General features: G+C 41.7%; 6 protein-coding genes and 1 long non-coding RNA gene across 16 annotated transcripts in view; 4 read left to right on the top strand and 3 right to left on the bottom strand.

Moving 5' to 3' along the window:
- Nucleotides 1–19703, top strand: part of LOC118229755 (cytoplasmic protein NCK1-like) — a 50707-nt gene extending 31004 nt beyond the window's left edge. For 3 of the 4 annotated variants that reach the window (XM_035422072.1, XM_035422073.1, XM_035422074.1), the window contains exons 3-4: nucleotides 13694–14430; nucleotides 16135–19703. In XM_035422072.1, coding sequence (XP_035277963.1) covers nucleotides 13694–14430; nucleotides 16135–16329 — 932 coding nt within the window. In that variant the 3' untranslated portion in view covers nucleotides 16330–19703. Of the gene's footprint in view, nucleotides 1–2401; nucleotides 2540–13693; nucleotides 14431–16134 lie in introns of those variants that run through there. The other variant, XM_035422075.1, reaches the window with a different exon arrangement.
- Nucleotides 19704–22898: 3195 nt separating this feature from the next.
- Nucleotides 22899–29677, bottom strand: bdh1 (3-hydroxybutyrate dehydrogenase, type 1). Its single transcript, XM_035421587.1, has 5 exons — nucleotides 28970–29677; nucleotides 27423–27533; nucleotides 26727–26868; nucleotides 26308–26460; nucleotides 22899–25322 (listed from the first exon to the last, which is right to left on the bottom strand). The coding sequence occupies exons 1-5, from the start codon at nucleotides 29180–29182 to the stop codon at nucleotides 24856–24858; spliced, it is 1086 nt and encodes a 361-aa protein (XP_035277478.1). The 5' UTR covers nucleotides 29183–29677; the 3' UTR covers nucleotides 22899–24855.
- Nucleotides 29678–31737: 2060 nt separating this feature from the next.
- On the top strand, nucleotides 31738–44377 carry LOC118229547 (procollagen C-endopeptidase enhancer 2-like). Its single transcript, XM_035421586.1, has 9 exons — nucleotides 31738–32068; nucleotides 32404–32512; nucleotides 36384–36639; nucleotides 38547–38671; nucleotides 38979–39115; nucleotides 39680–39843; nucleotides 41486–41569; nucleotides 41919–42086; nucleotides 43271–44377. Exons 1-9 carry the CDS (start codon nucleotides 31995–31997, stop codon nucleotides 43399–43401), a joined length of 1248 nt encoding a protein of 415 aa, XP_035277477.1. The 5' UTR covers nucleotides 31738–31994; the 3' UTR covers nucleotides 43402–44377.
- On the bottom strand, nucleotides 44202–61080 carry LOC118229545 (short transient receptor potential channel 1-like). 3 transcript variants are annotated; one of them, XM_035421579.1, is made up of 13 exons: nucleotides 60209–61080; nucleotides 59394–59548; nucleotides 58739–58840; nucleotides 57534–57736; nucleotides 56129–56260; nucleotides 55304–55502; nucleotides 54311–54647; nucleotides 50581–50720; nucleotides 50142–50294; nucleotides 48461–48648; nucleotides 47682–47883; nucleotides 46802–46996; nucleotides 44202–46232 (listed from the first exon to the last, which is right to left on the bottom strand). In XM_035421579.1, exons 1-13 carry the CDS (start codon nucleotides 60294–60296, stop codon nucleotides 46005–46007), a joined length of 2322 nt encoding a protein of 773 aa, XP_035277470.1. In that variant the 5' UTR covers nucleotides 60297–61080; the 3' UTR covers nucleotides 44202–46004. The 3 variants fall into 3 exon arrangements, with proteins under 3 accessions (XP_035277470.1, XP_035277471.1, XP_035277472.1); XM_035421580.1 differs by lacking the exon at nucleotides 56129–56260 and having other exon boundaries at nucleotides 60209–60797; XM_035421581.1 differs by lacking the exon at nucleotides 60209–61080 and having other exon boundaries at nucleotides 58739–58886; nucleotides 59394–59486.
- Nucleotides 61081–61191: 111 nt separating this feature from the next.
- pls1 (plastin 1 (I isoform)) lies at nucleotides 61192–77856 on the bottom strand. Of its 3 annotated transcripts, XM_035421585.1 has the most exons (17): nucleotides 77730–77837; nucleotides 76324–76386; nucleotides 73622–73717; nucleotides 73054–73214; nucleotides 72431–72560; nucleotides 71695–71827; nucleotides 70681–70762; nucleotides 70045–70210; nucleotides 69506–69648; nucleotides 69317–69412; nucleotides 68240–68435; nucleotides 64881–64959; nucleotides 64175–64289; nucleotides 62882–63015; nucleotides 62344–62467; nucleotides 61782–61906; nucleotides 61192–61575 (listed from the first exon to the last, which is right to left on the bottom strand). In XM_035421585.1, exons 3-17 carry the CDS (start codon nucleotides 73689–73691, stop codon nucleotides 61437–61439), a joined length of 1893 nt encoding a protein of 630 aa, XP_035277476.1. In that variant the 5' UTR covers nucleotides 73692–73717; nucleotides 76324–76386; nucleotides 77730–77837; the 3' UTR covers nucleotides 61192–61436. The 3 variants fall into 3 exon arrangements, with proteins under 3 accessions (XP_035277476.1, XP_035277475.1, XP_035277474.1); XM_035421584.1 differs by lacking the exon at nucleotides 76324–76386 and having other exon boundaries at nucleotides 77730–77856; XM_035421583.1 differs by lacking the exons at nucleotides 76324–76386; nucleotides 77730–77837 and adding an exon at nucleotides 74223–74380.
- Nucleotides 77857–80731: 2875 nt separating this feature from the next.
- Nucleotides 80732–97696, top strand: LOC118228996. 3 transcript variants are annotated; one of them, XR_004765595.1, is made up of 4 exons: nucleotides 80732–81215; nucleotides 96184–96363; nucleotides 96439–96879; nucleotides 97063–97696. It is a non-coding gene; the product is annotated as an uncharacterized LOC118228996 (long non-coding RNA). The 3 variants fall into 3 exon arrangements; XR_004765594.1 differs by having other exon boundaries at nucleotides 96219–96363; nucleotides 96439–97696; XR_004765593.1 differs by having other exon boundaries at nucleotides 96439–97696.
- On the top strand, nucleotides 81215–83603 carry LOC118228995 (carbohydrate sulfotransferase 2-like). Its single transcript, XM_035420598.1, has one exon. The coding sequence runs from the start codon at nucleotides 81676–81678 to the stop codon at nucleotides 83065–83067; it is 1392 nt and encodes a 463-aa protein (XP_035276489.1). The 5' UTR covers nucleotides 81215–81675; the 3' UTR covers nucleotides 83068–83603.
- Nucleotides 97697–144179: the final 46483 nt, after the last annotated feature.

Raw genomic sequence — 144179 nt, 5'->3', positions numbered from 1 at the left:
GGGAAAGATTTCCGTTTTTTTTTAAGTCGTTGGGACTTTGGGTGCCGGAACTGGTTTTCGGTTACACGTTCGGCATTGCCCGGGCAACGCGGCCTCTGAAAACTAGGTTATTGGGAATGGGTACGACTGCTTCGTTCTGCGAGGAGATTAAAAATGAGTAAGTAGTTCACTGCTTTGCTGAATGAAAGTTCCTGCAATCTGGGTCTCTACTTCCTGTCCATTTGCCAAAGCTTTCATCCTTATCAAATTTGTTTAAGTGCATGGGGTAGTTCACTTAAAAAATTGGTTCGATATACCTATTGTATTACAGACTGTAATTCCTGGAATTGCGTACTCTCTTCGCAGTGGACTTGAAAGAGACTCATACTGAGAGCACGGAAAACAATCGGTATCAGTTATAAAATAATAAAAGAAAGTTCCGGAAGCATTTATAGCCACAGTGGCCTTTGTCCCCGGCGCGGTCCCTGTTCTTGTCCTTCATCGCGGCTGGTTGCGTGTTTCTGTCGGTTTTCGGTGTTCCCCTCCTGCGTCCTGGTCGTCCTCGCTCGTGTCAGAACACGGCGCTGTCGTGGCGTGAAAATAGCCCGTCCTGCTTTTCCCGCCTTACCTACGGCCTGGAAGTCAGGCGGTGGGGGAGGGGTTAAGTTTCGGGCGTGGCGAGGGTGGCTGTCCGGGCCTGCCTGGGTCGCGGCCGGGTTGGCTCGCCTCTGGAGAGAGAGAGAGAGAGAGAGAGAGAGAGAGAGAGAGAGAGAGAGCGCGTGACGAACGGCCGCTCCCTCCTGCCGTTCCCGTGGAAACGCCGCCACTCCAGCGACCGTTTCACGGGTGGGAAGCCCCTCCCCCACCCCCTCCCCCACCCCCTCCCCCACCCCCACCCCCATCCCAGGAGAGGGGTGACCCCTCCCCCTCTCCATTCCAGGTGACTCTCAGGCGGGGCACCTGTAAGGGCGCTTTCCCAAATGGCACGCCGCGCGGGGCGAGCAGCTGCTCGGGGCAGACGCCACCCGCGGCGCAGCCCCGCCCGGGCCGGCCAGCTGTTACCGTCTCCGCCGCCGCCGCCGCCGCGTCCCCGTCTGCCGTCGCCGGGGGCAGAACCGCGCGCAGGGCTCCGGTTTCCCTCCCGACTGCCGTCTGCGCGAACGTGTGCGGTCTGGACAGCTCGGAGAAAGAGAGGAGGCCAGTTCCGGAGTGTTCTGTCTGTGTGCGTGCCTGCATGTGTAGGTGTGTGTGTGTGTGTGTGTGTGTGTGCGGGCGTGTGTGTTTCTTCTCACGGCAGTTCAACAGCACGTGCTCCCATTGCCACTCAGGTGGTAGAAAAGATGGAGGAGTGAGGGAGAGGAAAAGAGGAAATGGGGAGACAATGCGGAGAGATAGAAGGGAATAGCGAGGTGAATTTGGAGAAAGCTCCTAATGATCTCTACTTATTTCAGGTTATTTTTCCAGTCGTGCCGTGGTAAACTGCCGGTTAGTCTCTTCCATTATTCTGTTGTATATGAGCTTCTTTTGAATGGTATTGTAAAGTGCCATTTTGTTATTGGTGTGCTTTGTCAACATAGATATGCGTCCTCTGTTGCACTAGAGCAAAGTGAAATGGAAAAATAAAGAAGGAAAGGGGGAAAGCAAGAGGGAGGTTGGGAGAGGATGGATGGAGAAAAGAGACGGAAAGAAGAAGAGGAGGAGAGAGCAGAGGGGAGAGAAGAGAAGAGGGACTGATGAAGAAAGGCAGTCGGCAGATAAAGAGCAGAGGAGGGAGAGGAGGAGGAATAAAGAGCGAGATGGGGGAGGGAGGGGGGTGAATCTGCTTTTCTTGCGGCCAACGTAGATCCCTGACCAGCATTGTGGGAACGGGAGACCTCAGGAAGGCCCCGGAGGCAGATGGGATATTCTTTGGACGGCGCTGAGAGAAGTGTCTGTTAGTTTAGGCTCCTCAATTACCCAGCCATCCACATGGTTCTAATAGAGGACGTATCAGCTATCAGCTACGGAATACATGGCGCGTTGCAGCTGGTCCAGGTGTAATTCTAATAAATACAAAAAGCACTGTGAGGGATTTTGTAAAAGAAAACATGCAGTGTTTATATGATTACACGCTAGCACGCACACACACACGCACACGCGCGCACGTTTATATGGGGTTTGTGACAGGACTCGGTGTTCTTCACGGTTATACGTGTACTGTAATAAAAAAAATGTGCTCGGTTTGGCCGGTGTTGTACGAGGTGATAAAGCACAGTTGCTGGGACTGCGTCCCCGGGCCTGGTTTGACAAGTTTCCTCTAGAAGCCCAGCGCAAGGGAGGGGGGGGAGGGGGGGGAGGGGGGTGGGTGGTCAGCCAGCAGCTGGAGAGTTTCAAAGGAGGCCCCACTCGCTCCAATTGGCCGACGTGCGTCACGTGACCGGGGTGGGGAGCAGCTCTGCTAATAGCTCTGGACTTTCAGGAAGTTCTCAGGGAATAGCTCCGTAGCTGCAGCGGGAGAGGCACGCACCGTGCCGGGGACAGCCCGTTATGGATATGGCAAACCTCTTCAAGCACTTCTTTCGTGAGTCAGCTCTTTCACTACCCTTTTTCTTTTGTCAAAATGTTTTACATCTGTTTTACATGTTTTACAATGTTATTCATCTTATGCTAATGATGAAATCATTTGGGGCCAGAGTGGCTCGGTCTCCTTTTCAGTGCTAATACTTTGGACGCACTTTCACTGTGAAACGTGTTGTTGATTTGTTGGGAGTTGCGAGGGAAAGCAGTGTGTGTGTGTGTTTTCTCGGTAGAAAAAGAGCAGATCAGCTCTGAGCAATGGGCAGAGAGAGAGAGAGAGAGAGAGAGAGAGAGAGAAAGGAGATGCACATAGCCCGTGTCGCTGCTTTGATGGCTGCAAAAAGTGGGTGGGTAGGGCTTTGAAAGGGCTGCAGCTAAAGCCTGTAATTCACTTCACAGTCACGGTAATCTGTATCATTGAGAGTTACTCCTCCACTTTAAAAAAAAAAAAACTGACAGACTTTACATACTGGAGCACTTCTCATTTCAGTTTGACTGTCTTTTTTAGATATTTTTAAGCCCGTACTTCAGTCTAGCTTGTGCCGTTTATATTCCGGAAAGGGATCTTTTTTTTTCTTCTTCTTGGGAACTGAAACAATTATGTCCGTTTTTTCCTTCTTTTTTTTCCCTTGTCTGTGCCCCCATTCCTTTGAGGTGATGTTGGAAGGGGCATTAAAGGGGCTTTTCCAGAGGTGTGCTGGTCATTTTACTGACCTGACACCCGTTTTAAAGGACAGTTGGACTCCACTGAAGTCCCAGTAACGGTGCGGTAATTGCTGCCCTCCGTGCTGCCCCGGGGGGGGGGGGGGGGGATGTGGAAGGGAGATTGCAGGGGGTAGTACCGGCTCGCTGTGTGTGTGTGTGTGTGTGTGGGGACGGAGGGAAGGAGGGAGGGGGGTTGTGAGTGCCGGCCCTGGATGTATGAGGTGCTCTAAAACTTTCTACTGCTGAACTACAAAGCGGAGTCCCCCGTAGTCTTCTGACCATTAGGAAGGGATGTCCTGCTGCACCCCACCCCCTTTCCACACACACTTACACTCACTCACGCACACACCCACACACACACACGTGCACGCACACTCAATTTCTCCTTCCCTTTCCTGAGCAAGCGGAAGCTTTCTAATTGGAGACAGGTTTGGTGCAGGCTTGGAGGCCGATCCGGAGTGTAGCTAGAGGAAGTGAGGAGACCGGCGCCTTTCTGCTGGGAGGGTCTGCCGCTGTACTGCTTCTTTCTGTCTCTCTCTCTCTCTCTCTCTCTCTCTCTCTCTCTCTCTCTCTCTCACTCTCTTCCTTCCCCTTTCTCACAACCTCCATATTTCTCCTTCCCTTTCTCCCTCTCCCCTTTTCCCCACTTCACTTTCTTTCTTCATCTCCCTCTTCCTCTCTTCCCCCCTCTCTGTCTCCCAGCCCCCCCCCACCCCCACCCTCCCTCTGCCTTTCTGTGTCCCTCTTGCCCTTTCTCTCTGGCTCTAATCCCCCCTCACTTACTCTCTCTCTCTCTCTCCCTCTCTCTCCCCCACTCTGAGCTCTTGTGTGTGTGTGTGTGTGTGTGTCTGCGTGCGTGTGTGCTTTTGTGTGTTTTTTTCTCTCTGCAGAACACTGGGAAGGGCGTTGGGGTGTTGTTACTTGGCAGGGGAAAGGGGGAGGAATTTAAAGACAAAAGCAGAGTTTAGGAGGCATTTTCTCCGCAGCATTAAAAGTGCACTTAGTCCATCTCCTCCTTTCACTGTGCGCTCCTTTGTTTTCGCCCTCCCTCGCTTTTCTCTGGGCGCTTGACTGGAAAATCCACAAGCCAGATTATTGCATGAGAGGGGAAAGATGGCTGCCGTTTCTGAAATGCAGCCAGTTCCGTTAATGCATGAGAATAACCAGTTCCGACGACTCTTTCTTTGCTGAAAATGGACCGGTTTAAAAAAAAAAAAAAAAAAACCGTCACCCTTGACCTATTTAATTTAAAGACAGTTTCAAAACCTTGTGTATTTTTTCTTATCAAGTTAGGCATAAAAACCCAGGTCAAGGTGTGCTATTGCGCTGTTCAGCCAAATAAAAAGAAAAATGTATTTGTTTATATTTTGTATTTTTCCTCTCATGTAATTCCCAGTTTTTTATTTGAAAATGACAGATTATTTTATTATTTTAAAAATATCCATTGTGTATTTTATGTATTTGGCCTGTTAGTGCAGGTGTTAGGAATACTTTTAAAATCGGGATGATTTCAGCGCAGGATGCACATTCCCAGTGAGCCTTCAGTGCAGGACCAGCCAGGCGGCACACACAGAGCAGTGTGTGTGTGTGTGTGTGTGTGCGCGCGCTCTGGTGTCGGAGGTATCTGACATGGCGCACAAGGGCCCCATTCTCTCCCTTTATCAGGCGGACACAGCAGCCGGGCCCTGTGGAGAAACGCGGTCTGTCACATGCGGCTCGGGGCCCCCTCCTTCGGCCTGCTTTGTTTCGCGGGGCGGGCGGGCGTGCGGGCGTGCGGTCACGTGACCGGGCTCTCCGTCCGCGGGTGCACGCGCGTACACCTGGACTGCACTCGAAGGCGAGAGTGCGTCGCGATCGCTTCGGCGGTCGTCGGTGCACGTGCCCACCTACGTTGCGTTTTGAAATTGGCAAGTGGCAGTGCGATATTTTAACAGGTATTTTAAAAAAACATTTAATCTGGAATATGAAAGGCAACATATTCACAGGACCCTGTAGCAGAGGGTTTTGTGTTTTGTCAGTGCTAGGTGGGTGTACGGATCGCAGTGGTCACATGAATGAGTATGTTTTAATAAAATATAATAACAGAAGTAGTGGGATCAAAAATAACACAGGAATAAATAAAAGAGAAGAATTTGCCCTCTGGTGTGTGGAGGAGAGGCCGGAGACCGGACTAGCCACAATACGGGATACTCACAGTTCAGAATGCGCTGTTGTGCTTGTAGGCCTGTCCCTTTGGGTGTGTGTGTGTGTGAGAGTGTGTGAGTCCACGTGTGTGTGTGTGTGTGTGTGAGAGTGTGAGAGTCCACGTGTGTGTGTGTGTGAGAGTGTGTGAGTCCACGTGTGTGTGTGAGTGTGTGTGTGTGTGTGCGTTTATGTTTGTAGGTAAGCTCTCCAGGTGCGGTTAACCCCCCTAAAGAGGGGGGGGGGGCGCCTATGGGTTTGGCGGCAGGCCTGCCTGCCCTGAGGACATGTGCTGTTTGTTTGGCCTGTTTGCTTTGTGATGTCATCGGCTGGGGTGACGCGAGCCGAAGCGACCGCGGAGAGAGGGCGGTTTGACTGTGTTCACTTCCCCTTTTCCCGTAGCCGCAGAGAGGGAACCGACGCTTTCCACGGGCCGCACCGCAGCGGCGATCGATCGTTGCGAAATCGCTAATCTCAGGCTGCGATGAACGCGTAAGCAGCGAGGAGGGAAAAAAAAGTCCAAGTGAAATGAATTGTCTTTATGCGGTCTTTTGTTATATCGCCACAGGACGTAAATCTAGGCCGAGACGCGAAATATTTTCGAGAGAGGCTTGCGGGCTTACAGTGAATTCCTAACCTCAGGTGAAGAAGCCGTGTTCTTAATTATGGCCTCGAGGGGCCGCAGTTTTGACATTCTTTCCGCTGACATCGTCAAGCCAGAGGATGTCCTAGCGTTTGGGAAGCGGCGCTGCTGATTTTACGGGGCCCCGTTTACGCCCTTATTGTTCGGTGAATGAAAGGAAAGCTCGCACATTAAAAGGGGGAAGTGGACGGACCGGTGATTTTTTGCACCGACAGAGGAAATCTCACAGAAATAGGCCGGACCGTGTTGTTCGGGGTTGTCCTTGAGCGGTTTGTCGCGTTAGGAGTTTTCGCTTATGGGCTCAGTCATTTTTGCTGTCGCCACCATTTTGAAATTGCTTAGCTTATCCAAGCCGAGTGAAAAAGCTTCGCTTTCACTATTTATGGTTAAAATTAAGCGACGTCGCTTCCTTTTAAATCATCCACACAGGAAAAACAGGACAAACACAGAGGTACTGTGCACATAGAACGTCTTTACGCACTAGGTTTGTTTTTCTGACTGCCTAAGTTTTCCTATGCAGGGTTGCCAAATGGCAGAGCTTATATTTTCCTCAAATTATTATTCACAATCCCTTCATTTTTAGTTGACTCCTGTGCAAAATTTCCCCATACCTCCCTTTAATATCACCCATCATTAATACGTTTGTACTCTGAATATTAAATTGTACATGTTCCAACATTGGGGGAAAGCATTACTCCAGTCTTGCAACCCAGTTTCCAAGCCAGTGGGAGGCATATTAAAGCGGGGGGAGGGATTCGGTGTGACGCTGCGCTGTAGCTGTCAGTGCTTTCGTCAGAGATGATCAGTGGACAGGTTGCTGGTCATGTCTCCCGCGGGACAGGTGACAGAGTGGAAGAAGCCCTGTTTTGATTTGGTAAGAGTTTGAGTGACGTTCGTTCATTATCGCCTGACCTGGGATCAGCACACATGGTTTTTAAAAAAAATATCCAGGTGTTGACTGAGGCATTCAGAGACCAGATTATTTAGTTTTCAGTCTCAATATGAGCTTTTCTGTGTTCGTTGTGTTCAACTCACATTATATCCTTGTGCTGTTGGTGAAGTAGAATGTCACTGTATAGTCGAGTCATAGTCATCATGTCAGATAGTTGGGTTTTTTGGGTAAATATTTAAGTACTGCATGCAAATATTGAGGTACTGTAGCATAAAGTTGATGGATAGCATATAGCAAGTCAGTCCTGCAAAAATAACACACATTACTTTATCTTGGACAATGTATTTGAAGATTTAAATTAATTTTGAACACTTAAATGTGTTAGTTGATGAATTTAACCCAAGGGGAAGGGGTTCGCTGGGGGCAGTGAACACTCACAGAAGACCCACAGAAAGTAGATTTTTAAAATTCTTAGCATATCCAACAAAATACTTCCGTTGGCTTTGTAGTCTCACAGAACCACCTGAGGTGCAGCGTAACATTTCAGTGTGCCAACCAGGAGGTGATACTCACCAAAATGGCACAAAACAGGGAAAAGCCAGTAGCCACTGCACCTGGAGAGAGTTCCAAGGAATGTCCACATTAATCATTGTGTCTGTAGTACTGCAGGGGACCATGGAAGTCTTGTGCTTTTGGTTCTGTGGCGGAGGTATACCAGACCTTCTCAGAAACCGACTGTAGAAAGATTAGTCTCATCAATCACCGACCATTGTTTAACACATGACTTTATAAAGGAAGAAACTGAATTTTATAGGCCAGGTCAGTGGTAGAAACGATAGTCGAGTTCTCAGTTGGCCTGCCTTGTTAAATAAAGGAAAGAAATGAAATAAAATAACTGTCAGGAGTGTGTGTTTTGGTCTTTGCCACTGATGGTGAATGCCACGGTATCCTGATACCAGAGCTCAGTTCTGCTGTTACTGTCATAACACCCCTTGACACATTTGGAATTTGAGTTTAATTAACTGAGGGCTGAGGTCTATTTCCTTTGCCTTGACCTCTCCCAGTGCTTTCTAAACACTTGATCAGTGAATGCATTTTCCGTGACTCACACCTTATGAGTGTGGCCTGACAATACCTATGGTGAGATATGGAAATAAAATCTTTATAGCATTATGTTGAAACAACTTTTTGTGTCGAAATAACTGCTCTTCATGTAACTTGTAAAGTGTTTCATTAAACTAATGCGACCGACTATGGAGAGTGAATGATGTCTAGTAAGCTAATTTGTCTTGGTGACATTTGAAAATCTCGTAAAAACCGAATAAACACACGGAGGTTTGATTTGGTTCCCCAGCGCTGATGTGCGAGAGCGACCAGTGCTGCATTGTGGGTCAGAAACCGCAGCGTGACGTGCCGTTTGTCGATAAAGATTTGACTTTGAAATGGGTGCCGGTCCAGGAAGTTGCAGTCGCAGGTACGGCGTATTTCTTCACGGTGGAGCCGCGGTGTCACGTTTCAGGCTGCCTCGGGTCCAGGCTCCTCTGATTTGGATTACGGGCGCTTAGCAACAGTTCAACCTGTAGCAACAAGTTATAAGACACATTAGCGCTACTCTGTCCACCCTACCGTATCGAAAGCTTTTTCCTTTTTTTCCTTTTTAAAGAATGGCGGGCGTGCTCGTTTCAGACAAATGAGCTAAAGGAAACCCTACACTCTCGGCATCTGCGCGTCGACGTGTACGAGCGTGTAGGCGCCCCGATCCAACCCAGCTACAGAAGTAAACCCATAACCATAGCAACTGAATGATTGTAGCATCTTTGAGTCATGCACGCATTGAGTGGAGTCATGGTAACATACACAAATGTACACAACTGACCCTCAGAAGTCTCTTGAGTCAGAAATCAGCTGACCAGATGTACCTTAATACTACCCTCAGTCTTGATCTTATAGTGCGTTTAATATCCCATTTTAAATTGATAAAGGAAAAAGAAACACTATCCGTACAGCAGTCAAGGCGATACCTTCGGATTGAGCGTTACAGTGATAGAAATGACGCTTGGCTCTTTACCATAAGCAGGTTATCATACCACATGAGGCAGTTTCATCTCCGTGCATAACCTGCTTTTTGTAAAACATGGACTGGCTCAAACTGCCCTGATGATGATGATGATGATGATGATGGTCTGTGTAAGCGGTTTATGGGCATGCGGGTTGTTTGCAGCAGCAGTAAAAGTGTGAGCACCATCTGAATCAGGCCGGTCCCCCCTGTCCCGGCACAGACAGCCCCTTCAGTGTTACGGCACCAAATGTCAGGCAGCCCTCGGCGAACGATAGCGGCATGCCAGAGAGCCGGGACAATAAAGCCGCGCATTGTGCTACAAAGGACCTGACTGTGGCCATGAGTGACACGTCCTCGGATACCCCGGAGACAGTTGCCGGGACACCGCCTGGAACCCTCCCGTGGCGGGACAGGGCCCGCTCCTCGCGCTCTCCTCCCTTTGTCTTTCGGACGGGCTTTGGCACGACGGCGGTCCCGTTTCCAAACTTCCCGGGGGCATTCGGCATCTCGCAGCTCCTGGTCCGGATCTCGACGCCGGCCCATTTTAAGGCCTGGCTCTGCCGCTTCTGTCTGGGATCTCGTTTTTTACGCTGTAATTCAGGTGACAGGCTAATTGTGCAGCCCTTTTTACGCGATCGGCAGTCCCGTGCTGCATTGGGTTGCTCTGGAAGTGCTCGTTACACAAGCGTATTTATAGACCGTTGCGCCGCACGGTTCTGGCTGCGGGCCGGGTTCTGCAGTCTACTACCCAACGGGGGGGTGTGCCCAGCAGAGCTTGTCAGAGAACACGGTGCCGAAGCAGCACGGTGTTCGGTACAGCACCTGTGCTGACGCGCTGTACCGAAGAGCGTATCTCGCCGTACTGTCACACAGCCATAAATACGGCTTAACCGCACCGCGCCCTCCCCGGTGATCGGAGCGTGGAACTCGGTCGCCGCCGTTCGGCCTGAGTCTCTCCGTGGCGAGGTCGCAGCCTTCGGGCCGATAGCATCTTTGCCGCGCGCGTCAGGCAGAGCGTCTGCTTTGTGTCCGTGGCCGCCGCCGTCGCTCTTCCTGAATTCCGTATTTTCATAGGTAAATCTGGGCGCCGTCAAGTCCTTTCGTTGTTTTCTTTCGGGGCCTTAACAATGGGTTGGTTTATGTAGTGATTCAGCGCAGGCTACAGTGTCAGATCGGGGGGGGGAAATTATGGAAGCACCTAATCTGACCTCCATTAACCGCGTTACTAAATCTCACACCTCTACCCATTGTGAAAACCCCCTGAAACCTACCGTCACTTTGCTTGCGCAACTTCGTGTTTTATTGCTTTAGTATTTTGACATCTGCTCTCGCTGAAAGTTTGTTTTGCGTCGATGCCGGGAAAGAGGTAAGCTGATACCTCGGTCGTCGTGCCGTAAAAGCGCACGCCAGCGACTGCAGCGAAGGACGCATTTAAAGAGAAATGTCCTGAGGGTGAACTCTGAATGCGCCCGTCCCCGCTCCTGCGCTAGCGCTAGCAGAAGAGGGCGAAACCGAATCAAAATGAAATCGAGAGTCTAATCCTGAATATTCGGCCGTCTGAACTGTGAAACGTTGAGTGCTGCCTCACGGGTGCCTGTGTTTATGAAGCCTAATAAGTAACGAGTGATTAATTGATCATTAAATGGTGTAATTACGGGGTTCCTATGAAGAAAAAATCTTGGACGCTCCAGGACGAGGCCTCCGTTTATCAGTTTCCGTGGTAATGGTTAACGTATTAACCGTTTGAGGTCGGTTGAGCTGCAGCTGCTGGTTTTTCCACCCTGAGGTCGGTCTTCAGTGCCTCACCCTTATCTCTGTGACATCACTGTGGGTGGGAGGGCTGTACCGAGGTGTACCAGGCACAGCCCCCTATAGGTCACCGCAGGCTAAACCATCTCCCTCAGCGACCCACTCTGGCAGCAGCTATCACACGCTTCCATGGCGTTGGGCTTCCCCATCCTCTCTATCGTCGATGACTGCCGGAAGGCCACGAGGCAAACAGTGCAGTGGTGTGGTGCTCCACTAAACAAAGCAAATAACCCTACCCTACCCCCCCAAACCAGAGCAAGAAGAAGACCTCTGTCTAGTTTTTTGTACCCCTGCCAGTCTAGTGACGTGGCAGGAAAAAAATCACACGGTCCCCTGTAATCCCACCAGGGCTAGCAGCAGGGCTAAGAGGAATATTGAGCTTTGCTAGTAAACCTGCTCATTCCCTGCCTAACAGTATCTGCTTGCGATTCAAAACAGAAAATGTGAATATTCATCAACTGTAGAAATGTTGGATCCAAGATGGGAGAGGCAGGCTTGAAGAATTGGGTGGAGCTTTTATGCGTTACTCATTCCGACTAAAACCAGTTTTTGGCTTGTTGCACAAATCATTTAGCGCGTTTAGTCAGGGCTATTCAGCGATTGACAGCAAATGGCACTATAAGGGCACACGCCCTCTCCTGCTACTATTTGGTATGTTGGATCGACCAAATCGTTGTCAGACTCTTCTGCCATTTGAATTGGCCATTGTTAGACTCAGTGCTGCTGTTAGCGATGCTCTGTGGAACTGCTGTGACTGAAAATGCTTTTGCTAAGCTTCCTGCAGACCGTTGGCATGAAGCACACTATGTGCAAACATCAAAATTCCTGCGGACGCACAATGCCGGGAATTTACTATCTGCATAGATCGGAGAACTATCATATGTGTGTGTTAAATTTGGCTAATGTTTGTTTTCAATACAACTGTTTTCAGAAAAGCAAACCAGTTTATTCAAAGTACAAGGAAATGCCGTTGCATGGAGATTTATGAAGGGCACCGTTCGAATAGAATGTAAATGTGACTTTCCAAATATGTCAGCACCATGGTAGCCGTTGTTAGGCCACTGTTTTTAAGACGCCTTTAAGTTCTCCGTTCCTCGACTCTGAACGGTTTTAAAGCTACGAATCGAGCTGCGCAAAGTTTGCAGTGCTTTCACACTTCCAGTGTGAACATTTGCAGATATTTGTTGAATTTAACGTCTGAAGCAAATACTGTAAATCCTTCAGCAAACATTGCAACTTCCGAGAACCGGCAGAGCATATGTACAAGGGTAAAAAAAAGGTCATGCCATTTAATGGCTTGGTGGACACCTGCCTTCCAAAGTGGCACAAATTTAAATGCTGTACCATGGACTTTATGAAAGTTCATGATTAATTCATTAAAATGTCAAAAGTCTAGAAGTGAATGAAAAGAGGTTTGTAAGATTATGCAAATGTGAATAGTCTTTTGATCCACCTTATCTGTCCTGTTACATAATGAATAATACTTGCTTTTTGTCTGAAACAGTAAATACCAGACTAAAAAGCTTACAGGTTAACTTTACTGCTGCCTACCATTGGTGTTGAGGGCAAATTGTGTTAGGTAGAAAAGCATTTTGGACACAGAACATACTGATCTTATTTTAACCTGTTCCCGCCCACATTTAAGATCCATATCTCTTTTTTTGTTTTTTTTGGGGACCATCAATATCATTTAACATTTCCATTGTCCTACCAAGTCTTATCTGCGGCTGGTATTGGGGGGGGGGGGGGCGGGATTCTTTCCTCCAGTCGCAAGTCTACAGCCAGGAGGAAGTAGGACAGCAGCGCTCAGCGCTTAAAAACCTTGGCCGGTTTCCGCCATCTCCGCCCGCCGTTTTTCCCTTCCCCCCCCCCGCTTCCCCCCCACCCCCCAGCTGCGGCGTCCTGGAAACAGGGGAAGGCTCGCCGTCGCGTCCTGAGCGTCGTACGGCCCAGGCCGGACACGTTCCTTCCGCCCCGGGCGTCGCAGCTGGTCGCCGTGGCGCCTGGACCGCGCGCGGAGCTTACAGGGGCGACGCAGCCCCGCGCCGAGCTTCCGCAAACGGCGGCGTCCCGCTGCTCTAGCCATCGTAATCCGAAGAATTTCGACAAACGTCTGCGTCAGAGCTCGACAAAACGGGGGGGAAGCGTAGAGACGTCTCGATGTGACGAATGGGTCGGTAGTCTGGCGGCCTTACAGCCCCGAAGAAGTATTTTCCTCGCTGGAAAATGTTCCTCGCTGCGACGATTATTTTCGCATGTGTGAGTGCTTTGTGTGTTTTTCTAATGAATGCGAGATGGTCGCAGTCTGATGGCAAAACATGTTTGAATTATAATTTCGTGTATTTATTTTTGAGTGCGCAAATGATGTATTTTTTAGGAAAACCTCTTCAGTTAATTTTAAATTGTTTCTAGAATTCACCTTTGCATCAATTTTTGTGATATACAAATAACTTGTAAGTTATGCTTTACAGTTTTCTGCAGTGAAACGGATGTATATGGATACATAAGCAAGCACCAGTTAAAAGTAAACTGTAGGGCAGCCATCCTCCTCTCGTTATATGCTTGCCAGTTAGCCTACATTGTGATATGAGCATATGCTACATGCTCCTCAGTCCCAACCCTGTAAGAAGGATAGTGGGTGTTGGGCCGGTGCACGGCTGATCTCTTCTGCGTGATTCTGGTTGTCTGAGGAGCCGCTCCGAGCCTGAGAGAAAGTGTTCTTTGGTGGTCTTTATTCCGGTGGGAAGAGCGCGTCTGGGGTATGCGACGGACGAGCGGAATGCGAGAGAGCGCGATGCTTTAAGCCGCTAATCCCCTCGGGTTTAAAAAAAACCCAAAAAAAAAACACGCCTGTCCTTGTGACCCGCAGGGATCGGGAAGGTGAAGCGGAAGACCAGCATGAGGGACACGGCCTCCAACGCCGACGCCGAGCTCTGCTCGGACAACGGCGAGCGGCTGTACGACCTCAACCTGCCGGCGCTGGTCAAGTTCAGCTACGCGGCCGAGCGCGAGGACGAGCTGTCGCTGGTCAAGGGCACGCGGGTGGTGGTGATGGAGAAGTGCAGCGACGGCTGGTGGCGGGGCGTCTACGAGGGCCGCTCGGGCTGGTTCCCCTCAAACTACGTGACGGAGGACGGCGACGGGCTGGCGGGCGACCCGGCGGCGTCGCTGACGGAGAAGCTGGCGGCCGCCGTGCACAGCGGTGGCGGCGGCGGCGGCAATGGCGGGCGGACGCTGCACACGGTCCAGGCGCTCTACCCCTTCAACTCGGGCAACGACGAGGAGCTGAGCTTCGAGAAGGGCGAGGTGATGGACGTGGTGGAGAAGCCCGAGAACGACCCCGAGTGGTGGAAGTGCCGCAAGGCCGACGGCCAGCTGGGGCTGGTGCCCAAGAACTACGTCACCGTGCTCCAGAACTCCCACGGCAACGCCCCGGGCAACGCGGGCCCGCCCACGCCGGACTGCGACTACATCGAGCCCTCGGGCAGCGGCAGGTTCGCCGGGCGCCAGTGGTACTACGGCAAGGTGACCCGGCACCAGGCCGAGGTGGCCCTCAACCAGAGGGGCGAGGAGGGCGACTTCCTCATCAGGGACAGCGAGTCGTCCGTAAGTCCGGCCCTGTCTCCTCCCGTTCCACTCACCGGCAGATAAAACGAAACAGTGTGTAGGTTTTTTGGAGGTCCATCATGTGAAAAAGTGGAAAAGAGTACTATTTTATGACAGTTAAACACTTTCTGAATATTGAAAGTGCACTGCTCGCTTGTAGTTTAGTTTTACCCACTTTTGTGGAAAAGATGCATGCTTTCATGTATACGCCCATAGCTGGATGTTGGGAAAAAAGCTGGCCGCTTGTCTTTAGGTGGGGTAATGTCAGAGGCGTGCATTTTTTCCTGCCCCCCCTCCAACACAGGATTCACGCTGCAGTTTTGCATGGATTTCAGTGGGAAGGCTCCTGTGGCTGTGTGTTCAGCGTGACATCATCGTTTGCACAAGCAGTCTTTTGATCACCGGCCACAGTTCAGTGTCAATAGGAAGGAATTCCTCACATATCTCCTTCAGAAGGCCAAGATTAGCCCTGAGAACCACAGTGCAGATTCACTGGTCTAATGCACAGAGAGCAACTCTGAAAGTCACAGTGCAGAGTCAGTGGTCTTATGCACAGAGAGCAACTCTGAAAGTCACAGTGCAGATTCACTGGTCTAATGCACAGAGAGCAACTCTGAAAGTCACAGTGCAGAGTCAGTGGTCTAATGCACACAGAGCAACTCTGAAAGTCACAGTGCAGAGTCAGTGGTCCAATGCACACAGAGCAACTCTGAAAGTCACAGTGCAGAGTCAGTGGTCCAATGCACACAGAGCAACTCTGAAAGTCACAGTGCAGATTCACTGGTCTTATGCACAGAGAGAATCTCTGAAAGTCACAGTGCAGAGTCAGTGGTCTAATGCACACAGAGCAACTCTGAAAGTCACAGTGTAGAGTCAGTGGTCTAATGCACACAGAGCAACTCTGAAAGTCACAGTGCAGAGTCAGTGGTCTCTCTCACACAGAGCAACTCTGCACCTCAAACCTGCAACATTTCATTGACCGATCACCTGTTGCGATGCACAAAACACCATCTGTAGCAATGGAACAAAAAACATTTCCCACTGCTTCAAATTTGGCTTACAGCTGTGTTCTTTCACCCCCAAGAAGTAGCCCTGCTCTTTTACCCACAGAGCTGTTTATGAACATAGACATTAGTGAAAAATGATTTGTGCAGTTCACATAAATCAGTCATGACGCTACAGCTCAAACTTCATTTTTGTTGTCATTTAGGACAGTGCTAATATGTATCTGTAATTTATTGATCGCGACATTGCATTATAGTAAGCATAACAGTGTGCACAATTGTACTCTAATAATGTGTACACATGATAGAGGGATATAGCGCTTTTATTGAAAACCAAAGGTTTACGACACTAATTCTGTTATGTAAGCCATGGTTAATGTACAGCTAGATTGGGAATCTTATACATTTTTGACCATTGTTCAACATCAAAGGGAAGAAAATAATTCTTGATTTTGAAAATCATTTTGTCAGTTTCAAACGAAACACCATTTACTTATTGCAAAAAAAAATTTAAAAAAATGAATGAACTCAACAATGCTAAATGAAGTGATAAGTGCTGTATTCCTCTGTCATTAAAATCATGGCCAGAATTCAATCGCGAACACTTTCACAACTTTCGAATGAATGCAGTTTTTTTCCTTCCAAATTCAGGCTCTTGTCAATAATCAGTCTCTTCTTTTTTTCTCCCCATGTTCCTCAGCCCAATGACTTCTCCATCTCCCTGAAGGCCCAAGGCAAGAACAAGCATTTCAAGGTCCAGCTGAAGGACAGCCTCTATTGCATCGGACAGCGCAAATTCAACTCCATGGAGGAGCTGGTGGACCACTATAAAAAGGCCCCCATTTTCACCAGTGAACAGGGAGACAAACTCTATCTAATCAAGGCACTGTCCTGATCCATGCAGAGCCTGCCTTTTATCTTCAAGACTGTTGATCACTCGTGACCAAATGGGGTGGGGGGTGGGTGGGGTTGTAATCATTTCAAGAAGAGGAGCGGAAAGTGAATATTACCACGGACTCCTATGTATCGGAAGCGACTTGATGGACAACGTTCAGATTTATCAATTTCACAAGTCATGTTTTAGGTCATAGATATGCATATTGACGATAACAACATTTACTGGCTATATCTTAGTTTTGTTAATATATATCCATTTCTGAGTTTGCCTTCTGGTTGGCAACCCAGGGCTCAAGAAACAAAACCCGTTGTACGTTCAGAAGTTGAGTGACTTGTGTTGGGGTTCAGAGTACACAGTATGCTCAAGTGCACTGCAGTGTAACAAGTCATTGAGCCAGCTCGGCGTTCAGAATGGGCATGAAATTAAATCAATGTATCATTACATTCTTAGACCAAATGTACACTCATCCAAGGTGGCTTAGCCTACTTGCTGCCTAGAATTCCCAAACCTGTCTTTGGTTATCGAACGGTGTTTCGGATCCCGGATGATGTCATCATGAGTTCAGCCAATGGGGACGTGGAGAAAAAGCATGACTGGGGGTTGGTGAATCCTCTGTCGCAACGAGAGCTTCAGCCAGACTGCATATGAACTTGTGCTCCAGTGGCTTCGCAGAGCAGATCGACGTTTAAGGCAGCCGCGTTCCACACGTCATCTGAAACAAGATGCCGTTATTCTGACCGGTCTCAGAGCAGTGGGACTGTCTCAGAGGAGGGGTAGAAGGGAGATTTATGACTTGGTTAGTATACACCCCCGCCCCCCCCAAACAAAAAAAAAAAAAGTACAGTAGCCCACTTATGAAACTGGGTGAGTGTTACAGGGTACGCTGACTGAAACATCACAAAAGCGCTTGTCACAGATGTCCTTAGAGATTTCCCTTCACTGGTAATCTTTGCTTGCTCTTCACTTACATTACTGAGATAATATGGGCCTGAAAAGGGTTTGAGGGTGATTTCAGTTGGGGGGGAAAAAAAACCCTGGGAAAGCTTTTGTTTGGACGTGCTGAGTGTTTATATGTTGTTCAGCCCTGTATGGACCATTTCGTTGGTCCATCAAATGAACCTCTTCCCTGGGGTCCATTTTCAAACACTTTCTATAGAGGTATATAATTACAAATACAGTCCAATGTAGAATAACTATTATAAGGAAACCTGCCTACGTGTTTTTTTTATTTTTTATTTAAGGAAAACCCTACCAGTCCTAGGAGCCCTTTACATGTCTGCTGGTGTTCCCACTCCCTGTTCTCCAGGAGAACCCAAGGGCTGGAAAACCAGGTGCCCATTCACGCTGACTGTGAGGGCACCAGGGGGCAGACAGTGCTATTAAATTCTATGCCTGTAAACAAATGGCCAATTGCTGCCCTTGGTTGGCGGGTTCATAATTGAGTGTATACGATAAGCTTATTGTGATAAATGTGAGTGCAGCAGTTGTCGCCGGGCTTGTGCGTGTGTGTGTGTGTGTGTGTATTATGTGTCTGTCTGTGTGTGTGTGTGTGTTTCCTCATCTGGCTAATCGGCCACCCCACAGTCCATTGCTCACGTTTCACCTGACAGTCTCAGACTTGCTTTGTCTAAAGTGCTGTTGGCTACGATATGTGCTGTGTGTACTTTATTCATTGGTTGGTTGTGATTTCTTTTAATGGTGCTGTGCTTGTATGCTTGCTTGATGAAGGGAGAACCTTGGGAGTTTTAGTTTACCTTACGTGGGACGTATGTGGTCCTATGTACTCCTTCCTACAACATTTTGTTTTTCATTCTAGGGTTTATTAGTTTTTTCCACTCCCACTAAAAAAAACTATGACGACTGCTTGAGAAGACCTTAATAAATGCCATATGTTAGCTTTGTTGGTGGGATTAAAATGGAGACCCCAGAATCACCAATTTCCAATACAGTGGAGGATAAGCCAACAATGGAATTAATATTAAACTATATATCAGGAAGTAGATGGGAACGCTTGTGTATGGAAAATGAAATGGGCAGTATTATATAGAAGTGTCCTCACAACTTTGTGTTGTTGAATGTAAGCAGAGGTCAAAAATATATCTTTTGGTTATTCCCCACGAGCCCTCAAAATATCTGAATGACTTTTTCAGCTTGAGGAGATGGACTAATGTAAGGGTGAGGATGGTAAATGTTGGTAGTGCAAAGAGGGGAAAAAAAGTGGAGATCTGTAATCTAGTTAGCGTTTGTGCCGAGAGACTGGACTACATCTGGTGTTAATGAATTGAAATGGATATAGTCAGAATGGAGAAATGAAACCGCTTGGATCCCAGTACGGGGGCAAGTGGCAGCCAGATATTTGGAGAGTCTGTCACTCGCGTGCCTTAGCTGAAGTGTGTGCCCACGGGTCAGGTCACGTGTCTCCTGTGCGCTAAACGTCGTTTTTACATTTTTTTTTTCCACCTTCCAATTCTGCTTTGTGTTTGGGTCACTGCTTTATTCGTAACAGGAATGAGTCCATGCGTGTCTTTAAAAAAAAAACAAAAAAAAAACACGTTCCCTCAGAAGACCACCCTTGTTTTAAAGGCAGGTTCTGTTTTATTTTAACCTAGTGTTAGAGGAGTAATGCTTCATTTGTATTTTTAAATCTTAGATGTGTATAAGATCAAGTGACCTTAACTTATTGTAGTTTGTTTTCATTAATCGATGTGTGCTTGGATAATGATACAATGTGATTACAAATAGGCCTAATTATTGTCCAGTGAAAGCCCTGTTGCATGTAATGTATTTCCAGATATGATTTTACAGAGCACCACAACAGTCTCACCCAATATCCTGAGGATTCTAGTCTGCGTAGCTACAAAATTGCTTTGGCCTTTGCTCCAAGGAACATATTTTAGGCAAGTGTTACATTTATTACTTCTTGTTTGACACTGAAATTTGGATACTTCTAATAATTTAAAATATTACACGAGATGCGAGTCTCGTGACTCTTTGCGTAGGAGAAAGAGGATCGGAGTTTGAAACGAACTTGTTCAGCGAAGCTTAGCTTGTGAAGGAAGAGTTTTTTTTTTTTGCGCTATACACTGCCACCGCCCTTCAAAAAAATATAATTAAAGGCACTCCCCAGGGCCAGATCCTTGAGTGTAAAACAGCCATCAAATATTGAGCACCAGCTGGACCTCTCAGAAGTTGTCACTTGAATGCGGAGCACTCTTTATAAGCCGTGAAAAGGAGTAGACCATACTGTGAAAATTAATGTGTTGTCCTCTTTGCTGTTGTTTCATTGAGGGGATGTCGACTTCACATGTAATATTTCTAGAAGAGTTTATTAGACTGGTAAAAAGGAAGTAATAAAATGGTTAACTACTCAACCGCTGTTGTTTGTTTTTGTTGGCCATGGTGTGCCGATGGACCTTAGGGGAATGTGAGGGGCCCCTATTCATGAAGTTCGTTCAGTATTGCCTGTACTGTGAACATTGGTTAAAACTATACGGTAACTATTACGAACTTTACAAAATAGAAAATGTTATCTCTTACACTCTTGGGTTTGTTAACCTTTGTAATGTATCATTTTTAGAACTTTGTATATTGTAAGCAAAAGAAAAGCCCACAAGTTCAAGTCTAAGTGCCCTCAACACTGTGAATGTTATGTTCGGATTTTCCAACGCAAGCTGAACAGCCGATAAAACACAGTTTTCACAGAACAGTTCCTTCTCATATTTAATGCAGTGCAGGGACAGGCAGCTCCAATCACAAGCCCTATTCACATGGGTTTATTTATATGCATTTTATTTTTCCCAATATCCTTGGCCTTGGCATGACTGATTCGCCTTTTACAAATGAGCGTTGCTTTTGTGAAGGTACACGGGTATAAATTCGAGCCACAGCAGGAAAAATAATAGTAATAAACTTTATAAAGAGGTTACATACACTCAGTGGCCACAGCTCCACAACAGTGAATCGTGGCTGAAACTCAATATTTAATGCACGAAGACATGGTGAACAGGTTTTGTTGAACAAAATGAATAAAAATCCAGTGAGTGGCAGTTCTGTAGGCAAGAAGGCCTTGTTATTGAGAGGTAATGGGAGGATTTGTTCATGCCAACAGGAAGGCCACAAAAGGCTCATATAACAGTTGCTTACAGCAGTGATGAGCAGAAGGGCATCTCTGAAAGCACAGCATGTCAAACCTTGAAGCTGATGGGCTGCAGCAGCAGAAGACCACATCGGATTACACTTCTGTCAGCTAAGAACAGGAAGATGAGGGTTCAGCGGCCGCACGATCACTAAAACTGGATGATTGAAGATTGTAAATATGTTGCCTGGTCTAACGAATCTCAGGCTGGGCGATTGGAAGCGTACCGCGACAATAATCATTGAATGCATTAATGGCCATTGCCACCATTTGGTGCGTTGCATTTCTTTTTCTCTTTTTTTCTCTTTATATCTGATGCGGTAGTAAACTGCCAGGCTTCAACAATCGCATGGAAGCTGCAAGGCCTTGCTGCCCTTTTAAAAAATGGATACTTCCAGCAGGAAAACGCGCAAAGCACGCATCATCTCAGGCTGGTTTCACCAACATGACAGTTACTTCAGTTTACTCCAATGGCCATCACAGCCCCCAGATCTCAATCCTATAGAGCACTTTTGGGATGAGGTGGAACAGGAAGTTCGCAACATGAATGTCTGGTCAAAAAAATCAGGAAATGCATGATGCTATCGAATCAGCATGGACCAAAATCCCTAGGGAATATTTCCAGCACCTTGTTGAATCCATGCTGTTGAGGCAAAAAGGGGTCCTACCCAATACAAGATAGGTGTACCTAATAAAGTGGCCTGAGCGTAAATGTTTGCTCTGGTGCTTCTTCATTTTATTTGGTCTACAAGGAAACCATGGGCAGTATAGGGCAACCAACTTGTTGGTACGTTGGTAGAGAAATGTTTCCTTGTTTGCAAGAACAAAAGGTAAAAACTCACATTTGTTTAATGGATATTAAGTGAATTGCCAAATGTCAGAGAACTAATGAAAAAACAAGGGTGGGGTTCACAGGAGTTGGAAGAGCAATGGTGATGGAGGAGGGGAGCAGTTCATGAATCCCATCTAGCGATTTCACACATGACTACATAGGGAGGGAAAAAGTCAATAAATACCTTTGGGGAGAACTATTCCCATTCCAACAGGGCAAGGGAAGGTCAGTGTCCTCTGGGTGGAGTTCTGTAAAATTAGCAATGGACTTAAACCTGGAATAGTAGATAAAGTCACTGACTTTACAAATAATGACTTTAATTTAACGAAGAGCTGAGGCAGAACAAATGCCAACACAGTGTGACCACTCCGAATCAAATTACCCACGTCTGATGTCTTATGCTTGAAGTAAAGCACCAACAATTAAGTTATCTTTAGAGACCCCTTGTGGTTGAATAAGGAATTCAAGTTGTAGTGTGCTGAAACCTGTTTTGAGTCAGATATACCCTAGGTTTTGTCTTATTTACAATTTTGGTATTTGTTTGGAGGCCAAATATATAAACAGTATATATGACTCCAGAGAAGGACAGGTCAAGTGGTAAACCATTGTTCTATTGACAGATGCTTATGCTTGCAGTGATTAAAATGAAACTGAATCAATGCAACACACTTGTATATCAAATATTTCTACTCCTTCTGGATGCCCACACCAACTCAGGATGAGCTTGCCGTCCCCCAGTGCAGACGCCACACACCAAATTACCTTAGGGCCTTAAACCCCAAATAAAGTCTATTCTTTTCCAGCTAAAATCACTGGAATTGGCCATAATGCTAAGCTCATGCTAAGTTATTCCAAACTCACTGTGCACAAGCCTCGTCATGCTATCTCAGTGTCATGAGGGCTGATTTCAATGTTTTGGAAGTCTCAGACCGGTGTGAATGTGAGTCTTTCGCGTCAGGCTCTGAGGAAGAAAGAGCCCAGCCTCGATCACGCGTGCGGTGACTGCACAGAGGCCGCCGCACTGCTAAAAACAGACAGGAACGCGTCCCGTCCCGGCGAGCTCCCCAGAGCTGAGGCGGCACGCGCGAGGGTTCCTGTTTGTCAGGAAAAGATGACTCAAGGAGCGCTGCCGCATTTCCTCAGCAGAAATATAGCTCTCCGAAAACCCCAAAACCCTCGCAACTAGTACAGGAATATGCTGCCTGCATATTTTGTCCTTTCAACATTATGTGAGTTTGTGCTTTCATATAAAACGATTCATTCATGAAGGATGGCTAAACTAAACTACTCTTTTCATTTCTGTAATTTCCACTGAATATAATTTAGTACACATTTCACAATACACATCCTACGCTGCACTCCAAGGATCCAGATTTATTTGTAATCGTTCATGTCATTTAAGTAAGTATGCATTTTTTTAAAACAAATAGAAAGATTTCCACAGATTACGAAGCGTTTCCCCACACAAATATTAAACGTGCAAATAAAAATCTACCTTAGGGGAAGCCTTTTAAAATCCACAAAAACACAAACATGTACCAGATAATTCAAAGAACAATAAGATCATGAGATTTAAAAAGTGACATAGTACCAAAGGGGATCAACCACTGCTGAAATGCATTAATTTATAGTGTGAAGGTCAGACACAAATCCTTGAATTAAAAAATACATTGAGAAGAATGGTTACAAAGTACATGAAGCATACATTTGTTGAATACTGTCCTCTGGTGGCAGTTTTAAGAAACACACGAAAATCATAGAGTCTTTTCATATCATCTTTTGATGCATAGTACAGTAGTCAAGGACATGCACAAAACATTAGTAGAGAGACTATAGGTTTAAAATGTTTACAAATGTAATATTAAAACAAACTGCAAATTAAGATTTATTTTTCACAAATGACTGAAAAAATAATTTCTGAATAGTCTATGATGGGCCATCCTTGGCCACAGTCCAAATAAAACTGAGTCATTATAATCCATTTTAAGCAGGCTTTTCAGATAAACAAGTTTTATATTTCTACAAAAATATAAACTCTTTATTAGTCAACATTCGCCTGAGTACATCCAGCCTTTTATGTGCACACAATCTCTCAGTTGCCTTTAATAAGCAAATGCAGAGTGCCCATTTAAAAACAGCGCCAACCAAATACTTTTCACAGCATGTTAAAATGACAGCAAAGCCTGTTTTCATCATTGAAAAGTGATAGAAACCATTTACTTTCTCTTTTAATCTCAATGGCATCAAACAGAATTAAAAGCGCAAATGCGCCAACTATTTTGGTCCTTCAAAAGACCCTGATGGAGGCACAGAGGGAAAAAAGCATAGTATTGCCGTGCTTTACAATAACCATACCAACCGAACACAACATCTATGCATCGCAAATTGAGCTGGTGAAAAGTTTTTGAAAAAACAAGAGTCCATTTACCACTGATTACAACAAAGAAAGTGAATAAACCAGGAATACAAACAGCAAACATTTTCAGTGATATAATTGAAATTTGAGAAGAATAGTTCATTCCAGCCAATTTTTTTAGGTTTAGACATAAATGTGATTTGGATGAGGTGTTTGAAATTCAGGCCAAAGGTCTTTGAGAAAAATGTTACACAGAGGTTACAATGCAACACTAGTGGAAAAGACTCTTAATAAAATGTCAGATTCAAAGAGTGGATTTATTAAAGCCCAAATCAGAGAGCCGTCTAGCCTAAAAGGGCAAAATCACAAGCAATACCCAATATGTGGTTTATTTGCTTAAATGGCCATGTAATTTGCTTTATGTACGCAAAACCAAACGCAAGCTTAAACAAGAATTTGTGAACACAAATGTTCCATATGTAAAAATGATGAGCAATCATCAGTGGCAAGACAGTTTAACAATTACAAACATAATCTGAGTGAACTTAAATACATAGGGCATTGAGGCTATTAGGATGCCATATTGGGGTGGCAATCCAGAAAAAAATCTTCTCAGAGAGAAGCCTTTTGGATCCATTATTTGGATACATCAATGCCAAAAGGCCTTAATGAGGAGTTGATATTGGCTTGTTTTATTTGAGTTTTGTTTGTTGCTGATTTCTTGGATGTGATTGGCCCTATTATGTACATATCATCGGCACGTCATCAAACCAGTTGAGCCAAGGGAACGATATTTGACCTGCAATTCAGTTTGGTACTTTTTACATGCTGAAGAAGGGCGTTTTGCCTGAAAAGTTTGTGCAAATAAAAGATACTTTATATTTTATGGAAGTGCGATCCTTATCTCATTTTATTTATATTTGAAACAGAATTTGTTGCAAATGGACGGCACCCCTTTAACTCATTTAGTTGACCCTGATCATCACCCTGATTAGTGTTTGGGGTTGGTGTTCCTGCCATTTAAATTCAGCTAATTCAGGAAGAACTGAAATACAAGTTATGAATTGAAAACTGGCTACATTGTTCGATGAGTACTTTTCAATGAGTTAATCACATTTCAGTGCATTTCCTGAATTGACTGCATTGAAATGGAACTGACTCCAACTCTACAGTAACTACATATTTGAACAGGAGCGTCCTTCAGAAGTACAGCCAATCAGAGATGGCGGCTGGCAGGTGGGTCATAACCAGCATCCTTATCCACCAGTGCACCTCCATGGGGTTGTAGCGGGTGAAGGGACGACTGGACTGGACGGCGTCCGCGATGGCATGAATGACGGGCGTCATGTCCTTCGGGCCACAGTTGCAGTAGGAGCGCACTGTGGCCACGCGCTGCTCGAATTTGGCTTTCCCATAATCCTCCTGGACGCCAGGAGGCGCCTCGCTCCACAGCTTCTCAGCCGTGGCCGCCACGACGTCGCGGTTCAGGATCCCCGTGGCGGCGACGTAGTTTCCCGGCTCGACCACGACGACTTTCACCTGCCACGGCTTCATCTCGTACCGGAGGCAGTCGGAGAAGGCCTCCACGCCGTATTTGGACACGCAGTACGGGGAGCGCATGGCGTTTCCCATTCGGCCGTACATGCTCGCCAGGTTCACCACTCGACCTGCGGGGCAGGTCACAGTGCTGAGTTTTTTTTTTAAGCTTCCATAAAAACAAATGCAACTAGCAATTTGTTACCAAAAAAGTCTTGGTTTATCAGAGGCAAGACTGACTTCTATTCTGGGTTTGCTCTCGCAAAGCATGCCCTTAGTCATTCTTGTGGTTTTTTTTCTGTCTGCATTTAGATGCATTTGCAATTTTACTGTGTGCTTAGTCATAGTTGCAATTTTCTTTAAGTAGTAGTTTTAATTCTGTACTGTACTTAGTCTACTGCTGTACTGCTAACAAATGTCATTTCTACACAGCAAGCAAAGCTTGGACAAAATTCCATGAGGAACCAACTACTTAGGCAAAAAAGCTGAATTATTAAAAAGGGGTTGTACTGTAAAGTTTGTAAATATACCAGTAAATATTTAATTAAATTTAATCCAGTATATCAGGTTCAGTCTTACAGATTCTTAGAAAATCATTCTTAAGCTGTTATACAAATCTATGTTTGACATGGTACACAAATCTGTTATGGCTGCTTTGAAACAGGGATCCAAAGAAACCCTCCCACATCCTCCCACCTCTGTGTGTACATGTACATTTATTTGGCAGACGTTTTTATCCAAAGCGACGTATAATAAGTGCATACGCAATGTCATTGGAACAACTACAAAACACAGGTCTGATAAGGTACAGTACTCATTATGTAACAGTTATTCATAGTCATGAACATACTAAGTTCAGTCCACATAGTTAGCATAGGCTAGGTCAGAAAGTTATGGCAAGACAAACTAGGAGGCATGACGACGAGCTACAAAATCAAGTTAATGATACAAGTGCAATTTAAGTGCTGAGTGGAGATACAAGTGTAACATGAAAGTGCTGGAGGAACATGTGTGTCTTGCTAAAATCTTGCAATTTGAGTTAATGCTCTCTGAGAGATGCCACCGTTCCCCTGCCCAGCCCAGCCCCTAGTCCCAGAGGGACACACTAACACTTACCTTTGGCCTTGCGAATGAGGGGCAGCAGAGCCTTGGTAACCCTGATGGTGCCCCAGAGATTCACCTCTGAAATCTGCTTGTAGGTTTCCATGCTGGTGAACTCCACGTCTCCAAAAGTGGAAACTCCTGCGTTGTTCACCACAGCCCACAGACCTGTCAGGACACCGGAGCACATAGAGGGGTCATTGAGGCTCAGTTACCCCTTTCTGTAGTAGTGCTGCTTTTATTGACCCGTTTGAATAGGAGAAGAGCATCTACTGAATGGATAGAAAGTAATGCTAAGTAAAACTGCAAAAATGTTATAGTGACAAGGAATTCTGTCATTAATATTAAGGCCCTGCTTTGGTGGGCAGGTATGCGTGCGGTCATGTAGTTGGCCACTCTGGGCCAGCGACCAATCGAGGGGTGGGGACGTCTACCTCTCTCAGGGTCCTCCAGGTTGCCTCTGACGAACTCTGCTGCCTCGGCGACCTGGTCCTCACTGCAAACGTCCAGCTGCACCACCTTCATCCTATCTGAGTGCAGCTCCTCCAGCTCCTTGGCCCCATCTCCACCCTTGTCCTGAAAGTACAAGGCAGACACACATCTACAGGTCACTCAAAAATACACACACATCCACTACCCTGTAAGTAAAGGTGAGACAGAAATACCATGTGAATTTTCAGGCATGGGATAACCTACTCATTCTGTGAACCAATGTTTGAATGCTGTCTCAAATGGGTCAGTGCAGGCAAATTCGACATACTTTTGGACCACATCATCACAGATTTTAATGAGATTTGGCATGCATATTTGGTCTTATAAGAAACCCCTGGAACTGAAATAACACTTTTCTTGGATCCTTATTAAGGGAGATATGGTAACAAAGTTTGGTGAAAATTTGCATGTGACAGAAGAAACATGCACATGTTTGCCCCCAGCCACAGACCCTGAGACCCTGGAAAAATACTTCTCTCTACTGTCCTCCCCAAATACATCAACTGACAAACAAGATCATGGTTGACATGATGCTGGACAGTATTAATCTGTTTCATGTGTATGTTTATATTTCATAAAGCTGAAACAAATAACAGCCATGATTTGGGGGTTTGAATTAATGTGAATCAATGCATTACCTTCAGAAGGCATCCGGCAAAGACAGTAAAGCCCAGCTTATGGAGGTATTGTGCCAGGGCAAATCCAAATCCGGTGTCACAGCCAGTAATGAACACAGCCTTTCCCTCAGCCTGTAACATTGAACCCGAAAAGGGTAAAATATCATAGTTCAGGGCACAAATGTAAATGCTTGTATGCAATCCGAACAACTGACCCAAGAGCACAAAGTTTTTTATTTTTTTTTACAAATACAATATATTTCTATATATTGCTGTTTGTGAACAAAACATACAACCATTGTACTTTTTGGAATACACTCTCCAGATATGATAATTATCTTGCAGCAATGCAGACTTTCGACTGTCTGACCAGTCAGTCGTAGCGTGAGTAGGCATGACACTGCGGTAGCAAAACAGGTTTTTTTACTGATTGACTGGCGAATAGGGACATAAGAGCAGAGGTTAACATTTCTGAGACAGCAGGGAGGAGAGTTCAGAAATGGTTGAGAGAGAAAGGAATGAGAAACTTCAGACAAATGTACAGTGCAGCCTCCAAGTAATACAAAACAATAAATGTTAGAAAAGAAAGCTTTTGGTTTGGGTGTGGGCTAGGATTGTGGTTCCCACACTGATAGCACAATCTTTCTTAACCTTCATGTACTAGAATGGGAGGTATGCGGGTTATGGGTTGGCGAGGCACATCCCACACCAACACATCACATCATTGGCACCTTGAGGATTTTCCACATAAATAACTGTACTGTATTTTCCCATGTAGGCCTACGTGAAGAGATTTGCTTCAAAGAGAGGAGATGCCATGAGCCAATATCACTGACACTCAGGTTAGCTCTATTGGATGGTCTTGGCAATTACAGACACCAAACCCTGCAGTAATAACATTGCATAATCCTACAGGTTGCCACCTGAAGAAGAAATGGATCGTGGAGGTAGGTCCTTTCTAGAATTTTGATCATGTCTCCTTGGTTAACAGGTTATGCATTTGCCTACAGCCCTAGGCTGTTGCTCAGCAAGTCTGATTTAATTTTGTGCATTCTACCTTCTGGAATCTATGTACTACAGACCAGTTTTTTCTTTACTTCTTTAATGGGAGACGTAGTCTGTGCATGACGTGCAACTATATCAATAGGCCTACATTAAGAAAATCTCTTAATAATGCTGCAAATTACCACAATCAAGCATCACTGAGAATGTGCTATGAAGTAATACTACTTATGCTGCAACACCTCGATAGCTGACACAATGTATCAAGAGTTTAGAAATGAAAAAAACACATTAACGTTACAGTAAAAGCAAACAACATAGCCTAACGTTACGTATTGCAGCCTTACAGCAAGCTAGAAGTATTATTTATGCGTATCGTTACGCTATATTAGCCAGCTAAGTCATAGCTGTGCTTGGGACCTGGCTAACAGGTTAGCTTCCTCAGTCGGTTAGCTTTTGCATTACTAGATACAGGTAATGCTCTGTGCAGCTCTGCACTGACAATAACATACAGGAAATGACTAGCGACCACTTGCGTACTAACCTCCTGTTGTGATTAATCTTACCTTCACAGATCCCCTGGGAATTGGTGGCATAGCGACGTAAAAAACGAAAAATAAATACACCCCCACGATGCATTCCGCCACGTTAGCTTCGGGAAGCCCACATAACATGGCGAAATAATTTAATAAAGCAGGGAGACCGAAACCTAAAGTTACTGTTAAAGTCACTGAAAATAAAATAAGAACTGCTACACGTCTCAGTGGGAGTGCACACATTTTCGTGGCTGTCGGAATTTAGGCTATAATCTTAAATAATCAGGTAAACGTTACTTGCCAGTTCTTTAACGTTGCTTAACAGAACAGCTCCGATCTTTGACTTAGGCAACAGTTCCCTTAAATTGATTCATTAACCCAGTGCCTATAAAAGCTGATCTAGGATCAGACAACCAAAGCAAATTCGAGCTCCCCCAGAAACAGTAACCATGCAGAGGCACTAGCTAACGTTCGCATAGTAATATCCCGGCCCGGCCCGCCCCATTTCCGGCCTCTTCTCCCTTTTAAGGTTTTCACTTTCTGCAAAATGCCCACTGTTATTACTGCTACATCTGCCAGTCTTTCGCCAAAGATCCTATATCAATTAATGCAATTCTGTGTTCCACCACTGAAAATTGACGTTCTATTGCAAAGCAGGCTATTCTTATCGTTAAACACTACAGCTGCGCACCTGTGACCATTGCACAAGGCTGCTATATCGTTCGTCTAATTTGATTTGACCATTGATAGTTTTGTATACGCAAGTAACTATTCGGTGGTTCGTGATTACAGTTGTTGTCAAGAGGATTTCATGGCGGGGATTTTTTTTTTAAACGAACAAAGACATATTAGGAACAATATGGCATAAATATACATCTGAATGCATTCATCCATGTTAAGCAATCATATCTGTTCAATGCTCAAATATATTGTGTTTGCTTAGAGTGCCTCTCGTTATCCTCTTCGTTCACGATTCTTATTTTTTTCCAGACACATTCCAATATCTTTATTTTTTATTATAACCTCCGTGCATCCTTTCATCGCTCCTTAGCTCCACTCATCGGAGGGCTCAATGAAAAAGCGTGAGGACGGGGGAACCGAGGAAACGTGTATTTTTTTAAAAATATCATTTTTAATTAATTAAACAATATAAATAAATTATTAAGTAATAGAACAAACATATAGGCAACAATACACTTTACACTTCTTCAAAGACAGTCTACAACACAAGTGGGTTATTGCCAATAACATCTATGCCACGCTATTTTATAAATCAGAATTTTATATAATACAACCTATATAATTAAGAGAGAAAAATAAAAAAAAGGTAGCCAATAAAGAAGGGAGAAGGGAGGGCATTAGAATTGTCCAATTAACTACAGAATTCAGTGTATTACTGTATCTTATCTAAATAATTTGGATGGTATGCCATCCCACCAAGTTATGACTTGGGGCGGCATTCCCCATACCTATACAGCACAAACAGTTTGCCATTTTTCAGGGTTTCCTACACAAATAACCTTGATTACCACAGACTCTCAGCCCTGTACATTCTGACCTCATGTCAAGAGACAGAATTTACAAAAAACTTAACACATCCGCACAATAAAGCCACAAACTTATGGGATTTGGTGTTTTTCCCCCTTGTCCTTCTTTTCCTTGCCAATTACATCATCACAAATGCTCATGGCCCACAGACGTCTGCCCATTGGACATTTAGCTACATCAGCCAATAAAAACATCAGATAAACAAGCAAAATTAGTATGTTTTTCAAGGGAAAAAAGCAGCATTGCTTTGTATGTGTGAGTAACTTTTTGTACATTGAAAATGTTCAGGTGTCCACATACTTTTGGAAATGCAGTGCACATCTGGTTGGGGAAACGGTGTTACTACATAACTGTACATTTTGTGACAGATGGTTTGAGAAAGTGATGTTGACTCAACGAGTCAAGAAATTCCGTTTTCAAAGTGACACAAATGCATGTAGGATAATTTTAGTAAATATGAACATACCCACTAATCTTTTGTGAGCAATTTTGGTGTAGTTCAATCAGGCTTCAGTGTCTTAACTTAATATTTTGTAATTATACTCATTTCTACATTTAAGTCCATAGCCTAGGGAGTTGAAGATGTGTTTTATGAACTCTGAACTCAGTAAACAATATTTATTTCACTGCATTATTATACGGAAATCGTGCAATTGTCGATGTTTTTGACAGCAATTGGCAGTATATTAATTGACAATGTGATTAAGTAGAATTGTACCACTAGATGGCGCCCTTTACTGTTGAATTTTTGACATTGTTTAAATTAAAATAGTACTTGATACTTCTGATTCGGCCAATAAACATTGACTAACTTAAAATGTTATTTTAGGAATATGTTTATTATTTCCCAACACTGACAAGATTCTTAAAATATTGGGACACATAAAACGTTATTTGTTTGCGCAAATACTGTGCTATTATGAAAAAAATGGACTTGCATAATCTGGATACGTGTAGGCCTGCCAAAAGGAAATGTATTTTTGCAAATTGCCTTAAGAGAAAGTAGATCTGACTTTTACCAAGTTCCAAGTTTATTCACCTTTTGATAGATGTAGGATATAAAATTTTCTACCACCACTTACAAGTTTATGCAGTTATTCACAGCCTGTAATGACACATATTTCGCCATTAGGACACAACCTGCAACTAAAGGCTGTAGATAACCTTGGACCAGTGCATTCCTTTTTCTAATCAGGATGTTATTGTGCAGCCTATCATTATTGTAAACACAGTCAGCCACACACTAAAAATTAAGTGTCCCTTCGAAATAGATCCAAAATGACCCCTTCTTCACTTTCGATCTGTCCGTCCTTGATCTCAGATTTTGGAGAGATGAAGCAACAGACAGCTGCTCCCTCCTACTGCTCAGAACAGACGTTATATTCATACCACCAGTTTGCAGCCGGCGAAATCCCCGAGGAACTTCTGACTACTACTATTTTCTTTTCACAAGAAGCGACAGACTACTGAGCGTCAGGGTAACTCAAAACGGATAAACCCACGTACAATGAGGAGTATAATTTTCTGTATTTTGTGTCTGCTGCTGCTGTTCACGTGGGTCCACGCTCAGTATCAGCGGAGGTATAGTTTTTCATTTAAAGCTTGTGTTTTAATCGCAGTGGCATGTCCAAAGACATTCCACTTTGGCGACTGCTTGTACTGACATTCAGCTAGTGACACTGCCGGTATTGGGTAGATAATAAAAGTTTCCGGTCTTTTACGTTTAAAAAAAAAAAAAAAAAAAAAACGTTCCCGACGCGTTCTTCAGTCTGGCTCCATTCAATTTACTCAGTCAGTTGCAGTCGCATTTTAATTTAGAGTGTCCGTTGTCCAGGAAAAAAATTAATAAATGACGGAGACATTTCACAAAACAGCGTGACGGGTTAATTATTGAACTGTTCCTTACCGCATTTCAGGCCCATTTTTACGTGCGGAGGAAACTTTACTGCGGACTCTGGGTTCATCGGTAGCGAAGGGTACCCGGGAGTGTATCCCCCAAACACGAAATGCGTGTGGAAAATTACGGTAAGCAACATTGCCAGTTATTAACTGTTTCTTGTTGGGATGCCTGCAATTCTCTTGTGTGTCTGCATATTTAATTTAATGGTGATATGTATGCACTTTCTTATGCTTTCAACCACTCGGACACGAGTGTCATATGCTTCACTCTTCAACAGTAGCAGAACTCTAATCTGTAGTTGCTAAAATTCAGTTTCTTTAATGTGTCAATATTCTCCTTCTGATGTTACATATTACCAAATTAGAAGCTTGGACTTTTAATTATTGATGAAATTGTGCAATCATCAAGCTTGGATAGAACAGAAAACAAACATCTCTGGCACACATAGGACAAGGGTTGCCGCCACTGTCCAGGGGAATAGTTGTCATGTAATAGCAGCAAGATAGGTAACTCCTGTCAGTTTCAGTCTTTAGCCGCGTTTCCACCAAAATTACCCGGAACTTTCAGTCCCAGGAACTACTTTACCAGGAACGAAAAGGTTCCTTCAGCCAATGGCTGTCTGCGTTTCCACCGGGGTCTAAAGTACCGCGAAGATTAGGCAAATTAGCCCACTGACGTTGTCGTCGGTCCATCTGTCATATGATTTCTTCTGTAACGCCATACTACCACCGAAGTAGCCTACATTATTTTCTAATAACCGGGACAGCCCGAGGGGGTTTATTCCACTTATATACAACGGGTTACCAACAATGACTATATATGGTTACTTTTGTATTTATTGATTTTCATATATCCTCTCAAACACATTCATTAACAGCAGAAAACATGCACACGTTGTAAACAATTTGCTGTTTTATTACTTTCTCGTCGTCAATTCCATATAGGCTAATCGCAAAATGACAAGAATAGAACGAAAACTCGGACTTGCGTGAAAATGTAAATTAGTAGTGGTACAGCCACCGTTTGCTTTCCTTCGAAGTTACGGCTAGCCGAGCAGCGAAGTGTGCCCTCCAGATGCGAACCATGCACCATAAATGAGTCCATAGTCTTCCTGGTCTTTTCGTGGAATTGAAAAATGGCAGTAAAATTGAGTAAAATTACGGCAGTCTGAAAAAGTTAAAGGGAAGATTACTAGAATTAACCTGTTATTTTACCCGGATAAAAAGTGCGGAAGGTGATTTCCAGTTTGCTTGTACTGTATCACCAATGTTAATTATGCAGAACTACCGCATAACTCACATAACTGTATCAAACGTTTTGAGTCAATTACAACGGGCTAACAAAGAAAATCCGGAAGAAAATATTCAGCAACCGAATTAATCCGTTTGAATGTTTTGGTAGCCTACGTAATATGATGTCCCAGCACGAATGCTTAGCATTTTATAAAACGAATACTAAAGCAAGAAAAGAACAGAAGAGCACACGTTATAATTCCAAGACGTTGACAGGCTATAACCAAAAGTAGGCTACTGCGCCGCATAACATACAAGTTTGATTTGAAGTTATTATGAAAATAAATTGGTTTGCCGCTGCATATTTTCAAACATGGCGGGTAATGGCGGAAAATAAATACAACACAAATGTACTCGACCAATCATAAATGTTCAGCGCTGCAAGCTCCACCCAAAAGGTTCCTGTACTTTCGGAAAGTACAGCCGCGTTTCCACCGCAGGAACTATACCCCGGAACTAGGAACCTTTTGAGGAACTCAGTGCGTTTCCACCGCAGGAACTAGGGTCTAAATTTAGTTCTGGGGGCTTTGTTTTACCCCCCAAAACGTTCCTGCTCGTGGGGTAGTACTTTCCGAAAGTACAGGAACCTTTTGGGTGGAGCTTGCAGCGCTGAACATTTCTGATTGGTCGAGTACTCGTAGCATTTGTGTTGTATTTATTTTCCGCCATTACCCGCCATGTTTGAAAATATGCAGCGGCAAACCAATTTATTTTCATAATAACTTCAAATCAAACTTGTATGTTATGCGGCGCAGTAGCCTACTTTTGGTTATAGCCTGTCAACGTCTTGGAATTATAACGTGTGCTCTTCTGTTCTTTTCTTGCTTTAGTATTCGTTTTATAAAATGCTAAGCATTCGTGCTGGGACAGCATATTACGTAGGCTACCAAAACATTCAAACGGATTAATTCGGTTACTGAATATTTTCTTCCGGATTTTCTTTGTTAGCCCGTTGTAATTGACTCAAAACGTTTGATACAGTTATGTGAGGTATGCGGTAGTTCTGCATAATTAACATTGGTGATACAGTACAAGCAAACTGGAAATCACCTTCCGCACTTTTTATCCGGGTAAAATAACAGGTTAATTCTAGTAATCTTCCCTTTAGCTTTTTCAGACTGCCGTAATTTTACTCAATTTTACTGCCATTTTTCAAAAAGACCAGGAAGACTATGGACTAATTTATGGTGCATGGTTCGCATCTGGAGGGCACACTTCGCTGCTCGGCTAGCAGTAACTTCGAAGGAAAGCAAACGGTGGCTGTACCACTACTAATTTACATTTTCACGCAAGTCCGAGTTTTCGTTGTATTCTTGTCATTTTGCGATTAGCCTATATGGAATTGACGACGAGAAAGTAATAAAACAGCAAATTGTTTACAACGTGTGCATGTTTTCTGCTGTTAATGAATGTGTTTGAGAGGATATATGAAAATCAATAAATACAAAAGTAACCATATATAGTCATTGTTGGTAACCCGTTGTATATAAGTGGAATAAACCCCTCCGGGCTGTCCCGGTTATTAGAAAATAATGTAGGCTACTTCGGTGGTAGTATGGGGTTACAGAAGATATCATGACAGATGGACCGACGACAACGTCAGTGGGCTAATTTGCCTAATCTTCGCGGTACTTTAGACCCCGGTGGAAACGCAGACAACCATTGGCTGAAGGAACCTTTTAGTTCCTGGTAAAGTAGTTCCTGGGACTGAAAGTTCCGGGTAATTTTGGTGGAAACGCGGCTTACTACCCCCCGAGCAGGAACGTTTTGGGGGGTAAAACAAAGCCCCCAGAACTAAATTTAGACCCTAGTTCCTGCGGTGGAAACGCACTGAGTTCCTCAAAAGGTTCCTAGTTCCGGGGTATAGTTCCTGCGGTGGAAACGCGGCTTTTGATTGAAAGGGTTGGGGCCACTGCAATAATTTCCTGCTGTTACAGTTTTAGAGCCCCTAGATCAGAGGACCCCATCCCTGGTCCTGGAGAGCTACAGGATCTGCTGTTATTCATTGTTACTGATACTGATTGCTACCATAGGCAATCAGCTGCTTTAATTGGCCAGTTAACCAGCATGGCTTTTGGATTTACATTTGTTGCTGTTTTTAAGATAAAAAGAAAAACTAGCAGATCTTGTAGCTCTCCAGGACAAGAGTTTCTGATCCCTACTGTTGGTAGACCTTGTTTAACAAGGTCCAATATAGAAATACACAGAACAGGTTACTTAATCTGACTATCATATGCAAACAAGACAGGCTTGTGAAATAATACAGATTAAATAAATACATTATTTTCATATTTACTTTAAGGCAACAGTGTAGGAAATGCCCCATTTATAATTACTAGATATTTTGTTGCTTTTTCTGTAAGGTTGGCATCTCAAACTCCTGGAGATTGCAGCATCTTGGATTTTCATGTTCTTTTATGTAGAAGGAAACTTAGGTCTTGGAAACAAGGTTTGTGGGCTCTTTAACCACTGATTTAAATGAAGCATTGTGCCAAAACCTGGCAGATACTGTGACCCTATAAGACTGGAGTTTGAGAACCCTGGTATAGATTAAAGAGAACCCTTTCTATGTAGAAAAAATAAGGCATTTATCATGTGGACAAACATGAAAACAGCGACAACCAGATACAAATGTGTTAATTTAAATGCATTGCTTAGCTTTTATGGTGTCACTGATGTAGTCTATCTTTGGCCAAACCCGCAGGTCCCCGAGGGAAAGGTCGTCTCCCTGTCCTTCCAGTTCATCGACCTGGAGAGTGACAGCCTGTGCAGATATGACCACGTCGACGTGTACAGCGGGCACGTCAACGGGCAGCGGCTCGGCCGCTTCTGCGGAACCATCAGGCCCGGCGCCCTCGTCTCCAGCGGCAACAAGATGCTGGTGCAGATGGTGTCCGATGCCAACACGGCGGGGAGCGGCTTCATGGCCTCGTTCTCCGCTGCGCTGCCAAATGAACGAGGTGGGAAACTAATGACCCTCAGGCTCCCGGTCACCCACTCCAAATGACCCATAAGGCACACCACAGCTACCGTGCAGTCTCCTGTTTGTAATGGGGCTGCGTGCTAATGTGATGATGTGATAGGCTATAGCAGTGTTGCCCAGTCCTCACTCCAGGGTGCCTCTGTGTTCGCTGGCATTCAGTGTGACTGGATTATCCACTGTCTGTTGTTTGTTTGGTGCAGGTATTTGAACACTTACCCAAATCAAATCCTGAATCTGAGATCAGTCCTGAAAACATATGAGGAGTCTTTGTTTCAGTAAAATATAAAAGGATGTTCCTCAACTCATTTTGCTTAATATCATTTTGGTCCTCTGCAACAAGAAATAAAAACATATTAGTGTTAAGATAGTGATTTTAAGTAGTAGTAGTCAGAACACCTTTTGGATTATGGTTTTGCAGGACCTAGATTAGTTATTTAATTGGTCAATGAAGTAAGCTTGTTACTCTACACTGAAAACTAACAACTGTTGATGTTATTTGCCAGCAAGTCCGTGACTATTAAGGAGCTTGGAGAACACACATGAAACACATAGGTTCCCTATGACCAAGTTAGAGAGTGGGGTGTGGCTGATAGGGAAGTGGGCATGTCTTAGAGTGCAGGGCAACAAACAACTCAATCACAGAAGTATCCAAACCTGGATAGTTTCAGTTTAAATTCATTGCAACTTCATGACCATTTTGCAGTATATCTCTAGAGTACTCAAACTTGGTCCTGGGGCACCCCTCTGTATGTGTATGCTGGTTTTACAGCGTCTGTCTTGCTCAATTAAGGTTACTGAACAGATGTGTTGTTAATCAGTTTTTCCTTAAATGCAGTTTTGGCTTGTTGTCATTGGCTTTTTCTTCATTATCTACAAAATGGTTAGTTTTAGTGGCCGTGTGTCCACACTTTCACCAGTTAGGAGCCTATTGATTCACCACAGTCTTTAATTTGATCAGTTAAAAATGCTTGTTTTTTTACCTTTTAATAGCTCTTCGGCACAATATAAACAATGTGAATATGGGATTTACTGTATATTCTTCATGGCATGCATAGCTAACGTGACTTAAGAGGGTAAATAATCCATCAAAACATGAAAAGCGTAATTAATAAAAATGAACAGCTTGTTAAAATTCCTGGATTGCAGTTGTAGTTTAAATGAAAACAGGGGTCCCAAGGACCAAGTTTGTAGCACTGGCCTAGAGGATAAAACGAGAAATACTTGCACTGCAGGTTCAATGAATGAATGAATACTTTATTCTACTTTTATATAAGCTTTTACAAGGAATACTTCACAGTATGGTTCTGCTACACGTGCTCTTGAGCACATGCTCTCAGCAGAGGATCTACTGTGTAAAAGATTGTTCAAAGGGCAGCTCTTCGGGGCCTGTACTGAGCTGTTGACTTATGGCACAGAAGTGGCTGAGAGAACAGCTCCAGGATTTCACAGCACAGCTCTATTTTCTAAGTGTTAGGGGGGCTCGGCAAAGGCAAGCCGCCTCTGTTTTGCCCAAAACCAGTGGTGTCGTGTTTCCTCTGGGACATACACTTAATCTGGAATTTTAATGTCAGGGTGTACCTTGTGTTTAGATGGCTAGCAGACGCTTTGGCGCTCTTCTGGACTGGAGTCTGGGTGAGGCTTACCAGCTGTGACCAGGCCTCTCTCTCGGCCACTTCTGTTTCAGCGAATGGTTGAGCTTGGACATGCATGTTCAACAACAAATCATTGCAATCATTTTCATTGAGCTACTGACTATTTTGAGAGATGTTATTGGTTGCAGTGGCTTCTGTGAGGAAAAGCTCTTAAGGGCCCATTCTCTGAAAGATAATATATATAATATATAATATAATTCTACGGCAGAGTTATCATGCTTGCGCCCTACAGGGGACAGGTACTGTGGGGGACGTCTGGACAAACCCTCAGGCTCCTTGAAGACCCCCAACTGGCCAGAGAAAGACTATCCTGCTGGAGTCACCTGTTCTTGGCACATTGTGGCACCTAGAAACCAGGTGAGAAAGCCTATTGGATATAAAAATGAAGTCTCGTTTGGCGTCAGAGATGACCTGCCAGTAGTTAATCAGACCAATGTACAGGACATGAACTGGCATCAGGAGACCTCACTGAGCAGAGTGTAACTTTAGATAAGCCATCCAAATAAGGTATCAAATGGTTAAAAGGTCTTTTCAGGTCAACTGTGTATTTGTTTTACTGGAAGAGTACTCTTTGTCTTACACCTCAGGGTACAGTTATGTTTACGAACTTATTTTGTTCTTTCTCTTTTCTTTTTTCTCCCCCAATGGCCATCTGTTTGCTCAGATCATTGAGTTAAAGTTTGAGAAGTTTGACTTGGAGAGAGACAACTACTGCCGCTATGACCATGTGCTGATTTTCAATGGGGGAGAGGTTGATGACGCCAGAAGAATCGGAAAGTTCTGTGGAGACAGCCCCCCAGCGTAAGTACTGCTGGATGGAGGTGACCACTGCCATACAACTGCCATGTGGTGCATCGCTGTCCAGGAGAACAAGATCCCAGGGAACATATTAGAATTTTAAGTTCTCAAACATACGTTTACAAAGCTATCACGTAAGGACCATTTACATGTTCTACTGTATTCTTTGTATTGTAGGTCAAACTGGAGGTGTTCCTTTGGGAAATCAATGCCTTCTCATCAAATTCTTCATATAACTTAACTTCAAGCTTCATATAGAAATAGATTTAAATGCTAAAATCATAACTGTAGGGAAAACTACTGATTGTTCAACCTAATTTGCCATATAAACCGCATTAGTGTATTGTTTGTATTGAGCACATTCCTTTACTGGTATATTTGTTGGGTCCACATATAACTTGGATGAGGTCTTAGTCACATTTTATGATATTTCAGTCACAACTCTCAGATATAAAATGCTGTCACTCAAGAGAAGCGCAAGTCATCATGTAAAGCACAACCTGATGTGGTCTTTGATGTTTCTGCCAGATTATGAGTCCTGACCATGGTCATTATTTTTCCTCTCAGCCCAATCCTATCTGACGGGAACCAGCTCCTGATTCAGTTCTTTTCTGACCTGAGTCTGACTGCAGATGGATTTATCGGTCACTACAAGTTCAGGCCAAAGAAATTCAAAACCACAGTCGCACCCCTGACAGTCTCTACCCCAGCGGCCACGACCCAAGCCATAGGTAGGTGGCCCTTTTTTCCTCATTTCCTCCATCACACCTGGACCTGAGCACTCATCTGGATTAGTTACGCTCCTAAACCAGGTGTTCCTACTGCCACTCCTCTGCTTAAAACCCCTCATTTTCATCTTCAAATTTCAGTTGAATAGTTGTCTTTACTGTACTGTCACTTCTGCCCTGTTATATGTGTTGAGGTAAAATAATAGACTAGAAGAAAAGTGATCAAAGTATATTAGTTAGCATTAAATTGAAGATGGAAATACAAAAGAAATGAAGAAGTATGGAAAATGGCTGTCCACAGTTATGAGTGTACATAGTGTGTTAATCTGGTTCCATTCCCAAAGTGAGGATTTGGCGTGGAGTTTCTGAACATTGTTGCTGTTTAGAGTTAACCCTTGGTTCCAGGTTCAAGACGAGGTAAATTTTCTTACCAGCATACACTTGATGTGACCACCAGGCTATTACTCTGGGTGGGAATCTGTGGCTGTCAATTCTTGTCCTTGAATTTCCAGGAAAGGAGAAACGGGAGAGCATCTCGCCCTCTTTATCTTCAGTTAGCAGATGTGTGCTTGTGGATTAAATAGTTACAGAAATGACAGGGTTGGTGTCAAAACAAAATTAGCATCGGGTTCATCGATATCTCTCATATCTCCTGTGATGATGGGTGGAAAAGGTAATCTCTAGCGACCTGTTATTTGCCTCGCGAAAGGCACAGTATAATTTTAATCACTTGTATTGTCGTTGACCTCTGTCAATGACATCAACATTTGTTCATGTTATCATTGTGGGGCATCATAGGAAATGATGCCTTTGTCATGACTGCGTTTGTAGGTAATATCAGTAATCACTTTCAGGGGATGTACAGTATTTGCTGTTGCTAGCTGTGCTGACTCCTCAGTGTAGTTCTGTTAAAAAATGATAAGGGTTGGTTCCGTCCTGTACAATGACAACATGGACATACTGGATTCATGTGTTCCTGAGAGTTGTCTTTCTCACCATCGTCTTTCTTTTCCTGAAAGACAGATGGTGAGTCATTCACGAAGCACATAAGGGGATGACTATTTTGAGGTCTGCTTCCTGCAGACACAGCCAAAAAAGAACCTGACACGTTAAAATGACAGTCAGATTAAAACTATGCTTTCGGTAGCCCCTGAAGCAATGTCAGAATGTGCCAAATGTCAATCATTTTGCTTTAAATATTTGCTTCCTTTTCTCCCTCACGAGAGCATGAGAGCAGTGGATTTATTTTTCTAGTAACTGCTTTGCAACACGTGCTGAAATGGCAGAAATAACGTTAAAAACCAGATGTTTTCAGAATGTGCTCAAGAACTCAAGAACTTAAACACTGGCACATTGTACATGAGATACATATCAGTCCTCATGCACTGGCAGTACAAATCAATTTGAGAATATTTCATGTGTAGAGCTCATTTTAGCATTGATCTTGCCATTGCAAATTAATTTCTTTTTTGATGACTGCTCATTTAACATTTATCTGATTATCCATTTATTTAGCTGGATATTCACTAATTCAGGCAATCTCCTGTCTTCTTGAAGGATGTAACAGAAGCACGGCCTCAAAATGTATGTGAAAGAGTTAATGAAAAATTAAGCTGATATAATGTGTCTGTATTTCCTCCTCCAGTATTGAATTATTCAGCTGCTCTGTGCCAGAAAAAATGCAAGCGGAGTGGCACTCTGGAGAGCCACTACTGCATAAGTAACTTTGGTAAGTATTTTTCATGGGCTCAGATGCAGTGAGTATGAGAGACTGCCATTCGGCCTTGTTCTTTAACTACTGTCTTTTTATGTTATCAGGGTCTTAAGTTTTTTGAGAATTTACCAGTCATACTCATTTCCTATATTAGGCCTTTTATTGAAATTCTATTTTTAAGTCTCTGTAAGCCAGGAAAAGTGTTCTGTTGGAGATGGCAAGATGTCATTAACATTGTTTTTTTTTTTGTTTCTGTCAAAAAATGTCAAGTACTTTTTAAAGGTACAGTAGAATACCAATGTTTATTTTTGTGTCCACAGCTTTTACACCTGACACTGTTGTTCTTGTGTCTTGCATTTCCCAGTGATAACGGGCACAGTCATCACAACAGTGGCAAGAGGGGGCAGTGCATACGTCACTGTCTCCATCATCAACATGTACAAGGAAGGAACGCTTGCCATCCAGCAAGCGGGCAAGACCATGAGTGCCAAGATTGTCATCCTGTGCAAAAAGTGTCCTTTTATCAGAAGAGGTAGGTCTGTGAACTGACACATCCCCTAATTGTTGATGTCCGTAGCTGTTCAGTCGCTTACCTTTCAACTGGGATTGTTGATAAATCCCTGTGGATCAAGATTTTTTCAGAGATTTTTGGTGTATTTAATATTATGAAGATATGCGCAGTCTACCATTTTAACTACGCAGACACTGCACTGGAGTAGAACCCTCCATGCGGGTTGGCATGGGCAGTCTGCGGGTTCCCCAGGAGTCAACTCAAGATGTTGTTTTAGTGAGACAGGGACAACCCAGTCAAAGAATCCCTCCTTTCCGCAGAGACTCTACAGTCAGTTACAGTATGCATCACCCTCCATGGCTGCCAGCTACAGTCAGAGCTGGCACGGCCCAGATTCATTGTTCGACTAAGGGCCACAGTACGAAACTGAAAACAAGTGTATTAGCAGGGCAAGCCACTCAGCAACCCCTTCCTGTGTTATTTTTGAAAAAAACCTTTATGAATAGTTGACTTAAGAATGATAGCAAGCAAAGCAAATTAGTCTGTCCCTCAAAAACAACACTGAACGAAAGCCACAAATTAAAGGATTTGTTTGGACAGCTGGATCCAAAGTGTGCATGAAATGCTCTGGGAACAACAGTAAAGCCTGGCTAGCTTGACCCCTTGGACAGTGTTATGTTTTGTCTGTCTATTGCTATATCTGAAGCTCAACAAAAATGTATCTGACTGTTAAGTAAAAGGTCGGCCACAGGGTATCGATAATGAATATAATCAACATTGCACAGCTGACACTTGATAGTCAAAACTGTTTTGGCTAGACCTAGGTTAGTTTATATTGTGTTATCATGTGAGTGTGAATACTGAGAACATGTTTCTATAAATAAATGGGTCATGAGGACAGTCAATACTGATGTAAATTCAAATTCAGAAATAAATTATTTAGAGGTGCTTCTCTTAGCGCTCTGATTTTACTGCTGGAAAGCTGCTTTGTCTTAGTGCGTGTGTGTCTGAGTGTACGTGCATTAGTATGTATATTTGAATGTGTGTGTCTATGTGTACAGTGTAATACATTTTATACAAGTGTGAACTTTTTATTTTTATACCATTACTAAACATTCAATTTGCGACCCGCATGGATTTAACCATTGTAGCCCACATAAATACCTTTGAGCTGAGGTCTGACTGTTTTTGTCTGTACTCTCCAGGTTTGAATTACATTATCATGGGCCTGACGGATGAGGAGGGCCGGGGCATAGTAGGTCCTCAGAACTTTATGCTGGCCTTCAAGGCTAAGAACCAAAGGATCCTCACCGCCCTGAAGAATCTGCGCTGCTGAGCATTTTGAGCACCAAATAACAGATCCTGGATCAGCTCAGCCAGCCCCAGGCATAATGTGTTAAAAAGATGAAGCTGGCCCAGGGTTAGAGCTTTGGGGGAGGGGGAACCTGTATCCTTCCTCATGAAACCACAGCATTTGCTACAAAGACTACTCTTTTGAAACTGATGTTGTAAAATATGAAATTCAGAATGTGAGAAATACATATGAAATCATGCATAGTCTGTTTACCCTTTAATAAAAGCTGAGAACGTTGTGGAGCTCACTTTATATATATATTTGCACAGACTGACAGAGTGTATTCTCCCTGATCCTCGTGTGCATGTCAGTTTGGGAGATCACTGAGAAACTACAATGCACTTCAATCAGTAGAATGCACTGTAGTTTCTCAGTGATGGCCCCAAACTGAAATACACAGGATTAGGGAAAATACAATTTGTCAGGACTTAGTACAGTATGGATGTATTATAGTATGCAGAACATGTTTAATTATGTTGTATTTCTTTGCCCGAAATGTTTGTTGTATTATAAAGTATGTTCAGGATACTAAAATAAATCCTAAAAAGAACTGAAGCACAATGAAAAATTTAATTCTTATATGAGAACTGTATACTCTGTTTGAGGCATAAAACATGGGACATTGTTGTACAGTATGTGATTATACAGTTTTCAAGAGAAAAAAAGTTAATGTATTTTGTAAGAAATTGATTATTTTGTTTCTTGGTTTAGCATTTAGTTCCAGTACATGCTTTTGCATTTTTTATTGTATACGAAAAGAGATTTTCATACAGACACTGTAATTTTATTTACTGTAGCTTTAATTTTAACATGACATGTAGAGAACATATTTTGAAATGGAAAAGTCCTTATATTTATATGTATCTTATTCTATTTACCTGGAAATACATTTATTTTAGAACCGGTGCCTGAACTAACTGGTCGTGAATAAAAGGGACAGTAAATCATTTTAAATGAATCTCACAGGGTGTAATAAAATGCTTCATAAAGTTACACCTGAACAAGGCATACACATGTGCATCACTAAAGGGAATGTACAGTTATTATCAGAACGTTGTGTTCTTAAAGGAAATAGAGGATCCTTCACATGCATTGAGACCATAATCTGTCATCAGCATGCTGACAGGAGATTTGATTGAATCTGGCTTTGCCTTGCGCCCTGTTGACTCTTGTCTTGGTATCTTGACAACAAAAATTCTTGTAGAATGAAAAGCAGAATGAAGTAAAAAAAAACACATTTTTTTGTCTGATGTAATTGGCACTCATGCCGTTTTACAGATTTGCATGGCACCTAAGGGTAAAGTAGATCTCTAGTAAGAGAAAAATAATAAAAGGTTTGGGCATACAGAATACTTGTAAATCATTTGTAAATGTATGTATATGTGTGTGCAATGGATGTTAGTTGAATGTATGTTCAAAACTATGGAGCAAGTTGGCTGCACTGCACAACAAGGCAACAAGGTATCTAGATCTCTCAGCTAATGATTAGGGTTACAGACCAAGTGAACAAATAAGGCTGTTATTGCATCTAAACACATTACACACATTGCACATTCAAATATATATATATATACAAAATTGGACAATAACATTCCAGTGCTGAATAGGTGGAACTGCTAAATGTGAAATAATTATGTGTTAAAATACCTTTTCAGGAATGCATTTTCAATTTCAGTGGAAAAATACTAATAGAACAAAGAAAAAATTCTGCTTTTGCAGAAACTAGACCTGAACCAGCACAGTCCGTACTGGCTGGAGTTCCTCTCCAGGGGTGCATATGCTAAAATTCCGTCTTGAACTGTGCACCAGATAACATGCTTAGTATGTGATTTAATGAGAAAAAGGTTTTGTGAGGTCTTTGTGAGAATGCTCACTGCATTTGTCATTTTTTTCAGATGACATGATGACTAACCATCTCTCCAACACACAGAAAATATCATATTCTTAAATGTTAATTCTGTGCATTTGGGCTCAATAGATTGTGGAGTGAAATGATCCCCTCTTGTCTGAAACACATTAGTCAGGTTTGGCCAGGCAGCTGTTGTTTTCCCTGGACTGAAATAGTTGTTCTTGCCTGCACATTATAATTCTCCTTTTCCTTCTGTACTTTAGATAAAATTATCTCTTATTTTGGCCTAGGTTTTTCTTTTCTTTTTGACTGAAAGCTCTGTTCCCACAAACTATACAGGCTTAGAGCCTTTTTTATAATTTCTCAAAGATTTCTGGGTGGATTCATGTCTTTGTTTCTGGCAAATACTGGCACTGTCTTTTGTTAAACTTCAAAGTGCATTTAAGTGTGTCTTACAACTGACAACTGATCTACCATGGTTGACATCAGACTAATGTTAAAAATGTGTGCAGACGAATGTACAGGAAACTGATAAACAAGGTCCTTGCATTTTTTACCCTATAGTGCCCCTTGTGGTCAATGAGGCACTTATCTGCTCACTGTGTGCGAGGGGTACCTAGGGCATTTCTTGTTATGCAATAACAGGTAAGGAGGGAAATGTTACGAAAGATATGAATTTTATGCACTTTTTGACTCCGGTGCTTTTGAGTTTTTGCCTGCAGGAGGGACAGAAGCGTCAGTTTTCGGGGTGACCCGCGGCGTGCTTGGCGTCGCCGGCGCCCATCAGCTCCCTCATCTCTTTGCGGAACTTGGAGATTTCCTGCCGCAGGTCCTGCAGGCTCTCCGCGGTGGCGCGGCCCATGCTATGCATCTCCCGCCGGGCAGAGGTCAGGTAGCGGTGGACCAGGCAGCACATGGTCTTCTGATAGCTCTCGTCTCGCTGCTTCCTCTGGGTCCTGCTCTCCTGGATAAACAGCACACAGAATGTACACACCTTTTAAAGGAATGTATTACTGAAAAACAAAACAGTGTACTGTAAATCCTGTGGAATTCTGGTGATGTGCAGAAGGGATTTCTAAATGTGTTTTACTTTTTTAACATAAATATTGCTCAGCAACAATAAAAACTAGGCTTTGAATAGTTGTGTAACCCTCTGTAGACTGTTTAACAATAATTTTTAGACTGTAATATAATGTCTACAGAATGACTTTTATATTGAGTTATTCTCAGAAATGGAAAATGGGCTGTATGTAAGCCCTACTGTAAAGCAACTTGAAAGTTGTAACTTGCTTTGCAGAGAAAGTAAAGGAAAGGGGCCGTAGAGTGGCATGTGCGGCTAAAGCTCTGGTTCTCAGGGTAGTGATGGACTCTATGCTCTAGCACTGAATGAGGACCATGCAGTGCATGACTGCCCATCGCATTGCCATCAACCTGTTTTGCAAGCAGTTTTTTATTAGGTACGTTAACATGTTAGCCCTAGGTTCCTTGAAAGGAGAGGTGCATGTGACTCGGATGTGTGGGGTGAGCCCTCACTCTAAGGGTGTTCTGTCTCCGGATCTTTCCAGAGGGCGTACAGGAGCAGACCAGCTCCCCCAGGCAGGTCACCATGTTGCTCAGACTCTTGGGAGAGGGGAGCAGGTTGAAGGGTGGAGGGAGGGTGCACTTGTCATCAGAGTAGCTCAGCCACAGCTTGGCCCGGGCAAACTTCCACTCCTTGTCCTCATGGTTCTGAGAGAGAACAAAGAGAAGGAGAGGACTTTTTAATTTGACCATTTGATCACCAAAAGACCTTCACAATGACCACTGGAACAAGAAACAACTATTTATATCGTAAACCATTTTATTTACCATCAGATAATTTCTCCCCAAGTTTCTTAAGAGGTCATTCATTCATCATTGTGTAGTATTTGTACTCCATCATAGGGCTGACACTGACAATCATTCTGAAAGTCCTGTTCACACCCTGCCCTTGATGGAGCACTATCTTATCTTTCCTTCCATTATACATAACCATAAAGAGAGACAGAAACAGGAAGAGAATAAATGTTTGATTGGGACCAGCGAAGCTGAGAGAGCAAAAGGAGTGATTAAAAATGTTAAGAGTAAAAGCAAACAGATCGGCTGTGATGTCTCCCATTTAGAAATAAATGGCTTTTAAAAGCATCACAGATCTAAAATAGCCATGTTTGAAACAGGTACTTAAGGTGGACTGTGAGTTGAAGTTCAGAACAAATATTGATTGAGTCCAGGCTAAGGTTAGAAAATAACTGTTACTGAACTAAGGTCTCCCGGAAGACCAAGTGGGTGTAAGGGAGTTCCTCCTTAATTAAAAAGGAAAAAGGTCATCCTAGTTAGCTTTAAAAAATCATTTGCGGTCTAATGGGCCTGTGACGCGGCTCAGTGGATTACTCACAGCAATCTGCTGGAAGCTCTTGTGCAGCATGGCCACCAGCAGCTTGGTGAGGACCAGGACAACCACCACGTTGTAGGTCCCCACGATGAGCGCCCCCACCAGGGAGCGCAGGGTCTCGGTGTAGCTCACCCGGGTCACAAACAGAGCCACGTGGGCCAGGGAGAAGATGTACCAGAACAAGGCATAGCAGGTGCCCAGGAACCTACGGCACAGGAGGAAAGACTGCTGGGTTGGTGGGGGGTGGGGGTGGGTGAATGGCAGTGCTAATTGGTTATCTTGACAAATTGGAATGCTTAAATATTCGGCGGCCCTCAAGATGGAATGGTTGAGTAACCAATTAATTCCTCTCTTCTAAGCACTTAATGATTCTCCAGTTCCGTCCGTGTAAACAGTGATTCACCACAAAGAGGTCTGCATCCTGCCACTCTTTCAAGCAGGAAAACAATTCAGTGAGACCTCTCAATTTATGCAGAGCTCTGTCATGAATATTGATGAGGAAGAAGCATCTGCAGCATTTCTGTGTTAATCCAAAGTAAGTGACTAGTGGTCTCAGTGCTGAATATTCAAATGGCAACATAAAAAGCACCTTCTGTTACAAACCGCCTAATTACAATGACCTTTAAGACATTCCCCCCCCCCCCCCCACTTTGAGGCATCCATACAGTGCTCCTTTTCACCATTTTGATTTTCAAATTTATTGAAAGCTTGGTCTCGTTTCTCCTGTGGTGCAGACGGTTTCCAAAGGGGCGGTGTTGTGACGTTAGCGTGGCTTGGCTTACGAGTTGAAGGCGTCGTTATTCTGCTCGCAGGAGTCTGGCGCGTCCTTGCAGTTGGCCGGCGCGTCCTCGACGGGGCCTCCCTCGTCTCCGCCGTACAGCTGGGTCAGTCCCATGGTGAAGGACACCAGCACCAGCAGGAACAGGCTCAGGAACTTGCCAAACTCCTGCAGCATCTGGCCCATCGATATCTGCTCACAGACATGACCGGGACAACATGATACCTTATGCCCAAACTGCCAACAGCAACACTGGGTAGTGACTGCATTATTTAATAGCTTTATTCCTAATATTTTGCATGAATCAAACGTGATGCAGTTCCTCTATTCACTAAATTATTTGTATATATTTTTTTAATTATGATAAAACTGTGAGGATTGTGAAATTATGAGAAGGGTAAACAGATTCCTTGCAAAGGTTTCAAAAAAACATCCCACCTTGAGCCTGGGCACAACAATTTTCAGATGCACCTTTCCCTATTTCTTGGAATTTGCAGTCTAATACAGCTTTAGGATTTGCTTAATTGAATAGGTTTTTTTTTTCAGCAGGGGCTGGTGTTTCAAGCCTAAACCACACACCCCAAAACTGACTCATTTGTTACAGGGTGGGCCAAAGCCCCAGACACACTTCCTCTTTACATAGCTGTGATTCTCCTCTGGGATTGGTAGTGGGGTAGGAGAAAGGAGAAAACTGGAACTGGGCAGATTGTGTTCCCAGGAAACCATACCACTGGTGGGGGGTGGAGGGGAATATATGTGGGGGGTTAGGGGTAAAGCTAATTCCAGGAAATGATCTCTTCTTTTTCCACAACTGGACTCTGGGACTCCGTGTCTGCAGTACAGTTTGTGACCATTTATATGTGTGAGCGTGTGTATGAGGGAATGATAAATAGAATAGGCATGTCCCTGTGTGTATGTGTGTGTGTGTGTGTGTGTGTCTGTGTGTATGCAACAGTGTGCCTCTCTCTGTGCACATTTGTGTGTGATAGAGAGTATACTGTGTGTCTCCATCGGTTGATGGGCGACACTGGAAAAGTAAACTGTTCTAATTCAAAAAGTCTGCAAAAACATAGGGTGTCTGGAAAATGCTCTGTGAAAACAGCTGCCCGAGAAAAAATGTCTTCACATGCATGAGCTGTGTGATGTAAGACTTGTGTGTAAACAATTTATCGGCCATGGAAAAAAGATCTCACCATCAACAGGATAAACGCAGTTTTATGGTTATTTCTGAGTATTTTTATATTTGCAATTACCACTATGTTGGTGTTATAATGGTGGTATGGTGTTATTTGTGAAAATGAGTAATGCTGTTATCTAGCCAGTACAGGAAATGGCAGAAATATAAATATTTTGCTGATTGCTCCAGGCTGGCTGGCCTTTGGTGCTACGCAGGAAAATAAATCTGGAAAGAGAGTAGGAATGGAGAGCTGCCTGCCATTGGCTCATTTCACAAAATGCAGACTATTAAAAACAGGTGATTGGCAGAGTGTGGAAAAGAGAAAAGTGAAATAAATTTGACTAACATAGCTGAGAGGGCTGGAGTATAGAAGGCTATGGCTTCTGCAGTCCACTGCTGCTCAGCTATCGGCAATGACAGGCATGATAGCTGGTGTTCTTAATGACCAGTTCAGTTCAGAATGTAAATGCTCAACAATGGAATTGGCTGCATCCTGTTAGTTCCACACCTGTAAGGGGCCCAGGATGGAGCTGGTGGTGTACATGAAGAAGAGGCGCAGGTAACTGAGCACATTGGCGAATGCAAACAGGCCCTCAGCCACCAGAAGGGGGTGGTAAGCATCCCAGTTCTTCCGCTCCTCCATGTTCTCCCTGGTTTTGAACTAAAATTGACCAAAACATTTAAGTCAACACACTTACAAACTACATTGCTGCTTCTTCTCCATAACAAGCAGAAGACCACACTGATGCAATGCTCTCATTGTTAACAGGACTGTCAATGTGAAATCATCTCTCATTATGACTACATCGGTCTCTCACCACTTTATGTTTGCTGTAATTATAATGTACTCTATTGTACATTATAAATGCATTGGAAGCAAACTGAAACAGCAGTATTAACGGACTGAGCTTTACTGATCTGGGATCAGTGTGCTGGAGCCTGGGTACCTTGTTGTGCGCCACAAGCTTGAGGGTGAAGGTGGACAGGTAGAGGGAGGTCATGATGAAGCTCAGCTGGTTTCGGGACTCTGACAAAAAGTCCCCCAGCCCCTCGTGCCAAAGCCGCTTCATGTCCGCCCATAGCATCCCTGGGGAGCAAGAGATCATTTATCACCAGAAGGATCTCATACTGCATTACTTCCTGTTCCTGCTGAAGTTCGGCCCTATGCCAATATCCATGAGCAGGTAGGCCTGCAAATGGATTTGGTTGCTGAATGCCTGAACATACACTGTGGTGAGGATTATAGCAAAAAATACAATAAACAGCTGCAAATTAATATTCAACAGTGCCCTGATGCCTTCTAGAACAGGGGACCCCATCCTGTGTGATCAATGAAATCAATTGATCACACAAATCTCACCTCAGCTGGTTGCTTTGGGTTTAATTTGGCTGCTGTATTAAATCTGAAGTAAGAAACTAAGAGACCCTGTGGGACTGTTGAACTAGGGTTTGAGACTGCTGCTTCCTTCAGACACAGGAACTTTGAGTGTAAAAGACACTGAATATGACATCATCTGAAGGATGCAATTTCTCAGAGCCCACCAGCACCAGACATTATGTTGCTGAGCAGTGGCCATCTTCTCCCTGCCCTGCCAGAATTTCTACACAGTCTTATCCTGATCCGACATCCACTCTGGCCATAATCCCAAAGAAAAAATCCCATGGTTCCTTCCTCTGATCTTTAAGACAGGCCAAGATGTAACAGAATTATTACCCCCTTTGACATGCTGGGATAGTCAGCCTGAATAATCCCCCAGGCTTCTTCATCTGGCTCAGGCAGTGAGCATGGGGTTAGAATGTACGTTAATCTTGCTCCAGGACTATCCACAAGTTTCCCACTGCATCCAAATGCTGCAGCCACAAAGGTATGACTAAAATTCATATGGCATAATCATTAATCATGAGAAACACTGCACAGTAGGGTATGGCATATTGAACTTGTCTGATATCCTGTCTCACTTCAACAAGGACCGCTTTGCAAAGAAATGGGAATGTAAACAAAATCTATACTGTATTTCAATGTATGCCCAATTTATTTTCAATTTGGGAGATTTCATACATTTTTGTAGAGGATATTAAGTTAAAGGGAGCAACATGTTTTTAGAGGGTATCAACATTTTGTATTTGACAAGTGTGGTAAGAACAGAGGAAGAGTATTAGATAAGAGGAACAATCCTACAATTTGGCTCCTTCCCACTGATTGTAAGGAACCAGACTGCTGCAAGCCTGAAGCAAATTATCCAAGGCAAGGCAGAAAACAATCAACCATTCATTTAGACAGGACAAAAGCTTCACCTGTAGTTACAAATACCGGTGCGGGGAAGGCCAGGAGAGGGAATTGTGTGCGATCGACGAACTCACAACATATCACTTGGTTTTTGGCTATTTTCAGTGGACTACCCAGACGTAATTTTAAACTCTATTGTTTTAAGAATTGCGTGCTGCGCTGATTTGGCACAGTTGTTCCTTTGCAAACCATGGAACAAGCTGGCCAAGCCTGCTAGAGTGAGCCAAATACCACAAGTGCAGTTGGATTCCATGCTAGTTTTCTTTTTCTTCCCACTTTACTTCTGAGCTTTTTTTTTCTTTTCCAGAGCAGCTAATACAACACGTTTGTGGATTTCTGCTTTCTCAGGTCTTATACTTTTATTGCACACCACTTGGCACTTTGGAGCCGTCCCCTGGTTCTTCCGTGCAACATACCAAAATAAATTACTTTTTCAAAGGGCTGGACCATCTACTTCCATTTTAAAAACGCCACTGTGACGTCCTGGCTGTAGGCTTCAGTACGCAGTGCTGCTATGAAGACTGGGGGAAGTGCTTAAAGGCACTCTGCTGTATGACAGCTCTGGGCTCACTTTACAGGAATGTCCTGCTTTCCATTTTCAGAATTGATTTCACTCAAGTCATCCCTGATGTACTAATACATCACACATGGGGAAATATGGATTCCAGAATATAAAAGAGACAATTTCCTTCTATGTCATTATGTAATGATTGAGTCATTTTCATTCCTAATGCATACAATTTGGTCCACAAATTACATGATGAAATAAATTAAAGTCAGTCCTTGGTCAAATAGTTATTTGACATGATTTAATGCTTTAGACACACGTAAAAATCCAGCAGATCGCATGCAATTTAAAAAATATCTATTCACAATGGCAAATAAAATCTTGCAAAAGTATGAGTGTACATAGTAAAATGTTCAGTGTTAAATCAACTCTCGCAGAGTACATACTGTATGGTCCCTATTTGACTCATACGCACTCTGTTAGAGTTGAATTAACACTGGCTATTTTACTGTGTATTTTGAAAAGGGTTAAAGTCCCAGGGATCTGCAGGATACATCTAAAAAGTATTTAAAATGTTTATTTGATACAGGTTTTAATTAAGTATAAATAAATTCTATATACAGTATATTCTAGTATATTGTATACACAAATACAATATTAGCTAAGTTTTTCAATATGTAAATATTTCTAATAAAACTTGCATTTTGGACCCTTTCACTAGCTTCTTCATGAAGGACTCGTTTGTTTGGATGTATCTGTTTTCCCTGTTACTTTTATTCTGGTTTGAAAGCCCAGCTGATTTATACACTATTAAGGGGCATCTGGTAACAGGGGTATACTATGATGTATGGGACAAACAGAATGGAAACCACAGAAGCTGTTGTGACAGAGACTGTTCCTTGAATGGCCTTGTATCTGGAAAAGCCTCCTTTTTAAAGAGTGAAGACAAATTCCACTTTCTGTTTCTCAGCACCATCTGTTTCTCGACCGCTGAACCGGAGTTTGCAAACTTGCTTTTGGCAGAGTAACGGAATTAATCTTGATTAGATGAGTGGTCACAAGCCTAATTTACATAACATAACACATAATTTAACACTTATCACTAACCACAATCCATCTTTTCTTTGAGTCCTTAAATGCACAATTGGGGCTGTTATCCAAAAACTTGCAGCAATTTACCTAAAAATATAGAAGTATACAGAATTCAAACTCTATTTGAAAATGTGTGTGTTGAGCTTTTCAAACACACATCTGGTCACTGACTGATTTATAAATGCTTGTTGCCCACAAGCAAACATATACACTGGGTTTTGTTTTTCCATAGGAGCTCCCATAGTACCATCCAGTAAAGGCAATCAAGCATAGGGGGAAAAAAGATGAAAAGATTGCTTAATCATGGAAGATCTATACCCAAAAGACTCATAACTATTTCAGAACAGCAGGCTGTTGCCTGAGTGATCCAGCTTACAGTACAGTCTCCTGGTATGACTATAGTCTGACTAGTTTCTGTATAGTAACCACATGGTCAACCGCTGCATCGCTTTCAACCTCTCTTTTTCCTTAGTCTATGAGGTTGCGGTTGGATAACAGTGGTTTCCAGCGCTATAGTCCAGTTTAAGAATATTCACAAAGAGGCTTGCCTATGGAAAGAATATCCATTTATTCTGGTAGTATCTCTGGTCAAACCTTTCATGAATATTCAAAAGATGACATTAACATCTCAACAACTCAACTCAACTCAACAACTCAACAGTGCAGAGACAAAACTTCTAATATTAAGAGTACATAATACATCTGGTTTCTTCATTATGGAACCTATAGCAGTGCAGAAATACCGCTCTGTAATCGTAAGCAGTGAGTCAGGGGGGCGGGGTCTCCTCACCGCAGATCCACACGATGAGCACGTAGTCGATCATCTCCAGTGTGGGGCCCATGCTTTTCGTCTTGCTGCTGCCGTAGATCAGCGAGTAGACGTTGAGCAGGAGGAGGAAGGTGAAGTAGGAGGCGGCGTGGATCACAAACTTGACGAAGGGCGTGCGGACGAGCCGGCCCGGCTGGGAGCGGGGCGCCAGCAGGTAGCAGGCGGACAGCAGCGGCCACAGCGCGGCCACCGCCAGCACCGTCAGGAGCCGCGTCAACGCCGGGCGGTGCCGGTGCCCGGCCGTCTTCCCGAACCACAGCGTGTTCAGGTACTGCTGGCAGCTGGACTGGGCCACAAACTGGAGGGATTGTGAGAGATAGCGGGAAGAGAGAGGGATTTCACCAATAGACTTTACTGAACAAGTTTTACCATCAAACATTTTTGACGTCATTTTTGACACCATGAAAACACCTCATGATCACTCACAAGTGGGAGAGAGGGAAATGTAAGGCATTAGAAGGCATTTACAAGATAAACAGTAACATATCTGAAAAGCAAGAGAGAGAAAGAGAGAGGAGAGAGGGAGAGAGAGAGAGGCAAAAGGTAAACAGAGATACAAAGAGAAAAGACTAGAACAGAAGACAGAATAAGGAATGAGAGGTAGGAGATCAGCAGACACAGAGAAAGAGGCTAGACATATGTATCAAATGCTGTATTCATCTCATAACCAAACCCTCTGTTCATACAAATACCCTCATGAAAAAAACATGATGGCGAAGTATTATTTTAAAATGTAACACTTGATCCGTATACAGTATATACTGTAGTATATTACCATATACTGATCATATATGGAAACAAGATATTGCGACCATGACGTACATTTTTATTTTATTTCTTTTACAGGGGCAAGATTGCACTTTCCATGATTCCCATTTTGTTTTCCTTTGTGCATCAGTACCAGGGCTTCTCAGACCAATGGCCCGTGGGCCTCCCCTCCCCCCAGTCAGTCACCTCTTTCTGGTTGTACTTGATGGCCAGTTTGAGACGGCTGAGGTTGCTGTGCTCCTCTGGCACGCCCCCCTCCGTGTCCCCCTGGCCCTCGCCTGACCGGTGGTTCAAGATGACCTCCAGCTCTCGGGAGTTGCGTGCCTGGGCCAGGAGGTCCTTGGCAAACCTCTGGCACTGATTGGCCAGTTCCTCATAGTCGTTCCTGCCCCAGAAACACACCAATCAGCTGCTCTGACTGAACAGTCATGTTTGTGGGCACCAGCATTTCTCATATATGCATGAAAATCTGAAGTGTGTGCACACCTTTAAGGCATGTGCCCACAATCCAGTGATTGTTTTATACACTACAGGTGTGTGTGTGAGTGTATGTGTGCATGTCACTTATGTACATGTAATTATGAACAATCCCAGTTACAAAGTACATAACTAGCATGCCCTGACTGCGCAACAAAGCCACATGCAAAAGAATGTGACCTGTGAAGTCCTCTGTGCTAAGCCTGAAAGCTGAAAGCAGTATAACAAATAAAAATCGAATGATTGCTCAGTGCAGCACAAAGTATCAAGTCTCCCCTGAGCTCTGGATATCTCTGGGAGGCTACAACACAGTGAGGAGTCCATATACTGCATGTTACCTTTCCCTTCCTTTCAGGTAGATTAGCTGGGGGCTCTCTGTCTCTCGCTCCCCTCTCAAAGAAAATAAATACTTCCAGACAGGCTGGTTTTATGTTGATGATTATGATTATTATGTTCTTGATACTTCAGTCTGTGTCTTACCATTTGAACCCTGCTTCAAATATGTATTTACCTGACTGCCTCTGCCGTTCCTACCTAAACTCGACCTCCACCAGACTAAGCTCTGTCAGGTCACTGCTCAGCTCAAACGCCCTCAAAATGGGGTCCTCTTCTGTCAGCATAATCAAGGAAGGGCTCGACAGGCAGCGGTAGATATCTAAGCGAAACCTGAGAGTCACAGGAAGAAGGGAGGATGGAGAGAGAGAGGCGGCAAGAAAGTGAGTGAGAAAAAGACAGAGGATGGAACAGAAGAGAAACAGAGCAAACAACAGGAAACAGGAGTCAGAGAAAATGTGGTAAAGAATAGGACATAAGGCAAGAAATAGAGGGAGGGCAAAAGATGAAGAATAAGCAGAGATGTTGTAGTGTGCAGAATAAAGAACAAGAGGGGAATTTGAGCGTGTTGTTAAAAATTGAAAGACTGGTCATCGTGGACACTGCCCTTGAATGAAGAGTCCGTATTAAGATGTGCCGGTCTGCAGTGGGATGCAGCATGGAAGTCAGGGCTTTGTTTGAGTGTGGTATTCTGTTGAACTCATATCCTGAGGAGATGGCTGTACATTCTCCATTAGTGTCCGTGCTTTGTGCATGTTCACTGAACTGTTTCGTGAATGCCTCTGTTCATAAATAGCATAATGAAGGCATTCAAAATAGACATGTTTCTGCTGAGGCTAGTCTTCAACAAAATTTGTGAATTTATCTTAAATTAATTAATATTCATATTTAAATATATAAATCTCAATTTATGTTCAGTTTGTTATAAATGTATTATATGTAACAATTGACTGGACGTCTATATATATTTATAATAAACTTTCAGATGATGATAGTAAAACATTCATATTTGTTTTAAAACCTAAAAAGGTTTATATGTTCTATCTATTGTGCATGTCAAGTCAGCTCAATCCAAGCTTACATGATTTGCATCTTTATAAACTGTAGGCACAGCTGTGCAGCTGAATCATAATTTTTCATGCAGATAATGGACACACACAGTCCACATGTCGGTCATTCATAGCACTATGGGATTGAATTCCCAGTACAACCACATCATTTGAAGCATTAAAATGGGCCTCGTTCACGAAACATTCGTATGATCATATTTGATCGTAAACTGTTTCCTAATGCTAATCACATGAACAGGATTGTGCATAAAATTTACAAACAGCCATCATTCATAATCTTATACACCTGGGATATGCACAAAAGCAAAGGTCTGCACATGTGTCATGAACCCCATATCGGTTTTTCATAGGAACATATTTAAGAACAAAAGTAAGAATAATTTTTAAAATGTTTTGTGAATGAGGCCCAATGTTTTTGTCCTTGCAGAACCAAAAGTAAATCACAGGTTACGGGGAACTGTTTTGACTCATTGCCCCGCCCCCACAAAAAGCAGGAAGCTCCGATGATGTGCATTGTGATGTCAGAGGTCACATGCCTGGAGTGGCACAGGCTGTCATTCTTGCTCTTGGTGCCGCAGTGTGCGCATTCGCAGCCGGCCGCATGCGGCCGGGGCAGGGAGACGTCCTTCTTCAGCAGCATGGCCAGGATCTCATAGTGGTTCCGTTGGGCGGCCAGAATGACCGGCGTGACGTCCATCGCGGACGAGTCCTCTGGGTTCTGAATGCGTCGCATGAGTTTCTAAGGCAACCGAGAAGAACAGCATAAAATCCCCACAACTCTCCTGAAAAAACTCCCCCTAAAAATCATTGTTTTCATTTCTTTCAACGTTATAACTTTGTTGCATCCTTTAACATAACAAAGTAGAGAGCCTTGGTCTGGATTTGACCTGGAACACTTTGCTTCAACGGTTTACACATCTGGTCTGAAAGTCTCCATTGTTTGATCCAATTACCAAGGCAGAAAAAAATAAACAGACACAAAGCCTAATGTCAGAAGATGCGATAAGAGCCATGTTTCTTTCCATTGGAATTAAATTCAGACCAGATGTCTAGCACTAAGTCTTGACTGCTACTGGGGAGTTATGAAAGGAAACAAGGGACCCTTCTAATGCATTCTGTAACAGACTAGCATGCATGTGCACATTACAGCTAAAGGGGGACGCTTTCCAAGGCCCTGACCACATACAATATAAACAGCCCTTCATTGGTATCATATTGCTTTCAGAAGCTAACAAAGTAATGTGTTAAAATACTCTAGCAGAGGCTATTAGTTGCATGTCCAGCTAATGCACTGCACTTGCCAGTGCATAGAGCTCAGTTAGTGCAATGCAGGGTGAAAAGAACCAGTGGATGCTGTGTTTAGAGCAGTTCTCTCAATCTATGGGTCAGAACCCAAAATGGGTCAGGGGAATGTATGAGATGGGTCCCGGAATTAGCCTATAGTCTATTGGCCGTGCTAGTATGTGTATTTGACAGGCCCCTGAAAGGTGGGTCCCGATATTAAAAAGTTTAAGAACCAGCGTTTTACAGAATGCACACATAGTGGTAGGCTGGCCCTACAATTAAGCTTGCACACTCTACACTGGGGAATAAAGGGAAGATTTCAGAGAAAACCAATTTACAAAGCTCCAAAAAACAAATCACAATTCAACATTATTATTGCATGAATGAGCTGAATCTGTTTTATTTGGTTGTGCAACTGCCCTAGGTTCCTTGGAACAGAAATTGGAAAGACGCTGACCGCAATGGAGAGCTTGAAGAACCTCCTAGGTCGATGGTTGAGGAGCATGTCGACGGCACCCACCGTCCCCAACTCAATGGCCACCAAGATTGCATCTGTGCTCTGGACAAACACATTATGCAGGGGGGAGACTGTTGAATCAATGCAACTAGAGACAGAGTGGGGAAAACGCAGATATTTTAAATATTACTTATGCACTGTCTGGAGTACTCAGCCAAAATGACATTTCTGTCTCAATACCACTTATCTAGATAAACATCAAGATTTCAATTGTTTGGTGGTCCATTACATATGACAAAATTCTACTCGAGTTTATTAACTGAAAAACAGTGTGTAACGGTATATAATAATGCATTTTCAGTGATTAAGCCATTAATAATTGGAAAGACCATCTGACTGAAACCAACTGTATAATTATTATTGTTGAGAAAAATCTTAACTGAGATGCATTCAGTCAATTATTAGTTGGCGGTATCTAGAGAAATGTATTTAATTGTACTTGTTTCAACTGGCCTCACTGACACGTACACACACACATATATATATATATGTGTGTGTGTGTGTGTGTGTGTGTGTGCGTGTGTGTGTGAGAGGGTATTACTGCGCGTGTTGTGTGTACACGTCTGTTCTATATTTGTGTGTCTGTGTGTGTTACCTCACAGCCATGGTCCAGCAACAGTTTCAGAACGTCCAGGTTGTTGTTCTCAATGGCGATGGTAACGGCGTTGCGGCCACGCACGTCTATGCAGTCGATGTTCAGCCCGCCACCCCGCCTTTTCTCCAGCAGCCTGCTCACCATCTGGCAGTCGCCTTTGCGCCAGAAAAGCGTATTACCACAAGAGCCCACCAGCTTCAGAACGGCTCTTTTATGTCGAGCAGGGATAGCCTACATCAACGACAATATTTCCCCCAAAGGGCAACACTCGGCAGAGTGGGTTAACTGTGACTTTATATGGTAATACTAACAATTTGTTAATTCAACCATTATTGAGTAAAGTGATCATCAATCGTCGAATAAGACTCTGGTTTGTTGATTAATTGCAACGAAGCACCCCGAAGATGCACAATTTCTAATTGCAATTTGCAAATAATTCCATCAGCATGCTGTTAATGAGTAGTTCTTTATCTGTCAGTGGACAGAAAGAAAGCCGCACAGGTAATGAATCGCATACCGAAACCGATGGGGAAAAACAAATGTATATTTATATTCTCTAACTATCATCCCTTGTAAACGTGAGCGGGTAGCCTCTTTACGACAAACCGTCCAAAGACAACTGTTAGCAACACTTTCTATTTCGACTGCGGGGCAAACAGATTGAATACCAGTCATAAATTGCTATATGTCAGAATATCAGGCAATTAGGCTATATTTACATAATTACACAGTGTAATGGTCTTTAATATTACTGCAGGGTTGTGCACTACCTTTCAGTAAGATTGCAGATTTGAAAAAAGCATTTTATCACTTGCCTTTCTCACAAGCCAGTAAGAAGAATTTTTCGTCAAGGGTCGTCTCCGCCTTTATATCCCTTGCGTCTTTAAGGGTCATATAATTCATTGCTTGATTCAAGGAAAGTCCGCTGACGGAGACGCGAACTCAACGTAGAAAATGTACACAAACACGCCCACGTGCACCACGCTTATTAGAAGTATGTTTTTAAGTCTTTAAATTGAATAATGACAGTGCTCTTCCCCGAGCACAGCAACACTTTGTGAGGCCAGTAGAGCTTGAGCTTTCTGGCAGTTTCGCAAGTTGCCTGTCTCCTTGCTCTTTGGATGCTTCGCTACGATTCAATTATGAGATGCAGTGATTTGCTGATCCTCTGATGAGTGCTCTCCCTTTTTTAAAAGAAATATTATTCTCTTGTTGTGCGCATGTGCGCTGAGCTACTTCTTCGACTCGAGGGCACGCTTTTTTTTAAATATTTATGCATGCAGCCACACAATGAAGCTTCAAAACAAGTAATGTCCTCCGAAGACTTAACTATCTTATATTGTTTATGTACAATCCGTAACAATCGTTTACATCGCCCAGAGGCATCGATAGCTCATTCAAAGTGTGAATACAGATTGAATGTGACAGAAGCATGGGAAACACTGACCTTCATGTCAGCTGCCAGAACTAAATCTTATTGTCAGGACAAGAAATTTGAACATATCGCCCAGAGGAATTTTGTTGTTCAACAACAAAATGCTTTATATTTGGATTTCTCTGTTGACAACATGTAGCACATTTCCCACTAGTTCTTATTTTTCTCATCCCTGTTAGTCCCTGCCAAGTTTGAATCGTGTCGTAAGCACTTAAGTGGTCAAAGCGAACATCAACTTGAATGGGAAAGATACTGAAACTACCAATCAGCTGATTATACAGTGAATGGTTATTATTGTTCCATTTTGCTTGACGCCACAAGTGGAAAATACAGGCTACATCCAAATTGGCTTCCATAGATAGCATTCAGTCCATTTTAATGAATAATGACAAGTGTCAGATGCTTACAGGCATTCAAATCTCACAGAATGGACATTCAAATAAAACTGAAAGAAGAGTATGATTTTTGACATTTATTTTGGGGAATATTAGGAATGAATAACTTGGAATGAGGGAAAAAAAAGTCACATTTAGAGCACTCAGGATCAGTTAATGTTTCAGAAGACAAGACTGTATTTGGGGGGGTTGGGGGTGGTTATTTGAAGAGGCTCAACCATTAGCTTTATTCATTCCTCTGCCCATCAAGCAGGCGAACACAGTCATCACCATCTTTGGCTTCACCTCTACCAGGTCTTCAGGCAGCGCGTACACCTTTGCTCCGATTTTACGAGACACGGAAATGGCGTACCTGTGTGTAAAAAATGTCAAAATTTAGTGGCGTGAGGAAGGAGGGATCAGAGAGTGAACATTTTAATGATCTTTTCTCTACACAGTAGAATGACTGGCTGGGCTTAACACCGATTGCCTTCTTGTATGGACTCATGATGAGTGAGTTCATTATAAGGATATTCTTAATAAGTACTTGCAAGACGAATTTCGGGGTTTGAGCCTCACTTTGCGTTGTTCAGCATTTCGGTTTCCGTCATGTCCCCTCTCTTCACCATCTCCGCTCGGATAGCGTTGGGAGCTATGGTGTCGATCAGATCAATGACTGGGAGACTCGTGCTGATCAGTTTGTCCTGAAAAAATAATTGATTATCTGTGTTATGGGATGCAAATTACACCACACCAGGGTTCGGCACAAATGTATTTTGGGCCGGAAGGTTACAGGTTCGCATCCCAGGAGTAGAACTCCCGGTGTACCTTCAAGCACCCTTTACCTCAATTACTTCAATGTAGATTACTTATAAAATGTAAGGGTGCTTGCTAACAAACAAAATTATGTGGTGTATTGTAAAGCATGCATACTATAGACACCATAATGTATTGTAGGACATTGGACACTGCCATTCAATGATATTTGTCAGCTTGTGCAAAGTAATTCAATCACTACATAAACATTGAACTGTAGGCTACAACAAGCATGAAGTATGAAACAATGTATATTTACAAAGTAAGCCTAAGAGTAGAGTAAACTGATGGCATAACACTGACAGTGATGAAGAGTAAAAATGACCTTAAAGCTGTTGATGAAAGTATCCTTTTTTCCTTGTTTCAAAGTGGCATTCACCCAGCCGATTATTATTTGATCGTTGACTTTCTCACCATCCCCAAGATCAGACAAAACCTTCAGTGTATACCTAAATGTTAATAAAGGAAGCGTCTGTGAATGAACTTAATATCAGTCAGCAGAAGCAGTAGCCTAATGCTGTATTTGATTCACAACGGAAATTTTGTAGCGAGACAACACCAATGCCTTTATTTATATATTGCATATACAATATAGAGACACAATACATAGTACAGCATATGCATTACATAAAAAAAGCCTGTGTGGGCATTTTTGAATACAGTATCAGGAATAAACTATCCACCCATCCTTCCATTCATTATCCATACCCGCTTATCCTGGTCAGGGTCACGGTAGGAATAAACTAATTAATACAAATATTGAATAATACAAAATGATATACAATATTAAATAGAACATAAAGCAAGTTTTGATAAGCAGTGCTTTCATCAGGAGAGAAGCTGTTAAAATGGGAATGCCGTACCTCCTCATTAGTTGCCACACCAAGGAAAGGGTGTGCATCTTACTGCCCTCGTTAATATTCTCCCCACCGATTCCCACCAGAGAAAACCTTGCCTCTCTTTTTCCCAGGTTCACAGCATAGTTACAGTTTTCAAGCTACAAAAAACACCAAAAATATGTATATCAGCACTCATCGCTGCAGCCTTTTCTATTAGTCTGGGAGAGCACAAACAAGTGACATGCTCTCTGCTGAAGTACACAATGTGATGCCATTCACTGCTTCTTATCACACCTCAGTTCACAAGTCAGGCTCACACAGGCACACAGAGCCAGAAGAACACATTCCATGTGCAGCTTAAAACAAGCAGGCATGTGGGTGCCTGACTGACCAGTGGGGGTCACTGCTGTTCAATAAAAGGACTGCATTTATATAGCACTTTTTCCAGCAACCATGACTACAAAAATCACTTTACAATTAATGTCTCTCCTAACTGAAACCCTAGAGCTAAATCATACGTCACCCTGCTGGGCTGCCGGCCACAGATGACTGGCTTCTATACCAGCATGCACTGGATGCAAAATTATTCATAATATATAATCAGACCAGTAGCAACATTTCTATATTCTACGTTTTTAGTGTAGAAGATTTGACATATTACAGAATCCACATTAGTATATTAATGTACAGTGTTTGCTTCTGTGCACTAGTCAGGACAACACACAACATAATCTGAACATCTCACAGCATCTGAAAATGCATTGTGAATGTAATTTGTTTATTATCATTGGTTGTAGAATATAATGATTTTGGAATGTTACATCTGATGCGAAAGGAGTGTGGCAAGCATTCTGAACTGCAAAAACTCTAAATTGCTTGGGACTTAGTTGCTTGGATATCAAAAGATAAAAATGTCTGGTGTCCATGTTTATTTTAATTACTTTGTGGGCTTTTATTTTTCACTAGCTTTTAAGCTGTGAAAATAAATAGTTTGGTCAGCCAAATCACAGAGGAACGCTGCCATGTTTTCAGAAGGATCCTCCTGTGTTTACTCAAGATAAAAGAAACTGTGCTAAATGAAACAAGAACATTAACGCACTACATACGCATTAAAGTTGTCCTGTAATCATTTGAAATTTTCTCCATCTTTTCTGTCTTTTTGCAGCTAAAAAAAATAGTGTGAATAACGGTTCTCAACCTTGATGTTATGGGATCAAATCTTACTTGGAGAGTCACTGCAAGAATACTCTGGTGTGAGGGACTAAAACTGATTATCTTCTAAACAGCTACGTCCTCGGTTCAGCTCACAAGACTGACCTTTTTCATGTTGGCACCCAGGGCTGGATAGGGAGGACGGTTGACCTTCTTGTAGTCCACAGCAACCTGGATCCTCTCGTACAGCTGAAAGATGACCAGGGCATCCACAAGGTCGCTGGAGGAAGAGTAGGGTCATTCCAATAAGTTTGGACACAGTCAGACCGAGTTAAAAAATAGAAAAGAAATGCCCACAAAAACAGTCAAAGAGCGGTAATCAACAACCAGTCATGAACATGACATGCCTGATCCTTGTTGCAGTATGTACTGTAAACAAAGTGCTACATGATGTTCTTAAGATAATTGCCTGTCAGTGCAGTATGTGTATTGTAAATCAATTGCTGTTGCATGCTTTTGTCTGAGCACTGTTTTTCTTCTGTTGCCCTGACATCATAGGATAAAGGAAGTAATAGCAGGGTATGAATGCAGAAACATTGTGCTGTTAACCTGGACTTCTCCAAGAGTATCTGAATTGTTAGAAACAAAGAGCAAAGTAGCAATTACTCCAAAATGGTGCCAGTGCTGTAAAGTGCAGCCTTTTCAGTGCTAGGCTTATTTGCAGCCTTAATAGGTATATATTGTACAGTCTCTTGCCAGGAAAACTTTGTGAGGCACTCACTATCTGCCAAATGAATGAATGAATGGCTATAAGTTTTCATTTATTACTGATGTGATAGTAGCAAAAAAAAAAAAAAAAAAGTGACATTACCTATATATGTGGTTGACATATGGGGTCACGCCCAAAGAGTTCATCCAATTCCGGAATGTTCTCTCCTCTCTGGACTCCCCTGTAAGGATGACAGTGATCTTGTAAGCCTCCAGTAGCACTCACACTCACTGTACCAAGATAAGTGTACATTTGTGAAGCAGTCGTTCCATTTACGCATGAGCTCAGTCCGTGTGTTTTCAATACTCATTCACATAATATGTACATGTACATTTACAATAATTACATTTAGAGATACATTTTATGGAAATATTGTATATCAGCAGTCCACACATTTTTTTCTCAGTTTTGAATTTCATTACAAGCTACAGTACAGCAAATGGTAGAGAGAGCATGCTGTAACACAGCGAACAGCAGGACAGGGAGAGTGAAACCTAAATTAGCGCAAAACCATTGAAGAAGATTCATGTTATCACAGACCTCTGCATCAGGCCTGTTTTAATCAAGTCATAAAGGCTTCCAAAATCATTTTAGCCTACATGCAAAATACACAGAAACCACTTCTGCAAATCTGTATATTTACACATAAAACACACTTTGAAGCGCCATATATTCTTATATATGCACTGGCATAAAGTGGTTTATTTCTCTTAAAGCATGGCTATAACTAAAATGCATTAAAAAATGTAAATGGTATTAAAAATATATATATTTGTAAATCAAATACAAATACAGATAGTGATAGACAACTCTGTAGAATCCAAACTCCAGAGCCATCTACCATCTCTAGAGGAAGTATATTTAGCTAAAGATGTGTACATCATGGTTTTAGTTTTGTAACATACTTGCTACTAAAATACATTTTATTTTAATTTATTTAATTTATTTTATTTATAGCCATGGTAGAAGAGATATAAACCACTCCATGCCAGTGCATATACAAAAATATATGGTATTAAAAGGTGATGAACAATCACCACCCTCGTGCCATATAATCTTGCATATTCATGACATATCGTGGTTTATATCTTACTATTATATAAGTGTATATATATATATATATATATATATATATATATATATATATGTATATACACATATCCTACATTTCCAAAACTATGTGGACACCTGAACATCATACCACCCATATGTACAGTATTTGTTCAACATTGCATTCCAGAACCAAAACCTTCATCTCTTGACGAACAAGTCTTGTGCTGAAGTTGCTTCCAGAGCTAGTTTGGAATTCTGCAGTGAGTGTTGCAGCCAAAGGCAGATGATTTTTATGCAATACATGCTTCAGCACTCGGCGGTCCCATTCTGGGAGCTTGTGTGGCCTCCCGCTTCACAGGTGAGCTGTTGTTGCCCCTATATGTTTCCACTTCACAATAACAGCATTTACAGTTGACTGGGGCAACTACAGCATGGCAGAAATTTGACAAACTGACTTGTTTGAAAGGTAACATCCTATGACAGTGCCATGTTTGAAAGTCACTGAGCTCTTCAGTACGACCCATTCTACTGTCAGTGTTTGTCAATGAAGATTTCATGGCTGTTTGCTTGATTTTATGCACCTGTTAGCAATGGGTGTGGCTGAAATAGCTGAAACCACTCTTTAGAAGGGCTGTCCACATACTTTTGAAAATGGAGTATATATATATATATATATATATATATATATATATATATATATATATATATTACTAGTCAGATGTTTTCGTACATTTTGCTCATGTTTTTGTACCATGTTTCTTTCACTTCTGCAATTAACCTGAAATGGCACAAGATGAATGGCTAAAAAAATATTCTTTTAAAAATAAAATAAAACAACCATATTTGTCAAAAAAGGTAAACAAATTTTTCCCATTTTCCTACAAGAGAAGTAAATCGAATTAGTTTGGGAAGAATTGGACAGAAAGGTCAAGGAGAAGCAGCACATCTATGGGAACTTCTACAGCAGTGTTGGGTGTGAACTTTCAGAACCAAATGATTGCCCTTGAGAAAAATAGCCATGAACATGCTATTTTGATGTATCTAAGATTAAGATTTCAATTTTATTTTGTTAAACAGAAGGTGTTCATTTCCTTTGTTCATCTCCGATTGCTTGAAAATCATGGGTGTACCAAAACCCACAAAAACTTTTGACCAGTAGTATATATATATATATATATATATATATATATATATGTATATACATACATATTATACATATATTTTGTACACACACAAGCACAGTGTTTCTGCCAAGTATTCTGAAGCATCCATCAGACACCTTTAGGGTATGTTATACTGTTAACTGAATCAAAGAAAACCAGACAAACAAAACAATAAAGTTCCACTGAAGGTTAGCAGGTGAAAATCAAGACCATCTGGAAGAACATGGGGGGACTATGGTGACACTACAGATCTACTTCCATGTAAGGGTGAAAAGCCAAGAATTTATTTTATTTTTCTGAACATGAGTCAGAAAACCGCTCACAAGCCTAAAAGTCGCCAATCCGGCACTGTAGCGTCACTGAGCAGAATGAACAGAATGAATCAGTCCATTCTCACTGGAGGGAGGAAGAGACAGGAAGTGTAAAAGGGCAGTGGGAAGATGGTGACTAAACACAGTACCTACAATGGGAGGGGTCAGGTCTGGGTGGGTGAAAAGGAAGGAAAAGACAAACAGACTCAATTAGCCCCAAGTGCCTTATTTTTTTATAAGCCAAATGGAAGGCAACATGACTTCACATGCTAAATTTGAAACCTTTGTATGTGTTCAGTATGCTTTTGTTGGGAACCCTAAGATTTTTATAAACATCAAAGCATTTAAAATCTCCTACCAGTAATGGTACCTTCTGGTTTGAACAGAAGTGCTAGTTTTATCTGACCCTGGACTGACTGACAGGTGAAAAAAGAAAAGATAAGTTATCATAAGCAAAGTGCTGAGAATATTTTGCAGCCACAAGAAATGGAAGACCAGTTCCTTCTACTAAAATCAATATAAGTAGTACTTTAGATATTAACAGTACTGCTGATTATTACTAATCATTTAAATACTGGAATATGTTGGATATTATACAAAATAAATACAGAGGTTATATTTATTATTTATGTATATTTTTACATAATCAAATATTCTCCTTCAAATTAGGCAAACTTGCCACACTGATTTCAACAGAACTGACTCCCCTTGTGGAATTCATTGCATGGAAGCCTACAGTTCTCTTTGGCTGTATACTAGCCCTTTACCTGACTGGTTGAAGCCTTTTTAAAACTCCTACACAAGCTTTCAAAATAGGAGAAGCCCTCATTGCCCTGACATTGCCATGTCTCAGAGCACACTCTGTAGTTGTGTGACCCCTAGTGGTCGCTGAATTAGTATTACACATCATTTCCGCCTGACAGGGAAAATGTACCTTCCAGCAAAGACGGGTCGATGCCGTTGTCCTTGGGTTTGTTCAGGGCCGGGTACATGTTGAACAGGTTGGCCACAAAAGCAATGTTGAGCTTGTGGTTCCCCGCCACCACATCCTGGGGCGTGACGAACTGTCTGCAGTCCAGACGCGCTGCCTGCCTCAGCATGAGCTCCGCCCGCTGCTCGTCGTCCTGCTCCTGGAGGACAGAGGGACAGGAAGTCTGTCAGTCTGTCCATCCGTCCGCCCATATGGCCAGTGTGTCTTTGTGTCTAAAGCTGTATTTACATGATGTATCTGGATGCACATCTTCTTGTCTGCCTATTCTTATTCTCAGCAGCCTTCATGTAAGTCTCTTTCAGTGTCATGAATTCTGTTATGCTGTGCTTTTTATAGTTCGCTGCCTGGTTGTCTGTCTTTATAAAATGCTAAAAGAGGGCTTCCATTTTTTTTGTCCTTTAGCAGATAACATCACACTCCTGGGTATCGCATTAAGTGTTTCAGTTCCCACCTCTCAGCTGGTGTGACCATTCTCAAGGGGTGATGTCTGTCTTTGTTTGTCTATACATATCTCTGCCCTTCCTTCTCTGTCCTCGCGCGTCGTTCAATGTGTGAATTCACATTTAGCAACCTCTCAAATATTTACTCACCTACCGCCCCAACTGAGTGCTCACCCAGCTGTTCAGTCAGTATTTTAGGAATGCACACATCTGCCTCTCTCTGAATCTGTGTATTCACTCAATTCTAAACTGTCTATTGACCTGTCTTTTTATATATTTTTTGAATAACCTTGTCTATTCACCCATATTTTTATTACATTGCTATACCTCTCAACTGTTTTTTAACCTATATCTGTATCTGTGTATTATTTATTGTTGCATACTATCTCAACTCTATGCCTTTGTTCTCACCCAATTATATATCCTCTACCACTACGTCTGTCTATCAACCTGCGTCTCCTCCCTATATTTTGGTGTGCTGTTCGGCCATGATTAATTTATGCTCTAGAAGCTGCGGTCTCTACAGTGGCGCTGATCTTGTGTACAATTAGACAGTGTGCGGCTCTTTACTCCCACTTACATGAATTCCTGACATATCGATTAAGATTCTCATCTCATCAGCACATTCTCCTTTGGGGGAAATTTGATCAAGCAGGTGGAAATAGGCTTTGGAGTCCTGGAACATATAGAGAATGGTTCACTGAATAATGATGTGTATTCAAGCATAATAATACACACTGGGGAAGGTGAGCCAGTGCGGGGGTGGTACCTTGATGTCATCGCTGAAGTTGCTGATTGGCTGCCAGCCCGCCTGGTCCAGGTGGTAGTTTACCCAGCGCAGCAGTAGTTCTTCCGGAGACCTGGACAACAAGTGGTCTAGCTCTTCTCCTTCTTCCAGCAGAGCGATGAGTGCTGCAAACACACACACACACACACACAATTTATATTCACATGTAGATGCCTGCACTGAAGAATGCACAGGCATGAAAGCTTATGACCTTATTCCTCTAATACCACAATTATTTCACCAAACCCTATTGAACTCCTGCATCTGATTCAGCACACCCAATGTAAGTGAATGAATGCTAAGCTCGGGTCCAATTACAGCCTTCCATCAAAAGATTATGAGTCTGAATCCATTGGCTAACTCTGACAAGCATCTTTTCCTCTGCTAATGCCCTTGTTTCTCTTATAAACCAGACTGCTTCCATAAATATTTAAGACGCCACAGCTCGCTAAGACAAACCTACAGACCCCCCTCCAGACACCCCCAAGCGCCCTCCCCCCTTTCCAAACCCAACCCCTCACCCTCGTTTCTGGAGATCTCGATATCAGCAAAAAGGCCAATCTTGATGATCTGCCACAGGAGGCCCAGCACCAGGTGGGGCTTTCCGTCCTTCAGGTCCTGGGCGTCGATGTTGATGACCGTGCAGCCGATGGCGGAGGCGGAGTTTAAGGCCAGCACCAGGTTCTCCTGCGACACACAGCGGCACGCTCATTCTCTGCCCCCCCCCCTCCGAGGAACCTTCCAGACCCGCAGCATCGCATGCATTATGGAACTGCGGTATGGAGCTGCACGTGCCATTAAAACACACCCTGGACCACACTCTATCACCCTGTCAGTCATTTATCCCAGTTACCGTCTGGCGTGCATGTTGTAATTTCAGCTTTATCGTTAAATGTTTATCTTTGAGTCGTATGTTAATTTAGTCAAACTGTCAAAAAGGCTGCATCACACGTATCTCAGTGACATTGTAAAATCAGAAAGAGCAGTCGGCCAGAAACAACAGAACTTTAACTAGGCTGATGAGTACTCTCCATTCATGAGAAAAACTACTTCTACATATCAGAGTATTCAATACTTTTCTTCAGAATGACTTACAGAGAACATTAAGGGGGCTGTGCAGATATTAGTGAAGATGTTGACTGGAAAACAGTACTCACTGTCATTGTGAAAGTTGTCAGTTTCTTTGTGTTTATAACTCTCTCATCAATAGTGTCTGGCTCGGATAAATTAATCATTTTGCTGGAAAAAACAAAACAAAAAAAACAACACATTGCATGTATGCATCAATAGGAAATATAATGGCGTGAACGGACACATGCTCCTTTGTTCAGATTCCTTTGATAGCAAAATGGTTAAATATAAAAAAAGCAGGATCTGGCTTGGCCTTACATTCAAAATCCACATATCTAGCACATGAAATACATCCTATATTGCAAACTAACTGATCTGAGGTCAGCACTGTGGCTTTGAGGGTTTCAGGATCTGATGCAACCTAATGTAACCTATTTCAAACTTACTGTGGATACATCAAATTGTTAGTGAGAACGGCTTGCTAAAAAGTACAATAAATTATAAAATAATAAATACACACAACGTGATAGAACATAATAACATTAAATGAGTAAAATGACAAAATCATTAATGGCTTTGACAGGAATTCTCACATAAAAACCTGAAAGTAAAACTTTTACAGCAACCCACTTTGCCATAAAGTGCATGGTGTAACAAAGGTTACACAGATACAGTAGATATATAGCTGATATGCGATTTTTCATTAGATGAAAGGCAAAACTTATACATATCTCTGTCGGAAAGTTCATTATCTACTGAACTTCTACGTGCTGCAGCTGTATGTAACTTCTCTGTTACCAAAACTTATTTGCTCGTCCTTCATTCACATTTCCACAATAACTTGCATTATTCTGTTCTTTTACCTGTGTAATGAATGCTCTGTGATGATTTTGTAGTGAAGAGCACAATGAAAATAAAACTGTAAAAGATTTGATTGACTTTCTTTACCTTCACTATAACTAAAATTGTTTCTGTAATTTTCTCTGTACCCTGAGGCAATTCCGTTATTAGGAGTGCCACATAAAAATCTCATCCGATAAAAGCTAATTGATTGATTGGTTGATTCACTGAGAATAGGGATGACAAGCTGTCCATTTTACCAGAGCAGAATTCCATCCCTCACGGACTTGAAGAGGCTCTCGTTCTCTGGGTCCATGGGAACAAGGTGCTTGCAGTCGGGGTCATCTGCCAGGGCTTTGTTGATCCAGTTGACAAAGGCCACTTTCTCCTCATCTGAGGTACAGTGTCATTCAACAAAACACTGCTCTTAGGAATGTAACAATATTTATTTACAGGGCAACTAGGATTCATTCTTACACGCTTACGCCATTTCACAAACCCACAATGATATAATGCACTTTCCTTGACGCATACTTAATAAAGCAAGATTTTTTTACAAATAATCATGTTCTCTCGTAGATCACTATTCCCTATCTTAGCTGAAATGGTTTCATACAGGCCTACTCTGTCCGAATGTTACTTAGATGGCAGACAAACTCAAAGCTGGAGAAGGGCTTCCTCATTTTGAACAACATAACACTGCATGTGAGAATATCATACAGATGTTCCTAGCTGAACGTTAGAAAATCTAATTGCAACACCTGTCCAATCAGTAAATAACAAAAATTACAGACAGAAGGAGCTTCTTGAACAGAAGCTGTCTTAGAGAAGGCAGGGTGATTCCCCGCCCTACTCATTTACCCAGCCAAGCTAATGGGTAATTAACAGCCAATTATCTCCATCTCCCTTGCCGCTCCTGCATATGGCATCAGTGGAGATCCCGGGGCCGTGGTGATGCGATCCAATGAGGTTTCTGGAAAAAAATCAAGCGGCTACCAGAGTAAGAGTGCTGTGTTCCCTCGCTGGAGATGCCCGATGTTCCCCCAAAAGACCGGATTCCGTCTCTCCTGGTGATGGACTTCCGGAAGGATTCTCTCACCTCTTTGCTCTTTAGCTCCTGGTAGATCTGCCACGGGGCACAAAATGTGAAAGCAGAGATAAATCTTTTTCGGAAGTCGCTGTGAGGCCTCGGTTAACAAGCCTGGCCGCGGTCCCGTCTCCGATCCGGAGAGAAGGTCACCTGATCTTTAAAGCCAATCAAAAAGCATTGCACTGGTGGGTTACAATGTGGGTCACCAGGAGTACTTTCCATTCCATTATTTATTCATAACTTGTTTATCTAGCAGACAGTCTTATTCACTTATTCTACATAGCTTACAGAGTACAACATCTCCCATCTGTGAAGCTGGATATTGATGCAAGTAGTTCAGTTTAAGGAGCTTTGCTCAAGGGTACATCTACAGGGCCCACCCAGGGTTCAAACCTACAACTTTCCACCCCTGCTATGCCTGGCCATGCCACATAATCTGGAGCATAATCCAAATTTCTAAAGACCATACATGCAAGACATGTGCAAAAGACCAGAATGCAATGCGATGCAATGAGAGCAAGGGAATTACCGAGACAAACTCCTCAAAACTTATCCTTTCATCTTTGTTTGTGTCGCCGGCAATGAACTTTTCCACGATTTCTCGAACCTTGAACCCAGGCAACGAGAAGCTTGCCTCCCTGAAGAGTTCCTGCAGTTCAAAGTCACTCACATAGCCGCTGTTGTCAATATCTGAAAAAGAAAGTACACCGTTGTTATCGCAGGTAACCTCCCAAAGTGCTGAACATAATACATTAATTAATTAACACATTCCTCTTGAGAGCAAAGTTTTTACATTTTTATGCAAGTTTCATAGAATTAATCTGCCAATACCTTTCATAAATGCATGATGATTAACTAATCGTGTGCCATAAAAGTAAAGGCCTTAGCATAACATCTACGATTCCTGCAAAAGCTGGTAATGTTTGACGTGCTTACCGTCTCTTGTATAATCATGTGATTTCAAAGAATGTGACCTCACCAAGATGTAGCCCTGTAATGCTCTTTCTACACTGGGAGCACTGACAGCTTTTTTCCAAGTGCGCAGCTAAGCTGGCAAAGGGAAAACCTTGATGGGCAACGGGTGGGCAGAAGCTGACCTATCTTATTGAAGGCCTCACGCAGGTCCTCCAGGTCCTCCCTGGAAATCTGCGTCGTGTTGTTCTCCATACTGCGTCACACGCCACTTACCACACCTGAGCACAGACAGGAGAAAGTGGCTGCTGTAGTCGGTGGGTGAAATGGATCCTGCTTGGACCGGCTCAGAAAATACAACTCTTGAGACGCGCAGGCTGATTCTAGCAGCGCCCCATAACCGCTCAGCGTCACAGAACTGTGTCTTTAATGTAAGAAACAAACTCCCTTACGTTGAAATGAAAATACGGTGCTGTGCGGTAGAAAACACACTTGCCTTTCATGTTAACCTGGTCCGGAGACCTTGCCATTCAGAAGTCAAATAGGCCAAAAAACCGCAAAGACACACCAACACAATCACACACGCACACACAATATATGTCACTACATGTTTTCCTTTCACACGCACAACACTTAAAGTCTGACATCTGCAATAAAAACAGAAGATATAAGGCAAATAAGAAGTCAATAAATATTTTTAGGTGCCTTGAACATGCCCTCTCTCTGGAGAATTCAAGACAGGGCAAGACAGATGAAAGATCCGGACCCTTCCCGAGATATCTGTACCTTTCTGTAGATTGTCTGGGGGACAGATTGTCAGCCTCCCTATCGCGTTACAACAGGAACATCCAGATTGCAGGGCTGAGGAGTGGGATCGATCGCCTAGGACTCCGGGGGGGAAGTAGTGCCTGGAGTCTCCAGACAAGTGGTGCAACTGGAGGAGCTAACTCTGAAGCTGACGGGGAACTTTGCCCTGGCCGAACTCTGCCATGGGAGTGGCTGCACCTCTCATTGTCTGAGTTCAACCAAGTTTAGTTTGCAGAGCCGCACTTTTAACTCTTAGTCAGCAGAGACGGCCACAGAGTTATTGCCCATTATAAAGACTATGGTAAGCTTAGGAGCGAAAGTAACCCAGCAAAAGTCCATGTGTAGTGCAAAGCTTTTATGAACCTACCTTGCAAGACTTTATGCTAAAATACTTTATTTATTGTCAAGTCAATGTTTACTCTGATCTATGCTCAGACACCGATACTTTATTAAAAATGGAAAATATATTTTCTGAATTTCTGAAATAATATTGTGATATATGTATGTTATCTGTACACTGTCATGCAATCTCAACAGCAAATTAAATCATTGATATTGATTCCTCATAGACCCCTCATATATTGCATGTTATCGGTGACTTACAGATTTGGGCCAATCATAGTATTCTGGTATAAAGCACAAGTTCTTCTGATTGGTTGATATGTGTTAGAGGTTGACATCATCTGGAGGTCTCGCCCATTGTGGGATTCAAAAAGCCTCACTCTCTCACACCCATAATCACAGTGATCAGCATGCAATTGTTTGGAAATAGACACTACTTTGCAGAACACATTCTGCCCATGTACTCCACCATATATTAAATGTGTAAAACAGGCTATAGAAACAACTCGATTATTTTTTGGCCGTTTACTCTTTCTTCATAGTGTTGTTTTTGCAGGATAACACAGCAAAGCTCCAAAGATATCCACTGAATAAATGACCCTAATATTATTCTCAACATAATGGTGGTTACAGAGTTTTTAAATAAAGGGAAACTCTGTTGTCTGAAGAAAGGAAACACTCACTACTGAGATATACACACTGGATGTTAATAACAAGACTACGTATTAATACTTACACACAAGGACTCTAGATACCATTCTTTAAAAAGCCTGAGGATCCCCAAAGGACAGGGGGAAAAGAAGAAAAATAAGAGAAGGACAGGTAGCTGGGAGCATGGGAAGGATAAAAGGTTTAACCCTCTGCAACATCATCAGTCCATAGGAGTGAAGAAAAAAAGCCAGTCACCTGGCTCTTATAGTGGACTCAGCAAACAGAACCCCAACGATAGCATATGAAGTACACGGAACGTTGGTCTGTACAACTGCTTTAGAGAAAGGATGGAGAAAGGATGGAAGGAAGCCAAAAGAGAACACCTGGCAGAAGAAGAGGATGGGCAACACTAATTAGAACTATCACCAGGGGGAACATAATTACAGGCACACAGTGGATAGTGTGACACGGAACATGCTGGAAGCTCATGCTCTAGAACACAGATGTCTGATGTGAAAACTGCCATATGTAATACATGCAGACTGTATGGCATGATCCATTATATAATTATAGAAGATAATAGACTGTAATCAGAGGCAAAGATTTTAAAAGAACAAGAGAAATTTCAGTTAGGCACAAGTAAACATTCCTTCTGCTACTAATCTCACTGTTGGTTCAGAAATATGAGCGTGCAGCGTATGGCGGAAAAGCCACCGTCACTTCCGCTCAATGGTTCCTCATGTGCGAAAACCAAATTCCGGTTAAGGTTTAAACCTGTTTCACACACAGCAACCTGATATGAACTCAGTAGGATAGCTGGGAGAGAGAGGCAAACAAATGAAAAAACTACACCTAGAAGCTAAGTATTTATCTTTGTGTTTTCAGCAGCAAAAATGTAATTACAGAATCTATTCTTTGGACAAGAAAAAGTAAAAATATACTTAAAGCACTATCCAGAATAATGGTCCTAATGTTTTGAAATATGTTAAAGAAATCCCAGTACAACCAACATATTGTGCAAATACTAAGCCAAAGTGGCCCAAACAAAGCTGAAACAGTCTTTCATTAACGGCCTAACGCAGCTTACCGAAACAGCCGAGTTTGTGAGAAAGGCTTCCAGGTGCATTGGAGTCGCACCTCCCCTCTCTGCCTGAAAAGAGCGGAGTCTTAGCAACGGTGACTCGTGGAGCGAGCCGTGGGGAAATCCACACTGGCTCTGTAGGCCACCAATGCCCCCTCCCCCCACCGACTCTTCCGCAATATCTGCCCCCCAAACCCGGCAGAAGCCGCCAGGGCGAGAGCTCCAGCACTGCGAACACCGGGCGGGTGCTCAGTGATACTCAACACCAAAGGGGGACAGGGGGCAGAGGGCGAGTTGTTCTCCTATTGAAAATAAACACAGTGGTTTTGGCTTCCTCTTGGTGTTCGCTATTCTCACTAGCCGACTGCATTATTTATGGGGTCCGAGGTGGGTTTCAGTTACTGCCTCCTCCTCCCGGCAGGACGTATGATGCAACTCAAACCCGCTGGTACCCTCCTATTTGCCAACACAGTCCGTGATCCCACCGCACACCGAACCCACTCAATCATCTGTCACCTGACCAACTCAGTCACCTGTGCGTCAGTCACCTGTACACTCCAGCACCACCAGCTGTGGGTGATGTGCTTCTCAGCTCATTTTTGCTTTGTATTTCCATTGGCTTTGTTTGAAAAACCACGCAAGTACTTAAAGTCTAAAAAGGGAGAACATGGGTGATACAGCAGTCAGAGGCAATTTGACAGTTATTTTTAAAAATTTTTTATAGTGAACTCAGCAGTGTAACCCTGTACTGTTATAACTGTTATATTCAGGGTGGTTTAGACGGGGCATATTATAATTCCATACAATAGGATATTTACTGATGTAAACCAGATTATATTGTTTGCTCAAGGGTTCAACAGAACACTCACTCTCTGGCCAAAAACAACATAATTGTATAATGTCACTCATACACAATAGAATGTCCACTGTTAATTCAACTCTGGAATGTGAGACCAGATGTTATTTATTACATATTGAATTAACACTGGACATTTTACTATGGAACAAGTACTGACAAGAATATCAAGGGTATTTTAATAACAAGAAAACCACGCATTAGTTTTGCTTTCAAAGAACATCACCAGACCCAATTTGAAATCTCAAAATAGGAGCCTGGACATAAACTTGATTCAAATTAAACAATCCCTGATAATCCATACTACTGTGTGTATGCTTCTGAACAAAGGCAGCTGTGTTCACATCATTAGTGCACTATATTAACCAATTTACTGCATATGCAAAATTCTACATGGTCTCTGTTTAAAGTTCTATTGCCATTATAAGGTTTTGTCCAAGACAGTAGGCAGACTGAAATTCAGGTAGAGTGTGCTAAAATTAAAATGCTGAGATAAATGAGGCACTATGTTTGCATTTCAACAAAAGACCAGTACTGGAAATGAAAATGAACTTACCATTTCTAAGCAGCCCTCAGCACCTTGCCACATGTCCTTTACAGACAGATTCAGTGTCCTGAGTATCTTCCTGGCTCTTCTGTTAATTTCCTTTCCACCCAGGGAAGGGAGAATGTTTTTTTTTTTTCCAACAGGGCTGGAGAAAGGAGGGAGGAACGTGGGAGTGGTTTGGTGTCACCTCGGAGACAGGTAATATACTTTCACCAGGATTAACTGTTGGTCTTACTGTCAGGATGACCCAAGAGGGCCATGTTTGAACAGAGGAAACAGCTCTACAGGGACAGGGAGGACGGTCTGCCAAGCACTGACAGAGTGAGTGGGAGTGAGAGAGGGAGGGCTATACATAAAGTGAGTGAGAATGCAAGAGAAAGGGATGCAGAGAGGCGGAGAGGGAGAAAGAAAGTGCTAGAAGTGAGCAGACGTTTTCCCCCTTCCCAGACTCAAGCACACAATGTGTGGCCATCATTTCTCCAGGGTAGCAGAGCTTTGGCAGCAAAGAAACTCCCACACATGGCACTGGTCCAGCCTCATGCAGCACTGGCATTCCAGTTTCTGACCCCTGTAGGATCACGTGAGGCTTGTGCCTCAAGCACTCAATCTGCAGCCTATTGTATGTGCCTAAGTAGTCCTAGCTTGTCACACAATTCAGTACATTGGGGCGAGGATAGACTGATCTGTGAAAATACAGAGTTGTTGACGCAAGTTACTTTAACTGAATTTTAAATTTGATTTGCAAGAATATCTACTCTTTTTGAAAAGACTGTGAAATGCTATCAAGCTTAGTCATCACTGGGGTTTTAGTGCTATTCATTATAGGGGCATCAGAGGTGTAGCCTATCTACCAATTATATTACTGCTATCAACTGAAATAGGCGTTCCTTAGTCATAAAAAATTGATTCTTTTGTATTACAGACTACCACAGAACACCAGCTGAGGGCGCCACTCTGCTAAGCAAAGCAATTTCAATCACAAAGTGTGTGACACAAGGTTTGAATAACCACATTCTCTTCAGATAGTAATATTTAAAAAAACACAGGGCCAAGTCATATGAAATAATTTAGGAAACACTGGGAAGCAGTACTCAGGACTAGAGTTTGTAACCAATATTGTTTGCTGTAACTTGACCTCATTTTGATATCAATACTTCTAACAGCAGGCCTAGATTTTGTGAGTTTTAATGAATGACTTATAGAGAGTACTTTGTATGCTTGAGTTACTTGGCATTTTTGTAAGGTAAAAATGTTTTTTGTGGAGATATAATTTCTTTTGTACTGTGTTTATTACAAGTAACCGATAATAAAAAAAAATATTAACGAGGATAAGCGGCTTAGATGATGGATGGATGGATAAATTTAAGAACCATAAAATAATCAAATCTAGAGAAAGACATGCATACACATACATACATGCAAACACACATAGGCAACATTCTAACTCAAAGAAACACATAGGAATGGATTCAGACATTTTTCCTTTACAATGAATAACAATTAAATGAAAGTGTTTGTTATATTTTAAATGGACAAAAGTGTTTTTAACGGGTTACCGCAAACATGATAGACCGACTAATTGGTTGTATGTTAGTAGATGATCTATAGGCCTACCCAACATTCATTTAAAATCATGCTAATTTGCAAGGTAGCTACAGTAGCCTAATTAAAAAGTAGTTAACACAAGAAATGCCACAAAGGTCACTTTGACTGTTGTCACTAAGAAAATCAATAAATCTGCCATCACAAAATCCATGTGGTTCCACCTTCATGACTTTTGCAAAACATGTATTGAACATTCTGATATAATTTGAATATCAATATTGCATAAGAATACATTTATAAACAAATGGTCAAATTGACCGTCACTTCTCTTGCCTGAATTCTTCATCATTTTAATTGCTGCATGTAATGTCATTGCGAAATAACTCCAATAGTACCCAGCTGCAGCTCAGCAGAACAAGCCCCTGGCAAGGTGAAGCCTGCAATAGTAGTAGTAGTAGTAGTAGTAATAGTAATAATAGTTTTAGGGTCTACCTTGTAGTAACACAGCTATCTGAGGCATGAATATGGTTGGGTATCGAAACCTGGTAGAACTATGGCTACCTACCATCTGAATCAGAAAATTTTGGTGCCATCTTCACTGGCGTTACACTTGCTCTGTCCATTAAGTTAGTGACAGCAGGTATCTTTAGCAAGCTAACTAACGTTAAACATGGTCAAAATACCAAAAGTGAAACTGTCTAGTGTATTGTCTTATTTTACACAAAGGGGTTCAAACAATGGGACGTCAAAAAGACTCTTTCATGACGTTTTTTGCTCTTTATTTGAAAGAAGATGGACAACTGGTTCAGGGCAGACACCACTTGTCCATTTTGCCTGTGTATCCTGCAATTGGCTACTTTGATCAGATGTTGTTATTGACAGAAAATGTAGCTAAATGTCCAATGGGGGGAATTGATTGTGAGACTGGAGCATTTGTGATGATGAAAAAGGAGAAAACACAAAAAGCCCAAGTTTGGGGCTTTTATTGTGTGAAGTTGTTTCTGAATTCTGTGTTTACATTAAGTTGTGCATACAGTTCTGTGTTTACATAAATGTATGCTTTTGATGGCTGAGAATCTGTGGTCATTGCGATTATTTCTGTGGGAAACCCTGAAAAGTGTCATACTCTTAGTGCTGAATAGGTGTGGGGAATGCACCGCCAAGCCGTAAACTTGGCGGATGGCATATCTGCCATCCCAATACATATGTGGTAGCCTACGCAAAGTCACTTGAATCTAAACGCCAGCTCTACGGATTAGTAGTAGTGTGTATCACTTCATAAATTAGCTACCACGCTGAAAACAATGGTCCCTTCCCGCTCCCCAAGACTCGCACACCACACATAGTGAAGTAATGCAACCGATTTTTGTATCTGCGAGAATATCTCACGCGTAAATCCATTACATTACGCCACTGCCCATCAAAACAACAACAACAGCTGTATGGTGGGAACATTGTAACGGAGGTAGCCTACTCTGCACCGTCTACAGCGAAAATGGGACTCACAACCTCTACGGGAAGACCAGAGTTTTAAATTACGCCATAAAAACATACGAAGACCACGCTTTGTCTAATAGGCAACAGCAGATTATATGTTGCAGTGAAATTCATTGCTGCATCCTTCTCCGTCACTTAAAACGCATCGGGCAGTTTTCAATAAGAATTCAGCTTTGCGGGCTACAATGGGTGCGTGAAAATTGACAGACATAGAAGATAACCAATAGAGGGACAGACTGCGTCCAGATTCATGTTACTTCTATCAATCGGAACACGGGGTGGGAGGAACTGTTTTCCTCAGTTTCTGATTGAATCAGCCCAGTTCCAATTAGTTGCGAAGATATGACACAATAGAACGAGCGGATATGGATGAAAACAAAACACTTCTAGATTGGAACTAAGCTGGCGATTCTCCTTTCGGCAAAATATGGAATGAAATGGAAGCCATCACACGTAATTATTGGCATTTTATTAAGTGAAGATTTATCTTGGTCGCGTGTAGCCTAGACCTAATACAGCTAGTTCGCTACCTCAGATTTCTGCGCAGAGATGCTTTCACCGCGTGTTGGTAGCAAAGAGTGTAACCTAGATGTTTCCTGAAAATAGCTCGTTATCTAACATCTCTTATAGAACTGAACGCAGTCTGTAATGTAAGTGTTATATTTTCACTGTATTTTGTGCCGAATTACGACGCTTGCGCACTGCAGTAAAAACCTGTCTGCGTTAGCTTTCGTATTTGAATGGAAAATTTGAGATTGATCTCACTAGTTTCAGTTATTTAATCTATTTCTTTTTATATTTGGTGCGTGAAAGCGTACGTCTATCCACCCTCCCTACAGCACCCAATTGAACACACACTACAATTTAAATGTAAGCAATTATTGGCGCGGTATTAGCCCTCATTGTGTAATAAATGAAAAGCAAACAGTATCAACTGAAGTTAACACCACCCTGGGAGAAGGATGCTGGCTTTGGGAGAAAACTCAAAACGTATAGAAGTCACACAAAAATAATAGCGCATCCAGGGATCGTAATGAAAGTGCTGCGCAAGAAGAGGATTGTTTTGTTAATTGCCTACTTTTTGCTACTGGTTTTAACCATGCTGAACCTGGCTAATTACAAATGGACAAAAGAGCCACAGCAGTGCAATCACCAGATGAGAAGCACTACCTATCAGGGTAGATCGGATATTCGCTTCCTTTATAGACCCTCTCTGGCTAAGAAAAGGCAGCTCGTGTATGTTTTGACAACTTGGCGGTCCGGATCCTCCTTTTTCGGCGAGCTTTTTAACCAAAATCCGGACGTATTCTTTTTGTACGAGCCAATGTGGCACATCTGGCAGAAATTGTACCCCGGGGATGCGGTGTCGCTGCAAGGGGCAGCCAGAGACATGCTAAGCTCATTGTATCGATGTGATCTCTCTGTTTTCCAGCTGTACAATGCACCGGGGGGCAAAAATGTGAGCTCTCTCGGGGTATTTGGTGCCACCCTTAACAAGGTAATATGCTCGTATCCTCTCTGCTCGGCATACAGGAAAGATATTGTGGGCTTGGTGGAAGATAAGGTGTGTAAAAAGTGCCCACCTCAAAGTCTGCGGCTCCTGGAGGACGAATGCCTCAAGTATAACACTGTGGTTATTAAAGGGGTGCGCATTTTGGACATTAACGTTCTTGCCCCGCTGATGGAGGATCCTTCTTTAGATCTGAAAGTGATTCACCTCGTCAGAGACCCGAGGGCCGTGGCGAATTCCAGGATCAAGTCGAGACACGGGTTGATACGCGAGAATTTGCAAGTGGTTCGGAGCAGGGACCCCAAACTTCGTCGAATACCTTTCGTCGACCCGAATCATAAGGTTAACAAGAAGGACGGGTCTGACTATCACTCAATCGGAGCTATGGAAGTGATATGCGACCGGACATCCAGAACGTTGAGAACAGCCTTAAATCCACCCAACTGGCTCAAGGGAAAGTACATGACAGTTCGTTACGAGGATTTGGTGGACAACCCAATCAAGACGGTACGGAACATTTATCGCTTTGTTAATTTGTCTGCTAACCACGACATCGAATTGTTTGCCCTGAACATGACCAGCGGGACGACTTCATCCTCCAAACCGTTCCTCGTGTCGTCCCGGAATGCTACCCAAGCGGCCAACGCGTGGAGAACTGTACTAAGTTTTCAACAAATAAAACAAGTCGAAGACTATTGTCACCAAGCGATGTCTTTGCTCGGATACGAACGTGTAAGAACAGCCGGGGATGCAAAAGACTTGAGTAAATCGTTGCTGTCAGTCCCTAAACTGTAACAGCAATTGCCACCAAAGACATAACGACCTGTAAATTAATTTTGCATCGAGTAGGTTACAGTTCTGTTCATTGTGCAATTTGCAAATATGTTAAAGCTTTATGTCGAAGTCAGTGTTCTTTGGATAATTCATAAGCCACATTGGAATGTATTTTATTCGTTTTAAATACAGTACAGTGGTTTTGATGGGACCGCTGGATTTGTAATTGGACCACTGGATGTCTGACAATGCAACGCCTGTGAAACCACTTGAATCTTGGGTCCATATAAAACTGCAAATGTGTACAATGCATCTTGTTATAGTTGCACTTCTTCAAAGTGAATGTTTTTGCAATTTTAGTTCTAAAAAACTACAAACATTTGGTTAGGCTACACAGTAACAAGCTAGGTTACTACTGTTTGTCAAAGTGAAAAGTGTGGGAGAAGATGTTCAAATTGATTTAAGAAAATCATCACCTGGTAATGTTACATTATGTGTATGAATACTGGTACGTGGCCAGCTTTACCAGAGACAATCATTAAAAAGTTATGGAATAATTTTGTTGTGCTATATAGCCAAAACTGTTGTCTGCCATGCATGCAATTTTAACCTCTCTTCAATTCAACTCTACAACACCTAGTTTAGCATTTTTAGCAGCTGCTTATGTTATCCACTTACTTTCCAGGTTCACTTTCAAACCTGTAATTTATCAAGGTATTCTACATTGTGCTTCTCGTGGATATGAACATTTTTACGTTTAGAAAAAGGTGAAATGTGATCCATCTTGCGCCATATACTCTCCACCTGGTAATGATTTGTCAGGCGCGGAGTGGAGCGGTGACCTTCTGTTCCCCTTTGTGAAAAGTGGCATGTCATCTCCACAGGCTGCATTCTCATAAACCTCGAAAGTCAAGGATGCTCAGCATGCAACTGACTCCGCTGTTCCCCCTGTGCAGACTTCAGCTCAGGTCCCGCACATTCAGGCTTTGGCACAGATTACTCAGGTTGTCTGTGTACGTGTGGATCTAAGAGTTGATACCTGCCCATGCCAAAAATATGCATTAAAATGCAAGAGCTTGGAACACAGAAAAGGAAGTTGTATGTTGGAGTGTCCGATTCACTCATGCGCCCTAAATGTAGCAGTCAATTTTGGCTCACTGTATGGTATGATATGTACTTTATAGGTACAAAGGTAATACTCTTGCAAAGGTGCCATTAACACGTAATTAAGTTGTATTTATTGTAGTGTATAAAGTATAATTTATTGCCGGGCCTGCTCTAAAGTTGACTATAACCCTTTACAATTGACTATTGGATAGCCACTTAAAAAGTCAATTATTGATTTACTGTATAGTGTTAGGCCTAATTCATGTTTAATGAGCATTCATGAGAAAAGTTATACGTGATGTGAATTGCATCTTTTTTATGACACTAAGAACTATGTTAATATCACAATTCATCATTGCGTATTGTATTAATATATTTTAAGAAAGTTTTATTAATACATTCATTTGATGGACCTTGGTAAATAGTGTTAGCAAAACATCTGTATTTGTTTTGATGGAATGGTTTAAATGGTAAAAGATAAAAATATTTAAATATTCCCCTGCTAATTTTGAGAAACAATTTTCATATTCCTTAGTGTTTTAAGGCTGGGTAAATTCTACCATTATATCCCACTTAAAACGGCAGCTAAGTACGAGGTGGAATATGACCCGCTTAGCCTGCTAGATGCAATTTGACCTTTCATCATAATTGAGGGTCACTGAGAAAGTAAGGAAACTATGCTGTGGCTTCATGCATGAGTCCAGCTGTTTAATACTCAAATCTGACAAAATGCAAAAATGTTGTTGAACATTTTGAATGCTGATCTGCTAACCGAGAAAAAAAGGTCAGTGTTTGTATCAAGACCCCAATTTTTATGCCCCTTTCAGGACCGTGTTTAAATTGCTAGGCTGGGAGATGCTGGGCTGTAGAAGCAAGCCAACACAATCATGAAATGTTTATTTTCTCATGTTCCCTGGTTAGGGCAGAATTGCGTTTGCAGTGTTACCACTTGGTGGTGTCACTGGAAGAGATCTCTTTAACCATTTTCTATGGAGCAGACTGTTAGTGACTGTTGCTTCTTAGATGTAAACGTTGAACCTTTCACCCATATTTCCAAACTAATATTTAAAGTTGATTTTATTTTAAAGGAGAGGCCTTCTTATGCAGTATTTCACTTTATTCATACAAGGTGGCACAGGCAGAGACTGGATTGCAGTATAGACAGTGGCACAGCAGGGATTCAGACTTGTCACTGCATGGGGGACTTGGACTTGGCAGAGTTGGGCAGCTCACCAACCACACCATGCCACACAGTCTCCCCTTAAATAGATTTTTCATAAAATATTAATAAGATATATGAATAGTATTAGTATTTTGCCTTTAAAGTTTAACTGAAGTTATTTTTTCTTAATAGTGTACAAAGCTAGAAACCAATTAATGACTACGGGGTTACATTTCCCAGCATCATCTCAAATGAAAGTGTCAGAATTGCAGCTTCCCCCAAGTGTGAATTGGAGTAGGACTGCAGTTTGGTGGTTGTGATCGTTATGAAGTGCCGCTTCAACTAAGGAAGATAGTGTTATTCAGTATGCATACAAAACATGCGTGAAGTATGCTTATGTTACTAATGATAGCTGACATCTCAGTCATGTACAAATGCATTCTGATAAAAACCCTTCAAATGGAAAGCTATATGACTCTAACAACACATCCAAAAGTTACAATTTGAAAACATAATTCAATCCACTTAAAAAAATGAAAGGTTTTGAAAGGAACGCATACTGTGTTCAGTTCAACAGATCTCAAATTTGTTGACCATCTCATTGCCGCCCCCTTCTGACTCTCTCTGCAACCTTCGCTCTTGCACTGCATGCTGGTTGGAATGCTGAAGGTCTGCTCTGTCGTGCAGATTTGTGTACTTGCTTGTGCCATGTTTTACATCAGGAAAGGAAAGCACTGTACAACCTGTACAATACATTTTCATGCAAGCCAAGAAATATAAACCACCAAGATCTCTGCAACATTTGTAATAGGCCAACACTTGATGTTAATTGTGCTTTTCTATGTTTTCCGTTTAACTGCAGGGCAAAAAAACAATCTTAAAAATAATAACTGAAACTTCAATATAAAACCATTGTACATAAAATTGAGCATGTGAGGAAATGTATGGTTTGTAAAAACATCAATTAAACTCAGTCGACGCGGTCGAAGAGGTGTGACCTCAGCAAAATTTTACAGCTTCATTTAAAGTCTCATTAAAGTTGGCTCAAAGGAGACTGTTCAACCCCAATACATGTAATCATCATGTTATTTATATATTTACTTCTTGTTTTGTAGATTAGTTTGTGATTTATTTGTGTGAGACATCAACAAAGGCAATAACGAACAGCCTCATAAAATATCTCATTTGAATGTGAGTTAAAAATTAAATAGGCTAGGCTAAAACAGCATTACTGTTATTAAGCATACAACATGACGCAAGTGAGGTTAAAATGAACCTGAGGAATAATAAATGGACCCAAGAGAACACAAATTGGTTATTACAACAAAAACTAAAAAAAAAAAAAAAAAAAATGTATTGCTCTACAGATGATATGCATTCATTTAATTATAAGTGGTATATAATTCACAGCTGAGAGAATAGTCTTTGTGTCCTGTGATTCTGACATATTCTGTTTTAAATGTCACAATGAAAAGCATTCTCTAGCTACACAAGCATTGCGATTTTTGGAGAGAGTGAAGAACCCTATTTATAATTTCTAATATTCACATTGGTTCATTACAGTGTTTTACGATTACAACATTAGAGGAATATTAGAAAATTACAGGAATATTCTGAGGCCTTCAGACTCCTATTTCTGGATATAGCACATCTCCTTTAGTTAATTATTCATGAAATAGACTGTAGTTACAGTGACAAAACGCAAATTCTTATGTAATGGACTTCCTTAGTTCGTTTTTTTCAACATGGAGATAAAAATCCATGCTACATTTTAATGTTTGCTTGTATTATTAACATAATGATAGCAAATAAATTCAATCATTCACACTTTGGGTCACATACTGTTTACTTACTTATTTGCAGACAAAATGAAAATGTCCATTGACCATTGAAATGCGCCGATATCTAAAAGGTGTAGAAAGTTAAACGGAACAGGTATAGCCAGATGTTGGCCCTTTTAAAGTAGGTATGTTACTTACCACTTAACTATTACTGATTGATTTCTGTTAAATAGCAATAAGTTTTTATATTGTGTTACAGTGGTGCACTTGCTTACGTGCATAATTGTGCTGACATGCACAGAGGTTCACAGACTTATGTACAGTGGACTGGACTAAACCTACAGGAGTCCAAGTTCATGATGTACACTGGGATGAACCATGTTTGAAGTCAACGGCAGGCCTCACCGACCCCAGTAAAATCTGGCCATAATACTACCATGACTATTAATTAATGTCTTATTGGTGTCAAAGATTGGACAATGTCACTCCTTCATTGGACAAAACAAGACCTACTGATGCCACACCATGCCAGTCATGCACAATTTGAGCCAGTCCCACTTTCTGAGAGGTGAAACCAAAGGAAGTGACAACACTCTGCCCCTGGTTGTGAGTATGTATAAATGTACCCACTCCTAACTGTGCCGTAAAATTGTGTGTACATGTGAAAAGCACGGCTGTATTATTACTGACCAGGGACAATAGACCATACTGCATCCATAAATGCATTCACAATCAAAAAATATCCTCTCTCAAGTATTTTCAGTGGACATGGCTAAATATTGTCCGTGCATACTACCTTTATCAGTGAAACAGATATTGCGCTGTCATGGCCAGACATGAAGTATTGGCATTTTCACAAGACTAGGACATCTGATGTCATTGATGTATTTACTCTGTTAGTGTATGAAGTATAAAAGAAAAAGGTCCTGCATGGAATCAAATGTATTCATTTCTGTTTGAGACTCTGAGACCTTTTCAGAGACGTTGATGTCTGAAAGCTTGTCAGAAGAAAAATGATTTTAAAAAATTGCATCACGGTGGCTCACACTTACTGTACGGTCAATCTAAATCCTGGCCTTTCACTGGGAGGTACAGTGACAAAACGTGCCCTTTTTCCCCGCTGTCTGCTTTGGGAAAATAGCATTGTAATAGCTCTGTAATCTGGATCCAGTCTCAGGAGGGATGTGAAAATGGACTCACTCTCTGTGTTTACGGGTAGTTGATGCTGTCAAGACAATTTCATGTATGGACAGCGACGATGATCTTATATGGATGTTGTGTGGCTGAACTCCCTCCCCCCGCCGTTGGGATCCCGATATCACTGCAAGGGCAGCGAAGAAATGGTTGGAGCTGTGCCAAACGCTAATAGGATTTACTTGAACAGACTAGAGAATTGTGGGCGGCAAGCGGCTGCTGGGATGCCGCTCTGATTCGGAAAATGGTCGGAAAATGAGCGAATAACGGCATTTTCTGTGCCTGCTTCATCGCTGCGGCCATAACCAACGAGGCTGGAGTGCATTAGTGGTGCAGAGCAATTAAGAGAGCCTCCCCCAGCATCCAGAGTCCTGAAATTACTCTTATCTGTGGGAGTCCAGTACTCTCAAACTACCAAAAATAATAACCAGCTAACTCTGCAGTTGGTCTGCGATTCTGCTCACGAGGTGTGCAGCTGTGTGTATGCTGGCTGCTATAATCAAAAGGCAATCTCTCAGTTTAGAGTACAGAATACTAAATAAGACAGGGGCAAAATGCATTGTAAACACCTACAGAATAGACATATTTGTTGGTGCCATATTCATACAGTACCGTGGAAAAGTATTTTCTTCCTCATTGATTTCCTCTATTATTGTACATTTATAAAATTATAATTTAATTTATTTGATGGAATAAAATCAAACACTCATCACCCATGTGAAAAAGTAATTGCCCCCTTAAACTTAACTGTTTGCACCACCTTTAGCAGCAGTAATGGCTCCTTTAATTTGATATCCATCTTGCACATCACTGTGGAGGAATTTTATTTTAGCTTCTCTATTGGGTTCAAGTCAGGATTTTTATTGTGCCACTCCAAAACTTTAATTTTGTTTCTTTTCAGCCATTCAGATGTTTACTTACTTTTGTGTTTTGGATCATTGTCTTGCTGCATAACCCAGTTAGCTTCAGCTTCAGTTCATGCACAGATGACTGGACATTTGCCTTCAGAATTTTCTGGTAGTGAGCAGAATTCATAGTTCCTTCAAAAATGGCAAGTTGCCCGGATCCCAAGGCAACAAAGTATCCCCACAACGTCACACTACTGTCACCATGTTTTACTGTTACACTTTTGACTCATCTGTCCATAGAATCTTATCACAAATGGCTTTGGGATTATCAGATGCTTTTTTTTTTTTTTTCTCTGCAAATATGAGATGAAAATAGATATTTTGCTTGGTTTGCAGTGGTTTCCAACTTGCTACTCTCTCATGAGTCCAATTTTTTCCCAGTCTCTTTTTTATTGTGAACATCTTTAGATGTTCTTCTGGGATATTTTTTAAAGGGACAGTGATTTCCATATTTTCAAATATACCATTATATTTTGAGAGTATTCCATCTGTCTTATAGGCCATACTATGTAGTTATGATTTGATGTTTTGATACACATTATTATTTCATGAAGATGTGAAGGTGAAAAGGTACAGATAGGGCAAATTTGGTGCATCAGTAACCCAGCCTCTTCCTGCTCCTGCTCATGTACACCAATCACATCCAGGATCAACTCACAAACCCCTTATCCTAGCCACAACCTTTTCATTTTTAAAGATAGATATTTTTCTGATATTGTACATTATAACATATACCTTAGTATTACTTGATATTTTAACCCCTCAAATAACAGGCACAGCCTCCATTAAACCTTGCAGTGCGCTGCAGCACACCTATCAACACATTAACCTTTGTTCATCCTTGAATCCATAAAGGTTAATGTCTCATTACCTTTATCTATATTGGCATTGTTTTAAATGCATGGCGTCATTAAAGAGTCTAATACGAAGATTCATGCAAATCCTCATCCACTATCGAGTGGGCAAAAGTCATTGATACTTGAAAGATTTTTCTACTTTTTAGAATAGCCAACTGTGCTTCTGGATTAACTGCTGTGCCACCCACATCCGGGCAAGGGGTACTGCAGCTTAAGTGTGGGCAGGCCTCTGATGCAGTCAACTGTGATCCAGTAACTGTGCAGTCACTCTGCAGTCACACTAGCACTGACTATCTCTAACTGGCACACCACTAATTGAAGCTAATACAGTGGTAACCCAAGGAACCACTATAACTAACTACGTGTTTTAGCACAGTGTAGCACAGTGGGTAAGGAACTGGGCTTGTAACCGAAAGGTCGCATGTTCGATTCCTGGGTAAGGACACTGCCGTTGTGCCCTTGAGCAAGGTACTTAACCTGCATTGCTTCAGTATATATCCAGCTGTATAAAAAATGGATACAATGTAAAATGCTATATAAAAAGTTGTGTAAGTCGCTCTGGATAAGAGCGTCTGCTAAATGCCTGTAATGTAATGTAATGTAATATCTACAAACCTCACAATGACTTCAAGTTCAGTCACCTTCAATAAGCCTCCAAGCAGCAAAATGGTCGTCATATCAAAAGAAAAGGGCAAAGCCCTTTTACCCTAACAACCAGATTATTTTTCAAGCTTCACAGCACTGTAAAACCCTTCAGTCTGGGCTTCAGCAGGTGAGATTACCTTATTTGTTACCATAGAAGAAAGTTATTGTCTTCCAAGAGTGACGAAAGCAAATGGAGCAGTAACATATGCTTGCACTAGGCCATATCAAAAATGTTCACTTATTCCTATATTTACATTTCATTGTTTGTTCTTTTTGAGTCAGAGATTCATTTTCCAGTTTTTTCCAATAAGTATCCTCTTGTGAGAATAAATGCACTGTTTAGCACCATAGAGCCATATCCCTTGTAAAAATACCCTATAAAAATAATAAATATTTCATTATAAACTTACAGTGGTTAATAGTAATAAGCCTTGAAGAAGAACATAAGTCATACCCCACCCCCCTTCACCAACGCACTCTTACCCATACAGCCAAAGCTCCTTTTCCATTGCGTACTGCTTTACCATCTGTATACTATTAATAGAAAAATAATATTTCACGTAGCCATGCTTGCAGCAGTTTCCATGGTTACAGTACAGAGTGAGATGCCCTGCAATATAAATGTGGTCAGATCAATCTGAACTGCTGGTGCTGGGGGGTATGTTCATCACGTGAGTCAGAGGGAAGCTTCACTAACCAGTAGGTTGCATGCTCAAATCCCAGGTGGGGTTTTTGATATTGCATGGTATTCAATCAAATGGAATTGCTGGGCTAGTACAGTTCTGCCCCACATTCATGTTATGAAAAAGTAAGCTATCAGTGTCTCCCTTGAGAAAGCCTTTGCAGAAATAGTATGTGTTAAAATATAAACCCATATATTTTATATGTGAGGTATATACTTATAAACATTAGGGGTGTAACAATTGACTGGTTTGAACCAATCCATGTGTTTAAGATGCAGCTGTATCATTCAAAAATGCCAACCTAATTTGTACCCAAATTATGTATGGCCATCAAAACATCTGTCAAAATGACATAAACCCGACATTCTTTATTGTGGCACTGTATGTGGGTGCTGTTGTGTTATTCTTCAGCACATATAGAGGCTTGCGAGTTGCATCATAAATCACCCAGCAGCTATGCCAGGCACCACATTGGAAGTTGGATTCGGGGGGTTGCATTTTCAGACTGGGAGGTACCCCCTGACAATCATGGATGCAATGTGTGGGTTTTTTTAAATATACATTTCTTCCCTTCCCCTTCGAGAGTTGCCACCAGATCCATGCAGACAGTCCCCAGAACACAGGCAGTCCAAAACTGAACAGTCCTGGATCCTGTTCCGACAGGATCTTGCACAAATTAAGCACGGAAAAGATGACCTTACCATTGTCAGGTATTCCGGGGCGGGGGGGGGGGGGGGGGGTGGGGGGGTCACAGAACCAAAACAGGAAGTGTAGATGAATCATCCTTCATAAACAATAGATGGCTGCAAAGTTTGTGACATTTTGTTTTCCTTGTAACCATGAAAAGAGCAGGAATATAAAATACAGTTGAGTCCACTTCTGGACAACATTTGTCGGGATCTATGATTTCAAAATAAATTCAAGGTGTAATATTTTTCCACAAACACTGGTGAGTTAATTCTAGTGATAGCTAAATAAGCCTGACTGTTTTAGTTGAGTGAAAAACTAATATTTGCATTTTCATTAAAGTCAAAGTAAAGGACAAATCACTCTTCATCTATGAAGTAATCACAGTGTAATGATCACTTCTATAGTCAAGTGATACACTTGTATTCACACTTTCAGCCAGTCAAAAATGTTTTATTTGGCAATACTTGATTTTGTACAATTAAATATCAGAATAGTCTATAGAACAGTTGCTTCATTCACCATTTTTGCTGCATGCTTTCTAATGCACATACGTTCTCCTGCAGTACTACATACTGTGTACCCAAATGTCAAAGGGCCGGAAACAATGAGTCAATCAAACTCGTGCATTAATGACTTACACTGGAGTTATTACAGTGAGTGGTACAATGTAATCAGTTAAGCATCCTAGTTCTACTTTTAATGAGCAGGAATAAATTCCTCAAGAGCTTTTATAGGTCTGTCATCAAGCTTCATGTAAATCACATGACAACTGTTATCCAAACAGATATGGTAGGTCACCGTAATTTAACTTGCTGCCTCGTAGTGATAAAAAGCTGTCTATGCTCATTTATGGTTGCTGAGAATCTCTTGTTAGGTTACTTGCTGCATCAGTGGTGGCATAGCACACAATTGTGTGGATTCAATCAACATCTGTCCTTAACAATTAAAGAGCAGTTTGGCTTTCAGCCATTAATAATGCTAACTTGAGCTTGGGAGAGTTGGCCTAATGCTCACATTTTAAATCAAAGTTAATCACAAACAATGTTTTACAGTAACACAGGCCAACAGTATTTATTAATGTTTATGTGGCATTCATAAGTTCTATACTGTAGGTCATAAGAAGTACCATTCAAATAAAGCATTACATATTCTTTTTTATAGAATGTACATTTTAACATGCAAACCCACTGTGTTTCCGTCAGATGACTAACTTCTTTAGTGACAGATCAGTGGCAAAGATTTTATCAATAGAGCAATGCACTGAGAGTATAGTCACACAGTTCACTCACACTATATAGATGGGTGGCAGTGTAGGACACCATACCTAGTTGTGCACTGCCATAATACTCTTAGCATATAAACCAATCTTTGATAAATTGATTAAATGGTCATTTTATTAATGTTTTTTTCTGATAAATGTACAAAAAATGTAAACAAAAAAGTAATATAATTGTACAAAAAACAAAAACAGATTTAGCAGCCTCAGTGGCAGAATTTGGTCTCTGACATTCCTCTTTCCTCTATTAGGTCAATAATTAAAATGTAGAAATCCACTGGAACAGAGGTAAACCTGACTCATAGGGAGCACAAGTGCATCTTGCCCCCACACACAGTGAGGTAGATGGTTTTAGAAAAAAAGAAAAATTTGAAGGCCACAAATGGGAAAACTTCAAAGCTTGGTTGCGTCTTGGGAGCGCTAAATTTCCAAATCTACCATCAGATGCCACCTCCATACCAATAGCCTTTTTTGTAAGGGTTGTCAGACCAAAAAGTCTCCACTGAGGGAAATCAACATAAAGAAGAATCTGGAGTTTGATAAATGGCTTTGGAATTTTGACTGGGTTCATGGGTTATGGACAAATGTGACCAAAATTTAGCTTTCTGGCCATGTGCACCAGTGGTGCGTTTGATATCAGAAGGATGCATATGATGAAAAGAATGTCATACCCACGTGGTTTTGCATTTACTGGCTAAAATGATTTCTAACATACATTTTTAAAATAAGGAGCCACCTCCATGCCAGGGAGAAATTAAGAGAGAAATAATCTTTCATATTTTAAAATAGATTTGTAATAAAATAATTCAATGGCTTTTTTCTACTTGACAAAGAGTAAGAAGGTATATTAGCTTATTATTATCTCAAAGTATAGGCCTACCTAGTCATGCACTGAACAAAATACCTACCTATTGAATACAAGTCATTTGTACTAGACCTACTTCCATTGTAATTGTGCTGGCATTTGAAATCCAAAGCTTAGGTTTATGAAAATAATATGGTTTTAATGAAAAGGCCACTGAAAGATCAAGCGTATAGTTCTGATGTGTGTGCTTTTCATACAGAAAAAAGAAAAAGAAGAACACACGCAAACAATAAATACATGAATCAATAGATGGAGTTAGCAGGTCTGGAATTTGAATGCTCTTATCACCAAAATACTGTTTACATTTTAGAACAAAAAGTTTTTTCAGGCACACCCAAGGAATTGTGATTATTCCTGGAAAAAACAAAAATAAAAAAAAAACTCCTCACCCCAAGCTCCTGACCAAAATGGAAGAAGATGATGTTTACTTCCATCAATCCTGCAACATGCTGCCAACAGAGGGACAATTGTCTATTTCCTAACAGAACTTTAAAAAGATCTCTTCATAAAAATACAATCCTGAAAACGTCGTACATGCAGTAAACACATTTAACACTGATCTTTTTTTGCTAATTGTAGTTTTGTAATATGTCATAACAGATGTCTGGAGGGTTAATTAAATAGCTAAATCACTGGGTTGGTTCATCAAAAGTGTTAAAGCTGGTATTTTTTCCGCTGCAGTTTCCCTATAGAAACCAGGGGGTTAGAATCCATCATCTCTACTTCCTTACTCTAGGAGGCTCAGATTGGTAATATGAGTTTCTGCTGTTATAATATACTTCATGAATATTCATGAACGTGTTCTCAAGGACAGAATATCCATTGCTTCGGGCGTCCTTTCATATTCCTACAATGCATCAAATTGGATCTTTTCAGCTTCAGAGACAGAACTTTAATGTCAGAATGCAAAATGTTGAGAATAGCCTCAGGTAATTCCATACAGTGTGTGTATCATCGCTCAGCTGTTCTTTCTCATTTGCCTTCAAATTCACTATTTTTATGATAGAACTAGATTTAGGTTTATCATGGTTGAGGGCAACTTAGAATGAAATTTGAAACTTTGGTGAATATTTCAATTTATCTCATCCCAGATGTGCATATTTCTTTAGTATATACTTGTATTGAGGCTATAGGCTATACACTGTCTGGGTTTGTGTGTCTGCTAAACCTTATGTTATTAAAGGAAAAGTATTAAGCCACTCAGAGACACTGTGATTAAAAGTTTTCCGAAACTCTATCATCTTGCCATTGTAGAAGCCTAAACTGGGTCAGCTTTAATCTATTGTTCATGTAATTCAGATGTTGAAGAAGACAATTTTTTTTCTATTATTTTCTGATTATGTTACTATCTTTGTTTGAAATGTCTCCCAATAACCTGACTCTCAACTGACTCATTCACTGACCTAACACATGCACGCATTCATGTAGACACAGAGGCATAGACATCCTTACTGTTTACTTACCTATTTACATCCTGAGCCGATCAGAGGAGGATGGGATTCCCCCTTGAGCCTTGTTCCTTCCAAGGTTACTTCCCACCTGCCACAGGGAGATTTTCCTTGCCACTGTTGCTTTAGGCTTGCTCCTGTGAGGGTTTAGGCCAGGGTTGTCTGTGAAGCGCATTGTGACAATTGCTGTGAAATACGCTATATATATAAAATTTGATTGATTGATTGATTGATTGACATCAACACACTCACACACACACACACAAAAGTGTACACACATACATGCACACAGACATGTACACACACACACACTTTCTAATTCTGAAATAAGTCGGATAGTAGTCTTTTTAGTTCACAAACACCAAGTTTGAATATTTCAAATGGGTCTGTACTCAACTACAGGAACACAGATGCAGGTTACACTCTTCCCTTATTTTTAATGGCTGTGTTTTGTATACCTTTCTTTGGTCCTTTTTTGCACTAACAGCCTATTCTGCACATGCTCTTTGGTATCTCATCAGGGTTTATTGAGTGTGGATACCTCTGTCTACTTCAGCGAAATAGGGGGAGAGCCAAAGGATTCATCTGCACCAAGGCCGGGTCCTTCCGCTAGGCCCATAGCCAACCCGTTCCCCGACACCAGCTGCTCCAAAAGCAGGAGATGAGACCAAAGACACTATCAACACTGTCTAGAGGCTCAGGTAAATTGAAACAAGTAAAACCCCACACCTTTGATTCAATGAGTTGCCTGATGGGCGCTTTTTGTGATTTCAAAGGGCCAGTTCTCAGCCCATGTCACAGGTGGGCCATATGCGTTAAGGCCTGTGGTTCCGAACCGATGAAAGGCCCAGCGGAGCACTCTTTCTGGGCCTGCATTTCATTTCAATTTCCATATGAATGTTCTGGGCCACTTAGCTATCCCCAGTTCCCCCTCCCAGACCTGGCGATAATATTCTCAATGTCATTACGGTGGGAAGAGCAGAACAAAGGCCCTTCTTATTTAAGTGAAGAGGGAGCTTGAAGGTCAAACAGGAAGATCAAACGGAGATGAGAAACAGAGTGCATGCAGCACGGGGAGTGTTCTTCAATTCAAAACATGAAGCCTTTTTTTCCAGCAGATCAAAAGACTTTGAAATGTTTACATTCATCATGGACACGGACGAAAGCATGTGGACAATGGACACCTGGCCATGTTTTGTATGATGGTGCAGTGCAGGGTATGCCTGGCCTTTTCTTTTCTTTTTTGCCTGGTTCTCCTAACTGTTTACTTACTTATTTACTGGCAGCAGTATGAAAGTATGGTTTAAGATAAATGGACAATTTAGTATTGTTACACAAGATTTTGTCACAGAGTCACTTTGCTCTGAACTGATAATTGCTCTGTTGTGGCTTTATTTTAGGGCATGAATCTCAGAGGCATAAGTAACAAGGCTTGACATAATCATAATCCCTTTGGGCTGAGATCTTTCTCTGCCTGTAATTGACACTGGTGATGGGGCTGCATAGCTTCATCTGGAAGGTGAAACTTGACTTGAGATCTGATCTGTGAAAGCTCTGAGGACTTACCAATATTAGCATGTAACAGTGCACTCTGTCTGAGTCAGGAGTCTGATTCAAGATTGATGACTGATTGATGGTTACAGATTGGACACAAGGAACGAAACATTTTGAGAGGTGCAGGAGTGTATGTAGCTATACAGAGCACCACCATCAATGAGGTGAGCTTATAATCTAACAGAATCATACATTTGGACACCAACTCAGCACTTATGACACTCTGCAACCACACTAATAATTAAGACATGTACTGTAAGCCACAATAATTCAAGTGTTACTGTTTAACAACCAAATAATTACCTCTGACTTTGTATTGCGAATGAATGGTGTTCTTTAGACCAGCATTGTTTGGTTGTTACCAAACTCAAAACAAAAGATTTTAATGAATATTCATGAAAGAGAACAATTTGTGTCTGCCCTGATAGGGAATACTTGTATATGTTTACCCAAATTATTTTTGTGCATGTGTGTGTCACATGGTACATGTGAATCAAGAATTAAAACTTACGTTGTACATGTGTTGTCTTATTCAAAATTAATTATCAAAATTGTTTTGTCCATTTTCTGTCATTTTTAATGGAGAAATGCTTCAATCGTTTAAGAACCATGTTGGTCTAAAGATCTTTGTACATTTACAATGGCTTAATCAGGGTGAGATCACAGTCTCAGATCGAATCAGGAAAGTGCCAGTACAGACTGTGGCCAGTAGCTACATAGAGCGATGCACAGTTGACGATTGCGTCACCAGAGATATGGAAGGGTTCATTTGGTAAGGCGTCCTTGTTTGAATGTTATCTAGCAACCCCTGCTGTTAAATGGACTGCAAGCTAAAGCCACATATGAAAGGTCTTCCTCTGACTCTGTTTTGTGTGAGCTTACCTGTAGTCTGTGGTGTGAAAAGAAGCATCTGGTGCCACCATGTGGATATCGGATATCTACTCCCCCAGTGGAAAATTAAGCTTGGCAAAATCTATTCTATTGTGGAAGGGGGGGGGGGGGGGGGGGGGGGGCGCTGGCCTACAGTACCCTTCAGCATGCACATTATTCTTCAGAACTCATAAAGCCCAACAGCACATGCTCCTTGTTGGTGTATCCAGATAAAGCATGTCTCTTGGGGCAGTGTTTCACCACATGAACTGAACACCGATGTGGCAGTGGAACCCCCATGGGGTGGATACACAATTGCTCATATTGTTGCCTGGGGTAGTTGCCTGGCTGATTTTGCAACAGCCGTCCGCCTGAAACAGCTGTGTTAGCTTTACTGTCCTCCAGTACAATAACTGGTGGATGGCTAGTGGACGGTAACAGCTGGCTCCATATGTTCCCCAGGACGCTTGTGTTAATGTGCAGCCCATTGATTTGACACGAGAGCTCTGTGGCGATGAGACAGTCGTAATCACAGGAGACAAGCATCTGCTCATAACCGGGCATTTAGCATCGGTAAAGAAGAAAAATGGAGGACTACAGGATGAATCTCACATGACCAATCAATACTGAATATACTGTATTACCCAGCAACACTTGGATTTCACACAATTTATAGAAAAATGTAGTGCAACCGTTCAGATTCTGTGCTGTTTACGCCCCCTCACCCCCAAAAAATAAATAAGTAGCCAAAACAGAAAAAGCTTTTGTGCTTGACATGTTCGTTAAGTGATTATCCTCTTGGTGTATGAAGAGTTGGTTTGTTTGGAAGGCGTGAGCAAAGAGACAGACGTGGTATCTCACTCCCCTGTCTCCACCGCAGAAACAGACATGCCTGCGAGGTGTCTAGTGAAAAATGAAATAGCCCGCTGTTATCAGAGCCTGACACATCTCACACATACTTCACATCATGCTCCAGCCTTCCAACATGCTCGTGCACACTGTTAACCCTTTAAGGTGTAAGATTCCAAATATGTGTTTAGAGTGTTCTAAACTGAACATTCTAATGCTGATGTGCAGTAATAATCAAACAAAAAAAACAACAACCTACTCTTCAAAGGGTTAGGCAACAGGCAATTTAGTGTCTTACTGAAAAACAAACTTTACAGAGTGCATTTTAAGGTATGTCGGCATATACTTTCATGTCTGCTACTTTCATGCATGTGATTTCATTACAGTTAAAAAAATATTTTCCAACATAACAAACTCAAGAACATATGCAACAATAACCAAAACTGTACTCAACAATATATACATGCAATTGCACGAATGAAAGAGGTTATAACATTTATAACTATTGTTTAGTTACTATTTAAAATACAGATGGATTTCAGATTTAACTGCCCATTTTGGCATATTACTCCCCATTGAGAAGGGAGAACTATCTAGATAACTAGCTAGTCCTCAGTCTAAAAGGGAAAATGCAACGCTGTTCAGACTCAGCTGCCTACAATATCATTAAGTCTTCCCTCCCGCATAGGCAGTGGATTCTGGGAGTTTTTTTTTTATTACAGTCCCACCGTGGACTCACCTTGATCCTTGAAAGTGAGACGCAGATTAATATGAGACATATTAATTGCTCTGACATTACAGATAATTCCTTCTGAGTGAAATAAATGCATGTAATAACTTGTCATAATATGAAGTGATTGTGAATCTGGGATCCTTGGGCACTGAGGTCAGCACCGTAATAGGTACTGATGGGTACCAGATTCAATCAATCAAACTTTATTTAAAATAAAACAGGAACTGCCCCAAGGCAGACTACATAGACTCAAAATAGCAGACATGATATGTGCTGGGTAGAAATGGATGGCAGTAGATACAAATACTTGACCAACAGAGAAGAAATGAAATTAATTGATGCTATTTGACCCAACATCTTAAAACTGTGCTGGTTAGAACAGTTCTGACTGAAACACTTATAGTTATGGATACTAAGCCATCATATGCATTGGTTTACTCTTTGGACAACAAAAAACAAGACTGCCTGACAATGACAGACCTCCTACCACTAGGGGTGCAATGTTGTGTACCAACTCTAAGTTCAAAATTCCTGAGCGACCTATTGGAAATGAATAAATAATGGAATGACCTGGATAATGAGCAATGAGCACATACAGACCAGATGGTGTCACACATACCTAATCAATTAATTAAGCACACAACATTATATTCCAACATTAATAACACCATGATTAAAAATACTGCACAGGCCTGGTTTTCTATAATCATGCCTCATATTGGTACAGGATGAGTGATAAAAAAAGTATTCATGTACTTTTTGTAATTCCTCATATTGTATATCAAACACCTTTCAACAATGCAGCGCTGTCAAATCAATATCAAAATATTTACAATGCCTGTGAGCTGACCAGAAAAATGAGTCAGATTAAACCTTGCTTGATAGGGTGGATCGACCTTTCTAACAGTCCTTTAAATGTCTGGCAAGGTTTAAAGCCTCCGCTTTAAGACGGCACCTTCAGTCTGTGTGATAGCACAACTGGTCTTTGTGCCTATGTTGGAAATAAGATTCCTATCGACGGTTAAGCCTCTTTTCAGAGGAGCCAGATTTTCACGATTGTGCCGCTCTAATTTCCACATAAAGAAGGACGTACGGTGGGGAGGGCAGAAAAAAAGCATTTCAACTGCAGAGCAGTCAGAGGAAATAAAGGAGGGATGTGGAGTCTATCATCACCTTCAAATTTGAGACCAGCTGAGTGTGTAATGACAGGATCCAATTTAGAGCAATTCCAGTCTTTTATGTACACAAGTGGTGCTTGGTGAAATGGCTGCATGCCAGGTGCCTGGGCCGTTTTCTTCACCGAGTATCTTGGCGTAAGTCACAGAGGCTTGTTCTTCACTAAATTGAAAAAAAAAAAACTTTGGAAAAGTGCTTGGTTGGCCCTGCCACACATTGACAAAACAGCTTTGCATGTTGTGGTCACTCGGCAACACCAGACACTTTCCCGAGACACTTTTGCCTTCCAGAACCCCCAAAGTCGACGTAAAGTTTTAGTGTTGAGTCCCATTCGCAGTGCTGGTAAGGTTTTATAGAGTTATTTGTGGGCCCCTCGGCAAGCTGAGACAACTAGAGCTGAGTGAAAAGAGAAGGAGTTCAAAGGTGCATTTGTCTCTCACTGGCTCCTGATACTCAAGTGAGCCATCTGACTGCTTCCAGAAGCACAGTGAGCACTTCAGTTGAAAAAACCTAATAAATATAGGTGTAACGAATTGAAGTAAAATTTGAGGTTTATCCACTGAAGCATTTTTTTCAGTGTGTGCTTGAACTTCCTCAATGACAGATCCAGCGGTAGGCACTGAATTACCAAGTGGGGGGGGGGGGGGGTGGTTATTCTTTCTCAGTCTCTGTATGAACACAAACACTCAAACCGTGTGACACATATCGTGTAGGATTACAAAGTTTAGGGAGCTTGGAACCCAGGGGGGCAAATGTTTACAACTGAATTACACTACAATTTAAAATGGACATGGTCCATGCAGAAAGACCCTGTCACAGACACACCTCCGTGCCGTGGCTTTGGAGTTGGGATGGTACAATGCACTGAAGAACCTGATTTCTATAGGACTGCCAGCACAATACGAGTACTACTGAAGTATTTGATGTTATTGATGTATTTGTAAATATTCTCTTATTCAGACCCAAATGAGGACATTACATTTTGGCTTCCCTGAGCTCTATGCACTATTTCTCTTAACTTACCACTGCTGTACTCCAATAAGAATGCTTTGGACTGTAGATTGAACTAGCTGGCTGCATAGTCTGCTGTACTGTTCTGCATTTTCTACAAATCACAATTTCTTTGCAGAGATGTCAAACTTCCAACAATGACAAAAAGCCTCATTAGGAAAATACACAGTATTTGGGAAGTATTTCTTACAATATCAAAATCCTGTGATGCGACTCATGTGATCTCGAGATACTTATTTTGCCATGACCTGAATGAACTGAGCATTCTACATTTATACCAGTGGAGTCATGTCATCCTTCTGGAAGGTTTCTCACACTCACTGCAAGAGACTGCTTTCAGAGAGAATTCTCACAGTGCTCCAAAAGGTGTGGCTGCAAGTGCAGAATTTAATGTAAACCGTGCTGGCATGTATTGTATAAATAGTAGGAAGATACAGCTGGTGAAAGTGATATGAAGAAGCTTTTTGTCATAATGCATTCATCGCCACACACCAAATCATTAATTATTCAACAAAGAGAATTTAATTTTAATGATACAGCTGGTTTGGTTAAATGGAAGTATTTTCAGCACAACATGATTATAAGTGTTTAAGGGATTTATTATTGTGTAGTTCCACAAGTCATGGTGTTAAGCCAGTTTGTTGAGCAAGGGAAAAGGCTTTGCATGTTCTGTGTGTGGTGGATAACTTGTATATTAAGAACCGTTCCAAAAATATGTCAGGAAATATATAAGATTTAATGCATGAGAATTTTAAAATAAGTGGCATGTCTGAATTTCAGCAAAACGACATGCTAGTATGAGATACTGTACAGAATTTAAAGATTGGTGGAGATTTGAGCTGTCAATTGACTTAAAAAATGCCTATTGACTATTCTTTCCTTAAAAATCCATCCATTTGAATATGTTCAAAAATATTCACTTTACATTTATCCTTACCTAAATTATTTAATAATGTTCTTTACAAAAAAATAAGTTCAGCGATCACCAACATTACCAACATTAACTTGACAAACTCTATTTGTGTCATGTAACACTTTTGTTTATTCATATGCCAGCATGCCAGCATGCAAGCCCTTCCCTATTCAGGAATATGCCCATGGGTGCTGAGCAGTGGGTGGGGGCACACTAGCATTCTCCTTTCTGTTGTTGTCTCTTCTTCACAGTGAGGGAGTTCCTTCATTCATCTGGAGGATGGGGTGCTTAATTAGAATAAATGTTGCTGTTTTCTTGCTTGACCTGCTCAGCTGCTGGGTAGGAATCTTATTTCAATGCCCATTGCTACACAGTGATTGTTAATCACGCTCCTAGTGATGGCCTTAACCTCTAATGTAGAACAGCCACAGGCAATATCCTCTGCTCTTCGGTGAGCCTTTTTGCTCTGTTTCTTTGTATTCAGAGGAACGCTGGCCTCCCCTACCTCACTCCCTTGAGTCTCGTTTTTACCCTACATCCTCGCTTTGCAAAACCGTCCCCTCATCTCTGGGGGGATCATGCCATGATTCACCTTATCTCAGCAGAACCCCGAGGGCTGCAATGTTCCCAAGAAACATATTTATCTGAATTGTCAGCAGTGTGTCAGTAATTTTTGATATTTGAATCAAATGAAATTTGCTATCAAACAATGGCTTCAGCTTCCTTTTCCGTATAAGAGCTTGACAGCCTTTGTCAGATAATGTACTTTTAAATTTCTCATTTAGGCATGTGTGTATTTGCTAAATACTGAATTATCTTCTTTAAGGGAATTATTCTCCACATGTTTGGTCGTCATCACACAAAATGAATTGTATTTGAACCTCCCAAAAACAAGAGGTAGTTTAGATCTTAATTAGAACTAGAACTGATGTTTATTTGTTCACTCTTGTCTGTCTTGGCTTGGCTGCCAGTTTCAAGAAGTTTAGTCACAAAGAGCCTTGTAATATTTGTTTGGGAGGTGGCTGTCACAGAGAAAGGAGGTTCCTTGGAGCTGAGCTTGCTCCCCTGCTGAGCATGGAAGGAGAGAGAAAAGCAAGCACAAGACTCAAGTTTTTGGGTCTGACAAACCTGCCAAAGAGGATAAAAATGGCATCTCTGTGCTCAAGGTGGGGTCCACCTCTTCGGGTCTCTGGAACACCTGATTTTTGAACATCTGTGCGTGATCCTGTTACACAGCACTGCAAAACTGTTTTAAAATTCCTTGCTGATGATAGCATTCAGGCTACAGATGTCCTTACAATGTTCCAGCTATCATCATGGCCAAGAAGGCCTTCTTTGTCATGAGTGGGAAAAAGCATGCTGCCATGAGTGTCAGCTTGTAGATAAGCGCCTCTTGACTGCACCATTGTGCTGAGCTGTTTCTCTGGCATGCCAAGAGTCCCCGCTGGCCGCGTGACGTAAAGGGCTTCAGTGCTGGAGTGCATTCAGGGGGCATTCTTCTTCACCAAACCCAATGATGTGAGCACTACTGAGTGAAAAGTTGTAGAGATAATGGAAACCACGTCATGTCACCAACATCGTGCTTCATGGAAAAGCGACACAATGAGAGCAAGATGGGCTTGTGGATTGAGAAGACAGGCTGCAGCCATGATGACAAGATAATCCCATGGTGGGCACAAAGGGTGAAGCATGAGCACATTCTTGGAACTACACTCTGCTCTGCTCAAACCCTGCTGCCTCACTATCAACTGTCCTCACCTAATTGCTGACAACAGGGCTGTTTTTAACTCTTTAGATCCCTATGACTTTCTCCTTTTAAATCAGATTTGAACGCACAGACACACCGAGTTCCCATGGATTAAACCCGGGGTGCCTAGATCCTATGCAAAAATAAATGTACAGTATAACATAAGACGAGAACTTCAGTGTAAGTGACTGACTGGTCACCTGAACAGTATAGTATAAACCCAAAAGTAGCATAAGCAATAATGCCTTTTCAAACTCCTTATTGTACAATACATATATATATATATATATATATATATATATATATATATATATATATATACATATACATATATATATATATATATATATATATATAATTCTGTATTATCACTGGTGTAAAAAATTTGCAGGAAACAAGTCACACTTTCCACTGATAAAAATTAGCAAATGCACTTATTCTATAACTGCATGTTCAGTCCACCTTAAGGCAGCATTTTGGGAGCAATCGAAAACAACAGTACTGTCCTGTGTGCTATAAAACATGTCGCTCAGGTCACTGATAGGTGCATTTATTTATTAGAATTCTAGAAGTTAAGCAAGGTGAACAGAAGTTAGTGCACATCAAGGCAAGTTCATTTATGGATACCTAATTTATGATACTTTATCCCTTAAATCCCTTTTTTCTATTCTTGTCCAATGCCTTGTAGTTTATATTTAATTGACACATAGGCTATGATCTTTATGAAATTGATTTACAGTTTGCATTGTCAAAGATTTTGTTTCTGAGCATGCAAGTTTGGTTGCATTTTTGCTGCAAGCAGGTTGTCACACGCCGGCGTGACACCCGTGGAAGGGAGATGCGGCAGTGCCGGGGAACACCGTTCGTTGGTTGCCACATGGAGCAAGAGAGAGAGCTCACCCACACAAACATGAAATAAAATGTCTTGTTGAAATAAACAAAACTGAAATTAAAAGCAACTCAAATAAAGAAACTCACTCTCGGTGTGAGCTCCCGGTCTCAGCCCTGAACTGTGGAGAGCAGTACACCTTTATGCACCTGGGCTAATTAGCTAACGCAGTCCAGGTGCGTGTGCTCTCTCCACCAGCCGGCGCAGCCGAGACCAATCTGCCTCTCCGGCGGACCGAATGCCACACAGGTATCAACAATGGGCAACTATGTTGCATATTTATTTTCTACATTATCTTTCCGCAATAGCACCATGGCATCATCTGCATATTCATCAACTGATCATTTAGAAACTCAGACAACTTTATTCTAGGTTAAAGTATAAGACTCAGATTTCCCACATATTACTGAAACAAAACAGGGTTAGTTATTTTGCTCAGGGGTATACCCAGAGCCTGCATCTGAGCTCCAACAAACAGAACATGATAAGAGCATCGCAAACCACAATTGCATTTGTAATATTATAATGAGAATTTTTGTATTCACTGGCTGTGCTGTCCCAGTTTTTCTTTTTAATTGACTCCAACAGAGGAGACAGGAAAAATAAATCAAACTATTGTTTACATCAAATTCTTTGGTTAACGGAATCATGCTCTCAGAATAAGTATTCTGCACTGGGACCAAAGATGTGTCTTTGTGTGAGGTGTCTTGTTCTGTCTTATTTCTCAGTCTGTTATTTTCAAAAGAATATCAGTTGACAGCAGAAGACAAGACAAAAGTGCATGCCATCTGGAAAAGAGGGGAGATGCAGGATATCTGCTAAGAGGAGGCATAAACTCAATCTGAGAATACAACAGTGATCGTGACTTAAGCACGGACAACTCTCAGAGTGTCTGTGCTTAAATCTCAGGTGTTTTACTTCTGTTTAAACACCAACCCCTCCTCCCCCCACCACCCCCTTACTGAGCACTATAGACCAGGTAACAATGCTGATATCACAGGACTGGCTTTTATTATTCCTAAGCCTTTGAAATGCTGGTCTGGATGCTGTGTAGCTTTTCCTGCTAAATCCACTAGTTTTCCATGGCGGCTGTGGCTAGCAGCCTTGTAAGGTGGCACTCATGGTGTGAAATTCTGACCAAGCCAGCGGCATCTGTGGTTGGCTGCTATCATAAGGGATGGGAGGGTGGTATGGGTTGATTTGAGGCGGTCGTGCCTTCTCACAGCGACGCCTGTTTGAACAGGTGCCGGCAGTCTGCTCGCGGCAGCGCTGCACGAGGTGTACTGCTCTGGCACGCTGGCGCGGTGGATGTGCGTCTCATCTGGCGAGCTGTGGAGCTGAAAGAAGCAGCGACTGGCAGAGTGTGCCTTGGAAGAGCTTGTCTGACCTCTCTCAGACTGACGGAGGACATTGTGGAAACGAGACAGGCCTCTTAAAACGATTGGGCCTCACAAATGGGGAGCAAAGAAAACAAGTAGGTGATAGAAATTGGATGGAAAAATAAATGGCCACAATAATTATTTGCTTCACAAACACGGGCTTTGCAAAATCACAAAAAATGACTTGAACAAAAATTGCAGTAAAATTCACTATCAATTGCATTGATTTTTATTTCGTAAATTGTTGATTGAACCCAGAGCTTTGTCTGCGCCACATTTCCCGCTTGCACCCGTCTGGAAACCCAAGCATTGTTTGGGGGGAGGGGGAGGGGAGGGATTGCTCTACTTTGGCTGTCTGCTGTTTGGTGATTTGCTTCGGGGCTGTCTGCTGGCAACGAAGCCAGACCTTCTATATGAAGCCAATCCCCGAGCCATTACTCAACTTGAGGGTTAGCAGGGGACCTGTCTTTTGGCACTTCCCATAATGCACAGGGCACTCTCTTACTCCTGTGGGAACAAATTGGCTCGATTCTTTGTGGGAGGGGAAGGTGGGATGCGCTGGCTAATTAGCGATGAGCAGAATGGCGCCTGCACAGCAGCGATCCAGACTCTGGAAGCTCTGTCTGCTTATCTCTGGGACTCAGAGACGTGCTGCACCTGCACACAACAAAGAACGGAGCAGAGCTGTGTGTAGCGCTGGAGGCAGTCTTTAAACTCATTAAAAATATCACAGGATATACAGGAGATTCTCAGAACTCTTATGATGATGATTATTACAATAAAAACATGATTAATAATATATATTTCAGCAGTTAAATTCATTCTTATAATTGTTATTAGTATTACTATAATATATTACAGTTTACTTTTTATGTAAAGCTATTTGACTCCATACAGGGGTGCCACCCTCCAGATGACATCAGCTGTGTGCATATGTGAAAGTGACAGAGACAGTGGCTAGGAAAATCAGCTAACTGGCCAGCCCTGTCATTGACCAAACATTTGCAAGCAGCGGTATGAATGTCTCTCCTGGAAAAACAGTGCTCCCCCTCCTCCCCTTGCAGTCTTTTCAAAAATAAAGTCAATCTGTTCTGCTTAGACGCATTGTAATCCGCATTAAGACACATGGCAGTGCTGCGTGCCAGACTGTACGCTACGACAGAGTAAATTTGTAAAGGCTAATCCTGACTGATGGTGCTGTATATGCAGGAACAGATGCCTGTGCAGAGGCGCACCACTGCTTTTGCATCCCCCCCCACCTCGTCTCAGACTTATTATATTCCAAAGCCCTGGGAATTATACAATCGCCGAACCAAGAGCACAAAAAAAGTTTGAATATGTATTTTTTTTTTCGAAAGCTTTGCCGAACTCTTCTTCGACAAACTTTGATTGTTCTTGTATCCATGCGCTCCATTTGCAACAGACTGAGGGCATTGTTCTTTTGTGGGCACTGGAGAAAAGCCTGAAATTGATACAAAACTTTGAACAATACAACTGTCTTCTGAGGACACAGCCATTGTTTGGGGTATATAGGAAACATTAATGATAAATTTCCTTCCAGTACTGTCACATGACAAAGTTACGCCAGACCTTGGTACAGTAAGCCAATTCTGTCGCCCAGGAAATATACAACAGACAATAAAACTTATAAAAGTGCCAAAGTTACCCATCCCTGGACCAAAGCCAGAGACACAAGCAACCCAGCAGAGAACCTGGATGATGCATCACCTCTTTAGACCTTTGTTCCATGCTGCCATCACAGAGTTTATTTCCTCACCAACAAAGACACATGGACCTTTCCCCTTTTGAATGAAAAACCATGTTTGCTATCGTCAGATAGCGAACACCAAGTAAGACACATGGGCAAAGAAGTTTAACTGATAATATTTAAAGTTCATCAATGAATGTTATTTGATGTATTTCATTTATTAATGAAAACAAACTTATTTGATGTGCTAGACTTGTCTGTACTAGCTACATAGACGACAGGAGGCCATCTAACCTGGTGCTCATTAATTATTTCCTACTAACCTCTTTTTTTGTAAAAAAGGGACACATCTATGCATGTGGTTTGTCTTTAATAATAACAAATGCAAATATGATGGTGTATTCTGTTATTCATATTTGATTATTTCACCCTTGTTTGCTCTTTATTGTCTCAGGCCATGGCATACTGCCAGTGGGTCCACTAAGGCCCTGTTCAGGCTTCCCTCCTTTCATACATCCCTTTGTTCTTTTTTTCCCCACTTGAATGAGAAGGCTGATTACTGCAAAGTGGTGCCAGGACTGTGAAGATTTACATATTTCGTCATCTATTTATCCTCATACTGTATACATTTCACATGCATTTTAATTGGTTAACCCATATGGTTAATAGCATCTTACCCTGCAGTAGCATGTCATCATTTGCTCTTTGGAAACTACTAATTTATTCAATCGAAACAGGAGCCCTTACATTTTACAGGCCATGGTAGAGTAATTACTAGGTAATATTAAAGATGTTACCATGTCATCATTTGTTCTTTGGAAACTACTCCCTTTACTCAGCTATTCCATAGGGTAATTATGTGAACAATTTCAAATCCCATTCTTACTTTATAACTGCTGATGGTTGCAAACACTTACTGGCTAATTTACAGTTTATTGCACAATTACTTACCTATGCCATGGGAACAGCAGCCAGCCACTACTTAGTAATTACGCATCATTGCAACAAAGTTACTGGGGATAACAACTTTTTTACTTGCATATTACTTAGTAATTACCAGTCATTGATCTGTAATTACCAGTAATTACTTTGTATTTACCAATTACTGTATAATTAATGGCCTATTTTACATTACCTAATTATTACCAGACATTGCAATACTACGGGTAAAAACAACAATTGTTAACTTGTTTATTCCTTAGTCATTACTTCTTACAACAAAGTTACTGGCCATGACAGCTATATTTACTTGTATATTACCCAGTGATTGCTGTGTAAGTAATGCCATGTAATTTAAAGGGTTACTGATACGGGAGCACAGTAAATTCTGGGCCAGGATTGTTCCAAGCCAAGGATTTGCATTTCCCCTGGGAAGTGTACTGGAGCTCATGAATGATGGAAGATCGTGTTTTCACAGGGAGTGGGGATAGGGATGAACGTGACTGCTAGTGGTGGACTATCAAGTGTTGCTCCTGAAGCCATTCTAGTAAAAAAAAAAAAAGATTATAAATATTTCATGTACTGTACAGCCAGAGTGAGGAATAATAACTCAGTTTCCAGCCATGCAAACCACACAGTGTTATTGCAGACCTATGTGGAGCCAATTAGCCTGCGCTCTGCAAGTCAAACTGATGCAGCTGATGCCGGGACCGAGGAAACCTGGTAGTGGCTGAGAAGCCTCTCAGTGATGTGAGACTGGTACTCACTGTCAGTGTGTTGATCATAAATAAATATTCCAATAATAAAATGGTAGGAATTATGAACATCCATATTCTTATAAAAAATCACTTCCACTGGCCTCCCGAAGTGCCCATTTACCTCTGTTTCAGCCTGGCTTCACCTCCTACACAATCCTGAAAAATTCCTCCTGGGGTGGGTGGACTTTTCCCAGTACAGTTCATTTACTTACTACCGTGGACATGCTGCGGTATTCTTAAATGTTATGCAGGGGCATGATAGGATGTTAGAAGCAGTGGGGAACATTAAAACGAGAGTAGTTATATATCATCTAACTTGCACAAAAAAAAGTTACATAAAAAATTGAATTGATTATTCAGCTAATAAACTGATCATGGTCTTCAATCAAGACATAAAGTAGAATCAGGTGTTTTAGTGCTGCATAAAGTACAATCAGGTGTTTTTGTGCTGCATAAAGTACAATCAGGTGTTTTTGTGCTACAAAAACCTGCAGGACACCGGCCCTTTTCAGATAAGATTACACACCCCTGCTTTATATTGATGCATTTTTTTTCTGCAGCAATGCTCAATCTTTGTCCTGGAGAGCCACAGAGCTGGGTTTTGTTTTTTCCTTATGATCAGTAACTGCTTCAGACCCAACAAAGCAGGTGACCCGAGTTAATTGTGTAATCAACTGCTTCAATTACTTTAGTTGGTCTACTGCTGTGCTACTCAAGTTGAGTAACAATGAAAGCCAGCAGACCCTGTGGCTTTCCATGAATGAGGACCACTGGCTCAGACATGCTTGATGTACCATATATACTTCTATCCATTCTACTTTCCTGACTCTCCCCATATTAGATCAACTAATTGTTTTTATAGATGTCTCAATTAGAAAGACAATTGTTCAATTAGCCCCTTGCCTGTACTGTTGGAGTGCCTATGGGGATCGCTGGAGGGATAACCATTGGAAACCAAGTTTAGATCAATGCAGGTCACATGGTGGAGACAAACTGGTGACCCTAACTATAATCCATCTTCAGGTAAGGTAGTCCAGCAATAGAGTGAGAATTTGCACTGGAAAATAATTAGACCTAGCTTGTATTAAGGAAAGGCATGTAGTTTTAAAAACCACCAAACCAGGTTTTGAAAGGCAAAGGCTGCACACCAAAAAAAGTAAAGAAAAAAGAATAACAAGAACCTCATGCAAGCTCGAAAATAGTACCACCTTCATGTTCCAGCTGAAACCCTACATCCTACATGCTACTTACACTTGCAGTACAGCAGCAGTCCTTTTAAAAAAATTTTTTTTTTTTGGGCTTTTCAGCTTTATTGGAAAGAACAATGTAGAGGGACAGGAAGAACAGGGGAAGAGAGAGGGAGGGACGTGCGACAAAGGTCGTGGCTCGTAATGAGCATGTGGACCGTGCTCTACAGGCTACGCCACGAAACACCCCAGCAGCAGTCCTTTTAATGCCATCTTTAAATGTTACGGGTAAACTGCCTGGATGGCAATAATGGTGAAATTGGCATCAATGTGGAAATGCATCGCGTGAAAATAGCATGCTTCACATCCCTGTGAATGCAGTTGTGAAAACGAAACGTTGGGGCTTGGTATGTGTGAGTGAAATGCTCCACTAGAGGTGTTGAAATACCATGTGATACGGGTGACATTTTTATTAATGATCCCCAGCAGAGAAGACGATTTGCAGAACCCTTTAATATGTGTTGTGAGTGAGACCTTGGCAAAAACATGCATTTGCAGCGTTGTTGGTTACCACCTGGATTTAATCACCTAGAAAAATGTAAAGTTTAGTGCCTTGTGAAGCTGTTAGATGTTTATTTTCTTTTGAGGCTTTTCAGGGTGAGGGAATTATGTTTTCTCTGGTATGTTTCTCTGAATGCCTCTGACTCTCTCAAAACTGTTCCCCTGAAATGATTAATGAATAAAACATCTTCCATCTCTTACCTCCTGCTACCCCTCCCATATTGTCTCCAGTCCTCCTCATCTCTGCTCTCTCTCACAGTTCTCTTGTTTCATACTTCTCTTTCATTCCACCTATTCCCCTCTTCTCTTTGTCCTTTTCCTACTTTCACCTCCTTCCTCTGTTCCCTGCCTCTACACCCACTTCACTGAAGTTTAACGATTGGGGAACTTGGCTTATATCTCTGAAGTTGCAGGTTTGACTCCCAAGAGTAGCACTGTATCTTCTTGGATAAGAATGGAAGCCATGTAAAGCCCTGGATGGGATACATTTTCAGGACAATGGCTGTGAAGTAATAATTGTTATCACAGGACATCTGTAATGTTAATGACCAGTTCGGACGGGATAAAGTATCTGCAATCAGTCTCTTTGAATGCACAGATGGGTGTGAGTACTCCATTCACGCATTGTCGTCACACCAAAATGTTCCATGAGTCATACGTAGCTTCTGAAGCTGCATCTCCACACTTTGAAAGTCCAGGAGAAAAGCCTGGGAAAAGTCTTTCCCAAAGAAAATAACAAAATATTTACAATTTAGTACCACCATGGCACCAGTGTTTCCTATAGAACCGGTACCTACCGGACTGGATCACAAAACAGATTGCATTACCCAACCTCCCTCTGTTAACTGAGTGCCTTCTGAATGCCCAATATGTAAATGCAAAAATGTGTAACCAGGCATGTGACAATAACTGATCATGAGCGACATTCCTTTACTCCACATAAAATGCACTCACATGAGTTTTATTCCGAATGACATACAAAGTGATTCTGTCCAAATATTGCCAACTGCATGATGCATGGTCTGTAGACTGAACAAAATGCTTTTTTAATACCTGCAATATCATCTCAAAAACCATGCATAACCATTGGCCTTGTCTGTTATTCCTGCTCATCACTGAGACCATTTTCAGCTAACAGACCAGGCATGATAGACTATTATTCTTCCCATGCACATTGCAGTCGCCTCTATAGTTGGCATGCAAGATGCTGACATCACTTTTTTAATACTGTGCTCATGCACAATCATGCGTCCACCTGGGGCCGGATGCACCAGCCAGAAACAGTTGGTCCGTTAAGTTGTTTGCAGCTACATCTGTCATTGTGTTCAATATTTACACCTGTTGCACCATCTAAATACATGACTAGGTGCAGCTAAGTCCAGCATATGCATGTTCAATGCATGTTCGTGTTGATGCAGTGTTATGAGAAAGTATTTGCCCCCTTTGTGATTTCTACTAGTATTGCACATTTGTCACACTGAATGGTTTCAAATCTTTAAATTTAATTAAAATTATTGTTTAATTTATTTAATGAAAAAATTTTTTCAAACACCCATATCACATATGTGAAAAAGTAAGTGCCTCCTTAGCCCCACAATCTACCAATTAGCAGAATTTAATTGACAGTTAGATTCAGCTGATTGAACTCAGCCTGGCATGATTGCAGCCAACCTTATCATCAGAATGAAGTAGTCATCACAAAGTTTCTACAAGCATACTATGCCACGATCAGTCAGGAAAGGGTTACAGAGCCATTTCTAAGCGCTGGGGCTCCACCCAACCACAATGAGAGCCATCATCTCTAAATGGAGAACACTTGGAACAGTGGTGAATAGTGAATACTGCTGTGTGCCAGAAAAGTCTTACAGGGATTTCTTAAGGTCATCTGTCCATGAGCTGAAGCATAATTGGATTATACAGCAAGACAATGATCACAGACACAAAAACATGTCCATATCTGAATTGCTGAAAAGAAACAAAATTAGTTTTGAAGTGGCCTAGTCAAAGTCCTGACTTGAACCCGACAGAGATTATGTGGCAGGACCTGAAATGAGCAGTTCATGCTCGAAAACCTACCTATTTGTTTTAATTACAGCGATTCTGCAAAGAAGAGTGGGCTAGAATTTTTCCACAGTAATGTGAAAGACTGATATGAAATTATGGGAAGCATTTGGTTGCCACTATTTCTGCTAAAGATGATGCAACCAGTTATTAAGTTTAAGGGGGCAATTCCTTTTATGGGTGTTTGAACTTTTTTCATTAAATAAAGGAAATAAAAATTTATTTTTAAATACACATTTATTCATGTGTTTTATCAGGTTCCCTTTGCCTAATATTACATTTTGTCTAAAGATATGAAACCATTCAGTGTGACAAATATGCAAAAATATTGGAAATCAGCAAATATTTTTCACAGCACTGTACAGTCTGTTTTTCAAATGTTGCTAGGCAGTGTGTGTTGCTTGGCTACAATATTGCTACTGCTTGATAGAGCCAACCACTATCTATCTATCTTTTATTTGTTTGTTTGTTACTTTATTTATTATTACATGGCTTTGTTTAATGCTGAATTCTGATTGGCATTCTACGGTCTGATATTTCGGAATCAATTAATTCAAACAGCTCAGCCATGTCGAGGGGATTTGCCTGGTCTCTTAATATTCTCTCACGTCTGAAAGATGAGACGTGCCATATCCAGAGGTCGTTGTTGTTTTTAGTTTTGCAAAGTATGTTACCTAGGAGAACAGTCCAGAAGTTTCACTTATGCCTACCCCGTATTAGGCATAACATTTACACCCTGCTGTAGCACTACATGCAGTTGGTGCAATAGGTGTCATTTTTAAGTCTGACCCTGCACAGATTCTACATCACATCTAATCATAAGACCAGGCATATGTCCAGCTGGTGCAAGTGGCCCTAGGGACTGTACTACAAAAATGACCAGTGCATATTTCATCACAGTAAAATGAAGGTGTACATCTCTATTGAACTGCCTTAGTATACTAAGTGAAGAGCTATTATTCTGAACAATAACCATTATTATTAGTGTGTCATAAATATCAGCATGTTATATTGCCTGGTACAATTCAGGTTCAAGATTGAAGTCCATCAAGAGCATCCAGCATACCCACCCCAACCCGATCTGGAAAAAGACCTGTAACTTTTGATTTGCAAGCTCAGCTCCTCATTATTTATATATGTGTGGCAGAAACCCTGTGATCTCTTTGACATCACTCAACATTTGCTGTGTGCTTTTACGAGCCCTTAACTGTATCCTCGGGCCAGAGCTAAGAAAAATAGGTGTTGTTGAAATTGACAGAGTGCTTCATTATGGTTTTATACAACACTGCTAAAACCAATATTTTGGCTGTGGACTTATGAATGTAAACATATCATTTTTAAACGTGAAAGACATTGAGGAAGCATTACTGACTCGAGCATGTGTAGATAAAAAGACTATATAAAAAGGCTAGTAAAACAATGTGGCTAGTGTCCTCATGACTGATTGCAAACTTATATAGTTCATATAAAGACAATGCATGAGAATCAGCTACCAGACAAACAGACAGACATCAGGGCGTGTGTAAAGAGGAATGTATGTACGTCACCCTTGGCTTTAGAGTTGGCTTGGCTGTGGTTTAGTCGAGAATAACAGTAAGCAATTCCAGCAATATTCATTCCTCGCACATCTGTGCCCATGAGAGCATGATTTCTAAAGCCTGAACTAGGCCTCCTGATTTTTAGATCTCACACCTTTCCGTCACGCTAATGCACTGTGTCACAGATGACACTGCTGAATGTATGGCCCTGGGTGACAATAATAACAGTAACGGTACGTTTTATTTTTCAAACGAATTAACACTGAAAGGAGAGGCAAATCCCACCTGACGGGCTTTTAAAGCCTAAACTAAACAAAATACCAAATGGGCTCATATCTAAGCGTTAATTGCCATAATTGTGCATTGCAATAAAGAGCTAATGGGCAATGAAGCCTGTTTAAAATAAACAATACAAGTGATGTGTTGCACTGTAAAAATTTGGAGCATTATGTCTTCTTTATACTAATGCAATTACCCACAGGAAAAGTATGTTGGTTACCAAATTATATATATATATATATATATATACATATATATATATATATATATATATACACTTCAGCATGTTCATGATCACGATATATATGACTGTGTGGAAAAAATTGCTTAATAAAAAATCTCATTAACTTCCATACATCCCTTGGTGCAACCCTTGAGCAGCAGAGAGTGCTTTTCAACATTTCAAGCACCGGTTTTCTGAGGTACAATTTTTCAAAGTCTCGCCAAAGTAATAATTCCAATCAGACAGAATATAATATTAGTTTGAGAGCAGAGTCTTACTTTTACCCTCTTCTGAAGAGACTTATTTCTCCCCTTTCTTTACCTCCTTTTCAGTCATACTGGCGTTAGAAGATGGACGTGAGATCACATTATTTTTTTCATTCAAGCCTTTTTTCTCAAATTTCGAGACGTGAGACGTGAATCCATCCCTCTTTGTTACCATCGCATGGCACGTATGATGTCAATAATAATAATAATGAGGCTCTATTGGCTTTCAGTGGCCATGTGATGAGCCAGTAGGGGAACACAGGATTTGCTTTATCAAATGATTAAAGAAGGAAAGGCCTAATTAAGGCATAGAGTTTTCAACATGGTCCAGGTCCTTCACAAAGCTGGGTTCAGTATTGGAAAGGTGAGTCAGTTAGCCAAAGGTTCCCTGGCTGGTCCTGCTTTGCTGGAGATGACTGGGCTGGACACAGGCAGGGCTGATTCTGGATACTTCCCCATCTAAGCTCACCATGTCCATAGGGCCTCAGGGGCCTTGTTGCCTCTTTGAGGTTTTTCACCTCTGAAGGGTCCTCCAGAAGTTACATGCCTGATGCGTCCTACATTATAATCATCATCAAAATAATTGTTATTACTGTTATTAATATATTTTTTTATAATAATTAATCTTACCTGGTTAAATGTGTATAAACGTGTTTTACTACACTGCCCCCTGAATTAATAGCACTGTAAATATTCTTACTGTTGAATTCGAGGAGTAGCATCTTGTGTTGTCTATTCATATTGATTTCTCTTTATGCTCTGTATACATGGCAATATATACTTGTTGTGTGTCTTGCCAATAAAGCACTTCATCTGAGACTGAAATTAAATTGAGGGAGGAAGAGAAAGAGCAAGAAAGCAAGAGTGAGAGAGAGAAGAAAACAATGTATATGAGTGATGCATATGGTACAGTATATTAAAATTAATGAATTGTTCATGTGTAAATACATTTTTTAAAACATGGCTTCTCTTTTGATTAGTAAATTTTCATTAATATTAGGGGATGTACAGTAAGGAATTCAGTTGCAGGTTTAACCTGATGTGCTTCAGTATCTAGTTCTATAAATGGACAGTATTCTGCTTTAAATTAAACTGTGTAAGTCTATCTGGATCTGAGCATTTGCTAAATGTCAAATTTAAATGTAAAAATGACAATTTAATTTCTCTTCCTTAAAAAATATGATAGTACCACATGCTGACAAATATGGAAGGAGAGGAGCTGAGAGAATGTCAAAAAAATCTTAACTCTTCCCTCAGCCCCCACCCCCATTTGAATGGTGAATTATGGGAGCAGGAATATCCCCCAGCACCTGCCACCCCATGGGCCCATTCTGCACCTCCTCGTTTCTCCAGCTCATTACTGTCTACCTTTCCAGGAGCACATACCAGTACCTCTGTGCTTCTACTGGCTGCCCATTACTGAGCACAAAGCACAGAGAGAGAATTTTCTGTGTGGTAATTGGTGTGGTGGGTGGGGTGAATCATTTGTTTAAATGTGCCAGCAAAATGAAGCCAGCAGATGACAACGCCAGCCAGAAAAAAAGAAAGAATAAAACACTAAAATATCATCAGACGAGGGTGTTTTTTATTCTTCAAAACCACGGACGCAGCCCCTGCCAAGCTATGACAGATTCAGGTTTATCAGTGGGCAAGGGGATTTCAGATGGTTACAGACAGGGTTAGTCAAAGGGTTAAGCCAAATTTACAAGCATGGCAGTAGTACAGTATGCTCAGTACAGGCATTCCTCGTAATTGGCAGTCTGGTTTCATGGCACAAAGGCAGGCTGATCCTGTTGTATGTAGCTGTAGTAAACCATCAGGTGGATGCACAATAAAAGGTCATCACACAGCTTCCAGCAAAAAAGACAATAACAGACCTACTCCAACAAAGGCTTATGTTCATACCTCGATCAGAGTGTAGAACAGGATACATAAATAGAATATACCCACCTGATTTAATAGTACACCTATTGAATTGAATCTGTTGCATTGTGTGATTCTACTTTGTTTTTTGCCTGTTATTTTCTTGTTTTCACTTAAGATTCAATTCAATGAAAGGGTGAATATGACGGTAAAATCAGAACAGTAGTATATAAGCACTCTAGTAGGAAAATATAGGTCTATATCACTGCAGAAAATGTTCCTGTGTCCTGTCATGCTGCACAGAGGATGAAATTTTGGTCAATAAAGTGTGCTTTTGGTCAATAAAGTTTGCCACAGGTGTCAAACTCCTGGAGGGCCGCAGTGTCTGCTGACTTTAGATGCATTTCAGCACCAGTGATTCATGTAAGTCACTGATTGGCCAAAGAGAGCGCACATCTTGTTTTCAAGGCTGATTGATTGAAATGATTAAAAGAAAATCACAACTACGTAAATAAAAATGCCTACTTCATAATGAAACATTTGAATCACAAACAAGCCATCATTTCAACATTTCTGACGTAATACTATTTGGCAAAAAAAAAAAAAAAAAAACCGGTAGAAAAGCATCTTGGTACTGCCCTCAATATGACAAAATTCCACTCTGGCCCCACCCCAATCGTGATCAGAATACGTCTTTGGAGGTGCTATGACATCATAAAAATGGCAACCAAGGCATCCAGCAAGAAAAGTGTTGCCGTCCACAAATTTGTCCATTTAATTTTTAATATGATGGAACTCTGCTGCCACCTGATTGGTTAGACACTCTGCGGCTCTTGGTTTCAGCCCAGTGTTTTCAAACCGGAACAACATGGCAGCCTGTACATAAACTTTCTCATATTCCACCATAACAATCCACTAAAATATGTTTCTGAATGCGATTGAGGTGAGAAATTGGCCATGTAATTGCTGTATCTTGATTCATATTTGATCTGCAACGCCTAGTTTGACAGTTTGATTCGAGTTTCATGAGCCAGGCACAGCTGTGCGGTATGAATAATTTGCATAGAGAATACTTTATGCAAATGAGATGGACGCACCTAGTCCACCCACCCCAGGCAGCGTTTTTCAAAATTGTGTAGTAGGAGGAGGCTGAAACAGTGAGTGAAATTACTCATTAGAAAATATAATAATAATAATAATAATAATAATAATAATAATAATAATGCATTGAATAGGAAGGCCTCCAAACAACAATTAACTTGATAGGCATGCAGAACAGTCACTTGACAGATTCTGGAATAGGTACTGCACTCTGAAAAATCTGAAGTGTTTTCTCCATGAAAAACTAGCAGATGTTTCTGCTGCTTATTGCACATATTATATTAACAACTGTTTCACTAAGTATTGATTTTTTTAAAAAACAAACCAACTGTGCCACCATGGACAACTACTTAGTGTGCACAGCTAACGATGCTAAAAACATACAACCAAGAAACATGGAAATGAGTGAAAACAAAATTAGAGGGAGAGGGAACAAAGGCTGGAGATTTTGGTGATGTGGGTCACTGCTAACAGGTTGAGACTCAATCACATATTGTCAGAACTGCAGGCTGCTGAAATGGGGCAGATAATGAGATAGTAAAATGATCATTCAAGGAGGACCAAAGAAAAATGGACTTCAGGTCAACTCAGGCATGAAATAAGCATAAATCTGCTTTAGCACCTAAAAGAATTCCACTGCTACTGGATTTTAGCCCATGTTTTCAGTGGGGCAACAAATTAGCCTTCGAGGAGGAAGGGGCATCACACTAGCTCACAAGTACAATAATACACTATTGTTTTAGTTGCAAAACAGGATTTTGAGGGCACTAGATCAGCGTTCATCATATATGTTTTTGATTGAGGGTCTTGCCACATTTATCTTTTCTCCTTTATCTTCTCTGCTACATTTGGACTGTACCTCATCTTAGTTGTGTGAGAACAGTTTATTTTTTTAGAGCAAAAATGGGTCTTGCTGTTAGCTTATCTCTGAGTGTACAAAAAGGCTCATTTTACTTACACCAATTTTTGAAGTGGAGCAAGCACTGATGCAGTAACATTAATTGGAAACCTTCCTGTAATTTTGTAAGATTTAAAAATTTTGTGCAGAAATAATGTCACAGGAATAATAATGACTAAAAAAGTAATTACTGAGCTGAGTTCGGTTGAGTGGCCAGCAAATGGAGCCTATGAATATTTCTTGCAGCCTTACTATTTCAGTTTATAGAACTGGACCATTTTGAATGAATGATTTTTATTGAAGTAACATATAACATAAATATTTGTCACTGTATATTGAATTAGCCTACTTAAATTACAGCAGACAACAAATTACTGGGAGCAGGTTCAATGACATCAACAATCAATTCTAGTGTTTAAATACTCATTAATTAATGATGACTAATTTTTGTCTCTGTTAACGTTAAAGACGGATACATGCTAGTAGTGTCTTACTAATGCAACTATGACAACTGACATGGTCATTAACAAGTTTGCATTGACGAGGCTCTGTGTCGCTATTTCCTTAGCAGTTCAGTTGTGTGGGCTTTTAATGCACTGCTGGTGCTTTATTCACTGTGTGTGATTTATTTCTGGTACCTGCGAAGGTTAGCATGCTCAGTTCCATTTAACAGGAGCAAAAGTTTCACATTCATAAAAGTTTTGTAAGAGTTTAGTTGACTAAACTAAAAGTTTATTGGGTAATATGAAATGGTTTCACAAATTATATTATACAACATATGGAATTCCCCAATATATGCTGCACTTATATGGTTCACGAGACACACAAGAGTAGTAGTGGAATATGTATTCTGTCATTTTTATGTATTGATATATGGATGACTGAGTGCAAAAAAAATGCATTGTTGCTGTTTGGGTATGTAGGGTGGGGTGCAGACACTGTCACAAAGGAATCAGACTAATTTGACATTCCTGAGGGGTCTTTCCAGACTGGAAGCAGTTTCCTCAAAATGTGCAGAGCATTCTAAAGATTCATGGGGACAATTTCAAGTGAAAAGTGCATGGAAGTTGCTGATGGATGGGGAGTTTTAGAAAGAGGTATGGGGAAAAGATTTGAGAAGTTTCATGGGGGCCAATTGAAGCTGGGAAATTTTGAAGAACAGTTTTGAGAAACAAAACCCTTGACACCTGCTAACACTGCTAGCCTCCGCCCTTCGTGACTCACAGCACAACTATGGCTGAACAGCTGGAATACCTGCATTGCACAGAAGGGAGACATTTTAATGGAAAGGAAACAAGCACTCTCTTTTTTAACCCTCTGCATCATCATGGTGGGGGCCAATATCTGAAAAGGACCGAGACCGATCATCCAACAGAGAAAAGCAGTGGAGCAAAATGAGATGTGTGGTATCTTTTGGTCCTTTCTGCTGTTAAATGCACATTTGACCAAGAAGGCTACTCCGGGTCAAACCCAGAGCTGTCTGTCTCTTCCTGTTACTGTACTGCACTGTGCTGCAGTGGATCTGAAACAGTGGCGAGTGGCAGTTTGGACCTTCAGACCCTTTTCTCCCTCTCCCTGTGGAGAGGCTATGAGAAGGCAAGGCGTGAGCAGCAGGCTGTCCTGCAACAGCACATAAATCAGAGATAAAACACTGCCAGAGTCATGCAGACCTGGGCTTCACAAACTTATCTCCAGCCCCACTAAAATGAGGAGCTCAGCCTCTTTAAAATGGTTGACACCTTTAACTATTGACACCTTTACCCAGCACACCATATGATGCAATACAGTGGCTATTTATGCAATATGACTCGATTAAAATAACATTACCACGAATGCCAATAATGGTGTTTTTATCTGAGAGTATGAAATTGGTGTGTGAATAGATGTTTAAGTTGACCAAAGAGGAACTACCAATTACCTGAAACCGACTCTGTTTATTTAGGACTTCTCTAATTAGCTTGAATAACTGGTAATATTTCAGAGTTTGGCACATACATCTTGTATAACACGGTTAATGGGAATGGAGCCACCATGTGCTGTCAATCAATGTATTTGAACCAATCAAAAGCTTTATATCTTCAAACCAAAATACTGCAATTGGTTCAAGTCAGTCACTCCCTGGCAACATTCATTTCACCAGGCTTCACTCAACCATCAATCCATAGCACCATTTAATTGATAATGTGCCATATGTCCATATGCCTGAATAGTTTAATCTTTAGTCTCATCGTAATTAAAATATTCAGTGTGGAACTTTTATGAATGGAATAACTTTATTCCCTAGATCTACACTCTACTACTGTTTAACCCAGAAGGCAGAGAAACATGATCAATTTCAAATATTTAAAAGGTAATATATTGTATTTGCTGCCATGAGTTAAGCCCTTAGTAATAGCCTACCGGTAGACGAAGGCTGTGATTGATAGTTCCTCTCTAATTAACTTGTGCACCAATGGCAGTCTATAAGACTGAATGTAACCATTTCAGTGATGAAGGTGGTGTTTTATTCTTTTAGCCTAATCTTAACTAAAAACACTGAGTGTGGAACTTTTATGAATTCAATTTACGAAATGGGGAAATCTTATTCATGTTAAATCCAGGTTACCCAAGTTAATTCAGATGAATAGGTTGGCTTTTATTCTTTAATAAATATATAAATGCTTGTATAAATAGACATCTAATTACAGTGTTAGAGATTCAGAACGTCCTCGCTGTACAGCTTCACCGTAATCATCTAAGTGCTGTGAAATTTTGTAATATACACTTAAGCTATATTCCTACAAGATATGCTTAACCCACGGAGGTCTTGTAATGTAGTTATTACTCATTATGTGGGTAATTGCAGTAGAAAATTTGTCTGGGGGAAGAGGATGTGAATGGGATATGCTATCATATAGTTAGCAGATTTTTCAGCTTTATTGGGAATTTCTTCTTGGGGACAACTCATAAATTTTTATTTATTGATTTTTAAAATAATTTATCCTTTATTTATACAGGGGTAGACAAACTGAGACCTAGGTCTCTTTTACAGTGGTGCCCTGTTTATATGGCAAAAATAAAAACAGTGACAATAACAATATCCAGTAAGGCATTACAATATACAAACTGATTAATTGAAAAGAAAATCAAATGAACAGATAAACAAAAAAACAGAGAAGATGATCAGTAACACAAGTAATATTAATATGAATCATTATACCAAACAGGCGCATAAGTTCTCCTCTAAAATCAGACCAGCCACCAGAGCTTTAAAATGTCTGAGCGGTATAGGTCTTAGTGAGCCCTGGAGTTTATTCCACATATACTCCATGGAGCATTCACACTAAAAGCAGTTCTACCTAAGTCTGGCTGTACTCTGGGTGTCTCTGATGTAATGTATTCCTGAGATTGTGTGCAGTAATTTGAAATTTTATAGGACAACATCAAGGTGAGATAATATGACAGTTTCTTAAGGAGAGCCTGCCGAATAAATAAAATACTATGCCGCTCCCTCTGTACGGCCAGTGACGGCCACCCCACAGCCTCATATATGCGACAGTGGTGAGCTTGGAACTTATCATCAGTAATGAAACGCAGGTGCCTAAAAATAGCCTACACCTATGAACAAAGAGCAAAATGTGCTGGGCCCGTGGATTACATTCCGAGGTCAGAATTACATTTAATTATATCGTGACACAAAAAACCGCACCCTGGCATACTGTATTGCATTTCAGTATGAAATGCTTTTGACAGAACGTGCAATAACATACAATACTATGTACTTCTTGTTTTTAATAGTATTGTGATAAATGCACATCATAACGTAAAAGCAAATGCAGATATGTATTAAATTTCACTTTGCGTCACTATAGCGATTGCGTCAGACGTTCTTTCAAATTAGATGGATTTGTTCTTCTCTTCTCATCATTTATCAGGCGTTCTTATCCAGAGTGACATCCACAGCTTGCGTTCCTTTTACATGCAATCCATATACAGCTGGATATTTTTTTTTACTGAAGCAGTCCAGGTTAAGCACTTTGCTCAAGGGCGCAACGGCAGTAACCCCACCTGGGAATCGAAGCTGCATCTCCCCATGTTTCTGCCTTCCTTTCACTCTCTCATTGCTCTCTCCTCCTGCTTTCTCACGCTCGCCCCCTCTCCCAGATGGCCCCTGCCTCCTGGCTCTGCCCCTGCTTCTCCCCTTTCCTACCTCGCTCCTTCTTTATCTCTTCCACACCAGCCCCCTCTCCTTTCACGTGATGATACGGATGATGCAGTCAGCTCAGCATGTTCAGGGAAAAGCGAAAGAGCCGTACCCTGAGACGGGATCTTTGGTTTTTTTGTTCTGCGCCCTCTGATGTAATTGTTGACTGCAACATTTTTGTTTTTTAAAATAATAATCTTTAACTGAGATCTGAGATTCAAAAATAACAGCCTGTTCTAGACAAGTGTGTAATCAGAGAGGAGGACAAAGTGCTCCCATTACCGGTACCCAGTGCCAACACATCCTCCATCCACCCAAATGTCATTTAAGGCCATGACACTGGCCCTAACGTCTGTGGTACTCTATCACGAAAGCCCAACTGGGTAGTGGTGTCCAGCTGGGTGAAATCTGAAACCCCGCCATGCTTGCCACCCAGAGAAAGCTCCGGAAAATTCCTCATCTCACACAATAAAAATCTGAGACAATTCGTCATAGCGAACTTCTCCAAACAAATCACAGGTAATGAGCTCCTCACGGGTAATTCACCCACCCCCGCCCCACCCCCCCCCCCCCCCACACACACCAATCAAAGTGAAGCCCACGGGCGTTCTACTGCAGCAGAGACGCCATGCGATGTGTCAGCAGACGCTACGTCTATGCCGATACACATCCCAGGACTGCTGTCAGTCAGGCTGAGAGAACAGAACAGGCAGGCAGGGGATGAACCCCCTGAATCATGCCCATTATGGAGTCACAGGCAGCCCCTGGTCCCCGAGCGCTAGCGGCTGCATTATCTGATAACACTGGGGGAGAGCTTGGCAAAGCAAATGAGCTGCTGAGGTGGAGACTGGCAGCATGTAAAAAGATCTATGAAGGACTCTATACTGTATTTGAACACTCTGGAAATAAAGGCACAGTGGAGGTACATTTACCCTGGTAGTACAATAATGTTCTATTTGAGTGCTAATAAGTATCTTTTATAAGCAAAAAAGGTACAAATGAATTATGTATTGCTGGCTAGGAGTACAATTTTATGTACCCATAGAGTACCACCCCAGTGACAAGCGGCACTTTTTCATACTTTTTTTTCCTGAGAGTGAGTGTGGTTTGACATTGCCTTTTTAAAGGGAAGTACGAGGCCAGTTCATAAAATTGCTGCTTTTACAATACTCCACAGAAAAGAAGTCCCCTGTGCAAAGTCAGGATGAGTACTGTGATGAGAGAGAGCATCGCTGCTGTAGGTGGCAGGTTCTTTTCTGCATTTGTATGCGCTGAAGAGGAAACAGGAAAATCACATCGACGGCAGTCTTCTATTGCGCAAATAGGCTTCCTTAAACAGCGCACCATCAAACAGTAATCCAGAGGCTTCCGGAAACTCTGGGTAATGGGCTTTTTTTTTTTTTTTGCTGAACTGAAAGCTCTCATTTTATCCCCCACCTCAAGTCAATAATATTTGCCTAAAATCCAATTGGATGTTACTGTTAGTGTTAGAAGAGACACAAGAAGAGCAGCATTGTAATTGTGCCACAGTGGCAGCGACCTATTGGGGATGATCCTCTGGCCTCCACAGTTGCTGCCCCACTCGTTAATTTAAAGCTCATTCTGTGCTGACCACCAAACATGATGTGACTGGTGACTAAATGTGACTGGTGACAAAAAAAGTATTTACAAATCATGTACTATTATATTAAAAATCTTATTGTATTACATTAAGAAATAAGTCCCCAAATAGATATCACGGTTATGTTCTTATATTCCTGAAAGAAAAAAAGGAGGAAGATATTTTCTAATAGTAGGAAATACATGCAAAAATATATATAATTGCCATTTCAATCTAAATAATATCAAAATGGCAAAATAAGTTAAAACACATACTGCACAGTGATAAAGTAAAAAGCTAGTGTTGTCTTCCAAGTGCTGCAGTTGACTTAACATGCTAGCATTGTGGATCACATCAGGGACTGATTGCAATATACAGGCATTCACACCAACCAGGCATTCCACAAGAAAGCTGGCCTCAGTGTCAGGCTACTGCATTCACTGAGCTAAGATTAGTCATTGGTGGCTGACGTCTGTTATTACTAGGTACTGTGATTATAGCAAATGGCACAGATGTTTTATTCATTTCCTGTCTTTAAAATCTTATTCAAGATTCATGTTTTCAGAAATTTTGAAAGTCAGATCATTTACTTTTTCAGAGCATGGAGCAATGTGAAAGAAAGAGTTTGGTTTTAGGTCAAAATGGTCTCACTGCCTGTCTGTTTTCATGGATAGATAGTTAGCCAAACTGAATAATATTCACAACAGAGGCTAAACTATGAGCATAGTAAAGCTATAACTAGGCCCAGTGGACATTTTGTGGTGAGAAATCAGATAAACGCCGTCTAGGTGATCAGGTGAAAAACGGGCGACATTTGTATGAAAAGTGAAGATTTTCCAGCTGACTAGGACACAGCCAGGATATATCCAGGTAAGACTTGAGCTATATTGGGGATAACCTAGTCCTAAAATGTCTCTAAACCTAGATTTCCTCCCCCATAAAGGTCTAGATTTTGGCTTTTGGTCACTGGGGACTAGCTACACTCTGCAGTCATACATGGGCATCAAGCTGTCTTTGTTTGAGTTGGCAGTGGCAGGACGCATCCCTTAAAGGCAGACTATGTAGGATTTTTGACTGGAAAATATTACGAAATAACTATGCTAAAGAATATATGCTGCACTGCCAATCTATGTCGTAGTTTCACCAAATTCCTGTACCTTTTACTTTCATTTGTTATTATAAAATATGTATAGGACTGTGTCATTCAGTCTGCCGGAGAGGCGGATTGGTCTCGGTTGTGCTGGCTGGTGGAGAGAGTGCACACACCTGGGTTGCGTTAGGTAATCAGCCCAGGTGCTTAAAGGTGTGCTGCTCTCCACAGTTCAGGGCCGAGACTGGGAGCTCACACCGAGAGTGCTGTTATGATTTTAGTTTTGTTTTATTTGTGGAATTGTGCTCGAGGAGAATATAAAGAAAAAGAAAGTAATCCTCAACTGGGTTGGAGGAGTTGGACCTGGCTGGGAAGGCAGGCTTGCTACCGGTGGCGCACGGAAACGTTACCACTTTGTTTTGGTAAATGGTAAATGGACTACATTTATATAGCACTTTTATCCAAAGTGCTTTACAATTGATGCCTCTCATTCACCCATTCAAACACACACTCACACACCAATGGTGAAAGGCTGCCATGCAAGGTACCAATCAGCTCGTTGGGAGCAATTAGGGGTTAGGTGTCTTGCTCAGGGACACTTCGACACGCCCAGGGCAGGGGATCGAACTGGCAACCCTCCGACTGCCAGACAACCGCTCTTACCTGCTGAGCTATGTCGTGCTTTCTTTTGTCTTTGTTTTTTAAATTTATTGTTCTTTCCTGGAACCTGTCAAGGGGAAGGGGGAAGAGCCCAATGTATATACCCAACGTATACGCTAATAATAATAATAGGAATAATCTATGACAAGGTGTGGTTTAAAGCGTTTTGACGCACAACGCAAAGACAAAGAACCATCCCATGCAAATTATTTAACTCACATCTCAGAGTAGATTATTTTGAACTCCTTCCAACCAATCAGAATCAAGTATTCGCCCTGACAATGGCGTTAGGAAAATAATGCACACCTGCCAGGCAATCAGAATTGAGTATTCAGCCCAGCTTTTATGTAAAAATGTAGTAATTCAGGTTGAATACCTTGAACAGAGAGCAGCCTAGGAGGGCACATATAATTCTGAGCCTGCAGAATTCTGGCTACATGCCATGTTGCTTAGTCATGTGCTCATGTTTATACAAGCACAGGTCTTGACGCAACTGATGGCCTTGTTCCCTCAGCTGTGAGAGCTGGGATGTGCAGTATGGTAATATATGAAAAAATGTCACCAATGCTTAAGCCATTCTCAAAAGACTTACAAAATAGTCATACTGGTTAATAATCTCAAATGTCAAATGAAAAGATTTTACACAACTGAGTACTCCAAACTGAGTTGGCGTCTTCTTCAAAATATTGCTGTACAGGAAAATCAGAATGTCTCCTAGACTTACTTGTGAACACCAAAGAACTGTGGGCCAATGGCACACACTTTTGATTTTAAGACTGTAGAGCTGTTACAATGCTGACAGATGAAGTGCACACTAATACCCAGGCACGCAGAATCAAATACAACTCTCTAAAGAAACAAAAATCTTTACAAAAGAAAAATATTTGTGATGATATTTTAGAGTTATCTGGAGTGGAGTTATCTGAGAAAATTAAGCCATGAACCAAGAGTTTATACACCGATCCCTCTAAAAACCAAGGACTATTTGAGCTCTTTATATCTTCAACCTTAAAACATGTTCATAAAAACTAAAACCTATAGCTATTAGCTATATACTGTACCGTGCCATGAAGTATAACAGTGAAGTGAATTGTTGATGCTTTTTTCAAAAGAATAGCTCTGGGTTTCTCCCAAGAAGCTCTCTCTGTACTTCTATGATTATGGTATTCAGTTAATTTATTTTAATAAGCTACGTAGTAGCATTCTTAGTGTTAAATCAACTGTGGCAATAAGAGTTAATAAGCCCAACGGGCATTACACAGACTCTAGTGGACGTAAGACATAAAGTTGCCTATTAAGAGTTGATTTTCCACTCAACTTTTCAACATAAATACATTTGGCCTGCTGAATAATGACTGCTGGAAACTATTGTAAGATTGCAATACAGAAAAGGGCAGATGAAAAAAATTAAAGGTCCAGGAAACTGGATTCAAATTGTGGTTATACTCGCCAGAAGGGACACTTGAGTGTCTTCTTAATATTGCTTTCAAGTTTTTGGATGGTAAATGGACTGCATTTATATAGCACTTTTATCCAAAGCGCTTTACAATTGATGCCTCTCATTCACCAGAGCAGTTAGGGGTTAGGTGGACACTTTGACACGCCCAGGGTGGGGATCAAACCGTTAACCCTCCAACTGCCAGACAACCGCTCTTACCTCCCGAGCTATGCCGCCCCCAGTTATAACCATTAACTTGTAATAAATACTATTAGATTATTGCGACTATCACTGTTCAGCAGATAAGGACAGCAGGGTGTGTGTCCTCCACTCATTAATATTCATATTCGTAAAACATATGTAAACCATTACATACTTGAGAATCAAACCAATAGATCTGTAAATAACAAACCAATATATAAGCATCAGTGACATACCAATATATGTGCGAAAGACCAATACACACCTATATCAGACCAATATACATGACAATCAAGCCAATAGATGTGTAAATAATAAACCAATATATGAGCATCAATGACGAACCAATATATGCACGAATATATCGCTAGCTAACGGTAGGTCTTAATCAATCCATCAGACATCTGTTCTGCAAAAACAGGAAATGTTTCCAGCAGCAGCAGTTGGGAGGGAGGCAAAGGGACGAAAGGCACTGCACCTTGCACCAGCGATGGCTTTTTAGCAAAGCTACATTGTTTTTGCAGATAGTTGGCAAAGTCCTCCTTTTGACAATGGGCACTACAAATATTGTTGGGGTTATTGCAATATTGTAGTGCCCGTGGGCCTCCAGAAACACTAACCCATTTCTTGTGGGTCTCTTCATTTTTTGGAGAAAAAAGCATATTGGTTTTTCTGCATCCAGAGAAGGCACAATGCTTAGGCATTTCCAACTTAGCTTGCCTGAACAAAAGTGGCAAGAGAATCATTTACATATTACAAGTAGAAAAGACTTCACCGGTCTTAGCATTGCAGGAACATACATTGTACCCAGTTAATGCCACTGACTGAAAACCTGACATTTCGCCAAGGAGGAAAGCAAGCCAATCTTGGCACAGGCTTTTCTACATATCTTTTTTGGAAGAATCACACAAAAATATTTCTGGGCTTAATCTATTTTTTAAATCATAGTGGCTTTTCAAAATCCAACATTATGCTCTTAACGTTTGGCAACTTCAAATGTTCTAGCGTAACAACAACACCAGCAGCCATGACATAAGCAGCCTCAGCAACTCTCTGCATTCAGTACGCACTGCAGGCTAATAATATATTTTTTTCTCCTTGTTAAATTCAGTCAGCCCTTATAATACAGTATCAGCCAGAGGTCGACCAAAAACCTGTGAAACGATAGTAATACTACAAGTTGTTGTGAGGAGAGAAATGTCAGCTGTGTGATCTTATCTTTTAAAGACCTGTTTAAGTGAATGACCCACAGGGCTAGACCCAGCAATCAATGTTACAGTATTACACTCAGTGGGAAAATGTCTGTAAGACAATTTACTTTTGCTGTGAATTATTTATATATTATATTATTTATACATGTATTAATCCCAACCATTTAAGTGATATGACATTTAACACCATTTCTTGTGAAATTACAGTGACAGCTGAAGACTGTTTTTTTGTTCCTAATCCACAAGTGAACTGGTGTTGGTGTATAAATATAAATAGCTAACTGAGCCAGGGTAATTGATGGAAAGAAAAGCCTGTACACACAGACTCTCCAGGAGCAGAAATGTTCTGAGCTCCTGTTAAAAAATGGCTGAACAGCAATATCATTTTCCATGTTACACAAGATGCATTCTTTTGTTTTTTGTATCCAACCTCTAATGGATGCTGCGTGGGCTGGTCAGCTGACAGGGACTGATATATGTGCTGATAATCAAGGCAAAGCAACACACTCATTAAGATGCTTTAAGACGGGAAGCCCCTTAGCCAGCTTAAAGGCAAATGCATACCAAGGCAGATTGAGAGTGAATGTCTTATCTGAGCTAGACATGTGATGCAGTGAGGAAGGTGTCAAGATCTTTTAAACATTTTTATTTATTCTTTTCAACTAATACAACTGTTCTTTGCTGGAGTTCATGGATCCACGTACCTTAACAAAAATGCCAAGATGCTCTGTTGCCAAACAACCTCATTACATTAAACCATTTAACATTGTAGGTATGATGGTCTTTTCAACATTAGGATCCTTGTTCATAGGCCCATACCCACCACTGGTGTGCGTGGCCAAAAAGCTCCATCTTAGTCTTATCTGACCTTATCACCCAGTCCTAATCAATGTTCTAATGCTGAAATGTTGCACACCAGTTTATGCAACATTTGGAAGCACTATAACTATGTATGAGATTGATCTCCACTAGAAAAGTCCCACCTACAATAGGTCAATAGAAGTAATTGACCACTGGTTTCACAAAGCACATCTCTGGAAGCTGGGCTTATCTCATATAAAATGGTTAACTTGTTAGGTTTATAATATTACAAAGTTATGAGCCTGACAAGTGAGGCTTAACAGGAAGGGACTCTATTTAACCTTTAAACATTGAAGTGCCTTCTGGGTATGATGTTGAAGACTGCCTTTTGTGATTCTCAAACTGTGCCGCCCCCCCCCTCCCCTCCCCTCCCCTCCCCAACTGTGCCAACCACTCTGGAATTTATTAAAGGAACCCCAAAATCCCTTTGGGCCTTACCAGCTATGTATGAACATCAGGAATTATCAAGCTGGGGGATGTAGCTTTCTACAGTGAAATTGTAGCTCATCCTGTGGCATGGCACTTTCTCACATAGATAAGCACAACTCTGGACCACTTGGTTTTCAAAATCTACTTCCCCAGCAGAAAGCATTCCCATTAGATCTGCTTCTCAGTAGATGCAATTAGATTTCACAACTACGCACAGCTTAGGGCACGTGTGCATTGACAGTGTGCATGTTTTATAGCACACTGTCAATGCTATACAAATCTGAATGCCAGAATATCAAATAGGATTTTGAATATGAAATATTGACACTAAATGGCGGAATTACGTACTGTTGATTTCTCCGGGGACTTGACCCCTTCTCCAATTAGATGCATGACCTTATCTGTAATGTCTGATTCCTCACTGAGAATTATGTACAGTGGCATGTGCAATCACTGTGACGCCAGCCAGGCCCCTGCTCAACAAAAATCAGAGGCGAGGGAGAGGAGCGAAGACAGTCAAACAGAGATCAGTCAGATGCAACTCAGATAATCAGAATATTCAAATTCTCTTCATATCATCTAGGCCACGCATCCAAAAGGAAGTGCAATGTTTTGAGAAGGGAAATAACCCACAGATGTACACAGGAAATGTCCAACGGTCATGTCCAACTGCTGCCCGACTTGTCTTCAACCTTCCTAAGTTGTCTCACGTCACTCCCCTGCTGAAGTCACTCTACTGGCTTCCGGTCTCTGCCAGGATCAGGTTCAAAGTCCTGACCCTCACCTACACTGCAGCCAACAGGACAGCCCCCGTCTACTTACAGGGCATGATTCAATCCTACACGCCAACTTGACCACTCTGCTCTGCTGCAGCTGGACGATTTCCACCCCCTGCCATACGGGTGAATGGTTCTTGCTCATCCCTAACATAGAGCTTCTCCACCCTAGCTCTCCAGTGGTGGAAAGAAACTCCCTGTTCCTCTAGGAACCACTGCGTCATTGCCCATCTTCTGCCGTGCTCTGAAGACACATCTTTTCAGACTATATCGGACTAACTATCACCACTCTGCAGGGCACTCCCAATCTAGAATCACTTGTATCACTCCTTCTACTTTGTTCCTATACCACGTTCATGTTACATTTACCTACATCCACCACTCATATTACACTTAATTGTTATCTTGATGTTGTAGCTTGTTGTCATGCCTCCTAGTTTGACCTAACGTTACTCTCTGACCTAGCCTATGCTTACTGTATGAACTGGACCTAATGTGTATGCACTTATTGTGCGTCACTTTGGATATAAGCGTCTACGAAATGAATGTAATGTTACGTAATGTCAAGACGTAAATGCCTCTTGTCAGGTCTGACATGGAAACGAGGTGTGGCCCAGTGTGGCCTAGAACAACTGAAAGGTTTGCGGGTGAAGGTTGGGAATAGCGTGAGTATTGTGCATAAAGGAATGTGTAAAGGTTATGAATCACTGCGAGTTTTCCAAGTAGGAAGACAAAGGCTTTTATCTGTGGCACAAAAGGCCTGGGGTAGCAGGGCAGGGCTTTCTGATGCTGTTGTGTGCTAATTTAAAAAAAAGAGGAATGTATTGCTGCATAACCATTCCCTGCCCTTTCCATTACGCACAAATGTCAGTTCTGCTCTCATTGCACAGCTCACCGATACAGTCTACCAACGGCAAAATATGACAGAACAACAGATATAAAGACAAAATAACAAATATAAGACATGCATGTTCACCGAAAACTATATATACAATAACCTGTATTCCAGGGGTCAAACTCAATCACCTTTTTAAGGCGTTAGGGAATAATTTTCATTTTTCCCCACATTTCTCTCCAATATTGTTTTCATGTTTCCACTGTAATGTGATATGTGGCAAGCTGACTATAAATGACATATTAGATTTATTGATTTAATATTGGAATACAAGGATAGAAGTAATAGGGGCAGCAATGGCTTGAGGCCTGGCTTGATCCTTGAAAAGAGCAGTGAATGCCAGGAAGTGGCAGTCCTTCACTGTCCATCTGCAAGCCCTTTCAGATGGATGCCTGGGGATGCCATGACGACCACGCCAGATTGCGCAATTACCCATGGCACTGTACAATTTACTTCCCATTTGCAGAGCGGCTGGATCATATTTCAGCCATTCAGACATAATCACAAAGACAATAGTTAATTAACAAAGCAAGCAAACATACCAAGGGCATGCTCAAGTTCTGTGCAAATAGTATTATATGTATCAGCTAATTTTTCCCAGGCTCTATGTAAATTCTTTCTGGGAGATGAAAATGTAGGATTTATTCCCTCTGTATTTAAAATTGTTGTGTGCACATTTTTTTTTTGCGGGGGGGGGGGGGGGGGGGGGGGGTGGTTGGTTGCAGCTGGTGTTAGCCTTGACTTGCTTGGATATTTTCACTACAGTTCATCAAAATAATCTGTTTGAACAAATGTGCAATGTGTGTATTCTCTAACAATGCCTAGCATAAAAGCGGTCACATGGCCCATTTGGGGAAAGTGAAGCACTTAAATAGAAAATTATGCCTAATGGATCTATTCTCTCAGGAACAAAACTGCAAAGCAATTAAGTATTTTAGTGAGTGGACCATTAATATGTCAGATGAAACATTTGCGACAAACAAAGAGAGGAAGAATGGCCATAAAAGATGATCCGTATGTACTTGGGTAATGCTGTGTTATTATTCACGCTCACTGACAATCAGTGCCCGCATATCCAGTGTGTGCAAATGCACACATGGTCAAGTCATGCACTAAGCCACACTTGCAATCATGTACACACAATCACACATTCATGTGCCTGCATACATCCACACACACACACACACGCATATGCACATGCACATACACACTCGCACACACCTATACACGCACATAAACACACACACACACACACACACACACACACTCTCTCGCTCTCTTACTGTCATTGTGTGTTTGCTTCATTTTTTCTCCTCTTTAACTTGATATGTCAGGGAGGAGGTAGGGGGTAGAGCTTGACAGTACTCATTACCCCCAGTGAGAGAGCTCTCGGCTCTTGGGACTGCAAAATTCATATTCAGAGCAGCAGTGTCACAGCATGGGAGAGAGAGCAGGGTCAGGGTTAGCCTTCTTAAGTAAAGAATGAGGGGCTCTTCTCTTCACAGCTGAATATTAAATACTCTCGGGTCACCCTGTGCCCATGACATGTTGCTTTGGGTGTGTTTTGATGGATATAAATGATGCATTGCACTTAAAATACCAATCCTTGCTTGCAGATTACTTTCACCGCTGAATGAAAGCAGGTGACATTTTCTACTAAGGCTGATATATGTGAACTGTTGTACCTCACATAAAGGAAGGCAGAGATTGCAGGCTCCTTGCTGAGCCCTTTATCACCCCCGCATATGTCCTTTAAATAAGCTGTTCGGAGTAGGAGCCATACGCACGCACAGATACTCCGCTTGAGGACACCTGGGTGACTGGGAAAGCGTCCAATGATATTTTCAGAAGGCCCAAAGCATGATCTCACCAAGAACAGGAAGTGCATCAGAGGTAATCTCTTCTCCCTGAGCCGGGCTGATTGTGAGAGTCATTAAACGTGTGTGTCCCTCTCGGACCTGGGCGAGGAATCCTAATTAAGATAATGGCCTGTTTAAGTAGAAGCGCCTCGCTGTCTCGCAGAATTTTAATAATACTGTCATCAGAACTGCCCTCAGCGGGAAGTTTTGGAGCTCAGCAAATGTTTGCCCTGTGACATGCCTCTTTATATACTGGTTTTATAGTTTATAGACTGAGCATGAGGGGCATATGAAGCGAACCTTTCCTCTGCCTGACGCTGCCAATTCCACTGCAGCCAATCACATTCACATTCTTTGTGAGACAATGGGCCTGTTTTTGTCTCTCTACCTTGCTAATAGTATGAGCGTAAGCATTAAGGTGTGCCTCTGTCTCAGTATAGCGTAAGAACACCTAACGCGTTGTTTCATTATTAATGTTGTAGCAGACACCTCGACTTTGCTCTTTTCGTATCGCTTTAAATCACCTGCAGGCCACAGGGGAAATAAGCCAGAACAACTAACGGTGAAGGGAAAAAAAAAATCCAGGTCAAAGTAGATGCTTTTTTAAGCACCAGGTCTGAAATATTGAAGAAGCGAAGCGTAGCAAAACAGCTCAGGGAACATGTATATTACATGAGCTGAGCGTACTCAGCGAAAAAATGTTTTGTTTTTTAAATTCGATTCCAGGAGGTCAGAACGTTGGCGTCCACTGTGGTAAAACCTACAACCTATCTGAGAATCAAGCGCAGCAGTGCCCTCAAAAATGCTCATGAGACCGCCCCTGACAGGTGACATGAAAGGAGGGACGCTCGCTTCTTAGTCTGTGAAGAAAGGGGGGGGGGGGGCAAGGATAACCCTTCATTCTGCAGCTTGAATCACAATGATACAGTAAGACTAAATGCCTCTGACAAGAGGGTTTGGACCATTAATCTGCATAATATACAGTAGAGCTAGAAGTCAAAATGTGTTAGTTTGAGTGCATAGGAGTTGCTTTAGATAGCCTTTTCTCTTGAGGTGATTCCAACCCTAGACCGTATAAAGATTCCAACAGATGCACACAGGTACACCCATATGCATGCACAAGCTCACTGGTGACTGGTATTCATGTTTTTGTTTTTTCTTCATTTGTGAATATCTATTAGGTGATTGTAATCATATGCATAAATTTAGATAGGGATGAAGGGTGCACATCCCCATCATGATGTTGTTAAACCGTTAAATTATCCCCACCAATAAATTCAGATTCCCCTTAAATCTGAATGGTCTTTGTCCAGTGATTTGTGTCCACACCACTTGGAGTTAACTCTGTTCCCTCATCTCTTCACTGGTCCTTCCACCCTTGTTTATCCTCCAAAAAAAGCAGCTAATTGGATTGGCTTTGGCTTGGAACTGCTGCTCGCTTCCAACTTGTTCTCAGAAGAAAAAAGTGATTGTTGTCACAGTGCCACCAGTGTCTGTCATTGATAAAGCCATGAGCCAGAGGAATGTATTTACAGTCAGGAACAGTTTGAGTTTGAATAAACCTTAAATGCAATTACACACACAGTGCGGTTACACTGGTTGATAGCAGTACAGAGCCCAATCAAGAAAAAAATATGATTTTGCCTCTGCAGCTCTGTCTCTGGCTGTTTTTTATATTTTTATTTCTCGGCCTCATAATGGCTTCTTTGACTTTCGCTGGCACAACTCTGGTTTTCATGTTGACAGGCTGGAATAACAGACTCCAAAGACAATCAAAAGCCTAGAATGAATATATATAAAAACATTCCCTATTTTTCATATTTCTGACTGTTCTTTTCAGTGATGCACAAGTGCCTCAGTCATGATTCCTGTACCTGGTGGAGAACAAAGCAAAGTGTTTCTAGAGATACAAAAGAAGTAACTCCAGCTTTTCATGTCTCTATAAGTAATAAATTCCAGGAGGAGAAGTCGGTTACGTTTTGAAGTTAAGCATATTCTCTGGTAGGCCTACCTTAAAGGTTATTCACTGTGTGAGAGAGAACAGTGGCAAGGTGGAAACATTAAGGTAAAGTGAGAGTTAGAGGATAGAGTTCTGTGTTCTACGTAAGATCATCCAAATCACTGCAGCACTAATTAATTATAAGCATGAATGAATGTGAATCGATATCTGTGAATTGGTATTGCTTGTGGCATCGTTCATACAAACACGAGGCCAAGGATGAATGCACGCAGTAACATAAAATACAACAGTAGTTTCATCTGTATGCCAGCTGGCCGACCCACTGAAATAGATTCAAGTGACACAACTACTGTGTACAATGCAAAACCAATCTGCTGCATGATTAATTCCCCGGAGCATATGTCTTGATGTCGGCTCAACAACAAAATGGAGCCAAAGCAACAACAACTACAACAAAATGTTTGCAATCGGCCTAACCATTTGACCAAAAGCAACTTAAACGTTTGACCAAACCTTTCTGCTCAAACACATTGTTTTAAAAAAGATAAACACGACCATTTATTTTTTGTTTTGAGTAGCTTGTGAGTGCTACAGCAGGTTAGGCTCTGTAAAGTAAGACTCTCCTGCTCCATGCCCTCCCCAGTGGTCTCCTCCTGGCAACCAAAAATTCACAGGGCTTCCGAAGGCAGAGAGAGAGAGAGAGAGAGAGAGAGATAGCATTGCTCTGCATTGAGGGCATTTTTTAAAAAGCTTTTTAAGTGTGCACATTCCATTGTCACATAGTTGTAGATTTGGGGGGGGGGGCCCATATATCCCCCTCAATATTTAGAACACATGCATTTGTCCCCCCCTATGAAAACATAAAAAATGCAATATATTCCATTATATTTTGAATTGTCACCTTGTGTTTTCCTTTACATAAATAAAGACATTTTCACCGTAAATTGATGCAGAAAAGGCACAAATAGGTGAATAAAAATTCACCAGAATGGAGGAAATGAAGTGTTTGATGCTCAAACTTTCCTGGGGGTGGACCTCCAGACCCCCCACTTAATGTGTCCCCCCCAATGTTCAAAAGAAACCTAAGCCACTGCATTGTCATAATACCTTTGGTAATACCATACACGTTTTCTATGCTAGTATAGCCAATTTGAATTTCAGAGAGTCAGAAGAAGAGAGCAAGAGAACGAGAGAGGGTAGGAGATTAAGAGCGCAAGGATGATAGAAGAGGAGAGAGCAACAGAGAGGGATGGAAAAGGGGAGAAGGGAAAAATAAAGAGAGCAAGAGAGGGAGTAGAAAAGTTGGCTTTTGTTTATGTGAGCTTAAGATTTTTCCTTTTTCACTGTTTGCTGTGACTGCTCTCTGATCAAATCTCATCCGGATGCCTGCATATAAACTGGATTCGAGTTCATGGCTGGTGCAGACACTGCAAGCTGCACAATAATTTCTGCAAATACAGCTTAGGAACCTATGAAGGATGCCATGGCAGCCACCAGACCTACTGGGGCACCAGATAAAAAATAGATTAATAATTCAACTCCAAACAACCACTGCTAAATCCATCATAAAAATAACACTCCCATCACAGTGCTTCAAAAAACTGATGCCTTCTCCTTCAGATTCCAATTACAAGGATGAGACACTAAATGAGACAATGACTGTCTGGGAACTCATCAAATCTTATAGTGATTAATGGCATCTTTTACAAATGTGAGCCGTTATCAATGTAGGCCAGCTTTTTGTCTTGTTAGAGGTCACATTGATTAAGCAAAGGTCTTCTGCCTTTATACACACCTTGAGTACCTAGACTAATTGAAGCTTTTAATGTTTCTCTGATGATCAGACCTGTGGCATCAGAAGTGGTGACATATCAAAGCAAAGGTAATGCTATAACTGTTGATGAGGAAATGAACGATGGTCTGTCTCCATGCCATGCCCTCTGTTGATTAACTGTCGATTGACACATGAATTTCACTGAGAAAGCAACCACATGACATGCAAATAAACAGAGACCTAATGCTAGAATGAACGCTAGACATTCAGAAAGAGTTAAATGGCAATGAATGGCAACCAAATCATCTAAGGGTGATATTGTAGCAGAAAGATTCACATTCTTTTAATAATACCTCCAGAAGGCGTACACATAAAACCTATGTTTTTTGTGTTGACTGTGCTTACAAACACACATTTTACAGTTCTCCGTGACAGCGCGAGTAGTTGAGTCTGATGGGCTGCACGTCGTTAACAGGCTGAAATAAGCCCCATCAGGAAAAGGAGAGATTGGGAATCCGGAGAGAGCAGACAGGTGGAGGACTTTAGTGCGATTTGCCAAGTCATAAATATTTAGCGCAGAGAGATATGGGAGCCCGCTGAGAGGAGGGAGACAGATGTTCGGAGGGAGACAGACCCTCGCCGGGGACAGAAAGAGCGGGGCGGGATGGAAAATGGCTGCTGCCCACACATGTTGTTGATGCAGACGGCGTTCTGAGCCTCGGGAAGCGGCGGCCATCATTTGAGCTCGCTCTTCCGTGCGGGCCCTCAGGTTTTCAGCTCGACGCGTTCCGACGCCCAAAGGCAGCTGGGCTGCTGCCTCCTTAACGATGCGGAGGTGACAGGCGTGAAATCAGACCCCAAAATCTAACCTAACGAGCAAAGATCTCAAGGAACAATCTCATTACAAACACTAATGACGCATCATTAGAGAGGAGAGCGCATAGATGCTGCCAAACATCAGACAGGGCCTGGGATGGGCTCTCTGTTCAGATATGCCTCACATATGCCCCGTTCAAACATTCGATCAGGCAGGTCTCTTCATCATCAAAGCAGCTCTGGTGATCTGTTCATTGTGATTCTTCACACATTGGATGCAGGGGGGGGGGAATTCAGTCTGTCCTCTTTAATGTGTGCCAGGTGGGAAGCACAGGGGTGGGGGCTGGGGGGTGGGGAAGAATGGTGATGTGTCACACAGAAGCCATCTCATACTTCACTGCAGATGGGAGTCATGACACATCTCTGATGCGGCTCAGGCTCATTGAAAACCATTACTAAATTGACCAGACATGAGAATGAAGTATGAGGGTGTCACTCAAACTCAAGTGCAAATGTGAAGCCTTTACTGCAAGGTTCCACAGTCACTGCCGAAGCACTTATGGATGTATGCAAGGACACACACTGTCTGTGTGCGCACACACTCGCTTTCAGAAACATGTGCGCCTGCTACGTGTGTGTGCACTGGAGATTATGTAAACGTATGTTATGTGCGTTGAGTGCGCCAGTGTACGTTAAGGGCGCGAGCTTGCAGAAAAGTACACATGTGCATGCTTGAATTATTTCCAACAATGTGCCTCAGATGCAGAGCAGAAAATTTTGCCTAGGTGAGCAGGAAAAACAAACACATGCTCCGCTGTGGTCAGAAAGCCCTCATTTGTTTTGTCTCGCTGGCTCCTTGGATCAACGTTGCGCTGGGCCACCCATATAGCAGTACGCTGAGCCTCTTAGTCATTCGGGGTGTCTCTGGGGAGGGCCCTTACGGCAGGACGGGTCGCTGCTCTTTTTATCCTGGGGAAAGAGACACGGTGGACAGGGAGCCGGAGGTTCAGGATCATGTCCCTGGAAGGTTCTGCTGATCCAGAGCTCATTAGTGGGCGAGCCCTCGATCTGGTCCATGGGCCCCGCTTACACCGCATCACCTCATTAGCCAATCGGGCACAGCGTTGATGAGGCTGCTCCTGTGGCACAGTCTGTGGGCTCACTCTAAAAACTTAAAAGCTGTATTGTTGTTTTTATTCAGTGGATATGAATGTGTCCTCAGAAGCCTTCTGATTGGCCTGAGGGAGAAAGGGTGGTCTTAACTAATTGTTGCATAAGATAGGTCAAGGAGATTTGGTTACATTTTAGATATCAGAGGATTAATTTTCCAGCACTTGGGGGAGAGGGGGGTACATTAAGGGAGAGAACATAAAAAATAATTTTATTAGTTATTTTATATTTGTTCATACGTTTGTTATTATTTCAAAATTGTGAATAAAAATATGTGTTTTCACGTGTCTTACCCTTACCCTAGTGTTTTAAAATTCTAATGTTTTGGCAACAACAACTGTGTCCATTGTCATGGCAATAAAACAAGTTTGAATTGAATTATGTGTAAAAAGGAGATGGAGAATGACAGAAAGAGAATGAGAGAGGTTTTTGCTTTCTCCTGATTAAGTGTGCACATTCCATTGTCACAATACCTCTGGTAATATGAGACACTTTTGTTATGCCAGTATAGCCTATTTGAATTTGGGAATTGGAAGAAGAGCACAGGGGATAAGAGAGAGATGGGGAGATACTGGAGAGAGCAACAAAAAGGGATAGAAAAACAGAGAGGGGAAAAACAAAGAGAGAGCGATCGAGGGAGCAGAAAGGTTGGCTGTTGTGTATCTGAGCTTAAGGCATTTCCTCCTTTGTTCTCTTTCACAGGTTGAGGGAGTAATGCAATGGTACAGGATAATAGTTATATTTGTTGTTGTGTTTACCCATGGCTGTTGATGTGTTAAATAATCGGGCGTGGTGGTGTTAGGTATTTATTGTGACTACAAAGAAAGGCAGAGGTAGACAACGAGAAGACGGACGTGAGAAAGACAGACCGAAACAGAAAGAAGGAAATTGAGCAAACAAGGCAAAAAGACAGAGGTACAGAGTCATGAAAGGAAGGTGTGGGGAGAGGCAGAGTCTAACATAAAGCACATACCAGCTTCATGCCATTGTTTGCATTCCCTGGCAAACAATCAGAGCAAAACAAATTATGCTAATCAAAATCTTTCCATCTGTATTATTGATTGAAGCAACCAACACAATGAATATACGTGATTGCTATTTGTAATTGACTATACACTGGCAGAGAATCTCTGCTCTGTCATAGGTACAAAGAACAGACAGATTGTGATAATACAGGCTCTGTGACCGTGAACTAGTCATGCAGTGTGGTTGCCATAGAAAACAACAGCTCCCGAAACAAAGCCGACTAAGTATTCACTACAGAGCAGGAGAGATGAAGACAGAGATTCATTTTCTCTTGCACCATGAAGGAAGTATTAAAATATAGAAAAGGGGGTGTATGTTTAATTAATCACTAGTAATATTGGCCTTTTAGCAGTATCTGCATGCTAATTTTGAGGTTCACAAATCTATTTATTGCTTTACTTTTTAAGCTTATTGCCTAAAGCTGAATTGAGAGAGGGCAAAATGGAGTTTATCAGCATTTGTGTGTGTGTGTGTGTGTGTGTGTGTGTGTGCGTGTGCGTGTGTGTGTGTGCGTGTGTTTGCGTGTGTGTGTGTGTGTGTGTGTGTGTGTGCGTGTGTGTGTGTGTTTGTGTGTGTGTGTGTGTGTGTGTGTGAGAGAGAGAGAGATAGAGAGAGTTTTTGAGTTTTAACAAACCTTTATTGTACAATACACAGCCAATGGCAACAACAAACCGAAATTAAGAAAAAAAAAAACAAAAAAAAACAAAGGGAGAAAGAAAAACAATAGAACGCATAATTAACATAAACCATTAGTGACACCATCATCTTAGTATGCTGTTAAATACTAACTCTCCTCCCTCCAGAGAGAAAGAGAGAGAGAGTTTGCATGTTTCTTTGTGTATCTACCCATCTTTAGTCAGACAATAGTGCCATCAGACAGTCTCCTATCCTCCAACTGTCAAGTGCGCTCGGCTGTGGCATTCAGAGGCTGACCCCTCGGGGCAGTGTAGGGGAGCCGCGGCAATGCATTCAATTAACCTCGGTCATGACACACCAATGGCCCCATCCTTAAATCAAGAGCGCCGTGCCTGCTTCTGAGAGCCCTGTCTGCTTCAGGATGCGCGCGGGTGGCATCATTCAAGAGGAGCAACTGGGACTTTATATAGCGGGAGGCTGAGAACCTGGCTACACTTTGCAATATAGCGAATCTCATTTGAAAGTATTGTGTGACTAACTCGGTTTTGAAGTTTCTGTCTCTCTCCGTTTGGTTAGATTCGTTTCATTCGATTCAATCAAAATTCATTTCAGCTCAGCTCCGTTAAATTGTACGTGCTTTATATCCGCACCGTAGATATTGGGAAAATATATGTCTCCTGTCTTTTTTATTTCTCTCTCTGCCTCCCTGCAATCTCTCTCTCTCTCAATACAGTTTCACCCTCAATTAAATTCTCTCCGATTCAAAATGGTTTATCAGAATGACATTTCATTTTTTATATTGAATTTTTTCAAGGGACAAAAAAGCAGTGTGGTTGCTCTACCTTGCTAGAGCCTTTCTGTGTTCAAAACAAAAATATTGAATATCTAATCCGCTCCTTATAAAAACAATTATTTCAATTAACCAAGTCTCCTTGTTGTATTTACAGTACATGTCTTCATGTAAAGTCCATCCATGCAATGCACCTACCTTACACACAATTAAATACTGAAAAACCTGAAAAGTATATCAATCTCAACGTATTTTAGTCTTATATTAATTATTACATTTTTGCAAAATAAGACAAAAATATTGCTAAAGAAGTGAGGCTGTTTGAGGTGAGACTCATTTCAAGATTTTCCAATGGGGTAAGAAAATTTCACTCGTCAAGCAAACAGTAACTTAAAAAAGCTAATATTTCAAACTTGAGGAAAAAAAAGATTTCAGTCTCATTACAAGACAAAAACACTTAAGACAGACATATGCAGTGCATAAAATGGAATCAGATGGGAAATTATTATATAGATACTATTATTATACGGACACACCAGCAGTCCACTAGCAGTCAGTTGAGCGAAGGCAGTTTAAACAAGGAGCAGCTGTTAAAAGACTGCAAAATAGTGAATCTAACTTGGATCACGACAGTTAGGA

Source organism: Anguilla anguilla, chromosome 6, assembly GCF_013347855.1.
Source record: "Anguilla anguilla isolate fAngAng1 chromosome 6, fAngAng1.pri, whole genome shotgun sequence".
Taxonomy (NCBI): domain Eukaryota; kingdom Metazoa; phylum Chordata; class Actinopteri; order Anguilliformes; family Anguillidae; genus Anguilla; species Anguilla anguilla.
This window is presented reverse-complemented; position numbering and strand designations above follow the sequence as displayed.

Bases quoted from the DNA above. Each gene is read 5' to 3' on its own strand.
- bdh1 (XM_035421587.1), bottom strand. From the start codon at position 29,182: ATGTGTGCACTCCCACTGAGACGTGTAGCAGTTCTTATTTTATTTTCA. The intron at 27,534-28,969 runs GTAAGATTAATC...TCAATGTTACAG, and splicing joins TTCCCAGGGGATCTGTGAAG to GCTGAGGGAAAGGCTGTGTT. The intron at 26,461-26,726 runs GTAGACGTCCCC...GTGTCCTGACAG, and splicing joins CCTGGAGGACCCTGAGAGAG to GTCTGTGGGCTGTGGTGAAC.
- LOC118229547 (XM_035421586.1), top strand. From the start codon at position 31,995: ATGAGGAGTATAATTTTCTGTATTTTGTGTCTGCTGCTGCTGTTCACG. The intron at 39,116-39,679 runs GTAAGTACTGCT...TTTTCCTCTCAG, and splicing joins TGTGGAGACAGCCCCCCAGC to CCCAATCCTATCTGACGGGA. The intron at 39,844-41,485 runs GTAGGTGGCCCT...TTCCTCCTCCAG, and splicing joins GGCCACGACCCAAGCCATAG to TATTGAATTATTCAGCTGCT.
- LOC118229545 (XM_035421579.1), bottom strand. From the start codon at position 60,296: ATGAATTATATGACCCTTAAAGACGCAAGGGATATAAAGGCGGAGACG. The intron at 56,261-57,533 runs GCATGTGACCTC...TGTGACTCTCAG, and splicing joins GACAGCCTGTGCCACTCCAG to GTTTCGCTTAGATATCTACC. The intron at 55,503-56,128 runs GTAGGAACGGCA...TTTCTGGGGCAG, and splicing joins CTGGTGGAGGTCGAGTTTAG to GAACGACTATGAGGAACTGG.
- LOC118228995 (XM_035420598.1), top strand. From the start codon at position 81,676: ATGAAAAGCAAACAGTATCAACTGAAGTTAACACCACCCTGGGAGAAG.
- pls1 (XM_035421584.1), bottom strand. From the start codon at position 73,691: ATGGAGAACAACACGACGCAGATTTCCAGGGAGGACCTGGAGGACCTG. The intron at 69,413-69,505 runs GTACCACCCCCG...TATATGTTCCAG, and splicing joins ACTTCAGCGATGACATCAAG to GACTCCAAAGCCTATTTCCA. The intron at 61,907-62,343 runs GTCATTTTTACT...TTATTTTTTCAG, and splicing joins CTTTCATCAACAGCTTTAAG to GACAAACTGATCAGCACGAG.